Source organism: Physella acuta, unplaced genomic scaffold, assembly GCF_028476545.2.
Source record: "Physella acuta isolate Inbredline_101_S28 unplaced genomic scaffold, ASM2847654v3 ptg000227l, whole genome shotgun sequence".
NCBI lineage: Eukaryota > Metazoa > Mollusca > Gastropoda > Physidae > Physella > Physella acuta.
In genome coordinates this window covers 1-137,500 of record NW_026731746.1, presented here as the reverse complement: position 1 = coordinate 137,500, position 137,500 = coordinate 1, and the positions used below count along the sequence as shown (strand labels likewise).

The 137,500-nt window shown below is 37.3% G+C and overlaps 11 protein-coding genes and 1 long non-coding RNA gene across 12 annotated transcripts; 4 read left to right on the top strand and 8 right to left on the bottom strand.

Moving 5' to 3' along the window:
* Positions 1-9,568: 9,568 nt before the first annotated feature.
* LOC131938000 (solute carrier family 45 member 3) lies at positions 9,569-14,603 on the bottom strand. The gene is made up of 6 exons (XM_059295798.1): positions 13,967-14,603; positions 13,062-13,263; positions 12,778-12,923; positions 11,809-11,967; positions 10,783-10,955; positions 9,569-9,760 (listed from the first exon to the last, which is right to left on the bottom strand). The coding sequence occupies exons 1-6, from the start codon at positions 14,601-14,603 to the stop codon at positions 9,569-9,571; spliced, it is 1,509 nt and encodes a 502-aa protein (XP_059151781.1).
* Positions 14,604-15,625: 1,022 nt separating this feature from the next.
* LOC131938009 (uncharacterized) lies at positions 15,626-18,844 on the bottom strand. Its single transcript, XR_009386269.1, has 4 exons — positions 18,700-18,844; positions 16,593-16,765; positions 16,050-16,179; positions 15,626-15,879 (listed from the first exon to the last, which is right to left on the bottom strand). It is a non-coding gene; the product is annotated as an uncharacterized LOC131938009 (long non-coding RNA).
* Positions 18,845-25,768: 6,924 nt separating this feature from the next.
* Positions 25,769-40,309, top strand: LOC131937999 (2-succinylbenzoate--CoA ligase). Its single transcript, XM_059295797.1, has 12 exons — positions 25,769-25,942; positions 26,574-26,672; positions 27,935-28,074; positions 33,136-33,285; positions 33,843-34,092; positions 34,305-34,373; positions 34,535-34,639; positions 35,120-35,243; positions 35,868-35,967; positions 36,564-36,694; positions 37,250-37,419; positions 40,220-40,309. The coding sequence occupies exons 1-12, from the start codon at positions 25,769-25,771 to the stop codon at positions 40,307-40,309; spliced, it is 1,602 nt and encodes a 533-aa protein (XP_059151780.1).
* Positions 40,310-41,028: 719 nt separating this feature from the next.
* On the top strand, positions 41,029-48,047 carry LOC131937998 (2-succinylbenzoate--CoA ligase-like). The gene is made up of 11 exons (XM_059295796.1): positions 41,029-41,202; positions 41,415-41,513; positions 42,017-42,156; positions 42,662-42,877; positions 43,658-43,907; positions 44,320-44,388; positions 44,483-44,587; positions 46,035-46,162; positions 46,507-46,637; positions 47,122-47,266; positions 47,969-48,047. Exons 1-11 carry the CDS (start codon positions 41,029-41,031, stop codon positions 48,045-48,047), a joined length of 1,536 nt encoding a protein of 511 aa, XP_059151779.1.
* Positions 48,048-49,694: 1,647 nt separating this feature from the next.
* LOC131938007 (membrane-associated transporter protein-like) lies at positions 49,695-63,070 on the bottom strand. The gene is made up of 7 exons (XM_059295805.1): positions 62,882-63,070; positions 60,599-61,225; positions 55,455-55,656; positions 53,433-53,593; positions 52,473-52,631; positions 51,667-51,839; positions 49,695-50,841 (listed from the first exon to the last, which is right to left on the bottom strand). The coding sequence occupies exons 2-7, from the start codon at positions 61,170-61,172 to the stop codon at positions 50,653-50,655; spliced, it is 1,458 nt and encodes a 485-aa protein (XP_059151788.1). The 5' UTR covers positions 61,173-61,225; positions 62,882-63,070; the 3' UTR covers positions 49,695-50,652.
* Positions 63,071-63,369: 299 nt separating this feature from the next.
* On the bottom strand, positions 63,370-66,936 carry LOC131938014 (uncharacterized). Its single transcript, XM_059295813.1, has 2 exons — positions 66,648-66,936; positions 63,370-64,948 (listed from the first exon to the last, which is right to left on the bottom strand). The coding sequence occupies exons 1-2, from the start codon at positions 66,831-66,833 to the stop codon at positions 64,766-64,768; spliced, it is 369 nt and encodes a 122-aa protein (XP_059151796.1). The 5' UTR covers positions 66,834-66,936; the 3' UTR covers positions 63,370-64,765.
* A 3,175-nt stretch (positions 66,937-70,111) lies between these two features.
* On the bottom strand, positions 70,112-74,198 carry LOC131938013 (uncharacterized). Its single transcript, XM_059295812.1, has 3 exons — positions 73,495-74,198; positions 72,380-72,581; positions 70,112-70,431 (listed from the first exon to the last, which is right to left on the bottom strand). Exons 1-3 carry the CDS (start codon positions 74,117-74,119, stop codon positions 70,116-70,118), a joined length of 1,143 nt encoding a protein of 380 aa, XP_059151795.1. The 5' UTR covers positions 74,120-74,198; the 3' UTR covers positions 70,112-70,115.
* Positions 74,199-76,837: 2,639 nt separating this feature from the next.
* Positions 76,838-89,811, bottom strand: LOC131937997 (solute carrier family 45 member 3-like). The gene is made up of 6 exons (XM_059295795.1): positions 89,274-89,811; positions 88,572-88,773; positions 80,298-80,458; positions 79,788-79,946; positions 77,732-77,904; positions 76,838-77,026 (listed from the first exon to the last, which is right to left on the bottom strand). The coding sequence occupies exons 1-6, from the start codon at positions 89,809-89,811 to the stop codon at positions 76,838-76,840; spliced, it is 1,422 nt and encodes a 473-aa protein (XP_059151778.1).
* Positions 89,812-98,592: 8,781 nt separating this feature from the next.
* Positions 98,593-100,887, top strand: LOC131938012 (uncharacterized). Its single transcript, XM_059295811.1, has 2 exons — positions 98,593-98,638; positions 99,468-100,887. Exon 2 carries the CDS (start codon positions 99,533-99,535, stop codon positions 100,640-100,642), a length of 1,110 nt encoding a protein of 369 aa, XP_059151794.1. The 5' UTR covers positions 98,593-98,638; positions 99,468-99,532; the 3' UTR covers positions 100,643-100,887.
* A 1,604-nt stretch (positions 100,888-102,491) lies between these two features.
* LOC131937996 (membrane-associated transporter protein-like) lies at positions 102,492-111,088 on the bottom strand. The gene is made up of 6 exons (XM_059295794.1): positions 110,515-111,088; positions 109,814-110,015; positions 106,346-106,506; positions 104,490-104,648; positions 103,335-103,507; positions 102,492-102,680 (listed from the first exon to the last, which is right to left on the bottom strand). The coding sequence occupies exons 1-6, from the start codon at positions 111,086-111,088 to the stop codon at positions 102,492-102,494; spliced, it is 1,458 nt and encodes a 485-aa protein (XP_059151777.1).
* Positions 111,089-118,823: 7,735 nt separating this feature from the next.
* Positions 118,824-130,045, bottom strand: LOC131938011 (uncharacterized). Its single transcript, XM_059295810.1, has 6 exons — positions 129,946-130,045; positions 129,283-129,458; positions 123,323-123,443; positions 121,114-121,175; positions 120,293-120,401; positions 118,824-118,976 (listed from the first exon to the last, which is right to left on the bottom strand). The coding sequence occupies exons 2-5, from the start codon at positions 129,451-129,453 to the stop codon at positions 120,300-120,302; spliced, it is 456 nt and encodes a 151-aa protein (XP_059151793.1). The 5' UTR covers positions 129,454-129,458; positions 129,946-130,045; the 3' UTR covers positions 118,824-118,976; positions 120,293-120,299.
* Positions 130,046-130,450: 405 nt separating this feature from the next.
* LOC131937995 (hepatitis A virus cellular receptor 1-like) lies at positions 130,451-131,155 on the top strand. Its single transcript, XM_059295793.1, has one exon. It carries the CDS (start codon positions 130,451-130,453, stop codon positions 131,153-131,155), a length of 705 nt encoding a protein of 234 aa, XP_059151776.1.
* Positions 131,156-137,500: the final 6,345 nt, after the last annotated feature.

The window sequence follows — 137,500 nt, the reverse complement described above, 5'->3', positions numbered from 1 at the left end:
CTAGGTCACGCCGTAATTTTTACACCAGGTGGAAGAAATTCCAAATTTATGTATTATTTTATATTCGCAGGTTTCAGTCGAAATTTTGAACGATTTTCAACAAACGGAAATAGTACATTACTCTATTTCGAGAGAAAATAATACATTAAGTATTATTTCAGTAAGGTAAACGAAATTTAATTTAAGTTTAAAATCTAACACTGTAATTCCTTTCATATTTTGAGTGACCTCCGCTATCCTGTAAGAGGAAGTTTTCCGTTTTCTAAAACACAGATAACATAAGTAGCGTTTTAGTTAGGTGAACGAAATTTTATGCATAATATAATATGTACAAGATCTTATTCTTTTGATTTTCTCAATTTTTGAAGGATCTCGAGTGATTGTAAGTAGAAATTTACGATATATTTGATTTCTCAAAAATTATATATGACTTCTACCGGAACAATTTTTTTCAGTAAGGTCGAAACGCGAAAAACACACTTTGACGTTAAACTTTTGTATTAATTTAATGTTTAAATCTAAAAAAAATATCTATCAAAGTTTCCTTAATGAAGAACTAATTTTCCACTCAATTCTGTGTTTATTCTCATTCAATGCGCAGTTCTTTTTTTTTTCAACTCTATTTTATTTTATTGAAACAAAATTAAATATTAACAAATTTAATTTAAAAAAAAAACCAATTGTATAGCCTCATGGCACTGAAAGTACCATAAAACCTTTACGTTTTAATAAAAGTATGCAAGGAAGCTTATGGAAGATAACTGAAGCGTTAATGATATTGGAATCACTCTCCAAGTCTAGTCTCACACTCCAAGGGACGCAAATTTCTATAAGAAATTGCTCAACGAGTCATAAGTTTTTCAAAATATTCGAGTAAATTACATGTAAACTATCAGTATTGCAATTCTTGGATCTTTGTGTTTGAGCGTCGATTTGTTCACTGCGCCTTGCAGACTCCCCAAGTTCTGCTCTATGAACAGTTGCTGTTCTTTGATGACTTCCGGTGAATAATTCGTAGAACATTCCTCAGCAACCGCCCATGTCATATGAACGAAGCAAGGCGATCTTGGGAGTCATTAGTTACATGATCGCAAAGACGCAGTGTGCTGCCCTAGAACGATGTAGTGTTCGGTTTATAACGGCCCGATGATACCCTTTGTATATAGCGCTCTTTAGTGGACTAGTTAGGCTGGAGGACAGGATTGTATGCACAGGTGTCGTTAAGACCGCATCCACGGGCTTAGGTCATATGAGACCTTGAACCAGATTCAGAACACATACACAGCTTTGGATAATGTGAGACCTTGAACCAGATTCAGAACACATACACGGCCACATACCACGTGAGACGTTGAACCCTATTCAAACCACATACACGACCATATGTCACGTGAGACCTTGAAACCGGATTATACCATATACTATTGTGGCGACCTCTAGTAGGGACACTTTAACTTTAATACTCGAAAATCATATTCAAATTTAATTGTTTAATTGTTTAACTTTTACATATTAAAAAGTAAATTGTATGCTAAATTAAAAAAAAAACAAAAACAACAATAGCACGTGTTTTAAAATTCTATTTTTACGAATAGAAAGTTGTTTTCAAGAATTTCGTAAAAAATTTGCAAAGAAAGAAGTGTAATAATAATTCAACCATAAATTCAATTGTTCATTTTACATATTAAAAAAGTAAATTGTATGCTACATTTTAAAAAATGTGGTGTATGTTTTAATATTATATTTTTAAGAAATTAAAGTTGTTTTCATGAATTTCGTATATATTCTTTTAATCAAACACGGGTTTAGTCTGAATATTGTAATTTAATGATAATTTAACCATAAACTGGCACAAAAATACAAGCACTGAAAAGCTAAATATTCTTTGTATGTGTAGGCAGCTTTGTAACAATAAAGGACATCAGCGGAACACGTGTCATGTGATTACGTGAGTCATATCGGTTCTAAAAGTTGACGTTATTCACTGTCGCCAACATGTGTTAACGTTCGCTTATTTCTGTGAGTGTAATTTCATGTTTTCATTAACACAGTGAGATATCTTGATCAATCTCTTTGACTGTAGATAAAGTGCACATACAAATAATAGTTAATAATTCTAAAATGAAGGAAAATTTAATTTAAAAAGCCTACACCAAAAGGAGCCACATACGTCACTATCCCATAACTCCTAAGATTCAAAAGTTTATGTACATGTATTCCTTCTCATACAGAGGAAACAGTCTATGATGGTCCAGGATAATAAATGTAAATAAAATAAATATAAAAAGAGTATAACAATAATGAGCCCCACGCATTTTTTTTTGTCTTTCCGAACATCAGATCAACACAAATTGGATTTAAAATAAACCGGGAGTGATCTCCCCTAAACTTTCTCGAATATTCTTATATAAGTTGGAATATAGACATGAATATTAATTACTTCAACTTTTAAAAATAGAATAGAATCTCATAGAAAAAAGAATTGCGCACCAAGCGAACGCCAAAACAAAATGTGCATAATGGTGCGCAATATTATTAGTACTTTATAAATTTACATGCGTTTTTTGAGTAATCGGAAATAACGTAAATTAGTACTTCCGGTCAACGGAAATTACTAAAAATTCGACAGAAGTTAGAGAATTAGATCTTTTACTTACATGTAAAATTTCATTTATCCATCTGATATAGTACTCAAGTTATAGGCTTTTGAAAAATTCAAAGTAGAAAAAGTACCACTTCCGGTTATCGGAAATCGCTCAAAAGTTGATACGGATCTACGATTTCGATACAATACTTATATATGATATTTCATTAACCTAGCTGTAACGGTACTTAAGTTATCGTGTTTGCACACAGACAGACACACACACACAGACACACAGACATACGGACAAGATTGCAAAATTATGTTTTTCCATATCAGTGAGGTGTAAAACGTCGAGATTTGTAAAAAATCTCGATTTTTTTTTGCACGATAACAAGACTTTCTCTATACTTCTTATATACGAGAAAGTAAAAAAACAACGATGAAAATATTGAAAACTATAAGTTCTTAGACACATATATTTATCTAACGTAATTAATTAAAATTTATAATCTAAAACAATTAAAGATGAGGTCCTAACCAAGAAGGGATTATGTTAATCCTTATCTGCCCCACCTGACCGATCGCTCGGTAGTGTGTTGAAATTTTCGCGAAAGCGGATTAAATTCACCGTGGGGATAGTATAGGGGGTGCCACACCCCACTCCCATGAGAAAAATGGTCTGAAAAAAAAACCACTTGTCGCATTTGTAAATAATACAGACTAAAGCTAGACCCTGCTTATGTTATTTAGACCCGTTACCTACGTTTGGATGCTAAAACTCAATTTTGCAGTGTTTTTTTCAGACTGTTTCCTCCTCAATGGGAGGAGGGGGGGGGGGACTTGAAATTTTCGGGGGGTGGGGGAATGGGGGGACGACGACTAAATTTTCAAGTGGGGCGGACAATGGTAAAAAGTATTTTCTATATACATTTTATTTCTTTCCGAGTAAAGGACTGTAGATGCTCTTCGGTAAGGTGGACCCCCCCCCCCCACCCCCAAATGTAAAGCCTGAAAGTAGCTCTGCATGCAGACGACTTTTAAGAATAGACAAATAAATTTGGCGGTGACGTTAGTTTCTTTATTATCGCGAATCGATTATGTCATGATAATTGTATTTTGTTTTCGGCATCAGATATTAAAGTATAATGAAAGTCTATTTTTTTACTCTAGAATTAATTACTTCATTTTATTGTGTTAACTTTTACGGCTTTAAAACTAAAATGTTTCGTTTCATTTTGATAAATTGTTGTTAGTTTCACGTGACGTCACTGTATCTGCCTGTGAAATTTTTTATTTTTCTTGTGTTTCCTCTAGATAGATGGAAACAGGGCATTACCACCCCCTGTCAATTACCCCCCGGACATCCCTCGAGATTACCCCCACGGAGTAATTACCCCTTGTCAATTACCCCCCCCCCCCCCGTAATACAATAACCCCCCCCCCCCCCCCCCCCCCCTTCGACATAGCTTAAGGTACAGCTAGGCTTAGAGTTATGGTTTGGGTTAATTTTAAGGCTTGATTTAGCGTTATGATTAGGGTTAGTATGGTTGTTAGGATTAGGCTAGAGTAGGTTTTGGTTTTATTTTTAGTTTTAGGCTGAGTTGAATGCTTAGGTTTTTGTCTTTTTCTTAAGGTGAGGGTTAAGATAATATATAGGTGTTGAATGTGAGTAAGAGTTAGGATTTTAACTTGGGGGTGGGGGCTGTTGTAATTCCCGGGTGGGGGAATTGAATGAGAGGTAATTAACAAGGGGTAATTGCTCCGGGGGAGATGGGAAATACGGAGGGGGGGGGGGGGGGGAAGTCCGGGGGGTAATTGACGGAGGGGTAATGTCCTGTAGCCAGATAGATAGACAGACAGAATAGTGAAACTATTATACAGATAGATACACCATAGCAGGCAAGTTTGTAGACACACTAACAGTGAAGGGGTAGTCTGAATGATACTTTCTGCAGTTGTCATCGTATAGCAGCTCTTATCAAGTAATCGATTTATGATTTGCTCATACCATCGATGGATTTTGCTTGTGTCGTCATTTCCATTCCTGGTGGTGTTCATGTTGTATTGATTAATTCGTCTCGTATTGAGACTGAGAGGCTCCCTACACTTAACATAAACATCGTTTTAACATTGTTTTAACATGCACCCAGTGTGTGTCAGACGTCGGTAAGACGTACAGCCTGTCTGGCCTTTTTCTCTGGAAAGTTTTGATCTTGACCGCGATCAATTTAAACAAGTTAATAAAAAGTCTAGTGACAATTTAAGCGAAATTTCCTTAATTAATTTTTTTGTGACCGAACGAAAGGATATTTTTGAAAACGTTCTTCGGCAATATTGTTCTAAATTATGGCAGGAATCGATTGGTAAATTGGTAAATGTTTCAAGTCGCTAAGTGGTCTGGTTGCCGAGATATGGGCCAAAAACTGCATTTTTTCGAGGTTTTTTGGCTTTTCCGGGAAATCCAGGAAGGAAACCCGGGAATTTTTTTGGCCCACACTCATCCTCGGAACTTGCTTAACATATTTGCTTTGGAACTAGTCCTCGATATTGCTTCGTTGAGGAGGAGATAAGACTTAAAGCTGCGGACACACATCGGACACACATCGGACACACATCCATCCAGAACGAGTTAATAATCGCAATTGTCCGCATGGAAATTGCGCTAAAAAGTATGTTAGAAAAATCACTAGAGTAAATAAAAAAAAGTAAAAGTTTCCCTTTCAAACCTGACGGTCTATGGAGCAAGTGAAGTAGAGTTCACTTGTTTCTGTGACCTCGGCATATGAAGAGATAGTGTGGTCTACACTATGCCCAGCCGCCTTTACTTTCCCTAATGTGAGTTAGGTACCCATCAGAGTTGGGTGGACTCAGGAACGGTCTACTGACTTGAACCCGGATTCGAACTCAAGACTTAGCAGTCCAGCTCTCTACCGCTAGACTACTCCGTCCCCTACTTGAGTAAATAAACCTCCTAAATTTTCAAGTAATGGTCTGGGTATTGGTTCTCGTAAGGATTGTCCCTTGAGGGATACAAAACTGGGTGGGACGGCGTGGTTGGATGGTAGTGCATACGTCTGATATCCCGAAAGTCTCAAGTTTGAATCCTGGGTTCACGTTAGAAGAACTTCTGTGAAAACCCCTGCTCTGATGGATACTTGGCTCACGTTAAAGAAAGTCAAGACGACTGGACATAGTGCTGACCACGCTATCCCGTCATATGTCGTGGTAACTGAAAGAGATAAACTCTACTTCACCTACCATACGGACCATCAGGTTCATAAAGGTACTTTACCTTAAGTTATGAGGCCAACAACAGTCGCCACAAATGAGAACTAGGACGCAAGAATAATGGCGTCATCACAGCTTAGAAAATATCACTGATATTTTTCATAGTGGTGTAGACTTCAGTTTAGTTGACATAAAGAAAGATTATTTTTACACTTTTTTTTACACTGTAATAATTTCAACTTTTTAGAACACATAAGCTATTAACAAAAGAGATGCAACAGTATGTTTCATAAAACTTATTTATTCAAAACCTTTTAATATATCCCAGTACACATAGTCAGTGGCGTAGCGAGGTCGGGTGTCACCCGGTGCGGCACTTAATTGTGCCACCCCCTCAGAGGCGTAGCGACCCTCCCCGTCGAACTTTCGATTTGCACCCCCCTTCAAACTTTCGATTTGCACCCCCTCAAATATATATTTTACTATTTTTTGCCTTGGTGTCACCCCCCCCCCCCCTAAATGGTGTCACCCGGTGCGGTCCGCACCCCCCCGCCCCCCCCCCCCCCCCCCTCGCTACGCCTCTGCACATAGTGTTACATTTTTACAGAACATATCTACAATAAGACGTATAAAAATTAGAGTTCCAGCACATTCCTTGACCAGATGTATTCACCTTACTGCCAGACCCACGTCTGTACCATCACTCAACAATAAAATTAACACCCCCCCCCCCTCCCAATCTTCATTAATCAGGCTGGCGTTCCCCACCCCCCTTCACATTATTTATTATAATTAAACAATAATGTATTCTAACACGCCGCGTACAAACGAGGCTTCAAAGAGACATCCCGACATACAAGGGTGCAGCTGGTTTAACGCTTACATAGCTGAAGAGGTTCACATTATCAAGTAGCGAACAGTTGAGAGGTTCACATGATCAAGTAGCGAACAGTTGAGAGGATCACATTATCAAGTAGCGAACAGTTGAAAGGTTCACATTATCAAGTAGCGAACAGTTGAGAGGTTCACATTATCAAGTAGCGAACAGCTGAGAGGTTCACATTATCAAGTAGCGAACAGTTATCACCATTGACAATCAGGCTAGGCTATACGTAATGATGATTGTAATTTTTTAAAAGAAATACATGTGTCATTAATGTGAGATCACTTTTAAAAATGCTGCTAACTTCCTCATTGTATTAGGAGATTTTTTATAATTAGGTAAGTGAGGTAATTTGAATTTAATTATAAATGGTAATAAAAATTATATAAGCTAGGAGACTGTACCTGACTCATAGATGTATAGCGTGGACAGATGTGAATTTGATGACAATTCGTAAGCAAAGAGAATTCAACCAGAAGAGTATCAACTTTAGGGACTAATGGTGTCTAGCCTCGCTTTTGTTTCTTTATCCAAAAATTAATTTAACATGGTGAAGGAATTTAAAGAACGTTTTTACAACATACGTCTTTTTTTAAACATTTTTAAGCTCAACGTGAAGAAGAAACGACTTCATTGAATAAAAGTTGCTTTAAAGTAAAATAAACAATCGGCATTTGGCTGTGGCTGACAAGTTATTCATAATTTAAAAAAAATTTAATAAAGTATTTTGATATATACATTTATTGTATTTTGATTAAATAAAATATTAGAATAAAATATTTTTGGATGTTAGTTACCGCCACACTGTAGAATGAGTAGAATGGCTGGCTGCGATTTGCACCCCCCCCCCCCTCAAACTGTTGATTTACAACCCCCACCCCCTCAAACTTTCAATTTGTTTTTCCAACTCATTTTGGCGCCCCCTAAGGTCGGCGCCCGGGGACATATGCCCCCTCGCCCCTCCCCCCCCTCGCTACGCCTCTGTATGTAGCTTTAATTATTTATTTAAAGTAACTAGATAAAGTTTATAACCAGATGCGTAAAGATTATAGTCACCCAATTACTTAACTAGATGTGTCTCGTTTACCCCCCCCCTCCTACCATCACCTGACTAGATGTGTCCAAGGTTATAGCCCTCTCCCCCCCCAACATCAGGACCAGATGTTTCAAGGTTATAACCCCATCTCCCCCCCTCCCCCTCCCCCCACCATCACCTGAACAGATGTGTCAATGTTATAGCCCCCTCCCCCACCATATTCTGACCAGATGGTGTCAAGTTTATAACCCCTTACCCTTATCACCTGAACAGATGTGTCAAGTTTATATCCCCCCCCCCCCCTCACCATCACCTGACCAGATGTGTCAAGGTTGTAGCCCCCCCCTCCTGCACGATCACCAGACCAGATGTGTCAAGTATAACCCCCCACCTCCCCCCACAATCATCTGCCCAGATGTGTCAAGTTTATAGCCCCCTCCCTCCCCCATCACCTGACCAGATGTGTCAAGGTTACCTCCCCTTTCCTACCTACAATCACCTGACCAGATGTGTCAAGTTTATAACCCCCCCTCCCCCCAATCACCTGACCACCAGATGTAGAAGACCCATCACCTGAGCAAATGTGTCAAGTTTATAACCCCCCCTCCCCTGACCATCACCTGACCAGATGTGTCAAGTTTATCTCCCCTCCCACGACCATCACCTGACCAGATGTGTCAAGTTTATAACCCCCCCTCCCCCCCAATCACCTGACCAACAGATGTAGAAGACCCATCACCTGACCAGATGTGTCAAGTTTATAACCCCCCTCCCACGACCATCACCTGACCAGATGTGTCAAGTTTATAACCCCCCTCCCACGACCATCACCTGACCAGATGTGTCAAGTTTATAACCCCCCCCTCCCCCCAATCACCTGACCACCAGATGTAGAAGACCCCATCACCTGACCAGATGTGTCAAGTTTATAACCCCCCTCCCCTGACCATCACCTGACCAAATGTGTCAAGTTTATAACCCCCCCTCCCACGACCATCACCTGACCATATGTGTCCAAGTTTATAACCCCCTCCCCTGACCATCACCTGACCAGATGTGTCAAGTTTATAACCCCCCTCCCCACGACCATCACCTGACCAGATGTGTCAAGTTTATCTCCCCTCCCCTGACCATCACCTGACCAAATGTGTCAAGTTTATAACCCCCCCTCCCACGACCATCACCTGACCATATGTGTCAAGTTTATAACCCCCTCCCACGACCATCACCTGACCAAATGTGTCAAGTTTATAACCCCCCTCCCACGACCATCACCTGACCAGATGTGTCAAGTTATCTCCCCTCCCCTGACCATCACCTGACCAAATGTGTCAAGTTTATAACCCCCCCTCCCACGACCATCACCTGACCAAATGTGTCAAGTTTATCTCCCCTCCCCTGACCATCACCTGACCAAATGTGTCAAGTTTATAACCCCCCTCCCCCCAATCACCTGACCACCAGATGTAGAAGACCCATCACCTGACCAAATGTGTCAAGTTTATAAACCCCCTCCCCTGACCATCACCTGACCAGATGTGTCAAGTTTATAACCCCCCTCCCCCCAATCACCTGACCACCAGATGTAGAAGACCCATCACCTGACCAAATGTGTCAAGTTTATAAACCCCCTCCCCTGACCATCACCTGACCAGATGTGTCAAGTTTATAACCCCCCTTCCACGACCATCACCTGACCAGATGTGTCAAGTTTATAACCCCCCCCCCCCCTCCCCCCCATCACCTGACCAGATGTAGAAGACTCATCACCTAACCAGATGTGTCAAGGTTATAGTCCCCCCCCCTCCCCATCCCCTCCCCCCCCCCCCCCCCATCATCTGACGAGCTGTAGTAGACCCATCGCCACCAGACCCAGTAGAGACGTGACGATCGTGTAGTAGATTGAAGTGGCCGAGTTTCCCGTGACGTCAATCAGGGGCGCCACAATCCCTAGGCAGATCATGTAGCCAGTGGGCAACATGGAGGCGACCCCTGATATCGCCGCCCCTGTACTCTTGTCTGGGGTCTGTGGTGACACACATAAGAGAACAACGTGTTGAAATAGTCACATTTTGTTTTGTGGCAAAGATATGTACCTACAAGTAAAACTTTTTTCCCCTGATTAATTATATTCTACTTATATTATTTATTATCATCATCATCATCATCATCATCATTATTATGATCATTAATATCATTAATATTATTATTATTATTATTAATGGCACAGTGTATATGAAATATATAAAGATTCGCAATATGTTTGAAATGTGTGTGCGTGAGTGTTTTTATGTGAGTAATTATTACAATGAGGTAAATGCGATTGATTCTAAATTATAAGCAAATCCAACCCTACAGAGTTTCTTCCAGGCATCTCTTCGGGAGTCTCCCACCCGAACGAAATGGAATTTATATAGAAAACGTATACTTTTAACAGTGTCCGCCCCCCCCCCACCCCGGAAAATGTTGTCCCCCCCCCCCCCCCCCAGAAACTATCAAGTGCCCCCCACTCCCCGGGAGAAAAAAGTCTGGAAGAAACACTGCAACCTTAAAACGTTTCTTTCTGTTCAGACTAAAGTATCCAATTGATTCTTTATCTAACGTGCCTGCTTTACTTTAAGGACTAACATACCTGCTCTACTGTAAGGACTAACATATCTGCTCTACTGTAAGGACTAACATATCTGCTATACTGCAAGGACTAACATATCTGCTCTACTGTAAGGACTAACATATCTGCTCTACTGTAAGGACTAACTTATCTGCTCTACTGTAAGGACTAACATATCTGCTATACTGCAAGGACTAACATATCAGCTCTACTGTAAGGACTAACATATCTGCTCTACTGTAAGGACTAACATATCTGCTATACTGCAAGGACTAACATATCTGCTCTACTGTAAGGACTAACATATCTGCTCTTCTGTAAGATCTAACATATCTGCTCTACTGTAAGGACTAACATATCTGCTCTACTGGAAGGATTATCATACTGGCTCTACTGTAAGGATTAACGTACTGGCTCTACTGTAAGGATTAACGTACCTGCTCAACAGCTATCTGACAAGCAAGAATGTAAGGCACGGTATAGACGACAGTTTTGAAGAACCCACTCCACACAGCCATCATGTAAACACACCACACCTCTGCTGTTAAAGCGCACACGATGTTCACGACGATATTCCCCAAAGAAGCTATTAACATTTCCATTTTCCAGCCTGAAATAACATTAAAAAACCCAACTTTGAATAGTTGTAAGAACTCACTGTTTATAGCTAAAACTGTATGCGAACATTTTAAAATATATTCCCAAATAATTATTGTAAACAAAACATTTAACATACTTAATTCACTCAATCGATGCTTAAAGTAATACATTTAAAAAGTATACTTTAACTAGCGTGCCCATCCCCGCGCGTTGCCGCGGGGATAGAAGAAAGTCTGACGAAATATATTAGAAGGGTTTCATCGATGCGTTACCAATCCTATACTCTTAGACGTGTGGGCTCTTTTTTTCTAAAACTTAGTTATTTAAATGTAAAAAATGCCCGTGCTTGGATCATATTTGTCGGGGAACGGGTTTACCTACCGCTTGAAAGCCTTGATTGTACGTTAATCACTCACCGTTATAGTGAGGTAGAACACAATTAGGTGACCGTCCAGGTTTCACGGACGTATAAGGGCGCTCTCGAGAGCCCCCGGTTACATTACCGCAGGGGCGCCGCGTACGGAACCTTAAAAGCAGTCGTGAAAGCAGCCGCCCGTGTCGACAGTTGAAAAAAAACAACAAAGCAGAACTTTTTACTTCCCCTTAGTTTCAAATCGTTTTACAGCTAAATGGTCTGCCCTTAATATCCGTTACTAATTCGAACCGGCTCTACGATTGTAAGACTGGTGGGGTGGGGTGGTAGCGAAATGGTCAGTTGCGCATGTCTGGAGAGGGAGGGAGTGGGCGGGAGAAGGGTTAGATAGTCGGCTTGCGTCGTCTTGTCCATTAAGAGGATTATATATATATAGATACACATTTAACAAGACTTAGTTTCAATAACCTAGATAAGAACACACATTTACCAATTTTACGGAGCAAAAATTCCTGTAAAACATTACAGATAGTGTAAGAGATGTAATAAATCAAAGTCCCACTGGATCCTAGCTCAATCCCCCTCACATAGTTTTTGTACTGCAGGCTACTTGTGTCAGCTTGGGGGTCGCCTCCAAGTATACCTTCACCTGCATTCGTCCAATATAAGATGGCATTAAGGTGATGATTGAGGTATGAGATTGATAAGAACTACAAACAAAATATTGGATAATATTTAAACTAAATTTAATACGTAATATATGTGCATGATAAATGCTACAAATAAGGTAGAATTATTGGTTCAATTTTTTAAAATACATTTCTTACATTATATGCGCATGATGCATGCTACTACTAACATAGCATTTTTGGATTATTTTATAAAACAGGTTTAATACATGATATATGTGCTTGATAAATGTTGCTACTAACATAACATTATTGTATTGTTAAAAAACATTTTGATACAGAACAACCTCTCACTAAAGCTCTTGTAAGTCTTTCATTTGGCATCTATCCTTGTAGCAAGAAATATTCATTGTGCGCATAATGTGTATAAAGTTTCCTTTTCAAACCTGACGGTCTATGGGGCAGATGAAGCAGAGTTTACTTGTTTCTGAGACCTCGGCATATGAAGAGATAGTGTGGTCAGCACTATGCCCAGCCGCCTTTACTTTCCCTAACTTGAGTTAGGTACCCATCAGAGCTAGGTGGACTCAGGGACGGTCTACCGACTTGAACCCGCATTCGAACTCGAGACTTACGGGTTAGTAGTCCAGCTCTCTACTGCTAGACCACTCCGTCCCATAAGGTGTATAAAGATTCCAAATAGTGTGACGTGTGTGGTGTGTGTGTGTGTGAAGAAATGTGGATGTTCGTTCGTCATTCTTCTGTTTAAAAACTGTGTTGAGTTTGTAAACATATATTACACTAACTCTGCCTGTAAATAAACCTCTAACCAATAAAGTTGCTGAAGTAGATCTCATACGAAGTGAGGGAACTGATCAGCAAGCAACTGGACAAGCAGACGACCATCTGTTTTCTCTGACGGTGTAGGTGTCCGCAGACGCCAGACCGTGCCTTGTCCCCAGGACAAACAGTCACACTAAAAAAATAAATCTTTTTGATAACACGAATCTTTATCACAATAGTATCTTCCCTTTACAAATGTATTAAAATAGCGTCGGATTTCTTATTTTTAATTATAGAAATACAATAATTGTTAATATTGGTTGAGACATACCTAATAATTTCTTTATACGACATTCTCCTAGAGGGCTTGCAACAAAATCCAGTGGTCAGCGTAGTGGTCAGTCCTAGAGCCACCAACACCACACACAAACCTGAGAGAATAGCAGTCTGGGCAGCACTAACGTCCATAGAAGTTCCAGCGGTCAGTATGGTTCCTACCCCAACAGACCCTAATACAGCAACTAAACATCCACCTGTATTCCATAATATTTAATTTGTTTTAGTAAATGTTCTTAAAGTCATGACTATGAATGTAAAAGTAAAAGTGATGAATCTATAAATGATGTATATTTTTACAAGCTTTTATTTAGCTTGCTTCCTCTGTCTGTCGTCATAGTTCAAAACTGCCGAGCAAAATTTCTAGCACTTCTAATGACTGATTCGTTTCGAACTTGGCACTTGGATCAAGACCCGATTGAAATTTAATCTGGTATCAAATTGATTTAATTGGATGCCTGGTGCTCTACTAATTACCTCACTATCATGTTCATTTGGTGCGCAGTAAGTTTTAGTCAAGCAACTCTATTGTATTCAAATTTTCAAAGTTTAGAAAAAAAATGCATAAAACGTTTTAATACCAAGCATTTATGTATTATGCACAAAAAGGAGAAAATAAATGATTTCCTTTAAATGTAAAATAATACACTACTATTTAAATAACTATAAAGAAAAGCGTTGGTCACAATATTATCTAGTAAATACATTTACTACAAAATAAGAAGCGACCATGGCTTTTCTTTAGTTATTTAAATAGTAGTGTATTATTATATATTTAAAGAAAGTCATGTAAGTTCTTTTTTATTGCATTATTATATAAAATCTTGTTATAAAATGTTTTTAATGCATTTTTTGTTTAGAATAAATATATCTTATACAGAATAAAATCATTCTACATACCAAGAGATGACAAAAAAATTGCTTTCACTAAAACGCTTTCATGTTCTTCAATAGGCGTGGAAGCAAGGGCAAAAGTCCTTAAGAAACAATTGCTTGGTGCGTACCCACAGTCATTAAGGCTGTACCCAATCATAGCAAGTATCGCATAAAAATGTATCTCTTCATTATCAGGCTCATATCTAGAGGCATATCCAAAACCCTCCCGTTCTGTTAAATTTGATGAATATGTTGATTGATTTATATATGACAATGAATTCAGCTCAGGATAATGCGTTGTCTTTGTGATGAACGCATTTCTTTGTGATACTTCTTTGTTGTCATCAGCGTATACAAACAGCTTGAGACAGTTCGCTGTAAGGACTACTAGCGTGCCAGTCAGCTGTAAACACACGGAGCCGATCAGAAGTTTCGCCTTGAACAGTATCGATACTGCGAGTTTGTCTATGAAATATCCAACCGTGGGAATAAACAGCAGACTGCACACAGCACCAACGATTCCAGAAAGAGAGGAATAACGGACGGGAACGCCCAAAGTCTGGACGTTAGCTATCATGACGATCATCTCCATGGTGATACAGGACTCAATGCCAAGCATGGCCGCTACAAGAAACGTCTGGAACACACCACGGGACTTCATCGTTGCAGAATAAAATATCCTGTTATACTTTATCCGTTTTCTTTTTTTTTTCACATCACTTTGTAAATTTAAACACAAGTTCTAAAAACATGGAAACTGATACAACGCTTATTTTATTAGGATGCATTAGGCAGTATGAAAGGCATGAACAACACTCGTTATGAAACATAGTCAATAATTTATTCAAGTAGGTCGTTGAGGCAATACACGTAACTTCAAAGGCAGCTGTTCAACGGTTCAGCGCAAACATGAAGTATCGTGACATCGCTCCGGGGTGGGGAGGGGGGGGGGGGGGGGTTTGAAAATTTTAATTTTCACAAGAAAATTTTAAAAATTATTAGTTCTAGACTTTTCTGTGATAAACAATTAAACGTCAATTGCAGTTGAATGATGTGGATTGAGGGGGGGGGGGGGGGTGCAAATGGAAATCTCGAGGGGGGGGGGGTGCCAATGGAAATCTCGAGGGGGTGCAAATCGAAAAGTTTGTCCCCGGGCGCTGGGAAGGGTCGCTCTGGTATATGGTGTCACCAGGTGCGGACAGCAACTCCCCCCCCCCCCCCCCCCCCCGCTTTGTGAACACGCATCTCTCTACCAAAGTACTTATTGTTAAAAAAAAAAAAGAACTGAAGCACATTTTATTTTATTCAAATTTTTTGGGGCCCATTATACAATCAACAAATGATCAACTCAAAGTTCTTTAACACTACGAGGGGTGTCGACCTCCAGTGTACAGATGTTGCCTCTTGATGTTAACACGTAGTCTACTCTAATATCTATCGACGGTTGCAAGCATCGAGGTTTACTTGATCCATTGTTATTCATTTTTTTTTCATTTCATAGAATATTTTAATCACAACTAGTATATATACATTGTATATATATATATATATATATATATATATATATATATATATATATATATATATATATATATATATATATATATATATTCATATATCTCAATAAGTTTCAAATATATATTTGTATGTCAGGACTGTAAACATTACCTGAGTGAACATTCAAACTGTTTTAAATGAATCAACAGAAGACTGATGTTTATGGTTTAATCCACGATGTCATTTAAGCATCAGATTTAATTAAAGCGGAGGATTACCGCCAACCCCAGCAAACACGTGACAGCCGTGTAGTAGACGGGGGTGGCCGGGCTGCCTGTGACGTCAATCAGGGGTCCCATGACGGCGGTGGTGACGATGAAGGCCGCGGGTAACATGGAGGCGACGGCTGACATGACGCGCCCTGTGTTCCGGTCACCTGACTGGAGGATTAAGACAACACACTTACATACATAATGGCTTGCTGTATGTTGGTAGACTTTCTTCGGGGGGGGGGGGGGGGGGGAGGGGGGAGGACACTGTTAAAAGTATATATTTTCTATATAAATTATATAAATTTCATTTCGGAGGGGGGGGGGGGGGCTTGGCCTACCCCGAAGAGATGCCTGGAAGAAACTCTGGTTGGGCGGTAGAGCGTTCGGCTGCTAACTCAAAAGTCTTAATTTCGAATGCCGGGCTCGAGTTTGTCTGACGTCACTGAGTCCAGCAGCTGTTATGCAAACCTGAGGCCTCATGGAAAGTAAAGGCGGATGGGTATAGGGCTGGTAAGTAGGTCACCAACCAGCTCTACGGCCCATTAAAACCTGCATGAGCCATATAACTGGTTGATGACCTACTTACCAGCCCTATAGTGCTGACTGCACTATCCCTTCATATTTCATTACAGATAAACCCTACTTCATCTTCAATTTTGACTGTCAGGTCCGATTGTGTAACTACTTAGGAATTAAAATACAGAAACTGTAGAACACACGTTATAAATCCGAAGCATCTTTTAAAGTTAACAATTTTTTAAAACACAATTTAAAAAAATAAATTAGTTACAGACTTTTGAGCCAGAAGTCATGGCATACACTTACATCGCAAACACAATTAAAACGAGTGTTGCCTAATATTAATTAAAATGAAATATTACCTGTACCACAGCTGTTTGATTGGCTAGTATAAAAGGCACAGTGAGAACGACTGTTCTAAAAATACCATCACAAACAGCCGTCAGGTAGAAAGTCCAAAGCGATGACGTGAGACCACACAACAGATTGCACACGAAGTATGCAGCACATGTTGCAAACAGCTCCGTTCTCCAGCCTGTAGAGGTATGCAGAAATATATGGGGTAACATAATGCAGAGGCGTCGCGAAGCGGAGGGGAGGGGGGGGGGGGGGTGCGGACCGCACCGTGTGACACCATTTAGGGAGGAGGTGACACCAAGACCAAAAAAAAAGGCAAGATATATAGATTAAATGTTTTTTGCCAGGCTAGTTCAATGAATGGTTAATTAGAGTTAAAAAAATATTTTAAAAGTACATAATGACTATTGCGACACGGGGGTAGGGGGGGGGGGTAGGGGGGGGGACGACACCATGACGTAAACAGGCAAACTACATAGGCCTATAACTTAAATATATACCTTCTACTGGCACATATATGTGTATAAGCTTTAATCACTGCAGACGTAATAGTAACGATGTCTATTTAAAGTCTGTCAATAATACCGTTCAATGTAGCATTGATGTCTCTACAGGTGTTATGATGTCACCCCCCATCCTCTTGTAATAAATGTCGATTCGTACTTAAAAGACTATTTAACTTTAATTAATCATTAATGGATCAGGTAAAAAGGCATTTTTCTTCTGTACATTTTGTAATTTTTTGCCCTGGCGTCACCCCCCCCCCTAAATGATGTTCGCCCCCAGCACCCGCCCTCGCTACGCCCCTGCATCAGATAACTGAAACTACATGAACTTTAATGTTGTCCCCCATCCCGCTACCTGTACCGGAAGATGTCTTTCTGTTTTTTATTATTATAATATACTAGCGTACCCGTCCCCGCGCGTTGCCGCGGGGATAGAAGAAAGTTTGACGAAATATATTAGGATTTCACCAACGCGTTATCAATTATAATTATATGTTCTTAGACGCGTGACCTTCTTTTCTAAAAATGAGTTATTTAAATGTAAACAATGCCTGCGCTTTGATCATAAATATCAGGACATCATCTCCCCAAAGTTTCATGGTACACGGATGAACGGTGTGAAACCGAAATTTTATAAACCGTATATAGAGAAAAATCGCAGCCTCCCGTGGCGCCACCCTTGCGAAATTAAAAAAGGATTTTTTTATAGAACCCTTCCCTATATTGTTCTATTCAACTCCCCCAAAGTCTCATGGCTTTCGAATAACGGTGTCACACCAGAATCGACTTTTATTTTTATATACCGTATATAGAGAAAAATCGCAACCTCCCGTGGCGCCGCCCTTGCGAAATTAAAAATGATTCTTTTACAGAACCCTTCCCTAGAGTTTTATAATGAAATCCCCAAAGTTTTCATGAACGATGCCAAACCAAAATCGACTTTATTTTTATGTACCGTTAATCGAAAAAATAAATCGCGCCCTATCGGGGCGCCACCCCTGCGAATTTGAATTTTTTTTTTCGCAGAAACCTCCCCAGGAATATTCTCAACAACTTCCCAAAGTTTCACGGCGATGTGATTAGAGGTGTAGTAATGCATAAAGGACAAACACACAGACACACAGACACACATACATTGCTTTATATATATATATATATATATATAATTAAAGATTTAACCATTCAGAAAAAGCAAACTTTCTCATTAAATTTTGCTTTAATTTTTAAATTGAGTCACATTGTGCCCCTCTCCGTCTAAGCTAGCTACGCGTTGAGATCAAGAAATTAAATATTTCATATTTCCCACATTTTGCCTTGTGTTGATTTAGACTGACAGTTTAATTCTTTACACTAATTAATTACCAGTTAATTTGTTGAGTGGAGAGCGACGTCATTTAAAAATCTATAGTAACACGTATATTTTAATTCTGTAAATGACGCACAGATGGTGCAGTCTGTTCAAACTATGTAAAGTGTTTACTCTGAATATTGATTATAACTCGATTAAAACATAATTACATTCACAGCTGCAAAGTAATTTAAAAAACTTTTTTTTTCTATTAAAAAAAAGAACAAAATATTGGAACGAAACAAACATGTTTTTTACCGATTCTCGCAAGCATAATTTCCTGGCAACTGTTGAAGAGAGTGAATGAGACGTAATAAATCAAAGTCCCACTGGATCCTATCTCAATCCCCCTCACATAGTTTTTGTACTGCTGGCTGCTTGTGTCAGCTTGGGGGTCGCCTCCAAGTATACCTTCACCTTAAAAAAATAGTTTCGTTTACATTATTTACTAACAAAGGCATTAATTTAAATCAAAGTATGAAAGATTCTTTTCCCCCTCCAACATAATTAAGTAGTACGTGGCAACTTGATACGCGCCATATAGGCCGTTGACTGCGATTTCAGCCTGCTTCTGTTTCTAGAATATCTCCCATAGCCTTTATCCAACCAAGAGAACCGACTACAAGGCAGCAGTTGCTTGATTTTGGAGTTGTCTCTACCTATCAAGCCTCATCTGCCCGGGGGTTCGAAAAGACCTACCATATATCTTTAAATATAAATAAGTTTTGTTATTTATATCAGGAAGCATATAAATTATGCATTCATGTTTTACTTTGATAAGAGATAGTATGGAGTATTGGTCTTGAATATTACCGCCTGAAATGTGAAATAATAGTTGTCGGATACTCTACTAGTATCAAATGTTTGAAAACACCACAACGTATATACATATATATATATATATATATATATATATATATATATATATATATATATATATATATATATATATATATAATATAATATATAAAGCTCAGTTCTGTATGTAAAAATGCATATGTTTGTCGTTGGTCTTGTATGGATTTAAGTGTTAGACAATTATCGTGCGCATTTGTCTAAATTTATGAGTTAAAAAATTACTATTGAAAGTGTTGGGAAATAATTTTCATTTTTCAAATTACAGTAAAAATTGTCGGTATGTTCATTAAACACAAGTTTTAAAAAAAATATCATCTTTTACAAAAATTCTAATTATCTCTTTATTTAGTCCAATAGCACCTACTTCCCTTTGATAAATTAGGAAAACACAATTACTTCCCTTTATAAAACATTGCATTAGTCGAAAATAATTTACTTTTTAATTACTTTGTTTTGGTGTTGGGAAAAAAAAATTACATAATTAGCGGGGATTGATCAAGTGCAAATGTTGTAGGTATTTTACGGATAAGCTTGGAGTATTAAAATTGTTCATTAAATTGAAACAGGCGCGTTCGTTTAAGTGAGTGCAAAAGACTATGAATAAGTTGGGGATAGTCGTTCATTAAGCTAAAACAGGTGATTCCGCACCGGGCGTTTATGTTCGCGTTAGTGTTTTCTTTGTGTTTAGGTGGGTTTGCGTTAATGGTTGCGTTTTGATTTGGTTCGTTTTTGTTCTTTCTTTTTTCGTTTTTGTTTGTGTTTTTTTGTTTGGGTTTGTATTTGTGTTTTTGGTTGGTTTTGAGTTTGGATTTGGTTTGTTTTCGTTTGCTTTTTCGTTGTTTTTTTGTGTGTTGGTATTGGTGTTTGTGGTTGGGTTTGTTGTTAGGTTTTTGTTTTCGTTTGCTTTTTTGTTTTTTTTTCTTTGTGTTTGTATTGGTGTTTGTGGTTGTGGTTGGGTTTGTTGTTAGGTTTTTGTTTTCGTTTGTATTTGTAATTGTGTTAGCGTTATGTTTGCGTTTTGTTGTTTTGGTTGGTTGTGGTTTGGGTGGGCAATGCCGGGTTTATGATGATTACTAAACACACAGGTAATGGTCTTTAACAGAAAGGTTTTTCACAGAAGCCAGAGCTGGGCCTGGCCGGGACGGCTAGTATATATATATTATACACATATACAGTAACTGCTTGTCATTTACTCACCTACAAATTTCGCCATATATGTCTCGAATGAACATACAGACGCCATCAAAAAGAAAGTGGATACATTGATAACAATCTGCTTCCTCTGACCGTATATTTTCATCAACAAACCAGACCTGATTTGAACTTTGTCCGATCCATCTTCTATACACACGCTTTTTCTGTAATCAGTTGAATATCTTTGCGTGGTCTTTTCAGTTAGTTAACAGATGTAGGCATATAATCTTCATAGTTTAAAGAAAATCAGAACAATGAATTTGGTTATACCGTCTAAAGATTTTATCAGTATATCAGTATTAAGTGGCCTAAGCCAGGGGTCGGCAACCTTTTGAAGCGGAAGAGCCAAAAGTTACAATTTTCTAAATTTTCCTGGTTTTAAAGAGCAACTAACATTTTTTTTATTTCAAATATTTTATTTTTTTATTAAGATTATTAGTATTTGTTCAAGGAGCTGGAGAGCCGCATCTTGATATCAAAAGAGCCGCATGCGGCTCGCGAGCCGCAGGTTGCCGACCCCTGGCCTAAGCGGTAGAGTGTTAGGAAGCGAACCGAAAGTCTCGAGTTCGAATCCGGATTAGAGTTAGAACGCCACTGATTCCACCTAGCTGTGATGGGCAACTTATTATTGCTAGGTAAAGTAAAAGTGGCTGCGCAAAATGCTGACCATACCCTCCCTTCATATTCTGAATTCTAGAAACATAGAACTTCACTTCATCTGCCCAAAAAATCGATAGTCTAAAGAGAATTCTTTACTTTTACTTTTCAATCCGGTGTTACAAAAAGTTTGAAACTTACTCAACGAATTCCTCATAAGCAAATCCCTTGTAGGGCGGGCTGGTGAATGAGGTGGTCAGCGAAACAGACAGACTGACAGCTAACAGCAGACAGCAGAAAGCCGAGAGGAAAGCACCATTGGCCGCGATGATGTCATGTGTTGTTCCCGCGGTCAAGGCCGATCCTAGACCAACTGACCCTAACACGGCCACCATACAGCCTCCTGGAACAGAAGTGTGGGGTAGTCTAGAGATGTGTGGGACAGTATAAGATGTGTGGGACAGTCTAGAGATGTGTGGGACAGTCTAAGATGTGTGGGACAGTTTACATAATGTATTGGGCAGTCTACCTATTTGTGGAACCATCTAGAGTAAATACCAATTGATATGATTTTAAAGTAAACCCCGCCGCTTGTCATACATACCTATTACTTTAAGATATGTTAGCCGGCGTGGCATTTCGTAAACAAACAAATTGAACAATTTAAAGTAAATAAAACAGAGTATTTAGCTTGATCAAGTTGTCTCAGTAGTGATAAAACTCTAGTGTTAAACTTACAGACACATTAAACAATATTGTATTAGTGCTCCTGACAGTGGCGTAGCCAGGAATTGGTCATGGGAGGGGTTCAAATATTTTTCCATATGTATAAATTATATATATATATATATATATATATATATATATATATATATATATATATATATATATATATATATATATATATATATATATATATACATATATATATATATATATATATATATATATATATATATATATATATATATATATATATATATATATATATATATATATATATATAGGGATGTAGTCCATTGGAGGGGTTATTATCCCTCCTTACCTACGCCATTGGCTCCTGAATTAAAGTGTGACTCACCCAAAGAAGCAGCGAAGCTTGACTTGACGAGAATGCCTGAGTGCTCCTCCGGACAAACACAAGCCAGACAAAATGTCTTGAAAAAACAAAAACTGATGGAATTTCCGAAATCGATTAAACCAAATCCCACCAACACCAGTAGCGTGTAGGAAACAAATCCTTCTGTTGATGTGTCATAATCCAATCTACCGTAAAAACTTACATTTCTCTGTTGAAAAGGATCGGGTACATCAGAAAATGGTGGTGTATACGATACAGCTAAGGTCCGTTCCCAAACGTGTGAAGTCGTATTTACATGTTGATCTATTGTAGACACGTTTCTCAACGCGCTGACATCGTACACAAAAAGTTTGAGACAATTCGCTATGAGAACTAAAAGCGAACCAGTCATCTGTAGAGAAATGGACACGACCAAAATCTTCGCCTTGGAGAGTTTCGACGTTGCCAGTTTGTCCGTCAGAATTCCTAGGACAGGGGTCAGCACCAAGCCGCATGAAGCTCCAACTGTGGCTGGCAGAGAGGAATAACTGACCGGAACTCCCAAAGTCTGGACATCGGCCATCATGAGGATCATTTCAAATGCCACACATCCTTCGATGCCCGACATGGCAGCCACCAGAAAGAACTCACGAATCATCAGAGGCAGATTCATGTTTAAACGATTCTTGTACAAACCTACTCTTAAAATACGCACCAAGAAGCTTCAGTTGTATAGAATTTTTTTTTAGATGTAGGCCAGAAAAATATTAAAACAAAATAATTTTAATTTGGTGAATGCGATTCGACACTACGGCTAAACCAACAAGTAAGTGCCTACTCAACGCTATAGGCTATAGTTCAGATGTGCCTAAAAATGTTAAATTTTGCCAAATTATTCATACATATGTCACAAAATTATTTCAAAACATGGGCCTTAAGTATTCGTATTGATAGTCAAGCACCCGTGAAGTTCATACAATCATGAATAATGGGTCAATTTGATCCTCTGTGTGCTGATGTTAATTATGTATGTACAGATGAGTCACTGAATTGACAAAATATAAGCCTAGGTATTGTAACATTTACCTCTACTGCTGTTGTATTGTTGTGTGTGTAAGTTTGAGGCCTAAAACAAGGCAGATTGTCCGGTTTTATTTTACATTTTATTTTTACGTGGACAAGTAAGAGCTTCACTATAGCAGTTACTGATGGGAAGGTTGACCATTTGATGCTCCCAAACCAACATCTGTTCACTCAATTACATAGTCCTTTTTTTGATTGTCTCAGACTAAACAAAATACATGCTTTTAAATGTACACACGCATGTTGAACGCCATGCGTTGTTAACCTTTTCATATAACAGATTCAAGAAGAATAAAACAAGCTGAACTTTCACTTGCATGTCGGCTGTAGTGATGAAAATCCAATAAAATATCCTCTAATGGTACAGAGTAAATGCTCTTTCTGTTGAATGTTCAAATTAAACGTTCAATTAAAATATAACAAATGTCTATAAAATATAACAAATGTCTATAAAATATAACACATTTCTATAAAATATAACAAATGTCTATAAAATATAACAAATGTCTATAAAATATAACAAATGTCATTAAATCAGTTTATACTGATCCAAAGCTGCTGCCAATAATCAGTCTCTTTTTCCCCGTGAGTGCTTATAAATATTATGTAGGTCTATGTTCGGAAAGGCATTTAGTTTACGAAATCCTCACCGACAAGGCTAGACTAGATAGAAACCATGTCTTCAGATGGTCATTTAGTTTACGAAATGTTCATCATTGTGGTTATGCTAGATAGAAACCCTGTCTTCAGATGGTCATTTAGTTTACGAAATGTTCATCATTGTGGTTATGCTAGATAGAAACCCTGTATTCAGATGGTCATTTAGTTTACCAAATGTTCACCGACAAGGCTAGACTAGACAGAAACCCTGTCTTCAGACGGCGATAGAAGATATACTAGGCAGTATGATGACCTAGTGATCGAGATATATTGTCTGTGTTTAATGTAATTAGTGTGGTGATATTTCTACAGCTTGCGTGCAGCCAAAAAAAGACTTGAATATTGGCATAATGAATTAGCTTAACGTACTTAAGAATCACAAATTGTCTACATTAAAAATATATTAAAGTAAACGTATAATTGAGCGCCAGTTTTCACGCCGTTCAACACGTTCAAGCCACATAGAGAGTTGAAAATCACAGGTGGATGTATTACATTTCAGGACAACAAATGATCAAATTCGCTGAATTCATAAAGCACCATAATTAAAGTAAATACGTATTTAATTATATCACATAACTGCCAATTCAAACCAAGAATATATATATATATATATATATATATATATATATATATATATATATATATATATATATATATATATATATATATATATATGACCAATAAATCTGCAATCGTTCCACATACACATAAATACACACGCAGACTAACACAACATCAGCACACAGACACACACACACACACATATATATATATATATATATATATATATATATATATATATATATATATATATATATATATATATATAGTTGACATTCTGATTAAAAACAAAAGCATTGTTTACTACGCGTCAAAAGAGAAGATATTTTAATTACAAAAAAAACAGACAAACAGTAGTGTAACTTAATACGCTTGTTTGGTCCGTCAGCTCATTATAAATTCTAGTATCTCCCTGCTAATTCCTTTTATTAATTTAACCCACTATATTTCTAATTAAAATGATTTTTCAGTATTTGTGATTAGTATCTTACCATCAATACCAGTGGTTCTCAACTTGGGGCCTGTATGTTTTATGAACCATGAAACTGTATGATGTCTGTATAGGCACAGATTTATATGAAAAATGGTTGTAAGTTCATCATTCATTAGATTTGAAGTTGGGTAATCTAGTTGGTGTATTATGCTAAAAGTAAGAGTTTCCCAGACATACTACAATGTATAGAACCATGAACCACAACAAAAGTGTATAATTTTAATGAGATTTAGAAGATTAGAAGTGAGATTAAGATATCATATTTAGAATATCCAGGGCCAGCAAATTATAAATAAGCTGTTGTTTACGTTAGTTGACGTATAAGTTGTAGTAGGGGAGATAACTGCAGTTCAAGTGTTGGATCTGATTGCGTGCAGTGAGTTATAGAACTTGATAACATATTTAGACTATATTTGAGTGAGTGAGTGAGTGAGTGAGTTATACAATTCTGCAAAATATTCGTACAAATGCTTTACGCATTATTTGGTTTAAACGTTTAAGTGAAATTCTCTTTGAAAATTCCGGCTCATATTCGGCTTTAAGGTGCATAGTTAAGATTAGAAAAGATTCTGCTTTGAATCCTCGGTTGTCACACAGTAACCAATCTTACTCTTCATTTACCATGCAACAAGATTGAGCTAGTCTTAAAGGAGGATATAAAGACTAAAACTGTATTATATTGACTATACAGATATTATATGTTTTCTAAGAATCATTTTAAACGAGTGTTCTTAAAATGAATAAGCAATTCTTGTTAAACTATACGGTTGACCTACCATTGCACTATTACAGTGTTTTTGCAGATAAAAATAGACACAATGTCAGAAGTCGGCACTGTCAACCAGCGCATCAGAAGTCTGGCAGAAGAAAATCCTCAGCAACAGTGCTACAAATTCATCAGCGTGAAGAACGAGATTCTATCGTTGTCACGGCAACAGTTGTTTGATCTGAGTCGTCGTTTTGCTAGTCGTCTGCAACGACACGATATCAAGGTAATGTTTTCAAATTACTTGTCACTATATTTTACATCGTGTCAAGGTATTGATTTAATATTACTTGAAACGATATTACTTTAACTTGATGTCAAGGTAATGTTGTTTAAATGATTTGAAACAATATTTTGCATCGTGTCAAGGTAACGTTTTCAAATGACTTGACACAGTATTTTACTTGATGTCAAAGTAATTTGTTTAAATTACTTGACAAAAATATTTAACACGATATCATGGTACTGATTTAATATTACTTGAAACGATATTAATTTTACTTGATGCTAAGGTAATGTTGTTTAAATGATTTGAAACAATATTTTGCATCGTGTCAAGGTAACGTTTTCAAATGACTTGACACAGTATTTTACTTGATGTCAAAGTAATTTGTTTAAATTACTTGACAAAAATATTTAACACGATATCATGGTACTGATTTAATATTACTTGAAACGATATTAATTTTACTTGATGCTAAGGTAATGTTTTAAAATTATTTGACATATTTAAAATATATATCTAACGTTACATTTCAATTTTTTGTTTTTAAGCGTATCGCAAAAAAGTGCGTTCTACTTTGTGAATGAATGTGATCGTGCTACAATATAGACCTACTCTCGCATTTATTTAACAGAAAGGAGATGTGATCTGTTCTGTACTCACCAACTCAAGGTCAAGGATAATAATGGACATGGGTATTTTGATGGCGGGCGGCGTCGTCCTAACTGGCCTGGTAAACAAGCAATAAAATCAGCTGTTACGGTATCTGTATAGGCAAACACCGACAATAACAATACAGTCTTAAACCGAAGGGACGGTAAAAAATTATTACTTCGCTAAAAAGAATTAATAAAATAAATCTCTTTGTTTTAAATTAAATAGTGTAAATGTTTAAATTAAACCACGAGTGAGGACGTTTAGAATCTCGTATAACACATGTAAAGGAAACACCAACACAATTCTTTGAGGTTGGGGTGACACAAGTCTCTTCTTGTCCTCCCCACTGTAACCTCCAACTACCATCCACATTCATCGCTACGCACCTTCTGTTTCTACCCACTCACAATACACCCAGTTCAATTGTTACCCTCAATCACTCCGTACACACACACATACACACACACGCACGCACGCACGCACATACACACACACGCACGCACGCACACACGCACGCACACACGCACACACACAACACACGCACACACACACACGCTCGCGCACACACACACCCACGCACGCAGTGTTTTGTTCCACATACACACCTTTCATACAGATCACATCACCACACCTCGTATGATAGAAATTTGACCAAATACCATTACCTCTGAAGCTTTCTCATCGTCGTTTGATTGTCACCAGTCTGTCATGGAGCCACAAAGAGTAACTGGTTTATGCGTTAAACTTTTAAAATATAGTAGCACGAGCCGGCCCGCGGCATAACATACGCCGCTATTTAGTTGTTTCTAATTTTCAATAATTCATAATTTGTGAATTCGACAGTACCAACGCTGACACTGAAAATATTTCTTTAAAACACTATAAGTAGCTCGTTAAGGACCATAACCCCCCCCCCCCTCCCCCCCCCTACGTTTAAAATCGTTGGCTCTGCTTGTAAACATTTAGAGTGAACACAGCTCACTAAAACCATGTAGGGGTGGGGAGGTAGGGAGAGCGTTTGCAGCTTGTTTTCTAACGGCTCGAAGAGGAGAATTATATATATAGATTGTGTCTAGCAAGACCATTAAGCCATGGATATAAGACTTTTAATGCTCTCGAATTTTATAATTATCTCCCATGTTAACGAGTATTAAAAAAAATCGTCTGTCGTTGATAACTCTTGTTGTATTGTGATATACAGGAGCAGTCAAAGCTAACAATACGAAAAAAACTTCGATATTAAAAGTTATAAAAATCAATTACATACACTACAGTAAATTGATATTATGGATTGTTTGAAACCACATTTGTCTTTCACACTATCACTGACCATCTCAGCCAGTTTTGTCTGACGGTCAAGATTTATTTGGAGCCCTGAGACATTCCAACTGTTCCATGGTCATCACGTCCAGCGCGAGCCCAACAGCCAAGATCTTTGAGAGATACGGCCTGTCTAGTAGTGTGGGGGAGAAAGGGAAGTAAGTCTGTAACATATTCTAGTGGATTCAGTAAGCTTATTGATAAAGGGAAGTAATTCTAATAAATTTTTGAAGGGCTTCACTAAAATTATTGATAAAGGGAAGCATGTCTACAGCACATTCTTATGGAGGGTTTAGTAAATTTTATGTGTAAAGGGAAGTATATTTATCATACGGATTAGTAGACTTATTCCATTAACGGTTTAATAGAAGAAAGTATGTCTATAACACATTATAAATTATGGATATTAAACGATCAGTTATATACGATCCATAATTTTAATTATTTATTCTTATTAATTAATAATTCAATCTATTAATTTTATGACTTTTATGAATGCACAAACTAGTTTTTACTTTATACAAAAATTTTGCATGTACATATACACAATAATCACAGTGCAACCTACACCAAAACAGTTATTTTTAGTGCTCTCTCTCTCTCTCTCTCTCTCTCTCTCTATATATATATATATATATATATATATATATATATATATATATATATATATATATATATATATATATACATATATATGTAACGAGACTATTTGCCTGTAGTGCCAAATGTTAACGAGTTCTGCTCGACAACGCCAAATGTTACCGAGTCTAACCACTCATTCTACACAACATCGACCACAGTATAGATACTCGAAGATGCAGGTTCGCTATTGATCCTTTTATTACATGAATCAAAGAAATGCTTCACAATAATATACGGAATCAAAAGGAATGCTTCACAATAATAGTTTGAATCAACTGACTCCCAACAGTCCTCACTAGTCTTCATATAACTGAATACACATGTCTATCGTCCTTCTTAACACAATATAACCAACTTGATACTGCCACACAGACTGACTGATCGAGAGAGCCAGACTGAGGCACTTCCTAAATGTCCATCGCACCATCGTAAAAAAAAATTATTGTTCCATTCACTGTCAATGTCGTCCCATTCGTAAAAGATTGACAGTTATCCCTATTTCACATATCAAATGTGTCTACATCATATTCCTCAGACACAAAACAGTTCTAGAATTCACATCCACCTTTTTTCGTTTGGTGCCTTCACCAGTTCACTTTTATGACTTTTTGAACAGTCTGTTCTCATACCAGCGCGACCATGAAAGAATTGATGGTTGCTGACAAAAAATTTCGTATTCTTTCTGTTTCTCAAACTTCTCCGCGGACCACTTATCTGATGGTCTACTGTCTCTCTGCTTCTGGGAGGAACGGGATCCTCTTCGTTGCCGTTATCCTCCACTTGTGTCTCGCTGTTGTTCTGTTGATGGTGACATGGTTCCGGGATGGGTATGTGAATTTCCGTTATAGTTTCCGGTTCCCTAATTGTCTTGGGTTTCCTTGTGTGTAACTGCTCTTCTTGACTATGACAATATTTCTTTAATTGAGCAATATTCGCCCACCGATCCGGTTTGGCGTGATCGATGGGTCTTATCTTAAAGGGGCCACCTGCTACTTTAGGCATCTCCACGACTTGCCATATCTCCTGTCCCCAGAGATCGTGGATTTTGTTTCTGCCTAACGGGTGGCTACGCAGTAATACCCTGTCGTTCAGTTTGAGTGGCGGGTCCTTTGTCTGTACCGGCGGTTCCCTTCGCCGTGCTTCATGTTCTAGTCTTTCCTGTACTACCCTGTACATTTCTCTAATTCGTCTCATATGTTCATTCACATATTCCAGTGCAGTGTATGAGCCAGTCATACTCTCCTTTTTTCCTAGGAACAAGTCAAGAGGGAGTCGAGCCTCCCGTCCGAACAGCAACATGTGTGGCGAAAAGCCGGTTGTGGCATGGGGGGTGCAGTTGTATAGATATACCAACTCTGGGAGAAAATCAGGCCAACGTTTTTTCTGTTCAGGTTCTAGCGTACACAGCAAATCATGCATGCTGCGGTTGAACCGCTCGCACTGTCCGTTTCCTTTCGGATTAAATGTGGTTGTTCTAGATTTGTTGATCCCGTAGTGGCTGCACAGTTGGTTAATTACTTCTGACTCGAAGGCCCTTCCTTGGTCAGAGTGTAATTGTCTTGGTATGCCATATTTGATGAACCAATGTTCTATTAAGACCTTTGCCACTGTTTTGGCAGTCTGATCTCGTGTGGGCACCGCAACAGTCCATTTGGTGAATACATCAGTCATTACCAACACATGTTCCGTCCCATCCGATGATTGCTCCAACGACGTAAAGTCCATAGCCACAATCTCTAGTGGTTTTGTCGCTAGTAGGTGTCCTGATGGCTGTCTCATTTTGACAACTGGCATTTTCGCATGCTGACACCTAACACAAGCCTCACAATGGCGTTTGACCTCCATCTCCATATTGGGCCAGTAACACCGCCGTCGTAATATTTTGTGCGTCCTGTCCTGACCCTGGTGTCCTGCCCTGTCATGTGCCAACCTTAGCACTTCTTCTCGTAACTGTCCAGGCACCACCACCTGGTGTATTGTCCCATCAATTTGGTCATGAATTCTCCGCATGAGAACACCATCCTTTATACTGAGACGGTCCCACTGACTCAGTATTTTCTTTGTTTCTCGACCAAATTGTTCTCTTTCCCTTCTTCCTGGGAATTTTTGTTCCTGGACGTGTTTCAACAGCGGCTGTAAACCACTATCCGTTCTCTGGGCATCTCTTATCTCTTTGTGATTAAGACAATTAAAATCACTAATGTCCATATGTCCGGGCTCTGTGGAAATGTGCTCCACCCCGGTCTGTCCGTTTTGCATCACTAGCCTTTCTTTGTCTATCATTTCTTCTAGTTTGCCAACACTGTTCTGTTGTCTAATATTTTTATTTACTTCTTCCGATAACAGACACTTTAAAGATGAACATTTCTCCTGTGCTTTTAATTTGCATGAACTTTTCCTATCCAGTTTCCTGGTTAGACTTTGAATTCCTTTATTAAGTCTACCAATTTTCTTCTTATCATCATTTTTCTCTACCAACAAATTGTTCACTTGAAACTTTTCAACATCCAAGTTCATTTCACAGTTCATTTTTTCTATTAGTTGTGTTTTACCTTTCTTTTCCTCCTTACTGTGTTTCTGTGTCATTTTGTTTACTAAGTCATAACCTCGCCACTCTGTAGCCTTGTCTTGCCTTACAGAGGGCGATCGTTTCACCGGACAGTACCGTGCCACATGTCCGGGTTGAGAGCAGGACAGGCCGATTGGTCGACCGTCGGCCGTCCACCGGAGCGATGGACCGGCGGGTCGCGGCCGTCCAACCTGTCTCTGTTTTGGCCCGTTCTTTTCCTGATTCTCAGCTGTTGACCTACTCTCTAACCTCTCCAATCGTTGGTCAACCTTATCCAGGTGAGCCAACAGCTGAGCCATCATGGTTTCCACCGTGCCGGTCCCTGTGGGTGGGGATTGTTTCTGTTCCGGCACAGAGACTTTGTCCACCGAACAGTTCGATTGGTCCTCATCCTCGGACCTGCGGATCGCTGAGTTCCTGACCTGAAGGAAGGTCAACTGCGGGTCTTTGTGGACCTCCTCTTTCAACTCTCTCCTTAAGATCGGGGTTGCTAGCCCCTCGATGAAATGGTCCCTCAGTAGGCGTACATCAATGTCAGGTGTTTTGCCCTTTACCGAATCAAAGGCCCTGTTCATTCGGTGTGAATACTCCATCACACTCTCCGCCATTCTCTGCTTCAAGCCTACTAACACCGCTAGCAGTTGCGATCCCGACCGTCTCTCCCCAAAGGTCTCCATAATTAGATCCAGCACCTTATCTGGATCTGATTGGATGGTTTTATCGTGGCATTTGACCTCTGCCCTAACCGTCTCTCCTATACTGCCCATCAGCAGTCTTAATCTTTCCTCTGGTGACATGTGTCTCGAGGCCCAGGCCGCTTTGACCTCCTCACTGAACCTGTTGGTTAAAGCTGGATCACCGTCCCCGTAAAATTTGTTAATGTGGGACTCTCTGGGCAGGACCACAATATGGGTCTGCTTCTCGTCCAGAGTAGACATTTTATTCCTTGAGTAAAAAAAAAAGAGTTCTTTCTTACCGTGTGTGTATGAAAAATTTTCCTCGTTCCTCAATTTTCACTGTTCCTGAATGTCCGAATTCACACACACACGAAACACAGTTATGAACAAGGTTGACTATGGGTGCCTCAAGCGGCAAGTCTAGCTGGATTCATCCTGTCCGCAGCGCCAAATGTAACGAGACTATTTGCCTGTAGTGCCAAATGTTAACGAGTTCTGCTCGACAACGCCAAATGTTACCGAGTCTAACCACTCATTCTACACAACATCGACCACAGTATAGATACTCGAAGATGCAGGTTCGCTATTGATCCTTTTATTACATGAATCAAAGAAATGCTTCACAATAATATACGGAATCAAAAGGAATGCTTCACAATAATAGTTTGAATCAACTGACTCCCAACAGTCCTCACTAGTCTTCATATAACTGAATACACATGTCTATCGTCCTTCTTAACACAATATAACCAACTTGATACTGCCACACAGACTGACTGATCGAGAGAGCCAGACTGAGGCGTCGCCTTCCTTATATCCCCCTCGTATCCGTAGTCGTATTCGGTTCTATCATAATCGTAATCGTACTCGATTCTAATCGTTGCATCAGAATGTTAATTGCGCCGCTTCTGTCGTACAGTCCGATTTAATATAACATCTGCACTGTTTCGTCAGCCAAGTCGTGTCAAAGTTGACAGCGCTTGTCGTATCCTTCCAAACTACGCCGTGGCTTTATGATCGTTATCAGTTGGCTTATCAGTCCAACACCTGCACTATCGCGTTCTCAACAATAGTGACTAGTAACTAGGCCCACCCTAGTTACATATATATATATATATATATATATATATATATATATATATATATATATATATATATATATATATATATATATACTTATATGTGTATGTATGTATAAAATAGCAACTGCTGCTGTCTATCTGATTCTACTAAATAAATCTAAGAACACACGGCATATGTTACAGTCTAGAGACCATCATCCCAGTACAGTGTGACCAAGCCCCGTGTCTAAAACAACTGATCGTGTACAGGTTAAACAGCCACCAAGACCACACAGCTTTCATCTCTTCTCTCGCTGATGAACACTTCTACGAGGCAGACGTCAATGCTGATGACGAGGCTTACATTTTCATGACTTCCGGCAGCACCGGATTTTCTAAGATGGTTCCCAGAACCCACAGGTGAGAAATTGTATCATTGAGTGACGTTTGGGGGTGCTAAAACTGACAGGTGGGACATTTTGTCCACACTTGTCGTACGATCTACGGCCGAGATCTGAACTCCAGGGTTCGCCAGCACTAGACCACACCGCCTCCTAGGATGTGATACATTTTTATACAACTCAAATATAGAATCAACGAAAGAAATATTGAATCAATAAAAAAAAAACATGTAAAAACATTGTCATGAAAAGCATTTTTATTCAGCATTATTATAAATATAAATAGTCTTGACATTTGCTTGCTTCAAAAACATCCACAACTGATGCAAACCCTCCACTGTCCCCCACCCCTACCCCCAGCTCTAAAGTAGAAACGACAAAATATAATACTGCTTTATATTGGACACAAAATTTAAGTATTAATTAGTAATAGCAGGGAAAAACATTGATGACAGAATTGACATCTATCTCGATTAAACCTCCAAATTGTATCGCTTTAAAAACTCACATACGTTTTTAAAAATAAATATTTTGATAGAGGTAGAAAACAAACTTTAAATGTTTCAACTTCCATAGGGAATGTCTTGATCTGGCTGACAACCACTGCCGTATTTTCACCCAAGATGACGTCTTGTACAGTGATCGCCCCTTTGGTTGGCTGGGTGGGTTCCCCCATTTTTATCTGACCCAAGGGATCCCGACCCTGGTTCAAGAAGTGTTCAATGGGGTCACGGTAAGGGACGTGTCTGATATCTGGGGCATTGTGCTCAACCTGGGAGCGACATTTACATTCATGCCTGTACCTGACGTCATGCTGCTCAGACAGGTAGTGTTGTTAAGTGTCGACACAAGTGCTATAAATAGATAATATGCAGACATTAATTGGTTATTTTAATTACACACCTATTAAACATTGCATATATATGTGTTGTGTAAAAACACATTAAATAAGCATTCAACTTCTAAGTTTTTGTTTTTTCTAATTTTTTGTTTGTTTTTTATATAATAATATATTTTTTATATTTATTGTAAAATTAGCATTATGCAGATCACATTTTTAAGAAGTCAATCAAGGTCATCTTGACTGGAGGTCAGCCAATCAAAAAGGTTTGATACTTTTTAAAATTGTTTTTTCTGTTCTAAGAGCAACCATTCTAACAGCCCATCCTAAAAGTACGTTAAAATTATCTTACTCGGAAATAGTGTAGTAGAACTAGTTTTATCCAAATTACAATGAAATTTTATACAAAGGGGTTTGCCATTCACAGAACGTTGTTGCTGTAGTGGGTCAGGTATGTGATGTGATGATGACTGTCTATGGCTCAACTGATGCAGGCTTGATAACATATGGGCTCATTTCTATACACAACAAGGTATTCTTATCTTTTTAACATACATGTGAATTACTGTACACAACAATGTATTCTTATCATTACACTTAGAGGCTCATTACTGTACTTGTATAACAATCTTTTGATAGCACTAAAATTCTAAAATAAACATTGCATTATAAATTAATCTTTTGTCGTTAAAGTGTAATTATATAATTTCGTAATACAAATAGGGTTAAAAAGATATAGTGCCTACATAGCAATTAAAAACACTCGTTTTGAACTGATAGCTTATAATTAGTACGTATTGTGGCAAATCAATATAGCATTTTCATAATACTCTATTTTATTCGGATTTGACCATGCATACATTTCAAATTGACTTAAAATATGTTTAACTCGAGATAAGCTTTATTGAACTATAAGCAACTTTTTACAAACAAAAATTCCAGCTTTTAGCTAGCAGGGTAAGTCTTCTGATTCTAATACTGACAAAGGTGTTCATAAGTCTTTGCATCACAGGAAAGGTTTAAAGACTGCAGAGCTGGGAACATTCTATGTCCAGGCCTCCAGCTAAGATTAGTGGATGAAAACACCAAACAGGTCTTCACAGAACCGAACCGTGTTGGAATTATACACCTCAAAGGTTTGTAGTTATTCTTCCCTAACACAAAAATATTAACGACTTCGTGAAGAATATGTTCGCTTAAAATGATATTCTTTGTTCGAGGAAATCATCTTCGATCTTACAAATAATCAAGTCGGCGTGGTCGAGTCGGTTAAGCTCATGGATGCCAAACCGATCAATCCCGAGTTCGAACCCCCGGACAGAGGAGTCTCGTCAGCTAGGGACAGCCACTCTTCTAGGAGAGACAACTCCAAAATCAAACAACTGCTACCTTGTAATTTGTTATTGGCCGGACAAAGGCTATGAGAACAAATAAAAAAAGAAAATCAGGCTGAATTAGGAGACAAACACCACACATAACACGTTGACAAATAATACTTAACTGTGTGTCCTCTTCGCTATTACAATGTATTAGAAAGAAGAACTACTAAGTAGGCATTACTTAAATGTTTAACTTTTTACGGTGAAAATGCAGCATTCTTCTCGATCTTATACTAGTAAAAACTTACTCTTAGCTGATCTCTTTCTTAGAAATATAAAATACAATTTTTGCCGTATGAAACAACAATCACAACTTAACATTTCCTCACTTCGATTGTAGTGTATGTAAAATAAATTATGCCACTATTATGTCACCCACAGGTAGGACTGTACTGAGGCGATATCTGAACGTGGAGACTACAACATCTGACATGTTCACCAAAGATGGCTGGCTAGACACTAACGATGCCGGCTACATTGAGTACGTTTATTTTTTTCAGTGGTGGACTGTAGCCTATGAAATAAATAAAAGCTCCTTCGCGTCTTAAATTTTCATAGTGCATTATTGTCATACAAGCATGAAGCCCGACTCCACAAAGTTACGGGTCACTTTAAAATTACAATATACAACGGACTGAAAAAAAGAAACCTTGATAGACCTATAACAGCAGTTATCCCGACGGTCCACCGGGATTTTTTTCCCTTGGGAGTACAACAGGATTTCCCCAGTCCACCTCTTTATTTTTTACAAGGTTTTTTTTGCCTATGCTATCTATATCTATGGTCTGCCCGATTTTATGATCTATTTGTACTTACTTCTAATTGTTAGATTTCTTTACCACTTTGTACTTCGGAGACTATTTACTGCTAATGAATATTTAAAAAAAAATATATGATTTTATTTTCATGAACGTTCGAAAAAATAACTGTATGAATTAAAACGATGAGATAATATATATATATTCCAGTTTCGAAAGATATTTTTATATTTTATTCAAACAACTTTTAATTTGTTTGTTAAACAACAAGCGAGCTATCGCTATTTTTAAAATTTGTTTTTCGTGTGTTGTCATTTAGTGATAAAGGTGGATTGTACGTCATTGGACGTCAATCTGACGTCATTGTGGTAGGTCCTTACAACATGTACCCTCAGTGGATGGAGGAGAGGATTCAGAAATGTCCAGGTGTTCAGTCTGTTATGATCGTAGGTAAGTAGGTCAGTCAGTGATGATCGTAGGTAAGTAGGTCAGTTAGCCATGATCGTAGGTAAGTAGGTCAGTTAGTGATGATCGTAGGTAAGTAGGTCAGTCAGTGATGATCTTAGGTAAGTAGGTCAGTTAGTCATGATCGTATGTAAGTAGGTCAGTCAGAGATGATCGTAGGTAAGTAGGTCAGTTAGTGATGACCGTAGATTGGTAATTCAGGTAGTGATGATCGTAGGTAAGCAGGTCAGGTAGTTGGTATTACTGATCCTATGTAGATATGTTAGATAGTTAATTTGGTAACTGTAGGCAAATACATATTATAACAGCTACAATTATAGACCTTTACAGTACAGACTAAATCCAGAAGTATGTATACAGGTAGATATAAAGTTATATAGCACAACGGTATTAGATAAACACGTTTCCTTCGTTATAGTGATACACATTATATACGAATAGGCCTGTATGTTATACTTATATAAGTTATACTGATACACATTATATACCCATATGCGTTATTCTTACACAAGTTATACTAAAGCAGCGAATCCCTTACAGGACTGCCCCACCCAGTGACCAGCCAGGAGCTGTGTGTTTGTGTCATCAAGGAGAAGGACGCGATCTTGACCCTGGCCGAGCTGGAGACCTTCTGTCGGGGCATGTTCTTGCCGGGGGCCACCAAGTTTGACGGGGTGCCGGAGAAGTTTGTCTTCATGGACAGTTTCCCGGTACTGGCTAGCGGGAAAGTTTCCAGAAATGGCGTCGCGAAAATGGCCGCCCAATATTTTAAAACAAATTCCTATTTAGACGTTAATGATATGTAAAGTTTATGTTGAATTAGCTGTTTCATTGTAAGACCGAACCAAAAAGAATCTTTACCAAACTTGCTGTTTCATCATTTATACACGAACCTCTTTATGTTATTAAATGTTATCTATACAGAAAAAATAATTACTTAGGATAATCCTCATCCCAAGAAATAATATACATTGGTTTAAATTATACTACTGTAATTAACCTTACTGTGGGGTATTTGATAATCTTTTGCAAAAAACTGTAGTGGTAGGTCACTTTTTATATAGGTATCATCAGATGGTTCTACTACTTCTTCGTTATTAATTGTAATGTTAGACATGAGATAGTCCAACAAAAGCATTACGCGTCAACTTGTTATGCGCCATATAGGCCGATGCTTATATGTTTATGATGTGTTTATAGCATGATTTATTGGCATTAGTATAATTATTGAACTAAACATCTTTTCAAAAATAAATTATTGTGGTTTCTCTTTGGTTTACTTATAGCCAATAAATATTTTAAAGAAAGTATTCTCTTTATTCACTATTGCTCTACTTGTGAACCTATAATTTAGGATATATGGTCGAGAATGTCATAGATCAATTTCCGTGTAAATAAGTTTCAATTTGTTTGCAAATTTACTGCGGTTCAAATTTTTTTGTAAGTGTTCTACACATTGTCAGCCTAGCTGATGCCGAGCTGGTTGTATAAAATTTTCAAGCTTGCTGTCAATTTTCTCGGTGCTCATTTCGGAGTAGGATAATTAAGTTTGGCGCAATCCTTTTGAAAAATATGTTACGTATGTCTTGTAGATTGTACACTAAAATACTAAATATATAATTGACAAAAAGTTATACAATTCAAAAATATTTTGATTAAGAAATTAAAATTAATTATTTTAAAACTTACTAGTTTTCGCTTTTCCTAATTTTTTTAAAGGAAGGTAACTGAACAATAACGGTACACTACTTAAATCTTACTTACTATGTCCCTTAAACAAAGGGTAATAATCACATTCAATGTATTCAAGAAGTTTCTAAACATTTTAGTATAATCCTTATTCGTTTTAATTGACACTATTAATCAGCAGAATTCGAAAATTAAATAATCTGCAATAAGTACTGTCGCATTTAAAAAATAAACAATAAATGCGATTGGTTGGCAGCAGTGTAGTAGACAGGGGTCGCAGGGTTCCCTGTGACGTCAATCAGGGGTCCCATCAGCGCCGAGCAGAGGATGAACCCACAGGGTAACATGGAGGCGACGACGGCAATCACAACACCAGAGTTCTTGTCGCCGTTCTGGAGCATTCGATAGAACAAAAGCAGGTCAATAAGATACATTTTACAGGGTAACATGGAGGTGAATTGCTATCACAGCACCAGAGTTCTTGTCGTCGTAGCTGATCGAATCAACTAGATCAAGCAGGAACTTTTATGCCCTGCCATTTAATTTAGCATTGCGGATGGAATCAAAAGTTTCTTTACGATGCCTTAATGTTACAAACAGATCTCAATAAACTGTATGAAAATGTAGTTGAAAAATATTGAGATACTATTAAAAATATAACATTTGTAGACACTGATCATTATAAAACTTACATTGCATACTATTGTAGAATTTTGTTTTTTTAATGATTTGTTAAAAACCCTTGAATATGTCACACCTTGATCTCACTGTTATTGGCCTACCAGCGTATTGATTAGCTAAGATATAAGGCACAGTCAACGAAATGGCATTGAAAAAACCAGTCCACACAGTTGTAATATAGAAGGCCCATAACTCTGCCCTTACCGCGCACACTAGGTTTACTGCGACATACAGATGATGATCATATCACTTCTGTATCCCTAGAGCAGTTTAGACAGTCAATGAATTTTTGTTCATGAATCTCAGGATATAATTAATAAAAAGAATACATTTAATAAACATTTATAAATACAAATATATGTCTCAATTATTCCAACACGTGTTTTCATACAAATGCTTAATGATACTCAAGTACTCACAAATACCTTTTATAATCATGCATAAAAGGTAATTTCCATCCTGTCTGTGTTTAGGTAACTTAGGTCTACATAGATGAGCCCCTTTATCTTTTTACTGACATCTCCGGCTCAGGAGGTGTCTCCCATTATCCAGGCATGCTCAACACGGCTAACTACGACTAACTGTTGAGTCACTAAGTTGACAAAATTTATTTGTACTGTTTTTGTTAGTGTGGTGTAAAACAACGCTGTTTGCCAGATTTTTAAAACATTTTTCTTACCTGGCCAAGCTACAGTCCCGCCACAACAATAACAGGCTGAAGGTCCCCAAACCAAAATGCTGTCTATTAAAATTAAATTAGTGAGTCCGCTTGCGATACGGCTTCTTAGTCTCAGTCTCTCTCGACGGTTACGATGTAGAAATAAAAAGTTCTACCCTACATGACCTTGAACTAGAAGAAATGCTGAATCAGGTTAATTAGATAAAACAATAAACCTGTGTAACTTAATATGCTTGTTCGGTCGGTCAACGCAACAATATGCAATTCTCTACTATTACTTGTATAATTAAACAATTTTCTAATACAAAGTTAAATATGCTAGTATCTCCCTACTACTTACTCGTTTTAAATAAACCATTTTCTAATACGAATTATAATAATGCAAGTATGTCCCTACTAATTCCTCCTGTTAATTAATCCTACTACATTTCTAATAGTTTTTAGAAGCTCCCCATCATTAGCATATTCTGCGCATTGATATCAGTGGTTCTCAACTTGGGGCAAGTAGCTGCTGTGATCCACGTTACAGTGAGATCTCTGGGGCACTTTGAGATGGGATTGGTTATAAGTTTATAGATCATCAGTTCCACAGTCGAACATAGTAAATGTTGTATTCAGCTGTTTTTAAGAAGTGGCTCGAAAGCCAACAATATATAAAACTTTACACCATGACTAAAGTGCATAATTATAAGGAGATATTGAAGATTAGAAGCGAGATTAACAAATATTATTTCATATTCCCATGACAGATAATTATTTAAAAAAAAATGTTGTGTAATGTTACCTTTCGTACCAGTTGCTGCAAGGAGATAAGTCATTACATCAGACAACCGTTGATTATTATCTTTTCACTTCACAAAATTGTGTGCGGTAAGTGTATGTGATATAATAGAAATAGCCGACTATAACATAGTGATGCTTAACATTTAAAAAAATAATATTTTATATTTTTAGTGACATTTTTAAAAAAGAAATCCAGCTTATATTCCTCAATAAATTTTATGGTTGAAACTAGGAAAGACGAAGCTTTCAACTCTATTCTGAAATTCAGAAGTTATGGTTTATTAAACTAATGTATCAAAATGAAACTAATCTTATTGCATAATACAAGTTACATTACCCACTATCTATGATTACTGTATAGACTTCTGCAGGTTTTACTTCTTCGTGGAGTGTAATATTGATGAAATATCAATTATTTTTTTTATTCTACGAATGGCCTAAAATTGATTACTTAATTAAAGTGTTCTTGCAGATATAAAAAGACACAATGTCAGAAGTCGGAACTGTCAACCAGCGCATCAGAAGTCTGGCAGAAGAAAATCCTCAGCAACAGTGCTACAAATTCATCAGCGTGAAGAACGAGATTCTACCGTTGTCACGGCAACAGCTGTTTGATCTGAGTCGTCGTTTTGCTAGTCGTCTTAAACGACTTGGTGTCAAGGTAATGTGTAAAAAGCAGCTTCACCGATCATATATATATATATATATATATATATATATATATATATATATATATATATATATATATATATATATATATATATAATATATACCTAAATTTCAGCTCGAATGTAAAACACTGTTTATATATGTGGATATGTATGATACTGTGAGAAAAATAGACCAATGTATGTTCATGTGTTTATTGAACAGAAAGGAGATGTGATCTGTTCCGTCCTCATCAACTCAAGGTCAAGGATACTAACTGACATGGGCATTTTGATGGCTGGCGGTGTTGTTCAAACTGGATTGGTAAACTAGCATTAAAAAGTTGAAATTGTTTGTCTATAATAAGAGAACTGACCCCTCCGTTTAGAAAAAAAAGTAATTTAAATTAAAAAAAAAAACAATAGAAAGGTGACAAATAGTTTAAAATACATCTAAGCTTCACCAACTTCTTCTCTTTGCACTAGTCTTTAATAAAGTAAGTTCTTGATTTTGCGTAATGTTATTTTTATTTTACATTAAATAAATTGCTTTATGTCTGATAAGATTGTTTAGGTATGGTTCAGCCAGGCAGATATTTAATGTACTCCTTTATTCATATCTCACTTGTTTACAACTATTAAAAAATTAAATGACCTTTGACTGTTGTTAGAAATAATTGTATTATGAGTTTTATAAGAGCCTGAGCGAGCAATAAGAAAACACATTTTCATCATTGAATATTGTGTAATATATACCACACACTAAATTGATATATCACTATCGTTAAAATATGTATTTGTCTATCACACAATCACTGACCATCTCAGCCAGTTTTGTCTGACGGTCAAGATTTATTTGGAGCCCTGAGACATTCCAACTGTTCCATGGTCATCACGTCCAGCGCGAGCCCAACAGCCAATATCTTTGAGAGATACGGTCTGTCTAGTAGTGTGGGGGAGAAAGGGAAGTAAGTCTTTTACATATTTGTGGAGGGCTTATGTAAGCTTAACGATAAGGGGAAGTAAGTCTAACACTTATTGTATCTTCAAGTATTTGGATTTTTAAGTAATATTTACTTTCGATCTGATATTCTCCCTACCTATCAAACTACCTACTTGCCTTCCTGCCTTCCTTCCTGCTTGCCCTCTCACCTACCTACCGATCTATTTACTTGCCTACCTAACTATCTACCTACCTCCTGTCTGCCAGCCTCAATGTCTGCCCACCTGCCTACTTACTTTCTCTCTCTCTCTCTCTCTCTCTTTCTCTCTTTCTCTCTTTATATGTTTATATATATATATATATATATATATATATATATATATATATATATATATATATACATACATGATGTGCTTGTGTGTGTATATATAAACAATTACAACAGTATGCAACAAGAATCAAAGTCTTTCACCCTATAAAACAACAGCTGTATAAAGTTAAAAAAAATTCTGTATGTCTGTATGTTACAGTGTAGAGACCATCATCCCAGTACAGTGTGACCAAGCCCCGTGTCTGAAACAGCTGATCGTGTACACGTTAAACAGCCACGAAGACCACACAGCTTTCATCTCTTCTCTCGCTGATGAAGACTTTTACGAGGCAGACGTCAATGCTGATGACGAGGCTTACATTTTCATGACTTCCGGCAGCACCGGATTTTCTAAGATGATACCAAGAACTCACAGGTAAGACATTTCTATCATTGAGCGATGGATGGGGTGTTGCATTTTGTCCTTGATAAAAGGCTGGGGGTGACTAAAACCCACGAGGAAGGAGTGTTTATAAGTTTCAAGGGTAAAAACGTAATAGGAAATACCAAAAACTTACAGATTGGAAATTTTATCTCTGAGCAGAGAGGGGGTGCTAAGAACTCACAGGCATGGTTTCTTTAAGACATTTTTCTCCGTGCATACGGGGACCTCAAATTCCTGGTGAGGGGGGGGGGGCGCATTTAAAATTTCCGGTTTGGGGCAGAATATGGTTTCATTATTTATTTCCTCTATTTCATCTGGAGGTAGAATTTCAGTAGTCTTGCTCGAGTGAGGGATGGGGGGCAGAGGCGTAGCGACTCTTCCCGGCCCCCCAACGACGCGCTTTTAATTTGCCCCCCCCCCGCACAAACTTTCAATTTGACGCCCCCCCCCCCGGACAGTATTCAATTAGACGCCCTATTCAAATATTTTTATATAATGCAAAACTGCAGCTAAAGCGAGCTATTTTTTCCAACCGATTTAGGCGCCCCCTAGGGTCGGCGCCAGGGGAAATATGTGCCCCCCGCTTCCCCCCTCGCTACTCCTCTGGGGGTGAAAGAGGGTGGTTAATGCCCCGGAGTAGCTTACATGTGTGGCATTTAGCATTCAAAGGTGGGGTATTGAGCACTTACACGGCGGCTAATTTGTCGTAGACAGAAGAATGGCATTCAAAAGGCCGAAAAGACAAAAGGCCGACGTTTACTACTTCCACAGAGAATGTCTTGATCTGGCTGACAACCACTGCCGTATCTTCACCAAAGATGACGTCTTGTACAGTGATCGCCGTTTCGGCTGGCTTGTTGGGTTCCCCCATTTTTACCTGACCCACGGGATCCCGACCCTACTCCAGGAAGTGTTTGATGGGGTCACCATGAGGACGGTGGCTGAGATCTGGGGCATTGTGCTCAACCTGGGAGCTACATTTTCATTCTTGCCAGTACCTGACGTCTTAATGCTGAAACAGGTAGTGTTCTTTTAATTATATAAATAATTAGTTAATTACAGTGTAATTGCAGTGTAAAGATAACATGTAGGCAGGTATTTTGTTATCTTGTTACATAAACATGTACACAATACACACACACACACGCACACACACCCACCCACCCACTCCCACACCCACCCACCCACCCACCCACCAACCCCCCCACCCCCCCACCCACCTCTCCCCCCACACCCACACCCACACACACATATATATATATATATATATATATATATATATATATATATATATATATATATATATATATATATATATATATATATATATATATATATACATATATATATATATATATATATATATATATATATATATATATATATATATATAGTTTTAACAATCGTTTCTTATTTAACAATTTTATTTTTAGCATTACGGCGATAACGTTTTACAGAAGTCAATCAAGGTCATCATGACTGCGGGTCAACCAATCAAAAAGGTCTGATGGTACTAAGTTACTCCCAGCTGTAGAACATACTGTTACAGTACACATTGAACTATCCATTCTCATACGCGCTGTTTACCTATCACAGAATGTTGTTGCTGTAGTGGGTCAGGTATGTGATGTGATGATGACTGCCTATGGCTCGACTGATACAGGAGTAGTAACATATGGGCTCATTACTGTACACAACAAGGTATTCTTGTCATTAAACTTATGGACTTTTTACTCTAAGCTATACGTTATTCTTTGTTATTAAACATGCGGGCTTATTTATTACCTCACACAAGTTATACAAACTAATTGCCTGCATATTTAGTTATAAAATAAAAAGCACTAGTCTTTAAAATATTATAGGCTACTTGGTATACAAAGCTGTTGTAAACTCTGGTTTTGTATGGATTTCTAAAAATTCGCACTTATTGTGGCAAAACTTATTAAACTTGTTCATACTTCTAAAACTGCTCGGCTTTGACCATCATTACGGTTTTAAGTTAAAGTTTTATTATGGTACTCGAGATAAAGTCAATCACAATATGAGCCTTGTTTTACTAATACATATCACATAATTTAACTATCGGGATTAATCATTTGGACCTTACACCAACTCGTGTAGCTCAAGGTATCCAGTTCGGATCTCATTTCGAACTTATGATTGTGGAACGTCCTTGAGTCCCCCCCCCCCCCCCAGCTCTGATGGGTACCTGATTTTTTTTAGGGAAAAGCAAAGTCGGCCTGGCATCGTGCTTACCACACCATTCCTTCAAATGTCGAGGTAAAAAAACATATGAACTCGATTTCATCTGCCCAATTAATCGCTAGGTCTAAATAAGAATGTTAATTTATTTTGCACGTGTATTAATAAAAGTCTTTGCAACACAGGAGACGTTTAAAGACTGCAGAGCTGGAAACATTCTATGTCCGGGCCTCCAGCTAAGATTAGTGGATGAAAACACAAAACAGATCTTCACTGAACCGAATCGTGTAGGAATTATACAAGTTAAAGGTTTGGAGTCAAATCTTTAATTCGGATCATTCATTATCTTTGTCGGAAAAAATGTTCTTTGAAAAAAGTTTTTTTTTTTAAAGTCACAAGACGGCGAAGGAGGGCGGGAGAGCATGTGGTCAGCAACTTCTTAAGTTCTGAGTTCGGATTGAGGGGCAAATGAGGCTCGTTAGCTTGGGACAACAATTCCCCTCGGAGAGAAAACCACAAACTAAACAATTGCTGCCTTGCCTATTATTATTGGGTTGACCAAGGTTTTGGAAGCAATTTCACAAAGAAATAAAAACACTTTGACGTTGCAGTTGACGTGTCGTAATGGTGCATAACATATTGATACGAAATACCAAAATGTGTTGAATGAAATCACCTTTAATTTTTAAATAAAGAGCGAAGAATCAGTTCCAAATAATATATTAAATAAAAACTGTCAATTCCATACAAACCAACATGCTTGTTACTTTTAGACAATATCCGTCTCGTGTGTATAGCTGACTAGTCAGGAAACTTTTACAACAAAGAAGCGCTTCAGCTTGGCATATTTCTGTATATAACAACGTCCTTTTAGCCGCATTAAAATCACAAACATCTTGGCTTAAACTTAACTCAATTGTCGTTATAACAACAAAACCGTATCCAGCAAAATGTCCTGTTTATGTCCCCCACAGGTAGGACTGTACTGCGGCGATATCTGAACGTGGAGACTACAACATCTGACATGTTCACCAAAGATGGCTGGCTAGACACTAACGATGCTGGCTATATGGAGTATGTTTTTTTTTAGGTTTTCTTTTAGAAAATTCCTCTGTTATCAATACTTGCAATTTGTCAGATCTTAAAAAACACTATGTTTACCTTTTCCAATAGTTAGATTTTTTTGACACTTTTAATGTGTGTTTTTAATGACAATGCACTTTTTAAAATTTGAGTTTATTATAAAGGTGGGGAAATATAATTACATGCACACCTAGATGTAAATACATACACATTAGTTAACATTAATTAACACAATTTTTATTGTATTTCTTACAAGCAAAATTTTACTCCAAATACTAAACTGCAAGCTAGTTTGCTCTAACTTAGAACTGTGTTTTATTTTGTTTGTTCTTAAGTGATAAAGGTGGATTGTACGTCATTGGACGTCAATCTGACGTCATTACCGTCGGCCCATATAACATGTACCCGCAGTGGATGGAGGAGAGGATTCAGAAGTGTCCAGGTGTGCAGTCAGTTGTGATTGTAGGTAAGTAGGTCAGTGCTCATCGTAAGGAAGTAGGTCATTGGTCAAATAGGTCAGTTATTGGTGATCATAGGTAAGTAGGTAAGTCAGTGGTAATCGTAGGTAAAATGGGTCAGTCAGTGGTGATCATAGGTAAGTAAGTCAGTCAGTGGTAATCGTAGGTAAAATGGGTCAGGTAGCTGTTACTGTCGATCATTTGTAAATAGTATTTTCAGTGCAGATAACATATATAAATATATAATTTTCTTTTAATTTGGTAAATACGTACGGTCTACTGATATACAGTTATACGATAGAATAGTATTCGTCACACACACACACACACATACACACACACACACACACACACACACATATATATATATATATATATATATATATATATATATATATATATATATATATATATATATATATATATATATATATATATACCCATATGCGTTTTAATGATACAAGTTATATTAAAGCAGCGAATCCCTTACAGGACTGCCCCACCCAGTGACCAGCCAGGAGCTGTGTGTTTGTGTCATCAAGGAGAAGGACGCGACCTTGACCCTGGCCGAGCTGGAGACCTTCTGTCGGGGCATGTTCTTGCCGGGGGCCACCAAGTTTGACGGGGTGCCGGAGAGGTTTGTCTTCATGGACAGTTTCCCGGTACTCGCTAGCGGGAAAGTTTCCAGAAATGGCGTCGCGAAAATGGCCGCCGAATATTTTAAAACAAATTCCTATTGAGACATTCCCACTAATTTATGCTAATTTATACGTCAGCTGTTCCATTTAATCTAGTTGAATCAAGAAGCTTCCTTAGCGCTCTGTCTGGCGGATTAATTATTATTAATTATGTAACTTTTTGAAATTGAGTAATGTATCATTTTATGTTACTTATCTATAAAGTAAATGCGTATTAATTTACTAAATAAAGTTAATTCCCTAAAATAATATTCAGGTGTGTAAATAATACGAATGTCATTCCACTTACGGTGGGGTATTTAATAATCTTTTACATATAAGTGTAACTGTAGACTTATATAATATTGCTGTTACCAGATGGTAAAACCCATGATTAACGTAACTTTATGTATCTAGTTCAGACTTGTCACATGGTACAGACCCATCCCCCCACCCTCACCCAGACAGAGCACAGCCTGGGCTTAGTTTTTACTTTTCTTTCTTCATAGCTGGTTACCTTTTTATTTCCTCAGTGGTATTCTGAAATCTTCAGGTAATCCACGAAATTCTTAAATCTGGTAATCCACGAAATTCTTAAATCTTCAGGTAATCCCCCAATTTCTGAAATCTTCAGGTTAGCCATGATATTCTGAAATTTTCAGGTTAGCCAACATTATCCTGTTTGGTTACCCTAAGCTTTGTGGGCATTTAATCAAAAGGCCAAAAGTTAAAACTTTATAAAATGAGATAGATTTAAAAAAAAGACCTTTATTCTAAAACAAGAAGATTGCAATAACATTTTTATATGTATGCATCTTTAAAAAAATTACATAATATTAAGGAAAACAAAAAAGCACCTTCATAAAAATTTAAAAAAAAAATGAAGTAGACAATAACTTCAGGTCTTAATAAATTAATGCCTAAAGATAAAAGAAAAAATAAATAAATGGCAATTTTGATATCTGTTTGTCTTTTTAACGCTTCTTTCATTCAAACCATTTTTTAAAAAAAATTTACTTTATATTTTTTCTCGAAATAATAAAACTTTTTATAATATAAAGTTTACATTTTTCACGTGCAAGATAACATAATTATCAAATACATCAGAAAATTAATTTGCTTATCATGCCTCGTCTTCTAACTCATGTGCTTTTTTTTTAATTTCCCAAGCATAAAATTTTTCTTGATTTTTGCTTGCTTTATAATTGCAGTTTCACTGAAAAGCTTCACCAGTATTCTTTAAGTTTTAGACCTTTTTGAAATGAAACTGTTCTTTATAGTTATTTGTGAGCTATGTTTCCATTTGTTATTGGTATATAGTTAATGTATTTTATTTACTGAGCAATTCAACCGGAATGTTATGTTTATTTGTTTAACATTAAAATTTTGTTTTGCTATATTGTTACTAGTCTGATTATTTAACTAAACACCTGTTATACTTAATTTAATGAAAAATAAATGTGCATGCTCGTTTATTCCACAAATAACTTTTTAAATATTTAAAAGTTGATTCTATGATTTTAATTAATTGTCAATACACATTTCTAAATTATTCTTTACCCATCGAAGTATGTTGCACTACGAGTAATCCTATAATTTTAGTTGTATGTTAAATAATGTAATATATGATAGTTGTTGCAGTAATACGGTCAATGCTGAAGCTATATGAGCATTGTTTAAATTGTATGTTCAATCTTGAAAAATACGTTTTCAATTTTCATTTTCCATCGCTACAAACATTCTGAAGTCATGTATGCGGAACGCCTTCGTTACTCGAGGAACTTCGAGGCAGTGGCGTAGCGAGGGGGGGGGGGGTTGCGGACCGCACTGGGTTACACCATTTAGGGGGGTGACACCAAGGCAAAAAATAGAAAAATATATAGAGAAAAATGATAATTCCACTTAATTAAGTGATTAATTCGAGTGTTAAATAGTCTTTTAAGAGGTGCAAATCGAAATTTCGAGGGAGGGGGGGGGGTGCAAATCGAAAATTGAAAGTGCCGCACCGGGTGACACCCGGCCTCGCTACTGCTTCGATTACAAGGTTTTGTTTGAAGCCTTATTATTATTAACTTTAGTACCTATTGATTTTCTTTTGGGATTACACAATACTGTATTTGTTGATAAGCTACACAACTATTTTCTTGTAAAAAGGTTTTATATTAATTTTATGGTGAATATGTTGCAAATCTATTGTCTTGTAAATTTTCTTGTAAATGTGTTTACCAGTTTAAAAATGAATGTTGTGTTAATTTTCACCAAGTAACATGTTCAATTTTGCAGCCAATACGGTGCTAATTTCTAAATGGATTTCTGCTATTTATGATGATAAATTGTCTGACACAATTGGATGATAACAAAATTTAAACACGAAAAAACGATTTAAAATTGTTTTTAATGAACTTGTAATAAAAGATTTTCTGTTCAATGACTTGATTCATATATTTAATTTAACATTTAAACATCTTTGAATTATAACATTGTGTAGTGGTTCATTGTGGGGTGAGGGTTGGGGTGGGGGTAGCACCAGAAAATGTATTTTAAGGGTGGTGACATTTAGCAGCATTGGACGGCGTGGTCGAATAATAGCGTGTTCGGCTACTAGCCCAGAGGTGTCGAGTTCGAATCTCGGTTCGGATTCGGGACTGTAGGACGTCCATGAATATACACAGCTCTTCGGGTACCGGACTCACGTTATGGAAAGTAAAGGCGACTGATCACATCATCATTTAATATGCCGAGGTAAGAAACATATGAACTCTACCACATCTGCCATATGGATCTTTATGTCTGAAGGGGAGCTTTACTTACTTTTTTACTTACAGCAGTAAGACGGATATATATATATATATATATATATATATATATATATATATATATATATATATATATATATATATATATATATATATCGTTAAATCATGCGTGCGGGATATTTTTAAAAAGTAATATCTTTAAACTCGGACGGGACATGAAAACTGCCTTTTCTAAAAGTGATAAAAAGCAATTCTTATAACAAATATTTATCACTCAATAAAATGAATTTGCTATCTTCAAAATTGAATACTTTGAATTAAAATGATGAAAGTTAGGTAACTAAATGATAACGACAAGCTGCTTCAATAAAGGTTATGTCCCTTATAAATCGGACTCTCTGAATCTCAATACGTTTCTAAACATTTAAGTACAATCATTATTTATGTTAACTGGCACTAACGAATATTAAGATCAGCAGTATTCGAAAATTATATAATCATCAACAAGTACAATCACATTGATCTTTAAAAGTAAACAACTAATGCGTGATGTTGTAGATCACAGTTATCGCCCCCCCCCCCCCCCCGGGTCACTCAGACTTTAAGCAGACTATCACCAGCAGCCCCAGTAGAGAAGTGGCAGCAGTGTAGTAGACAGGGGTCGCAGGGTTCCCTGTGACGTCAATCAGGGGTCCCATCAGGGCCGAGCAGAGGATGAACCCACAGGGTAACATGGAGGCGACGACGGCAATCACAACACCCGAGTTCTTGTCTCCGTTCTGGAACATTCGGTAGGAAAAGAATGGTCAGTAAGGTACACTTTACTTCCACTAGATGTAATCAAATAAATATTTTATACGGTGTTATTTAATCTTGCAATTACTGCATTATGGTATCAAATATACACTTTTTATACCGTGCTATTTAATCTTCAATTACTGCAGATAGAATAAAAAATACTCTTTTTATACCGTGCTATTAAATCTTGCAAAGTGCTATTTAATCTTGCAATTACTACAGATAGAGTCAATTAAAAAAGTTTAAACTTACAAAAACAGCTAATTTACTCAAACAAACAAAAGTTTTGTATGGATGCCATTTATCATTTACTTTTTCAAGTAACAAAAATGTGATCAATGACCGACAAATCATAAATACTTTTAGTTATAATGGGGGATTCATGAAAAAAAAAATCCTTTAAAAACACTGAATTTATTTATTGACTCGTACATCTAAGCTCAATTTTCTAGATTCACAAATCTTAACACATCTGAATTCACGAATCGATTATTAAAAACTTTGACTATATGCTCCTCAATACATTCATATATTGAAACATATTCACAGAGCTAGTAGCGGCATATATTTAGTGGAATGTTTTTTTCGTCTAGCATCAGTTATTTTTCTTATTAAGACACATTTTTTTTCTTATGAGTTTTGTTTTTTAAGCTACTTCAAATTTAAAATTCTAGAACACGGATGACTGTAATATGTGAATTTTATATTAGTGTTGCTGATATTTATTTGTTATCATATTATCATGACGTGTTACCCATGTACATGATAACAACTGCAATACCTTGACCTTTCAGTTCACGACCTACCAGTTTGAAAGCGAATTGATTGGCTAAGATATAAGGCACAGTCATCGCAGTTGCCCTGAAAAAGCCAGTCCACACAGTTGTTATATAGAAGGCCCATAACTCTGCCGTCAGCGCGCACACCAGGTTTACCGCGACATGGCCGATGCAGATGATGATCATCTCAATTTTCCATCCTGAGGATATATGGGGTTTATATATATATATATATATATATATATATATATATATATATATATATATATATATATATCAATTGTATATATATATATATATATATATATATATATATATATATATATATACATATATATATATATATATATATATATATATATATACATATATATATATATACATATATATATATATATACATATATATACATATATATATATATATATATATATATATATATATATACATATATATATATATATATATATATATATATATATATATATATATATATATATATGCGTATGTGTATGTGGTTGTGACACAAATTCCTGTTTAATGCATTGTTGAAAAAAAAGTGATAAAAACCACTGCCTAAGTAAACCAAAATATAGAATTATAAATAAAATAAAATATTCAAACACATGCGTTAATTTTATTTTTGTGTTTTTGATGAGGAATTTAATCCATTTAGGTGTCAGGGAGAGAGAGAAAGCTCCTGTTTTAAAGTGTCTTTAGTTCAACCCCTAACCCACCTCCCTACGTTCAGACATTTTGTCCAAGAGTTGGAGATTTCGGCCCAAGCTCGCGATGATCCCCAAGAGATCACTAAAACAAACACTGCATCTTACCAATTTTACGTAGCAAGAACTCTTGGAAAACATTGAAGACAATGAAAGAGATGTAGTAAATCAAAGTCCCACTGGATCCTATCTCAATCCCTCTCACATAGTTTTTGTACTGCTGGCTGTTGGTGTCAGCTTGGGGGTCACCGTCCAGTATGCCTTCACCTAAATTATGGAAAAAATTAATTCTAAACATTTGGTATATATGTCAACTAAACATACTTTACTTAACTGTGGTCAGTTGTTCGGGGAGCTTTAAATGTCTGGCTAGTAAGTTTCATAGACAGAAAAATTATAGGCTATGTCACAATATTGTTAACAAATTCAAGATTTGTATATGCATGTTCTGTAAATCACCAATAACAAACAACAATGATATAAAGGATGTATGTCTGCATGTTTAAGTAGAGTTATCTTTGGTTCATCGAATCTCATCTACAACGGTGTACGTAGCATCTCAGAACTACAACATTGACATTACCTTTAAAAGTTAACCACACCGCACCCACAAAATTGAATTTATACCATCTGCAAAGTTGACCGACATTCATTACAGATGTCACCACATCAACCTACCGAATTGACAACATCTCACCTACAAAGCTGACCACACCTCACTTTGATAAGTTGACATCACCTCCCACCTACAAAGTTGACCAAAACTCACCCACAAAGTTGACCACATCTCACCTACAAAGTTGACCAAAACTCACCTACAAAGTTGACCACATGTCACCTACAAAGTTGACCACACCTCACCTACAAAGCTGACCACATCTCAACTACAAAGTTGACCACATCTCACTTACAAAGTTGACCACATCTCACCTACAAAGCTGACCATATCTCACCTACAAAGTTGACCACATCTCACCTACAAAGCTGACCACATCTCACCTACAAAGTTAACCACACCTCACCTACAACGTTGACCACACCTCACCTACAAAGCTGACCACACCTCACCTACAAAGTTGACCACATAGACCTCATACGAGTACAGCGACCCCATCAGAAAGAAGGCCGATATGTTGATGATGATCTGATCTTTCTGTCGCCGCACAAACCCCAACACACCAGACTTTGTTGGCGGCTCTTCTTTATGCACAAACTTAGTTTGGTCTTCACTGAAACAAATGTAATATCTTTGATAGAATGTTTTATCTATTTTTTTTTCCGACAATGTTGTAAAATACTTATAGCGTAGATAATAGAAGTCGTGAGCTATCTGGAAATCACAGGAAATATTATGTATCCAGTTTGATATAATCTAAACTAACATCACCGCATAACAAAAAGACACCATCACCACTCAACAGAAACCCAATATAACAAACTAGCTAAAACACAAAATCAGAACATAACAGAAATACAACATCACCAACTAACAGAATTACAACATCACCAACTAACATAGACACACCATCCCCACCTAACAGAGATACAACATCACACCATAACTGTCACACATAACTTAACCAATTAAAAGAAACACACATTATCATTAAATAACTGAAGCAACAGCATTTTATTATACAAGAGCTACAACATGCATATATTTTTTCTGTGTACTTCATTTGAAAATATGTCAAAAAAAAATACAGCCAGCTCCCCACCCCTCCATGAAAATTGCTTATGGCACTAGGCGTATAGGGAGCTTTTTAAAGCGACTATTTGACCCCCGTTAGTTCAAAAACTAAGAGAACTGACACGCTAAAAATAGCTCATTTGCAATGTCTTGATTTACCAGACACATTAATGCACCGACCTACAAACATAATTTTGAAAATAGAAAACATAATATTTATCAATGCTTGACTTATTTTCTAAAGGTTCACCGACTTTATCACCTCGCTTTTATTTGTCTAGCGGCCTGGTACAACTAAACTCAGAAACGTAATAAATGGCATTTCCTTAAATGTAAAGTCAGCATAAAACAAATCATATTTAGAAAGAGTGGCGCAAGCAGGATGGTGATTCCAAATGATATATATATATATATATATATATATATATATATATATATATATATATATATATATATATATATATATATATGTGTGTGTGTGTGTGTCTACGTGTAATTGTGTCTTTAAACATTTTTGTATGTATATATATATATATATATATATATATATATATATATATATATATATATATATATATATATTAATACATATATATTTGAGTAGGTTTTGAAAACCTCCCACCTATCCAAGACCCAAATCCTGCCTACGCCTCAGGAGAAACCTACACTTATCAAGGTATGTTTGTCTGATCTTTGTAAGTGGGTCACTGTGACAAGACACATGCGCTATATCAGTGAAAATGAAACTGCGCCCCAAATTTAGCAGTGATGCGGTGTCAATACACGAACTCTAGACCTACTTACAGAGATGGGACGTAGTATGTAAACATGTGACATGCATGTAGAAGATGATAAACACTGGCATGCTGTTACACAGAGAAAATGTTAGACACAGGCAGGGGGTAACACGGAGCAGGTAACACAATAATACTGCTATCTGGAGGAGGTAACAAATTGTGCTATGTGGTCAAGGTAACGTCATAAACCGCTGCATGGTGGGTGCTATGTGGTAATGATACAACAATGAACCACAGCATGATGCTATGTGAAGGAAATAACACATAGTGCTATGTGGTAAAAAAATACATAATAGAACCACAGTGTTGTGTTTGTGGAGGAAAAAAACATCATAGGACATCATAGAACTACATCATGGTGCGATGTGGAGGTGATAAAACATAGTGCTATGTGGTAAAGATACATCATGGGACATTATACAACCACATCATGGTGCTATGTGGAGGTGATAACACATAGAGGAAACAAGAACACAGATGTACATTAGAAAGAATATACCTTATCGTATAAAACTTTCATCAAAAGTATTACTTTAAAAAAAATACTCATTCGTTATTAAATGCTGTTCTTAAAAAAAACAAGATTGAAAGCTTAAAACATACTTAACTATTTCTTCATAGGGCGAACTACTAGACGGCGAGCAGCAAAATCCAGTGGTCAGCGTGATGGTCAGTCCTGATGCCACCAGCACAAAACACAAGGCTGAGAGGAAGGCACTCTGGGCGGCGTTGATGTCATGTGACGTTCCAGCGGTCAGTCTGGTGCCAAGACCAATAGACCCTAGTATTGCAATGAGACATCCGCCTGGTCGAAATAAAATACTTTGAGTCAAGATGAGGAAATGGTTGTTAAGATTACAATAGGTAGGAAAAGTGGTTCCAAAAGTGGTTCCACTTTGTGTTGCCAGAAAGCATATTTTTGAACCAAAATTGAATATTTTATAACATTTGTGAAATAAGTACAAAGTCACTTCCGGTTTTACTAAGGCTAGACATATTTAAACACAAAATTACTAATAATATAATAGTAATTTACCAAACATTTTTATTTTTATTTGGATTAGTATAGTCAGGGTGTTGTGGTACAAGGGGATGTTATATTATTTAATATAAATAAACTACTAGGCTATATTCCATTGTAATAATAAGTAAAGCGTAATTAATATCAACATTTAATATAGGCCTAATCAATCTAGATCGACCTCTGACTATGGGGTCATCTATTAACGATGTCACAACGATGCAAGACCTCCCCCTTCCCCAAAAAAGTAAACCTAAGCCAACCCCCCCCCCCCCCCCCGCTATTTTGTTTTTAAAGCAGTGATTTTCATAAAATATTTAGACCTATGGGCTTTTCCAACATTCAATGTAGGCCTATTGATGAATTATTTTATAACAATTTATAAAACAACTTTTAATAATGCAAATAAGGGCTTAAATTCAGTTTCTTAACATGAGTGTTTGTTGAACATGGAAAAGTGTCATCTTACTTTCTGAACCCCCTCCCGCTTGACCAGAGGCGTAGCGACCCTTGCCGGCGCCAAACCTTTAGATTTGCACCCCCCTCAAGATTTCGATTTGCACCCCTCTCAACCTTTTCAATTTATTTTTCCAACCCATTTTGGCGCCCCCTAAGGTCGGCGCCCGGGGTCATATGTCGTCGTCCCCCCCCCCCGTCCCCCCCCCGCTATGCTACTGCCCTTGACTCAAAGGTCCAAATCTCCCCCACCACCTCAAAGTCCGAGACCACTACAACATTTTGCTATAATTTATAGGATATTCATTAATTAGTCATACAAACCTAATTACATTTGTTGTTTTGATGGTATCTCTGCCATTACAATTATTAAATAGTTTATCTTTACTGAACATTTCCCCTAACCTCATTTGCTACAGCTGCCTATCCTTATAGAAAACATATTTTCCTCAAATATCTGGAATGCATCTGATCAGCAAGTCTTTTTCTTTTGTAATATATAAACTAATACATGTTCATAAACTTGCACAGCCAATAACAACACATTACCAGGAAACAGGCAGTGATTATAGTTTGTTGTATTTGTGGTTGATGGTTAGTTATCAGCCATATTTCTCTAAGCTTGGTCTACATTTATATGCTGGTATTTGTGGTATGGCTAGAATTGAGAAAAACCTATATTCTTGATACTTCCCTTATCATTATGTTTTACAGCTATGATAGATATATGCAAATGTAAGACTTATAGTGGGACTACATATATTGTGAACACCTTTGCTAAAGCAAAAGTTCTTGAGTTGAAATTTTAATCCTTTAGGTTGTCTCTGATTCAAATTCAAAGCAGCTTTAACTGGTACCTGACTGGTTATGGACAGTAAAACTTAGTAAAAGCTGTTTGACATTTTGCTGACCGTACAATTTATTAATATGGAAGGGCAACAAAACTAGGTGAAATCTACTTCAGCACCATATTCTTAAAAACTATTTATAGTTCGCCAGTTTAAGTTAATTATTGAATAAAGGTAGCAATAATTAGTTTCCGCATACACCAGCACACACAACCAGTGCTGAAAAAAAAACATAACAAAGTTTATATTTTCTTTTTTTAATTACCATATTCATTCAGAATATTAAAAAAATAATTGTTCAATATGAACAAGTTTTCTTGGGTCCAACATCTATCCTTGGATCAGTTTTTCAATTGAGCTTCATCTTGACTTTTGTCTTCTCTGTATGCAGTTGTATAATCCACAGTATCTAAAAAAAAAACAAATGAATTTCATAAACTGTTATATTAAACTCATTATGTTTACATACTTTCAACTCTTAATGTTATAAATAAAAATATGTGTCTGTCTTATAAAGATCATAAAGCAATGATGTGTATTTATGTATTGGATTGTATGGGCTATCTAACCATTACCATTCATTAAAAATATAGGTCTAATAGTTTACTTTTAATATTTTAATGTAAGGAGTTTGTCATAAAATACAATAGGCCTTCAAAAGAGTCCAAAAGTCATGTATATATCATTAAAAAAAAGAAAAAGGTATCAATAAAGATCTACTACTTATGTTTAGCCACCTCAGGAATTAGTTGAAAATTGATATTCAAACTAGGCTACTATAACTATCATTAATTCATACACATACTAGGATAAATATTAGGATCATTATATTAATTTGATTAGTAAGTTAATCCATCTATGACAATTGACACCTTTTGGCTTTATCAACTATTCTGCATTTTAAATTCTAAAGATCACTATATAATACTAAGAGTAGATTAAGTCATATATTAAGTTAATTAAGTAGAACTGAAATAAGACAGCTCTTTACTAATAAGCCTACTCTTCTATTCAGTAATTTTTACTATTATTATTAGAGGCCTAAAATTACTGTTAGACTACTAATCTAGATTAAACTTAAATTTTGGATATTATTTAATGTACTAGTCTGTAACCTTTTATTTAGGCTACATGTAATTTTTACAAGTTTAAAATTGTAGCCTTATTAAGCCTAGTTAACTTTGCTTAACTTACATACAAATACTAAATACCTACCCAATCACAGGCCTACTAGACTACTACTAAGCTACTACATCTAAATCTACAGTCTAGATAGGCCTACTGAACTATAAGTAATATGACAACTGTAAAAATTAAGCATACTTTATTTTTTTTACAATACTATTTTAAGCCTATAGACCTACTGCTATTAAATATGAATCTATTAGTTATTAGACTAACATAAGTCATCATAAGTCTAATTAGTAATTACCTCTAACTAGGCCCTAATCATATTAACAAAGAAAGTATTAGTATTAGGACTGTCATCTGTACCATAGAATACTACTACTATAGTAAATATATTTTAACAAGTAGGCTCTAACAAATTAGACTAATCATTTATTAGACTAGGCGTATGTAGTGCCCTACTAACTAATTACTAAGGACTAAGATTAACTATTTACTATATGACTAGTCTATAAAACTAGTTTATACCAGCTACACATTTATAATATAAACTATGGGCCTAATTTATTTAACTTATCTATTATTACTATTAACTTAAAATACTTCAATATACTTATTGAATTATTTAATATAGATTTTTATAAATATATTACTTCTAGATCTAGACTAGAGTAGATCTCTTATTCTCTACTACTTGACTTATACTCAGGGGCGTAGCGAGGGGGGGGCGGGGGGTGCGGACCGCACCGGGTGACACCATTTAGGGGGGTGACACCAAGGCAAAAAATAGCAAAATATAGAGAGAAAAACTCGAGGGGGGGTGCAAATCGAAAGTTTGAGGGGGGGGGGGGTGCAAATCGAAAACTCGAGGGGGGGGTGCAAATCGAAAATTTGAAAGTTTGTCCCTGGGAAGGGTCTCTATGCCTCTGGGGGGGGGGGGGTGACACCATTAAGTGCCGCACCGGGTGACACCCGACCTCGCTACGCCACTGCTTATACTTAATAGATCTACTGTCGTACAATATAAAGTTACTTAACTATAAGATCTATAGATCTAGTTAGTATTAGTTATTAGTATTATATATAAAGTATTATTGAGTATTAAGTTTATAAATTAGAATAGATCTAGATCTAGATCTAGTGTTTTTATATTTAATAAATAATTAAACATATTAAAAAGCCGTAACATACTAGTAGATCTAGAACTAGATCTACTACTAGATTCTAGACTAGATCTAGATTCTAGATCTAGAAATCTAGATCTAGAATCTAGATTCAAGACTAGATCTAGATCTAGATAATAATTAAATTAAATAGATACTTGATTCTAGATATAGATCTAGATCTAGATCTAGAATAGATCTCTAGACTCTAGAGTACTCCTCCTAGAATCTAGTACTAGATTCTCGATATAAATCTATTTTAGTCTAGATAATCTAGATCTAGATTAGATCTCTAGGTCTAGATCTAGAATCTAGAAACGTATGGCTTGATTCTAGATCTCTAGCTTTTCGAGCACTCACAGAACTTACAGACTTACACTAGTGAGTAGTCACAGGCCTAACAAAAATAATGAAACATGCGTTAAAAACATTCTACAAAAACATTGGTAACAATTAATAAGAATAATGTTAGATATTAGTAATCTGAGCATAACAGTCATAAAAAAATAAGCCAACTATAATGAAAAGGGATACAAACGAATTTTAAAAGCCTGAATCGAACTGAAAATATTCCCTTGTTCGCCATTTTGTTTTCTTGAATCACCTTGTTCGTATTTATCATGGACAATAAATGTTATGACTTTAATCTTTTTACTCTCCCTGGCCACTTCAGTTCAGTTCAAGGTGGGGTTGAGGGCGGTTTTATTAAATATTTAAATTTATACAAAAATTCAAAATCATTTTCAACGGCTTATGTTCAATACAAAAATCTGAAAAGGAGTGTAATCGATGGTTCCTAATCGACTTTAATTTTTAAAATTGTAGCTATAATTTTATCGCTTGCCATATTTAAAATTTTTTTTTTTTAAAAGTTTAGTATGATTACATAGACTTTTCCTACCTATACCACTTGAAACTATTATATTTAGATCAGTACAACTTTTCTTCTTAAACACGTGAGAAAAAAAAACCGTAAACAAGAGTTAAAATATCTCAAAAAAGTTATTTAGATCAGAAATTACGACTGAGAAATAAGGACCTAAATAATATATTGGTGGAGAGGAAAAGCTTAGGATCGTATGAGAAACTTTGAAAATACCATAAACAAACAAGTAAAATCTTTCAACCTACCTAAAGACGAAACGAAACTAGACTGCACGATAATGCTAGATTGTTCCTCTTTTGGCGTCGACGCCAAGGAAAAAGTCTTCAAAAAACAGCAGCTGGAATCATACCCGCAGTCGTTGAGGCTGTAGCCCACCATGGCGATGATGGCGTAGAAATAAATATGTTCACTGCCCGGGGACTTGCTAGAAGATTCTACTGGAAAACCCTGTGTCGTTGTACTAGCGTTCGTCACGTTAGCTGTCGTGGCATTGTGACCATCGTCGTACAAAAGTAGCTTGACGGTGTTGGCTGTGAATATCAGCGAGGTGCCGATCATCTGTATAGACGTGGTGAAGACCAGAATTTTGGCTTTGGAGATTTTGGATTTGGCCCACCTGTCCATGACGTAGCCCAGGGTGGGGATAAACAGCAGGCTACAGGAGGCGCCGACGGTGCCTGGGATGGACGCATACCGGACCGGAACTCCCAGAGTCTGAACATTGGCTATCATTAGGATTACTTCTAGGGTGATGCAAGCCTCGATGCCAATCATGGCCGCCACGAGTAACCACTTCCGGAGCATTGAATACACACTCATGGTGAATGTAAGGATTGTAAACTACCCGTGTTTTATAAACAGAACAATATTTTCTACAGATAAAAAATCACAAATATAATAAACACTAATCTATAACAAATCTTCCATCAGTACGAAATTTCATTCATTGTTCACCAAAATTGTAAAATAGCTAATATAAAAACACCATTGAAATATAAATCCCAATGCTAGTCCAAACCAAGTTAAGCAGGAGCTGATCGCTACCACTCACTGAATCCCCAAGTCAGTCCACCTAACACCTGACAAACACAGACAGGTACACTTGTATTAATTATATCCAGGCCGGGGTTAATTGGATGATGTATTCCCTATCACAATGACACGAGCTCAGCATTTCTCTATCATAAGCTACACAAATAGACGGGCTATTTAAATGTTGACGCAGGATGCGGGACCATCGGTGAAACTAGAATTTTAATTTTTCCTCTCTTTTAATAACCCTCTCTCGAAGTTGTTAAGCTAGTCTCAATGTATGTACATAAAACAATATGGTGTGTAAAAAGTACTACTGTGATCAAAGAGCAATGGTATTAACTCAAATATCTCGTAGATTATTTTAGTCACAAACAAATGTGAATTTCGCATTTAGTGCATTACATAAGGTGTGTCATTTTATTCTGACGAACAATGTTTAAACCTGGCATATAAAAATCTTGTTTGCTTTATGTTTTACCTCAAAAACTAGGACTCACTTGAAGAAATCGAAGATTTCGTGGGAATCAGGAAATTGTTAGCGTGTGTGTGTGTGTGTGTGTGTGTGCTTGTGTGTGTATGTGTGTTTAAATTACTCATGGTGGCAGAAGAGTGTTGTCGTGTATGGGTGTATACATGTTAATGTCTTAAGGAGTCAGAAAATTGTCAGCGTGTTTAGGTGTGTGTTTGTGTGAAAGTCTAGAGGTGTCAGAAAATTAATGTCGTGTGTGTGAGAGAAAATTGGTTACATGTGGTGTGTAATTGCCTCGAGGGTGTCAGCATTTTTTTATGTGTGTGTGTGTGTAGTTACCGTGATGGTGTCAGAAAATTAATTAGTAACGTGTGTGTGTATTTTATGCCAAGGTGTTGTAAATAAATGTATGCGGGTGCGTATATGCCTTGAGGGCGTCAGAATTAAAAGATTCGTTAAATTTATGAGCGTGTAATGTCTAGAGGGTCTCAGAAAATTGGTTACAGGTGTGTATGTGTATACAAAATCCCTTTATGTTGTAGGAAACAATATGTTGTATATGATAAAATCATTGAAAGTCTGGGGAAATGCATGACATACGTGTGTAATAAAAGACTTGATGGTGTGGGGAAATCAGAGGCCTAGCTAGAGGTGGGTGGGTGCGGCGGCCGCCCCGAGAGCCGACACTTAGGATACGCGAAAAGTGGTAGTAACAAAATTTAAAAGCTCATTTTAAGCATAAGTTAATAAAATAAACGACCACAGGACTTTACACACTGATATTTACCAGTCGAGTCCCAAAACAAAAACTGTTTTGGGACTTGGCTGTGAAAATCGTAACCAACATATGAACCTGGAAGAGTGGCACTTTTTCACCAACATGAATAACTATAAATGGGATGGGGGGGGGGGGGGGAAGGGGTAGCATGGTGCAGGAATGGATCGCTACGCCGCTGGGGGGGGGGGATTCATTACTTATATGTGTAATAAAAGCCTTGAAGGTGTGGGGAATTTCATTACATACGTGTGTAATAGAAACATTGAGCTTCTCCAAACATTGTTTACATCCTGGGCCTAGAGCTCGTGAAATTTTCCACGCTGCCAGCCCCTTCTCGTCCTACTTCTCAAACGTACATACTTAAAAAATTCCGTGGATTTTTAAATGCTGACATCAACTGTTGTATAAATCCTAATTTGTTTTACCTACCAATAGTTTATCAGACATACTTTGTCTGTATTTAAACACGCTGTGAGTAAATAAAACAAACTAACTTCAACATACACGACTAGTTCTAAATCCAAATGGTTTAACCAGAAAGCTTTGTCTGTATTTAAAAGACGCTACCAGAAGCTTTAACTAAACCCTAATATAAACATAACGTTTTATAACATACACGACTAGATCTATATCCGAATGGTTTAACTAAACACGCTTTGTCTGTATTTAAAATACGATATGAGAAATTTAACTAAACCCTAACATAAACCAAACTATTTTTTAACATACACGACTAGTTTTATATCCGAATGTGTTGTTACAATCAGCCGAAAACACCCATGTAAAAATGTATTCTGTCACATACTATCGGGAAACCGCTGTGGTATGTAGCAGGTTATGTACTTTTTTTTATCCAACACATTAACTTAATCAATAACAGGAATTAATATCATGAAAGTAAAAACAGGCGAGGTTAATTAGCAATTTAATTTTATTTAACATAGTGAATCGAATACACGCAAAAGAATAAGCGCATTAATTAAGATAAATTATAACCAAGGACACTCAAGTAAATAATACAGAATTTTTTAACATCAACATAACACTAACACACTGCACATTAGAGTAGATATCAACACGTTCGTGACTGAATTAACACACTGTGTAGCTGCCTCAGAATAGGCCTACCAGAATATTGCATTTTAAATGGAAGTGTAACAATAATTATCCACGCTAACTTGAATGTGTCAGGGATATTTTGTCTTGTAGTTGCTTGTAGACTGACCAAGCTGGTGCCTGCTGATGTTTTGTGTTTAACAGGCCTACCGTGACTATCTATGCACATTATTTTCTATTTGAGTATACTCTAGCAAATGTTTATGCAATTTAATGAATAGCTGTATGGCTAACTGGGACGAATTCGGTTAAACTAGACTAACTTTCTCATTCAGCCAATTCTACAATTCCAATTATTGATTGTTTATTATTAACAATTTAGACAATAAAAATGATTCAAATCTACTTTTATAAAAGAATAGTGTGACTCTTCCAAACCTATTTTTAGACAGAAGATAGAGTCAGTCGCCTCCGTCTCTGCTTTAGAAATAAAATGGTGAATGGTCCAAATGTAACTTAGAAAGTGACTCCTCCAACCTTACTTTAAAAAGAAGATGGTGACTCCTCTGTTCAACTTCAGAGAGTAAATTGTGACTCCTCCAACCTTAGTTTAAAAAGAAGATGGTGACTCCTCTGTTCTACCTCAGAGAGTAGATTATGACTGCTCTAACCTTACTTTAAAAAGAAGTTGGTGACTCCTCTGCTCTACCCCAGAGAGTAAATTGTGACTCCTCCACCCTTACTTTAGAAAGAAGATGGTGACTCCTCTGCTCTACCTCAGAGAGTAGATTGTGACTCCTCCACCCTTACTTTAGAAAGAAGATGGTGACTCCTCTGCTCTACCCCAGAGAGTAAATTGTGACTCCTCCACCCTTACTTTAGAAAGAAGATGGTGACTCCTCTTCTCTACCCCAGAGAGTAAATTGTGACTCCTCCACCCTTACTTTAGAAAGAAGATGGTGACTCCTCTGCTCTACCTCAGAGAGTAGATTGTGACTCCTCCACCCTTACTTTAGAAAGAAGATGGTGACTCCTCTGCTCTATCTCAGAGAGTAGATTGTGACTCCTCCAACCTTACTTTAGAAAGAAGATGGTGACTCCTCCAAGGAGGGCGGTGGCCGCCGTGTAATAGATGGGCGTGGCCGGATTTCCTGTGACGTCAATGAGCGGCCCTAGCAACGCCGAGCAGACGAGAAAACCACCTGGCAACATGGACGCCACACAAGCCAGAGCCACCCCTGTGTTCTTCTCTCCACCCTAGAACACAATCAGACATCGGTGAACATCACACTATCAGAACATTAGAGAACATAGCACAATCAGAACATCTGTGAACATCACATAATCAGAACATCGGTGAACATCACACAATCAGAACATTAGAGAACATAGCACAATCAGAACATCGGTGAACATCACACAATCAGAACGTGAGTGAACATAACACAATCAGAACATCACACAATCAGAACATCAGTCGACCTAACACAGTCACAAAGTCATCAACAGGTACATAATAAAAAAATCATCAGGTACAGTATCTTTAGTGTACATAACACACCCAAAACGTGCTCAATAGGTGCAAAAACTATAGTCTACTTGATACAGAAATCAATATGTAAAAGAACTGTAGCTTAGTGCGCTTAGATCAATAACATTTTCAATGAATTCAAAGCTTAAAAAGTAAAGAACATTTAACGAAGTATAGAATCTGAAACAAAGTTGATTGAAAATATATGAAAATAACAATACAATTTCTTCAGTAAAGTAAGGAAACAAAGCTCATTTTACATACGACACTTTTAAACCAATAATTTTTATGGGCAATAAGTGAAAAAATTAATATAATCAATTAACAGAAATAAATTTGTACTGTATTTTTTGCAACTCTTTTATGTAACTGTATTTCTAACAGTGTTGATAGGCCAGTAGTATAAAAAAAATCGCCAACGGCCCAATGGCTAATGAGTCTAAAAACATTATTTCACATTTTTTAAGGTTCAAATAACACACGCGACACGCATGCCTGAACAACAGTAGGAGGAACAGGTGTGAGATGTCAAGGTCATGTAGGGCTCACCACCGTCCCTACCTCAAGGTCACGTGGGTATGTGGTAAGGGAGTTTAGTTCGAGTGGGGCAGGGGTGTTTTTTTTTTGCGTGTTCGATGGGAGCCAGGTGGCCATAGGTGAAAATTAATATACTAAGGTAAATGTGAATCGATCCAAATGGTTTAGTTGATGTGTCATAGAGTTATAGATGCACAGTCATGCTGGGGGGGGGGGGTATAATGTTATAATAACCAGTTTTAAAAACAAAAAGGTGAAGGTTTGCAATTGTAGGACTCCTATTATGTTTCCCAACTTAACGTGTGTCCAAGTTGTCCATAAAGAACCGTGGTCTCGAAAAGTCTTGAGTTCGAACCCTCGGGGAAATGAGGCTCGTTAGCTGTAGACGGCCACTCTTCTAGGAGAGACAACTCCAAAATCAAACATCTGCTGCCTTGTAGTTTGTTCTTGGTTGGACAAAGGCCATGGAAGCCAATAAAAAAAAGCTGGCTGAAATCGGAGTCAACGGCCTAAATGAGAAACTTAAGAATGCGCAATGATTTTGACTAAAATAATGATTATGAGGTTGTAATTTTCCTGATCAATTCGAGTTTTCAAAACTTGAACGTTACCTTGCTGTTACGAGTTTATGCTAATTAATATCAGAGGGAATGACAGACATGCTAATTAGATAACTGTAATCCATATAACAATCGTTATCAGTCTGTGTAATCACTGAAGTCGATATCGCTTTTGTTTGTCAATTGTATCTACAACAACATGTTCGGCGCATGCGCGACTGCATGGGGTGCCACATGTCCTGTGACATCAGGGCTATAAACAAAAATCTCCCACTGACATAATGAACAACTATGTAAAGTAATGGGCTGATTGTCAGCCTCAACCTACCTGATCCAGGGCGAATTGATTAGCCAACACAAAGGGCAAGGTCACGACCGCCATTCTGAAGAAGCCGGTCCAGATAGCGGTCAGATAGAAGGCCCAGAGCTGGGCGGTCATCGCACACAGGAGGTTGATTGTCACGTGACCAGCACATGCAACCATCATCTCAACCCGCCAGCCTGGTGGATACATGGACAGATGGTTAGAGGATATGAAACTGGTAACATTACACACAGGTAGACCACTGGTTAGAGGATATAAAATTATGGTAATACAGAGATAGACCAATGGTTAGAGGATATGCAACTGGTAACATAACACAGAGGTAGATCAATGGTTAGAGGATATGAAACTGGTAACACAACACAGAGGTAGACCATTGGTTAGAGGATATGAAACTGAGGTAACGTAACACACAGGTAACCAATGGTTAGCGGATATAAAACTATGGTAACATAACACAGGTAGACCAATGGTTAGAGGATACGAATATGAAACTGTGGTAACATAATACGGATATACACAATAAAAGAATATACATGCTCATAATTATAGCTATAATGTGTAGATATATGTATGTTAAATTAAATAAACGTATAGTAACAACTTGTGGCTAGACAAATTGTCCAAACATACAATGCACAATTAATGATATTGTTGCTAGACGATTATGTTATACACACTAACAATAACATAATGTAGTTAGAAATAAAGTGTAAAAATGAATTCAAATTGTCGAAGAATTAACACAACATATGTTGTCGTGAATGTTATGTGGCTGTCTGTTGGAGATAATAAATGTCTATTCAAAGATGTAGGTCATTTTTCCACCGCTATCTACAATAAACGTATGAATATCTCGTCACTTAACATACTCACCAACGTTTTATTTCTATAGTAGTTTTCATTAATTAGTACATTCATCAGTTTAATGTGTTGGGTGAGTACAATTAAAATGACGTTCATGACCTATCAAGCTTAAAATATACGGTTTTCAAATGTTTTTGACGCAATTTTTAAACCCACTTGAAATGTCGATGTAAGTTGGAATATTTGGTTTGTAAAGGGTGAACTAAATAAAGTACACTTATAAATAGCATAGATCGCAGTTTACCGACAGCGAGTTTTTACATTAGTAAACCCAAAACTAGTGAGTGTTTCAGAGCAAGTGATGTGTATTTATTGTGTTGGAAAAATTGATGTGCTAATAAACAAAAACAAAGGACTGACTTACAGTTAAATGCACTATTGTTTAAATCAAGTACGGGCAGTTAAACATTAGTATAAGTATGAGTTATTTCAAGGTCTGGTTTGATGCTTTGCTCAGTAAATAATTTATGTGTTAATGTATTTTACGTGAGCGGATTAAAAAGTTGGAACATATTTCGAGATTTAATAAACTTAGAAATACAAAATTGGTATATCCATTGGATATGCTGTACGTAGGGGTCGTCGTGGTCGAGTCGGTAAAGCTCATGGTTGCTAAACCGAAAAGTCTTGAGTTTCGAACCCTCGGGCAGATGAGGCTCGTTAGCTGGGGACAGCCACTCTTCTAGGAGAGACAACTCCAAAATTAAACAACTGCTGCCTTGTAGTTTGTTCTTGGTTGGACAAAGGCTATGGAAGCAAATCCAAAAAGAAAAGCAGGCGGAAATCGGAGTCAATGGCCTCAAAGGCGCATGACCAGTTGACACGTAACGCTTAATTGTGTTGGAGGCGTGGTCGAGTCGGCAAAAAGCCCATGGTTGATAAATTCGAACAAAGTCTCGAGTTCAAAACCCACTGGCAGATAAATCTCGATCACCCTTCAACACTAATAATTAAGAACGAAGAAGAAGAAGAAGATGCTGTACTTGCTCAATACTTAAATAAATAACTACGGTGTTTTAACTCAATATAAGATTGTTAGTAATAAGTCTCGGAACCAAAAACTTGCTTGTATAATTAACTGTAAATTATTATTTCATCGAACAAACACAACTTTACCTCAAATGATGATTATGAATCAGTCATCAGATAAAAAAAAATTGCATAAGTTATTATTCATTAAGGAAACAGCAAATTTCATATGTTACCTTATAAAAGAGTAAGACTTAGTTATCAGTCATTGAACAAAGAAAGCAAACAGAAAAGATAAACCAACCCACGGACCTAGCTTCCGCAGCAAGATCTCCTGGCAGCTGTTAAAGATTGTAAAAGTAACGAAAAATACAAGAGTCCCACTCGATCCTATCTCGATGCCGTCAACGTAGTTTTTATATGCCTGGCTATTTGTGTCGGCCTGTGGGTCTCCTTTTAGGATACCTTCACCTGTATGGACACGTACATATGTTAATGTACATATACAAACGTTATAGAACATATAGGCCTACATATGTCACGGAACACATACATACGTAATAGAACAGATTTCTACGTAATAGAACAGATTTCTATGTTATAGAACAAATATATACGTTATATAACACATAGGCCCACATACGTTACAGAACATATACATACGTTATAAAAAATTGTCTACATTATAGAACATTTACATGTTATAGACAAATACATAGTTTATAGAATATATATATATATATATATATATATATATATATATATATATATATATGCTATTATAACAAATACATACCTTACATAACATATACATAAGGTATAGAAGAAATACATACGTTTCATAAAAAAGCATACTTTATAAAACACATAATTAAGTTATTTAATACATATATACTTTAACAAACATATCCATACATAATAGAACAAATTCCTACGTTATTGAATAAATACATATGTTACAGATAAATACATACGTTCGTTCCAATCCAACACAACCATTAGTCTCGCAACATTGGCTCTTGTAAAAAACCGGCTGCGTATCAGTGTCATGATTAGTACACTGACTATCGTTACAGACCAAAATCTAACAAGAGCCCTTAAGTTTTTTTTTTTAAACTCTACCCCCAACTCAGGTTATAACCTAAATCCCCATGTTATCTTCTGACTGACCTTTACACATAGACATCAAACTATATAAAAAAAATCTCTCTAAACTAACATTGTATTTTCTGAAAGCTATAGTTTTCATTGCAATCGTGGCCACTATACTATTACACTACCAGAGGCGTAGCGATGGGGGGCAGGGGGGGACGTATGTCCCCGGGTGCCGACCTTAGGGGGCGCCAAAATGGGTTATAAAATCAAATTAAAATGTAAATTCAGCTGCATAATTGCAGTTTGAGGGGGAGGGGTGCAAATCGTAAAGTTGAGAGGGGGGTGCAAATCGAAAAGTTGAAGGGGGGAGGGTGCAAAATTGAAAATTTGCTCCCGAGGGGGACGCCAAATTGAAAGTTTGTCCCCGGGCGCCGGGAAGGGTCGCTACGCCTCTGTACACTACGGGTTCATGAAAATATTATAGTAAAAAACACCATATTTGACCCCCACCCAAAACAAAAAAAAAATCTGCTATATTTGTCATAGCAACTCACCAACAAAGTTGACCGAGTATACCTCATAGGAATACAGAGACCCGAACAGGAAAAACGCGGCAATGTTCAGTACAATCTGCTTCTTCTGTCGATGGAGGAATTGTTGGAACCTGACCCACGGGGAGTAGTCGGAGGGGCAGAAGGTTTTGTGGGGCGCGCACTGGTAGCCGTCTGCTTTAGAGAACTTTCGTCCGCTGGTGATGTGTACCACGTGACTGTTCTGTGTGTACCTGCAGCTGCTGGAGAACTTCCGGTGGTCAGGTGAGACCACGATTCTAGAGGTCTCGGTCTCACTGCTGGGACTGTGAGGATTATGTTTTAGATTATTCATTAGGGTCTTAATTTTATATAATTACGTTTCATACAATTAATTAGGTGTTTAAATAGTTCTATAATTATGTTTCAGATGATTCATTAGGCGTCTTAATTGTTCTATAATGAAGTTTCAATTAATTAATAAGGGATATAAATTGTTCTGTAATTATGTTTCAGATACCTCGTTAGCCATACCAGTAGTTAAAATACATAACTAAAGATGTCAATTGGGTAATTTTTTTGAAATATTAAGGCTCTGAAATCGGTCATTTACTGTTAGAGCAATCACAATTTTCTCGTATGGTTGATTAACTACACAAGTTTTTCTAAGTCAACAACGTTTCTAAAATTAATTTATATTTTGTAGTTTTAGTTATTCATAGTTTACTTCATGGTATTGTTGGCATTGTTTTTCAAAAACTCGAATCTCAATTAGTAGGTTTTGGTATAACGAAACGACTGCCATATAACTAAAGTTAATTAACATTAATAAGTTTAAATATAATCAAAGGACCACGGCATATCTAAACCCAATTAAATACATAAAAAACACAGATAACAATTATTTCATCGATTTCCCTACAATACTTCGCACTGTTTCGTTCAAACTTGGGCTATTTGCGTTCTTCAGCCTAATTAATTATGCATTATTAAGAATTAACACATGCTAATTAACATGGGATAAACAATTAACTATCAGCTGCCACCTATCATGTTGAGCTATTTGTGACGACTTTACAGAAAATATTGCCTGCCCATTGTGGGTAAATAAAAAAAATGAAACAACATCTTGATAAAAGGCGCAGCTGATACTAATTTTTATTTCACACAAATAAGATAAGAGAAACTCATTTTTTGTTGTTGTAAAAATACTTTCTTTTAGGTTGACTAACGAGAAAAACTATATATAAATGACGTCACATTCGTCGGGGGGGGGGGGGGGGCGGGGGAAGAGGGGGATCTGTAATTTTGTGACGCTGTTTGATGAGAGGAGGGGTTCAGCTGGTGGGATGCCAGAGGCGTAGTGACCCTTCCCGACGCCCGGGGACAAACTTTCGATTAGCACCCCCCTCGAACTTTTCATTTGCACCCCCTCCTCAAACTTTCAATTTGGCGCCCCGCCTAAGGTCGGCGCCCGGGGACATATGTCCCCCCCGTCCCCCCCCCCCCTCTCGCTACGCCTCTGTGGGATGTCACACGTTTGCAGTATAAAAAAACAACAACAGTGCTTTATAAAAAAAAAACAATGTTAGAAAACGAATGTAAGCCGTTAATTCGCGTTTTAGAAAACTGTTTTAATAAATTGTTAAAGAAATTGATTAAACTACTCTATGTTGACAGAGCTTAGACAAGATTTGGGAAAAAATATCGATGTTTTAAGAAAAAATGCAACTGCAATTTTGAGGAGCGTGTGTGTGTGTGAGGGGGAGGGGTGGGGGGGGGTTGTAGGCTGAGGTATGACGTCATTTTATGGAGGTCTGGCTTTTTGTGACATTGAGTGACGGAGCAAGGGAGGGGGGAATCATTAAAAAAGCGTGACGTCATTTATGAATGACCTTGTATGTCTAAAGCTCAACGTTGCCGTTCATATAATTACAAGGGATATAGCCCATATGAACAGTTACCAGTGTTTCTTTCAGCCATGTCTCGGAGGGGGTTGGGGTGGAAGGGGGGTACCATGTCCCCCTCCTTGCACGAAATAGAAGATATTACATTTTAATAGAGCATATATATTTTAACCATTGTCCGCCCCCCCCCCCCCCCGCTGCAGTGGAAAGTTCACCCCTCCCCAGAACGTTTTTTTTTAAAATCCTGCTTATCTAGTCTTCTGTATACTGATGAAACATTTCATACCAGATCTGTAAGCCAATGCTACAGTATCGTAGTTTGTCTTACAGTAAACTACTGGTGTAGGAATAATTTCAAACTACTCACTCAGCAGTGTCGCAGTCAGCCAAGGCTCTTGTGGGCGGACAGCACAGGCCAGTGGTCAGTGTGGTGGTCAGTCCAGCAGACAGCAGCAAAAAGCACAGAGCTGCCAGCAGAGCGCTTTGGGCGGCGTTCACGTCATGTGACGTACCAGCGGTCAGCATCTCTCCAAGACCAACTGACCCCAGGACGGCAATAACACACCCGCCTGAAATAAACGGACACCTCGGCTGTTTCATTTTTATCTTCACTCACACGAGCTAATTAAGATACTTTAATTACATCTATTTATTAATATCTACTTATTTACATAATATAAATGGATCTCTGTAAATGAGAAAAGCAACGATTGTTAAACACTTGCTTCTTATCATATGTTCTTGTGGGGTTGACCAACACGACGCAGTCAGAACGGATTTGTTAGGCCACAGGCACCGTGAAAAGCCGTCCAGAAACGGTAAAAGCCGTCCAGAGCTCCAGCCTCAAAAACTCTTCTCTCTGGGGCTCGCGGAGTCTGAAATATCTCCGCCAGATTCGACTCGAGAGACACGCGGTCTGTTCATATCCCATCCTATTTGCCTATCCTAAAGAAGACTTGCCATATCAGTATGACTTTGAATAAGTCAAATTGAATCACCCAGATTTGACCATAAGTAAAGAAACACTCTGTACAAATAGGCCTGATAAACTTGACAGTAGCTCAGGGGAACAAGATTCTAATGTTCACTATACATCCTCTGTTTGCCAAGTATATAATACAAGTGTTATATATCAATTTGACGAATACACAAATACACATTATACATCCACAATAAATGTTGTGTTAATAAAAACAACAACAAAAGTATGAAAAATGAAAAATTAGAAAATATGACAAATACACAAACACACATAATATATTCAAAATAAATGTTATGTTAATAGAGAACAATATCATACGAATATGACTATGATAAATTACAAAATGTGTATTTAAGATTGTTCTAAGCATGGATAAAGTTTACAACAACTTCATTTAAATCAAAGTTTAAACATTATTTACTTAAACACTAAAATGAGCAGACCTACAGATAAGATAGATTAAAACGCATCTAATCTAGATGGAAAAACAAAATGCTCACCTATTGAGGAGATAAAGATAGACCTTACGATAATGCTGGAATGTTCTTCTGGTGGAGCCGAGGACAGGGAGAAAGTTTTCAAGAAACAAATGCTGGCATCGTACCCGCAATCCGTCAGACTATACCCCAACATGGCCAAGACGGCGTAGAAAAAAATACCGTCGTCTTCTACAGGCGCAGGGGTCGATGTAATAGTCGTCAGAGACTGGTGTTCGACATGCGTGCCGTTTGCTGTGGTGTACAAGGAATCTTGTCTGAATACACCATTGATTGTACTGATGTTCGTCGAGTTTAGATGCCCGCCTCGGTCGTAGAATAAAAGCTTGATCGAGTTCGCTGTGAATACCAGAACAGTTCCGATAATCTGAAGAGAAACCGTGCTGATTAATATTTTGGCTTTAGCCAGTCTGGTACCCGCCCATTTGTCCGACACGTATCCTAGAACTGGAATCAGCATCAGGCTGCAACAGGCGCCGACGATGCCGGGGATAGAAGAATACTTGACCGCAACTCCAAGTGTCTGGACATTGGCTATCATGAAAATCACTTCCAGAGTTTCACAAGCTTCAATCCCGATCATCGCTGCCACGAGAAGGAATTTCCGGAACCGAAACCCTCCAAACATGATGATTATAATAGTTGCTTCCCCTGATTACAACAGTTACGCCCCTTAACAAGCGAACCCCAAGTTTTGCTACCTGCATGTAGCCTTGTCGAGACGTTCTGAACGCTACAGCGATAACTCGCAATTAAATCGACATGTTTACTGCGTCGGGATCTCGGTGGAAAAAAACAAGTGGTTAAAAAAAAGTTGAGTCTAATGACTTATCCACGATCGGTAACTTCAAAACAAGTCCCATGACAACATCCACATAAATATTGTAGGCAACCTATTTTTTTTTTAATAGGCGGGAAAAAATAGGTTGGTTGGGTTAGAAAAACAATATGAAAGTAGTAGGAGCAATATGGTTGTTTGTTATATAAACGCTGCATGTCGCGTGTTTTGTTTGTTCCAAACGGCAAACAGTTTAAGGGAGATAATCTATAGTAAAGTTAGTATTAGTGAGTTACGTCCCTTTATTTTAAGTGAATTACAGCTCGATCGTTATTAAAGGGGATTAATTAATAAAGGATTGTGTGAGTATCAAATAGGATAGATTGATATAGAGGATTGTGTGGGCATCAGTGTTGTCAAGTCGTACAGCGATTGTGTGGGCATCAGTGTTGTCAAGTCGTACAGCGATTGTGTGGGCATCAGTGTTGTCAAGTCGTACAGCGATTGTGTGGGCATCAGTGTTGTGAAGTCGTACAGCGATTGTGTGGGCATCAGTGTTGTCAAGTCGTACAGCGATTGTGTGGGCAGCAATGTGGTCAAGTCGTATAGCGATTGTGTGGGCAGCAATGTGGTCCAGCGATTGTGTGGGTAGCAATGTGGTCACTTCGTACAGCGATTGTGTGGGCAGCAATGTGGTCAAGTTGTACAGCGATTGTGTGTGCAGCAATGTGGTCAAGTCGTACAGCGATTAAGTGGGTAGTATTGTGGTCAAGTTATGGTAGTGGAATGTGTGGGCAGCAATTTGGTCAATTCGTACAGTGATTGTGTTTCTACAAGTTCTGGCAGGAACAATACTTTAGTCACGTAAGAAACGTGATCTTTGACAAGAAATTTTTGAATTCGTTAACCTTTAATATTTAGATTAGATTTTACTTTCTCGTATAAGTAGTATAGATTAAGTATTATAATATTGCGCACAATAGAAATTGAGCTTTTGGACAAATCTCGACAGTTTTAGTGATTTCCTGTAACGGAAGTGGTATTTTATTCCACTTACTTGTGGACAATAGAGCTTGAGCAACGCTTCAGTTATTTTCCTGTACAATAATTCGCTCCTTTTAGTGGATTCCTATTAACATTTGAGCGATCTCCGGTGATTGGAAACGTTACTTTTCTATATTTTTAATTTTTTGTTACTAGCAGTCATAATTGGATAATTTTATGTCATATTCTAAGAATTTTTCGCATTTATGTGTTTTTGCCAAAAACAATGTTTTAATCACACATTTAATGATTTGTATAGCCCTATTGCACTGCAAGTGTCATTCCAACCCTGTTATACATATTAAGTATACACTTTGTGTAATTTTGGCGGCTGCATTTTTTCTTCACTTTCCACGGGTACCCGTTTTTACGTGAATTAGAGGCCTATTTATTTTTAATCTTACACTTGTTTGGAAAAAATTAATTATTAAACAGTTATTAATCAAAACGCTATGTGCTTTTGATGTTATATGTGTCTTAATTGTTTTATTTTTGCTTTTTGTAAACACTTTTCAAGTACCCTAATTGGAAATGTGTTACTATATTCGAATGTGCTTTTTGTTTACTTTTTTAACCAAAAATTAGTTTAAACATTTACTTCAAACAATATATTATTTTCAACAACAGTCCGTATCTTTAATTCTCCATATATTGCTGAAGATACTAACTTTATAGCCTAGGGAACTGCGCACATGTTGTTTTTTTTTTGTTAAAATACATTAGTACACATTGACATGTTGTTTAATGAAGGGACGCAACTTCAGCATAATAAATTAACCACTAAGTGAATTGGTTGTTTCCCTTTTTTTAGTAATAAAAAAGATAATGATAACGTTGAATTTACTTCTTTATTTAAGTAAATAGGAAGTATTGAATTCATGCAAAAAATTGAAATTTAGATTTTCACAAATCTCGGTGTATTACACCTCCCTGAGTCTGAAAACATAGTTTTGCAATTTTGACCGGAAGTCTGTGTGTGTGTGTGTGTAGTGTGTGTATGTCGTGTGTGTGTGTGTGTGTGTGTGTCTGTAAGAACAATAACCTGAATACCTTTACAGCTAGGGTAATAAAATTTCATATATAAGTATTATATCAACTGTGTAGTTCTATAGCAACATTTTAGCGATTTCCGTAAACCGGAAGTGGAATGAATATTATGTAGTCGATGCTAATCTTAAAACATGTCTATCTTTAAATTAATCTTTTTCATAGTCGCTATTTGTCTCTGTCATTTAACTAAAACTGAAGGCAAAGTAGAGATTGCTTACATCACAACAATAATTGTTTAACTACTAGAACAAGGCGTTGATTGTAGAAAAGATTTTTTCCTTTTATTACGGCAGTGCTTATCGCTTTTGTTGTAAATTAGTTACACATTCACTGTTACACATCAAATGTTCTTACAGATGTGCCATACATCGTTTTTATTGAATATCTGCTATACATTCGTTTTCTTGTAAATTTGGTAAATTAAATTTAAAATGGTTAATGCAATATGTTGGTAGACCACGCCCATCTCCTCCATCATTCAGACTTTAAGCAGACGATCACAAGCAGCCCCAGTAGAGAAGTGGCAGCAGTGTAGTAGACAGGGGTCGCAGGGTTCCCGGTGACGTCAATCAGGGGTCCCATCAGCGCCGAGCAGAGGATGAACCCACAGGGTGACATGGAGGCGACGACGGCAATCACAACACCAGAGTTCTTGTCTCCGTTCTGGAACATTCGATAGGGAAAAAGCAGGTCAATAAGGTACATTTTACAGGGTAACATAGAGACGTAATAGTATCACAACACCCGAGTTCTTGTCTCCGTTCTGGAACATTCGATAGAAAAAAAGCAGGTCCATAAGATACATTGTAATTATCTATAGGGTAACATAGGGACGTATTGCTATCACAGCACCAGAGTTCTTGTCTCCGTGCTGAGACTTCAGAGAGAATAAAATTAAATTTATATGGTGCGTTTTCTTGCCCAAAATGGAATTAAATAAGCAAAAATGTATATGGTGTAATTTTATCTTACAAACACAACAGAAGTAATAAAAAACAGGGTGTCTTTTATGGTGTTATTTAATCTTACAAAAGCATCTTATTAATCTTTCTTCATTAAAAATACAACTAATATGTAGATACTATTTTAAAAAATACAATATTCTAGGCATTGAGGATTTTAAAAAAAAACATTGTTTATAATCGTTGCTGTTATATATATTTTAAATTTTCGTCCACTCCGATTTTTTAATTGCAATATTGCAAGTGATTTCCTCCAACACAATTAAGTATTTCGTGTCAACATATATGCCGTCGACTCGGATTTCTGTTTTCTTTTATGTTTGGATAATGTTAAGTGATAGTTTCATGCTTTGTGAATTACATTTTATTACAATTTTCCTAATAGAAATCACTGCTATCGACCTACCAGTTTGACAGCGAATTGATTAGCTAAGATATAAGGTACAGTCATCACAGTTGCCCTGAAAAAACCAGTCCATACTGCTGTTATATAGAAGGCCCATAACTCTGCCGTTAGCGCGCACACCAAATTGAGGGAGGCATTACCGATACAAATGATCATCATCTCAATTCTCCATCCTGAGGAAAAAATAATATGGTGGTTATATATGCGACACAACAACGAGTTTTTACATACACTAGAGAGGACATATATGACTGTATTACACAATACTTGAATTTATAAGAGTGGTAGCAAAACGTGTTAAATATATGGGCCAAATAAAGCAAGCATAAATACTATTAATATACAAATATATGGGCCAAATAAAGCAAGCATAAACAATATTAATATAAAAATATATAGGCCAAATAAAGCAATCATAAACAATTTTAATATAAAAATATATGGGCCAAATAAAGCAAGCATAAATACTATTAATATAAAAATATATGGGCCAAATAAAGCAAGCATAAATACTATTAATATAAAAATATATGGGCCAAATAAAGCAAGCATAAACAATATTAATATAAAAATATATGGGCCAAATAAAGCAATCATAAACAATATTAATATAAAAATATATGGGCCAAATAAAGCAAGCATAAATACTATTAATATAAAAATATATGGGCCAAATAAAGCAAGCATAAATACTATTAATATAAAAATATATGGGCCAAACAAAGCAAGCATAAACAATATTAATATAAAAATATATGGGCCAAATAAAGCAATAATAAACAATATTAATATAAAAATGTATGGGCCAAATAAAGCAAGCATAAATACTATTAATATAAAAATATATGGGCCAAATAAAGCAAGCATAAATACTATTAATATAAAAATATATGGGCCAAATAAAGCAAGCATAAATACTATTAATATAAAAATATATGTGCCAAATAAAGCAAGCATAAACAATATTAATATAAAAATATATGGGCCAAATAAAGCAAGCATAAACACTATTAATATTAAAATATATGGGCCAAATAAAGCAAGCATAAACACTATTAATATAAAAATATATGGGCCAAATAAAGCAAGCATAAACATTATTAATATAAAAATATATGGGCCAAATAAAGCAAGCATAAACACTATTAATATAAAAATATATGGGCCAAATAAAGCAAGCATAAACATTATTAATATAAAAATATATGGGCCAAATAAAGCAAGCATAAACACTATTAATATTAAAATATATGGGCCAAATAAAGCAAGCATAAACACTATTAATTTAAAAATATATGGGACAGCGTGGTTGGGGGATTGAAAGGTCAACTGCTAGGCGAATACCTCGTGTTCTATCTAACTCATGTTCATGGAAGTGAAGGCGGCTGAGCATCGCATAGTGATGACCACACTATCCCTTCCAATGCCCATGTCACTAAACATTTCAACACTACGTCAGCTGCTATATGGAACATTAGGTCTAAATGGGAACATTACTTTACAAAATAGACATACAAATCCAATGCTGTGGATCAGTGGCTTAACAAGATAGGGTGTCACCCGGTGCAGCACTAAATGGTGTCACCCCCCAGAGGCGTAGCGACCCTTCCCGGGGACAAACTTTAAAATTTTCGATTTGCACCTCCCCCCTCAAGTTTTCGATTTGCACCCCCCCCCCCCCCTCTCAAACTTTCGATTTGCATCCCCCCCTCAAGTTTTTCTCTATTTATTTTGCTATTTTTTGCCTTGGTGTCACCCCCCTAAATGGTGTCACCCGGTGCGGTCCGCATCCCCCTCCCCCCCCTCGCTACGCCCCTGCTGTGGAGAGTACAATGTTAAATTGTTCTGGAAAACAAAATCTACATTTCTTTTATAACGCGTGCCACAAATAAAAACTATTTAATATATTTTTTTAATTTCTTTTTCCAGAACAATTTTACATAGTACTCCCCAAGTGGACATGTATTAAAACATCTGATCACGTTTAATCGTTTTAGCTGTCAGATTGACAAACCTCATGCTAGCTTTCTTTAATTTAAATCATAAACTATCTCACCAATTTTACGCAGCAGAAACTCTTGGAAAACGTTGAAGACGCTGAAAGAGACGTAATAAATCAAAGTCCCACTGGATCCTATCTCAACCCCCCTCACATAGTTTTTGTACTGCTGGCTGCTTGTGTCAGCCCGGGGGTCGCCTCCAAGTATACCTTCACCTAAAGTAGTCACAAGCATGTTGAATGGTATGTAGACATGCATAAACTCACCTACAAAGTTGACCAAAACTTACCCACAAAGTTGACCACACCTCACCCACAAAGTTGACCAAAAGTCACCCATAAAGTTGACCAAAAACTCACCTACAAAGTTGACCACACCTCACCCACAAAGTTGACCAAAACTCACCTAAAAAGTAGACCACACCTGACCTACAAACTTGACCATATCTAACCTACAACGTTGACCACACCTCACCTACAAAGTTGACCCCACCTCACCCACAAAGTTGACCAAAACTCACCTACAAAGTTGACCACACCTCACTCACACAGTTGACCAAAACTCACCTACAAAGTTGACCACATAGACCGAATTAGAGTACAGCGACCCCCCCAGAAAGAGCATCGATATGTTGATGATGATCTGATGTTTCTGACGCCTGACGAACCCCAACACACCAGACTTAGTAGCCTGCTCTTCTTTATGCACAACTTCAGTTTTTTCTTTACTGAACAAGAGTAAAACCTTTCATAAAATGTTTTGTTTAATTTTTTCCGTGTAATCTGATTAAAACATTATACATAACAGAAAAACAAATAAGAACAAGTAACTAAAGTAAAACACCATTGTTCAGAAACACACCATACATAAAAACGCAAAAATCAATTCTTCTTTTGAATCTTGTATAATAGTTTCACTGATCTGTTACTCTATCTATATATATGTCAATATATTTATCTGTCCGACAAGAATGCCCTAGTGAAAACATAAGGAAAATAAAAATATCACAGGTACAGATAATGGCATCAAATAAAGTGAACAAATATTATTTAATCAATTCAAACGAAACAAGCAGTCACTAAACTCGGCTCTACGATTGTAAACATTTAGCGTGAACCACAGCTCACCAGACTTCCTAGAGAAGAAGATAGGGGACTGCAAGGCGCGCTTACAGCTTGTTTTCTAACGTCTCCAAGAAGAGAATTATATATATAGATAATAATGTATGTAATCATTTTAGTAGGTTTAGATACATTTATTTTTTATTCTTTCCCATTTTGACAAAATGATTATATGAAGCAAGGGGCAAAACCCTCAATTTTATTACCAGAGTCTGTAAAGTTACAATAAAATTGGATAAGAAAGAAATTGAAATTTTTATTTTATAAACAATAATTGTAGAGTTGATTAGAATTGTTACCTGTCATCCGCCCTTCTTAAAAATTGTATTTATGTTTGTACTCTACTTTTACCAAAGAAGCTTTAGCGATATTTAAACTAGAATTTTGAGACGTTTGACTCTTCGCTGTAATTAAACTGCTACGGTACGTGCTGAATGTAAATTAATTACTCTATACTTTATCAAAATAGCAAGGCAAATAATCATAGATAGGAAAATTATGGAAGAACTACTAGACAGACAACTAGATACGTTAATCAGTCATAATGCATCGCAGGACAAAATTGAAAAAGTAGAATCAGAATTAAACAAAATACAAACACATAGACACAAGGGAGCGCTAATAAGTAGTAGAATAGACATGATAGACAACGAAGATCCCTCCCATTACAACACAATTTGGGAAAAAATACACTGCAACAGTAAACAGATATGTAGCATAACAGATGACGACGGGACTATAACAAATGACCTGGAAAGTATAAAACGTCAGTTTACTTTATACTATCAAAACCTCTTCAATAAGGAAGATACAGACTATGAAATACAAGAACATTATCGTAAGTACACAACAAGGCTAGACAACAATGACTGTACCAAAATCAACGCGGCAATTACTAAAGAGGAAATATCCAAGACTATAGACGGACTAAAACTAAATAAAGCTCCAGGACCAGACGGACTAACCAATGATTTTTATAAAACCTTCAAAAATGACTTAATACTCCTTTTACACGCTACATTTCAAGACATACATGAAAGAGAGAATTGTGCTACAAATTCTAACAGGGCATATATAACACTCATTCCCAAAAATGATACGGACAGAACAAAAATTAAAAATTACAGACCTATATCTTTACTTAACAGTGATTGTAAAATATTGGCAAAAACTTTAGTTAAGAAACTCGAACCTTTCATATCTAAATTAATACACCCCGATCAGCAGTATAGCATACCAGGTAGAAACATACACAACCACACGCACTTAATCTGAGACATCATACATTATAGCACGCAGAAAGACACACAACTAGCGATTCTTAGCATCGACCAACAGAAAGCTTTCGACATAGTAGATCATACATGGTTAATGAAAACAATAGATGCTTACAACCTATTTTAAAACATGGATAAAAATAATATATAACAATGCACATAGTCATTTATTAATAAACAACAGTGTTACAAGCGCTTTTCACATACAGAAATCAGTTAGACAAGGTTGTCCTTTATCTCCCCTACTATACATCCTTAGCTTAGAACCCCTACTAGAAAACATTAGACAGGACAACTCGATTAAAGGACTGTACATTCCAAACACGGTAGGCAAGAAAATACTTGCATACGCAGACGACACTACTTTCTTAGTACAAACAGAAAAAGCAATACAGACTGTGATAGAAAAATTCAACAACTTTGGGAAAGGAAGCGGGGGGGGGGGGGAATAAACTCAGAAAAATCATTAGTAATGGGTATAGGTAAATGGAAAGGTAAAGATAACTATTACATAGACATAACAATAACTGACAAACTCAGAATTTATGGAATAACCTATACCAGCGATCCCACAATAAACGACCAAGAAACTTGGACCACACTGAAAAATAAAATAAATAACAATCTGGAAAAATACAAATACTGCAATACAACCATTTTTGCCAGAGCTGCATTAGTAAACAGATATATCATTCCAAAAATAATTTTCGTAGCGACAAACTCTAAAATACCCAACTCATTTATTAAAAAAAAAACAAGCACATTAAAGAGTTCATTTTCAAAAACACGATTAGAAACATTAGCCACAAAACCTTAATACAAAATAAATTAAATGGAGGTATAGGGCTACACGACATTCAAACTAAAATAAACACCTTCCTATTAAAACACCTGGATAGAATAAGGATAGAACCACATTATCATCCATTAGCACAATACTACATTGGGTTGAACATAAAGAGTATTTTAAAATTAAACATCATAACACCACACTATGGGGGAAATGACATAGGCAGCTTTTATAAAGAAACGCTAGCAACATTCCAAGGAAACAAAAGCATTATTGGGGAAGACACACAAAAAATATACGACATCCTAATCAAACAACAAGCGACACCCTTATACACGAGAATTAGTTGGGCCAGGGAACACAATATAATAGACATTAAAGATATATTTAGAAACCTACATAATAAACGCATTACACCAAAAGAAAGGGAAGAAGCATACAGACTGATTTTTAATACAACTCCAGTTTCACGAAATACAAAGTCAAATCAAAATGTTAAAATAACATGTCAAACGTGTAAATAAAATATACAAGAAACTGAGAAACACATTTATTTAGATTGTATATTAGTACAGAAAGCAAAGCAACCACTTGCGAAAATATTAAACACCACCAATCAAACAGCCACAACAAATAAAGCAATCACACTTAATTTAATTAACATGACTAGAAAAGACGAAAACAGACTAGTAGCAACGGCTATTTATAGATCGACTATATGGCAAATTAGGAATAAAGTCAGATATTTTTCCACAAAATACATAGACATCGAGTTAAAAGAAATATTTCAAGCAAAACTAAGACACAGAAACGTATCCAGGTTTTCGTTGTAGGTGGAGCGAAAAGAGCAAAAAAAGGCGCCGAATTTTTAACACGTTCTATATACATGTATTATATATATATATATATATATATATATATATATATATATATATATATATATATATTTAATTACTAGCTGTATGTCATTACTTCGCTATGATATAAAATAAATTGAAAGTAGCACTCTGATCTAATCAAAACAAAATATACACACACTACAACAAAAACAATGAACGTAACATAATCTGTTTTGTAATTCTTGTAAAAATAATTTCTTATATAATAATTCCTGGGAAATAAACCAAGACAAGTGAAATAGGGGAAATAATCACTCTCTTAATATAAATATGTATATATCTATACATTTAATTATAAATGTCAAAACAAATAAATAATTACTTTAGAATATAATGAAATTGTTTAACACTATTCGTTTTTACAAAATGTTTTTGTCTATAATCAGAATTTAATATATCGTTATCATAAATGCTAAAGTATTACAGCATAATGAAAGTTTAAAAAATCAGAGTTGGTATATAACCAAGCTTTTCGATATAATAGAAAAACGTTCGGAATAACAGCCTACATTTAACTAATCATTTGGGCTTTTAGTTTAGATTATATTTTTTTAATTAACTACTGCTTCTTTCTGTTCTTTAAAGATCATTTTTAATATAGTGATAGGTATGGGTTAGATCACTGTATTGATCACACACCTTTTTACTGGTAATTGCAAAAACAATATTCACAGAGTTTTACGTTTAAAAAGCTAATTATCTAGCGGCATGGTACTTTGGTACATCATTACGCGTTTTTCTACATGTACTTAACAGATCAGTTCGGGGTGGGTTGGGGGGGGGGAGGTGGGTTCAATTATCCAACCCAGTGTATACCTAGGTGTGACATTAATGTCGCTCTACACAATTGTGGTGGTGAGGTGTGTGGGAGTGGGGGGAGATAACCAACTCATAGTGAATATAGCGTCAGTTTTTAGATGACTGTTCTAAACATACATAAATATTACACAAACATATATTACACAAATATATATTACAGAAATAGACTTAAATAAGTAGCAGTGGTATTATGACAATATTTATTTTTACAGAGGGGTCCATGGGGGAGTGGGGTTGTAACTGTTTCATATAATTTGTAATCTTAATCACTATCGCCCAAACTGTAAGAATTCTACTACTTCATCGTGATGACGTTGTTGACCTTGTCAAAATTCCCCCACCACTATGCAGTATGCTCATAAGTAAATTTAAATAGAGGTGCCACATCAGTTGTGTTTATTTCTGTATTGTAATTTTTAAAAATTAATCACACGATTCAAACTGTGTATATAAAGTAATTGTGTGTGAAGTTTTATGTATAACATTTTCTAATTCAATTATTCGTAAGCTAATACATTATACAGTTGCCTTAAACTTAACACCCCTCTTGCCAAGTGGTACTACCCGTATAGGTTTTTTAAACATTGCAATGCATCGTAATGGTTATTTTTAGAATGGCAAACTGATGCAGCTGTTAATACGCGTTGAAACGTAGACACTACTAGACTAGTACAATAATGCTTAATTGCTGCATGAAAAGAAATCTTGTGATTTACATAGATGTACCGACCAAAAATATATTTTTTAACAAATATCATTGTTTAAAACTTTGAGTTTAAAAAGTTTTCAAAAAGGCGCCACTTTGCTGAAAATGGCCAGAGGGGGAGCGTACGCTACTGCTAAGACATACACTGGGAACTCTCACTTAACTGAGAAAAAAGAAATATACAGGAAAGAAATAAATAAAGTATTAATTTTATTTTAGACAGTCTCAAGCCAAACATCACTCGATCAGCCCCCAAGTAAATTAACATTAGAACAGTCTTCTGTTTCCCGGGTTTTAAAATGCACAAACTGAATGGTAGAAAGAGATACACACCTCACCCCCCCCCCCCCCACACACACACACACTTCCCCCCCCCACTCAACCGGACTGGCGGATATTTCAAGGAAGCGTGCCCTCATTGCTAAGGGTCAATTTTATGTCATGGAATGTTTTGGAATGATAGATCAGTATGTGTATTACAGAGACACTTCTCCCACGGTCGTTTCTATTTCTGTCCATGGGTGGCTACAATGTGAACTTTTGACTCCGCAGCACACTAAACTAAGCAGTCAAGAGAAACCTAGTCTGCACACCATATTTTAATCTAGTCCTTATGCCATTTTATTTTCTCCCTTTGATTATTATATATGCAATTGATGTTCATTGTTCATGTGTTTGATGCTGTGTAAAATCTATCACATATATTATTACTAGGCATGCTGCCCAGCTTCGCTTAGGCTTTCGAAAACATTGAGAATTTGAATGCTTAATTAATTCGCCCATATAAGGCGCCGGTCAGTCGAGGTCAGTTTTGACCCCCTCATCGTAGACTTTTCGGCCAACCGGCCCCCGTGTTCTGTCGCCCCAAGGCAAGATCCTGCCAAATTTGAAGCGCCTGCGGCGCCGGGAAGTGCCCTATCGGGCACCCGACAACTTAGCTTTATATATTACTAGCCGTCCCGGCCAGGCCCTGCTCTGGCTTCTGTGAAAAACCTTTCTGTTAAAGACCATTACCTGTGTGTTTAGTAATCATCATAAACCCGGCATTGCCCACCCAAACCACAACCAACCAAAACCAAAACAACAAAACGCAAACATAACGCTAACACAATTACAAATACAAACGAAAACAAAAACCTAACAACAAACCCAACCACAACCACAAACACCAATACAAACACAAACACAAAGAAAAAAAAAGCAAACGAAAACAAAAACCTAACAACAAACCCAACCACAACCACAAACACCAATACCAACACAAAAAAAACAACGAAAAAGCAAACGAAAACAAACCAAATCCAAACGCAAAACCAATCAAAAACACAAATACAAACCCAAAGAAAAAAACACAAACAAAAACGAAAAAAGAAAGAAAAAAACCGAACCAAATCAAAACGCAACCACTAACGCAAACCAACCTAAACACAAAGAAAACACTAACGCGAACATAAACGCCTGCGGCGGAATCACCTGTTTTAGCTGAATGAACGACTATAGTACCCCAACTTATTCATAGTCTTTTGCACTCACTTAAACGAACGCGCCTGTTTCAATTTAATGAACAATTATAATACTCCAAGCTTATCCGTAAAATACCTACAACATTTGCACTTGATCAATCCCGGTAATTATGTAATTATTTTTTTTACAAAACACAAAAACAAAGTAATAAAAAGTAAATTATTTTCCACTAATGCAATTGTTTTATAAAGGGAAGTAATTGTGTTTTCCTAATTTATCAAAGGGAAGTAAGTGCTATAGGACTGAATAAAGACATAATTAGAATTTTTGTAAAAGATGATATTTTTTTTAAAACTTGTGTTTAATGAACATGCCGACAATTATTACTATCAGTTTGAAAAATGAAAATTATTTCCCAACACTTTCAATAGTAATTTTTTAACTCATAAATTTAGACAAATGCGCACGGTAATAGTGTTAAACAATTTCATTATATTCTAAAGTAATTATTTATTTGTTTTGACATTTATAATTAAATGTATAGATATATACATATTTATATTAAGAGAGTGATTATTTCCCCTATTTCACTTGTCTTGGTTTATTTCCCAGGAATTATTATATAAGAAATTATTTTTACAAGAATTACAAAACAGATTATGTTACGTTCATTGTTTTTGTTGTAGTGTGTGTATATTTTGTTTTGATTAGATCAGAGTGCTACTTTCAATTTATTTTATATCATAGCGAAGTAATGACATACAGCTAGTAATTATATATATATATATATATATATATATATAGAACGTGTTAAAAATTCGGCGCCCTTTTTTGCTCATCTCGCTCCCCCTACAACGAAAACCTGGATACGTTTCTGTGTCTTAGCAAGGGGGGTCGTTGGAGGAAATTTATTTTCGTAATAGAGCTCATATGAAGAGAATTTCACTCGCGGTCACTTTTTAGCCCTCGTCGAGGGCTTGAGTGAAACCGACAGGTTTGCCCTACGGCAAAGCCATTTACCTATAAGCATGCCAACAATTAGCCAGATGTAAAGAGGGTAAGTGCCCTAAAATCCGTTTTGAAATTACCCTCTGTTTTTCCCATAAAATACAAAGATTATAAAGGGAAATACGACTGGTCAGTTTTGACCCATTTCCCGATCTTTCCCGGACATGGCGAGTTTTTTATGACACCCAAAGGCGTTTTCCTACCACCTCACAAAATTTCAAGAGGGGTCGTCTGAGGAAATTTTTTTTGTAATATAGCCCATACAAGGTGCCGGTCAGTCGAGGTCAGTTTTGACCCCCTCTCCGAAGACTTTTCGACGAACCGTCACCGGCCCTCGTGTTCTATCGCCTCAAGGCACCATCGTGCCAAATTTGACGCGCCTGCGGCACCGGGAAGTGCCCTATAGGGCACTTGACCTTTTTCTTTATATATATATATATATATATATATACGTATATATATATATATATATACGTATATATATATATATATATATATATATATATATATATATATATATATATATATATATATATATATATATATATATATATATATATATATACATATTGGTAGGCTCCAGAAGCATTCTAATTCCATTACTGTTTTAAGCAAACAATGCAATGTGGCTACATGTAGAAGATCCCATTATACTGTCTGAAGCATTGAGTACGAATTTTATTATTCATTTTAATTTAAAAAAATACATTTCACAAAATGCAATCCTTCACCCATAACTGAATGTTGAAAACATACCTCACTATTTCCTCGTAAGGCGAACACCTAGAAGATGAGCAGCAAAATCCAGTGGTCAGCGTGATGGTCAGTCCTGATGCCACTAAAAAAAAACACAAGGTTGAAAGGAAGGCACTCTGGGCGGCGTTGATGTCATGTGACGTTCCAGCGGTCAGTCTTGTGCCAAGACCTATGGACCCCAGTATTGCGATTAGACCTCCACCTGGGAGATATAGAAAACACTTTGGGTAAAACTGTGTTTAGAAACGAGTGGGCGTGTGAAACTAAGGTTTACAGTGGGCGAGTTTTTGTATACTGTACATAGCAGACTAGTAGTTTTTTAATGGGCGTAGGTCTTGTAAACATCAACACTTAAAACCGTGATAGTTCATTGCCGCTAAACACTTTTGAGACGGAGACGGTTTAAGGTCTGGATCTAAACTATCTAAACTCTTAATCCTTTTCATTTTGTAAATGTTGGGTGTATTATGTAATAAAAACGCATGAACCAAAATCGATTTAGATGGTTGTATCTTTTATAAATTAGTAGCCATCACAATCCACCCGGTTGTATTTAGAGCATTCATATATTTTCTCCATACACATGAACAAAACAATTAATCTGGTGTAAACATATCGCAATAGGAATGATCTAGATGTGAGGACGGATATGGTTTGTTGAGGAATAAACGCCGGATATTTAGTAAAATTCGTAATTCTTACCTAATGAAGATACAAAACTGGACTGCACAATAATGCTAGACTGTTCCTCTTTTGGCGTCGATGCCAAGAAAAAAGTCTTCGAAAAACAGCAGCTGGAATCGTACCCGCAGTCTACGAGGCTGTAGCCCACCATGGCGATGATGGCGTAGAAATTAATGTTTTCAATGTCTGGAGATGTGATAGACGGTTCTACTGGAAATCCCTGTGTCGTTGTACTAGGGTTAGTCTCGTTAGCTATTGTGGCATTGTGACCGTCGTCGTACAAAAGTAGCTTGACGGTGTTGGCTGTGAATATTAGCGAGGTGCCGATCATCTGTATAGACGTGGTGAACACCAGAATTTTGGCTTTGGAGGTTTTGGATTTGGCCCACCTGTCCATGACGTAGCCCAGGGTGGGGATAAACAGCAGGCTACAGGAAGCGCCGACGGTGCATGGGATGGACGCATACCGGACCGGAACTCCCAGAGTCTGGACATTGGCTATTACGAGGATGACTTCCAGGGTCACGCAGGCCTCGATGCCAATCATGGCCGCCATGAGTAACCACTTCCGGAGCATTAAACACGCACTCATGGTGAATAACAGGGTAATATAACCCGAGGTATATTTTTTCCTCCTGCTGCAAGTTAAAACTATGATAAAAACTAAACTAATACTCGTTTTCATTTAGCACTAAATTGGTTCATTGTTCGACGAATGAAAACTAGTTAACGAGAAAAAGCAATATAAAATATATGACTTATAAATCCACTTATAGCTCAGCAAGACCTTATATCACTCATGATTCCATTAGTCAGTTTAATTAGACTTTCTCTATACCTCTCAAAGTATTACAATATTACAATGACACGAGCTACGCATTGCCCCATACAAAAAATGATGTTAATTTAGCAATTACTTATCTTTTTGCACACAACGCGTGGGCTATCATTATAATAGTTTCACTATTATGTCACTCTGTAACAATGCTCTAGAGAATACACAAGCAAAATAAAAACTTTCACAGTCAAACGAAAAACGAAACTTTCCACAACCGTGGCGTCACATGGAACCTGAAGGAGTATTCTAAAGCCGGAAAAGTACACACAATAAAAGTAAATTGTATCTAAATTTAAAAAAAAAGCCAATTCTGAACGAAATACCTAATAGAAATGACGTCATCGATACCTGATAATACACTAACATTACCGCCTAATTTGTTTTTTATTTTTCTAAGGTTAAAAATGGTCTGCATGTAGAGTTTCTTTCAGGAATTTTTTTTACCAAAGTCAACCCCATCCAACAAATTTCAACCCGCCCCCCCCCCCCCCCCAAAAAATGTATTGCAACTTGAAATTTTCATGTGGGACGGATTAATATTTCCGGGAGACGGATGCGGACACTTGTAAATATATATTTTCTATATGAATTGTATTTCGTTCGTGGGGACAGCTTACGTTCATATGGTGGGCACACCCCCCCCCCTCCCGAACCTAGCGAAGCCTATGTGTAAGTAACATATGATGTCGTCAGCTTGTTGAAAAAACGTTTACATTCTGCCTAGTGGTCGTGGACTTTTTCACACTACGTGCTCGCTATTTAAATACGTTTAGGTCATCACTTAGGTGCAGGCAAAAAATATGAAGCTGACGTTGATGTTAATAGTATAAAACTTACCTGTTTCAATCGATTTTCTTTTACAGTGAGAGCAACCACACAGATAATCGAACGCGCTAATCGATCTATCAACCCACACCACTAACTAATATAGGCTAAGTTGGTACTAAGACTCCCCCTAGAATAAACCCAAACTAGTTTTAATGTCACCTACTATTTCAATAACCGCATGTGTTATAAAATCAAACGAAAACCACGTAAAATGTAATCATTCTATTTCCTCGGGTATACATTTCGGAATGCCGAATTATAAGAGGTTATTAATCCACCACATAAGCCTAATGAATAACCAGGTAAAAATAAACAAGACGAAAACTGGCGACCTTAACCGGAACATTTACTCCATTAATTCTAGATATATACTACAAGTACACATATTGACGCAGTAGCTTGTTAGAATATAATCATGTTCTCACTTAACAAATTAAGATTATTTTCTAACTTTCTAAAACTGACACTCCAAACCAATGTGTTGCCACACATTCATGTCGTAATGAACCCAATGAGTACCAGCTTGGAACGTGTAATTTATAAGGAAGTGTAGCAAATTTATTCAATTTCGCTTTGTTGTGCAAACGACTATTTGCCTTGAAGACTGATCATGATGGTGTGTGCTGGTCTTTTGTGTAGCCGTGGCTATATGTGCTAATGCATTTAACTGAGCATTTTTGTGAATTTCATTGTATAAGGTTGTAATAGTGTAAAATAAAAATGTATTTTAATATCCAAAACTAAAATGAACTTTGAGCAAATTCTAAACTTCGAACAGACTTTTTTGTGTGTGTTCGATTGTTAAACACTGAAGTTGCAAAAAACGACTTTAGAAAGTAGATGATGATTTCCTCTATCTCTACTCTAGAACGTAGATGCTAATTGCCCCTAACTCTACTTAAGAAAATAGAAGGTGATTTCCGTTAACTCTACTTTAGAAAGTAGATAATGGTTTTCTGTAGCTTTGCTTTATACAGTAGATGGTCATTTATTCTCTCTAGTCTAGAATGTCGATTTCCTCCAACTCAACTTTAAAAAGTAGAAAATAATTTCTTTCAACTCTACTTTAGAAAGTAGATAGGGACTTCTATTAACTCTACTTTAGAAAATAGAATAATAATATTCTCCAGCTCTTCTTTAGAAAGAAGATGGTGACTCCTTTCAAATAGGGCGTTGGCAACTTTGTAATAAATGAAGATTAATGAGTTGCCCAAGCAACGCCCATCAGACGAAAAAACCGTCTGGCACTCCTGTATTTTTCTCTCCACCTGAAATACAATCAGAACATCACACAATCAGAACACCAAACATCATAGCACAATCAGATCATCAGATAACATAGCACAATCAGAACATCAGAGAACATCACACAATCAGAACGTCGTCAATAGTAGCAGGAACTTAAGTGGAGATTACACACTCAGATCATCATCAATAGGTACAAGACCTTTAGTGTACGTTACACAATCAGATCATCATCACTAGGTACAAGACCATTAGTGTACATTACACAATCAGATCATCATCACTAGGTACAAGACCTTTAGTGTACATTACACAATCAGATCATCATCAATTGTAGTAGCTGGAACGTTAATGTACATAATAGAGTCAAAAAATCAATCATCAATAGGTACCAAAACTTTACAGTATTTAACACAATAATCAAAATGTAATCAATTGTATTTAAGACTCTAATGTAGATAACACAATTAATCACCCTACAATAGGTTCAGAAGCCAAAGTCTACTTAATACAGCCATACCGCAATTAATAGGTAAATAAAACTATCTTAAATACTACATACAGATCAATAGCTTTTGGTTATTTTAGTTTGATGCCTGTAGTTTGCTCTAGAATGTCTTTTTAGCATGTAAAAGTAGAACCAACTCGTCCACAAAGTCCCAGTCTCCTATGTGGCTAGTTAGTTCTTATAAAGTTTCCCATGTTCAGTCATAGGTGGCTGTTCTCATGACCCAATCAATCTATTTCCACCAAGAACCGCAAAGAAAGCAGGTGGCAGGACACAGCCTTGCCTGATTCCAGCTCTGACTTGAAAAGCCAAATTCATGGTGCAAACAACATTGGTTATCTGCATACATGATATGCAATACGTTGAGTACCTTCCTTGGAGAGCTGTATATACTAACAACTTCCAAAGTTAGTGATGGTGGAGGCTTTTTTAAAAATCGATATAATTAATAAACAGACAGGAGCTCTATTGTGAATCGTGACACTATCGTTTGCAAAGCAAATGTTTGGTTGTGGTACCATGTATTGGGCTTGAAGCGATATTGTTCTTCACGAGAACATTCCATTTATTCCTTTAAACATCCACTTCAGCAAGACTCAAATGCAACTTTTTCCGGGCATCGGAAGAAGGTTAATTCCTCTTAAGTTTTTACATCCAGTCTGGTTGCCTATCTCTGGTATTTCCTTCTAACACAAAGAAGTTTTTGCGAATGTTAAGATACATTTATTTCCTATGACAGCGTTAGAATATTTATGTTTTAATCAGGTCATATCTTAATTTAATGTTTTTATTAAAAGTTAATTAACTAATTTACTATATCCCCAATCACAAAATTCAGATAACGAGACAACGTAATAGAAATTGCTCGATCAGTCAGTTGACTAAGGTAAGATGTGTTTATCAGACAGGTGACTAAGATGTGTTCATCAGACAGGTGACTAAGGCAAGATGTGTTCATCAGACAGGTGACTAAGATGTGTTCATCAGACAGGTGACTAAGGCAAGATGTGTTCATCAGACAGGTGACTAAGATGTGTTTATAAGACAGGTGACTAAGGCATGATGTGTTCATCAGACAGGTGACTAAGATGTGTTCATCAGACAGGTGACTAAGGCAAGATGTGTTCATCAGACAGGTGACTAAGGCAAGATGTGTTCATCAGACAGGTGACTAAGGCAAGATGTGTTCATCAGACAGGTGACTAAGATGTGTTCATCAGACAGGTGACTAAGATGTGTTCATTAGAGAGGTGACTAAGGCAAGATGTGTTCATCAGACAGGTGACTAAGATGTGTTCATCAGACAGGTGACTAAGGCAAGATGTGTTCATCAGACAGGTGACTAAGATGTGTTCATCAGACAGGTGACTAAGGCAAGATGTGTTCATCAGACAGGTGACTAAGATGTGTTCATCAGACAGGTGACTAAGGCAAGATGTGTTCATCAGACAGGTGACTAAGATGTGTTCATCAGACAGGTGACTAAGATGTGTTCATCAGACAGGTGACTAAGATGTGTTCATTAGACAGGTGACTAAGGCAAGATGTGTTCATCAGACAGGTGACTAAGATGTGTTCATCAGACAGGTGACTAAGGCAAGATGTGTTCATCAGACAGGTGACTAAGATGTGTTCATCAGACAGGTGACTAAGGCAAGATGTGTTCATCAGACCGGTGACTAAGGCAAGATGTGTTCATCAGACAGGTAGCGTCAGGTAGATAAGAAGAGATGTGTTCCGAGTTGCTGTGACACATGAGAGATGACTAAGCTCTATAATAAATGCGTGGCTAATCGATTTTAAAACAAGTATATTTATTCGCGTGCGGTTTAGGTTTCATTTTTTTAAACTTAAATATTGATATTTAAAAAAAAAAAATATATAAAGATAATAAAAGAAATAAAAAAAACTTTTATGTAAACAAATATTATAATGAACAAAAAATAAGAAAATTAAATTTATCGGAATGGTAAATGCGAGTGTCGCTCATAAAAACCCGTACACATTAGTAAATAACTTCACTGTTACCAAACAACGCTTTTGTTGTTGTCTTATATCTAGCTAATTGTTTGTCCCTATAAAGGTGTTAATATCTGGTTGTTTTTTTTCTATAATATTCTGCCAACTTGTTAACAGTTTGAAGCACCGGGGATCGCCAAGATAACGCCCGGAAAAGTACTGCCTTATACGCAAAATGACAGATCAATGTCAACAAAACTCTAACGTACATTGGTGCATACAACTGTAATGTGTCCCGTGTGACAAAGTTTAAATTATGGAATGTGTTCCAAACACCCAGCGGCTATAACCAGCTATGTTCGCCATGACATTAATTGATGATCAGCGTCATCTTGAGGTTAAATTATGCAGTCGTCTGTGGTGTTTTACATTATTTATTCACAGCTGGTCTTTTATTTCACCCTTTCTTACCTGTTGGATGCATGCCATAAATCTTCAGTGTCATAACTTGTTATAACTCTTGCTTCTCAAAACTGTTATCCTCTTCGCTATAAACAATGTAAATTTTAATCATGCGTGAAATTACTTTTTTTTCAAGAAAGTTTCTATCTACCTAAACTAAAACCTCAATAGAATAAACTGAGAGTTATTTCCCCTAAACTTTCTCGAATATTCTTATATAACACCACGGGAGAGGGCTACTCGGTATATAGACATGATTTTAATTCATTTTTAATTACTTAAACTTTTATAAAAATACAATATTATCTCGTAGAAAAAATAATTGCGCAGATTATTATTAGTACTTTATAAAATTGATATGCGTTTTTTTTTGAGAAATCAGAAATAGCGTAAATTACTACTTAATTACTTAAAATTTGACAGAAGTCGGAGAATTAGATCTTTTACCTACATGTAAAATTTCATTTATCTAACAGAAACAGTGCTCAAGTTATAGCCTTTTGAAAATCTAAAAGTAGAAGTACCACTTCCAGTTATCTGAAATCGCTAAAAAGTTGATACAGAACTACAAATTTGATATAATACTAATATATGAAATTGCATCATTCTAGCTGTAACGGTACTCAAGTTATCGTGTTCAGAGACACACATACACACATATACACACATATACACAGTCTTACGGACAAAATTTCAAAACTATGCTTTTCCCGCTCGGGGAGGTGTAAAACGTCAAGATTTATGAAAATCTGGATTTTTTATTTTTTGCACAATTACCATACTTCCTCTATACTTCGTATACGAGAAAATAAAAAGGGGGAAAGAATTTCCAATTTGCAATTGTTTTATGAGTTTTGTTATAATCAACTTCTTTTACTTTTCTTACGAAACGTAAAGAATATTTAACAGAAAGAAATTTTAATTTAGGTTTGGAATCTGCCATTTCATTGACACGACTAAAATAACCTCCAAAAGTTTTCAAAGCTAAGGATAGCTTAGAAACCTACAGTACACAAATATAAACGAGGTAAAGTAGAGTTGGGGAACTGTAGTATGTAATTATATATAAAAGTCTGAAAACGTTTTATACAAATGAGTTTAAGAGGCTGATTGTGGATGTATACACCAGAATAACAACGTAGTTCTGGTATTCTGCAAAGCTAGATACCCATATGCATTCAAATAAAAATGACAGACTAAATCCAGTACACATTCTTGATGGCCAATGGTATCAACTAATCACTTGTTTTATCAAAAGAAAATGTAGCCAAAATGTCAAAAACAAACATCAAATCACTGCTATGTCTAATGTATTGACTCTCATCTTAACAGTTCAACACATTTGCACTATGGTATATATCGCTATGATATGTATTGTATAATTTTACTAATATTTAGGAAGCGACCAACGCTTTTCTTATTTATTTATATTTATTTACACAGTAGAGTATTATAATATATTTTTAAAAATCCCTTATTTTCTCCTTTTTAGTGCATTATTACATAAAAGCTTTTAATTAAAACGTTTTTTTTAAAAAACGTTTGTTTACAGATAATTGCTCAAAATTAGAACAAATAAAGAGAATACGATCTTATACTTGTAAACATGAAACAGTACTCAAGTTATTAATTATAGGCTTTAGATACAAATTTAAAGTACTAGGACTACTTCTGGTTATTAGAGGTCACTAAAAAATAGAAAGTAATCTAAGTATAAAATATTGTACTTATGTACCTGGAACAGTGCTCTTGTGATAGGCTTTACACGGAAATAGAATAAAGTAACACTTCCGGTAACCGGAAATTGTTTAAAATTTGAAAGAAGCATGTGCATACAATGTATTGTATTGTACATTTGAAATTTCGTCTACTTAACGTAAACCAAAATAACGGCTAATTTCGTTCAAATGACAAACACACACAGATATCTAGGCACAATTGCAAAACTAAGTTTTTTTTAAAACGTCAAGATTTCTGAAAATATCGATTTTGATTTTTTTGCACGATTTCGATATTTCCTCATACTTTGCGTAGGAGAAAGTGAAAACACAAAAATGTTTCCCCATTTGAACCATTTTCATGTTTTTGTTTTTCAGTAATGTAATTCAAAAGTACATAATTTATATATATATATTTAAAGAGTCTAGCGATTTGTTGCAGGCCTATAGTAAACGTGTAGAGGGGACGGAAGCAGGCGTTGTTATTGAAATCTGCCATTTCATCGACACGAATAAAATAACCTCCAAAAGTTAACAGAAAGTGATATTTCAACGCCAAGGGAGACAAAGATACAGAAAATAGTCCAAGTAGAGATAGAGCAGTCAAACACAAAGGGATCCGAAGAAGCCTATTCACGCGGCATCAAATTGCCTCATTGCAATTTCAGTAACAACGCCGTCCCTTCTACACGTTTACATAACCCATTATAGGAAGTTACTATTTGTCTGTACTATCTTCCCTGTACTTGTGTGTCGCCTGTTTGGTCGAATACTAGTCCTTGTTATGTTTATGAGTCTAGCGGTCGAAACCTTCGGGGTCAAGGGTCAACGCCACCGCGCGTTTTCCCTGTGATAGTGGTCTGCCATGAAAGCTCTATTTTTGTAGGGCTGATTGGCAGAAGTGGTTACACGTCTGACTTGATGCATGGACGGCGAGGCGATTTTGGTGCCTTTGGGTTTGACTGCTCTGTCTCATTTGGACTATATTCTATACCTTTGTCTACCCTTGACGTTGAAATATCACTTTCTGTTAATATCGGCCTATAGTAAGAAATTTCAATGGTTTTTGATTCGAGTAGACAATTTTTGCCCTCGGTCTACCAACTAAAGTTTACAGAAAGAAACGTAACTAAAAATAATGTTCTTTGTTGTAAATTTGTTTCTCTTTGCGTAATTACCTGTGTTCAGAAATTTTTCTCTTCTCGCATTCTTCTGGTTGAGCATTTTCTATTGCGCATTTTTTGTTAGCAATATTCGTTTGCGCATTTTTCCGTTGCGAACTTTTTCGTTGCGCATTTTTCCGTTGCACATTATTCGGTTGCGCAAAAATGTGTACCCTAAAGCCCTAGCCAACCTTGTACCACAAACCTCTAGCGTAAAATGTTCAACTAAACGTTAGCTTATCTTGTCCAATAAACCAAACATAATTTTTTCCATAACGTGTCGCTAGTTTAACATGTGGCCTACCATAAACCTTGACCTATATTTAATGTTAGAGCAAACACATTGCAAGAGTTGTGGTAACTTTACCTGTACGACACGTATTTTATGCAACTATTTAAAAAAAAAAACATTTCGTCCGTTGTACAATCGTTTGTCATATTTGGCTGTGCTAGCCAGTGTGATTTGAAATGACATTTTCAATGCACTAAAATTCACTAAATGGAACGTGTGCAACAACCATACATTATTTGTGTCATAATTTATGAACGACGCGCATCCTTTAAAAATAGCATACATTGAAAAATTTTGATCTGGCAACTCGGCTATAAATATGTATACATACACGCCCATCTTCATGAATTGAAACAACCTCAAGCAAAAGGTAAGCAAAACTTTTAGTTACTTATGTCCCTACAAAGTAAAAAGTTTATTAGCTTGACACTTATTCTAAACTAGAATCTAATGTACCTTCAGTAAACTACAAAGGCATGTTGCAAGTTTTTTTCTTGAATTATTTGTGAAAACAACATCGCAAAATATGTCACTACCCATAAAAATATTACAAGGACATTTAGTTTTATAAAGCATTTTGTCATTAGGTCAAATCTACACATTGTAAGCCTCAGTATAAAATGAAGTTGCAAAATATTTTATAATTGAAACAAATATCATGATCCCTTGATTTTTACATTGACTAAAGTATCTAATATATTGTATGACTTGTTAAATTATATTTGTTTCCCTTAAATAAAAAAACAGAAACGTTTTTTTATAAAGAGCCGGGCCTTAACAACGGAACAGTAGGCCGAGAAATATAACAAAATTATATTTAAAGGCGCTACTACAATTTGTTCTCGAAATTCTTCACCCCCTCCCATCCTTTCTCTTTCACGCCCCCCTCCCCCCGCCCACCACCTTCACTTAAAGAATGTCGTCAGATCATGAGATGTAATTCCGTACCTTTTAAACTACGACAATGCCTATTGACAAAACATCGAACTCTATACAACACAACTGTTTTTACAACAATTAGCGGATACATTTTTGTGAACAAATTATAATATGTTTCCTTGAAATATTAAAACATAAATGTTTTTATAAAGAGTTGAGACATAGCACCGGGATATAATTAAAATATATGTCACATATTTCACATTTTTAATTATGTCACCTTGAACTTTTCCTAGGCCTTATGTTTTTCTGTTCAACAGGTAATGAAACAATCAAGAACGTCTAGCTCAGATTTAATTTCTATTTAAAAAAAAAACAACGAACCATGTCCGGCTATTCAGAAACCATTGATATGGACGCACTGCAAAATGCAGCAAAAGCACTTCTAATCATCTTCATTATTTTAATAACAATTTCAAACGGTGCTCTTGTTATCAAAATCATGAGACAAAAACAATTTTTTTATAGCCCCAAATATCTTGTTCTGATATCTCTGGCTGTTGGGGACATTTTTCTGGCGCTGTTCGCCTTGGTTATACAGGCCATGATGTTCTTTCAGTTACACGAGGATGGATTTGATGGATGTCGGCTAGGTTTTTACTCTAACGTATACGAAAATTATATTTTAAATTTTGTGTACGGAACTGGTCTCATTGTGCTTTCAGCTGAATTTGTTTACCGTCGAAGGTCAAACAGACCAAGAACAACAACTCATTTCGATTTGATTCGCAGTTTCCTGATCAGTAGCTTCCCTTGGTTACTGAGCTTGTTGATTATCCTACCCTTGTCAATGTCTGGCGTAGATCTGGAGTCGTGTAGACTAAACTTCACACTCGACAGAAAAAATGCACAGATTGTTGTCTCAACGGTACTCCCTGCTTGTCTGGCGGTGATCGCAGCTGTTGTTATCGCCTGCTTCAAGATGGATCGTGGTTACGTCCAGCACTTAGAGATGACGCCAGGTGACCAAACATTAGCCAGTGGTCAATGTGTTGATAACTTTGGTGCCCAACATAGAGAACCCGATGCAAACGCACCAGCAAATAATGCTAATCCAGCTTATCATCCATCTTATTTACCACCATATTCTCCAGGACAAAATCAACCTCAAGCCCCGCCAATGGGCCACTTCGCTCAACAAATTTACATCAACAATAGTTCGAACACGGCAGTTGTGGTAAACGACAACATCCCAACGATGCCATCGGCCAACGCCATCTACCCAGAACAAAACAAGATTCTCTTTCTGGCACTCATCTTCTGGTTCCTAGTAACGCCGTTGGCCTTTTATTACCTGGTGGTAATAAATGCCGAGATTAGGTCATCAGCGGTGATGAGTATAGCGTTTAACCAGGGCTTGATGTGGCTCATGCTTCTGAGGCCTGTCGTCACTGCGATAGTCACCTCACAAACAGATTATATAACACAGCTTTAATTGACCTTGACAAACAGCTTACACAGCTCAATTTTAACTGTCTTTTAGAAGAATAGTACAGAATAACGGCTATATTAATCCTTCACAAACAGTGTACATAATACATCTTTAACTGTCCTACAAACACAACTATAGCCTACCTAACAGTGTTTTAGCATGGTTTATCTTTAGTTGTAGAAATTTAATGCTTGAAAACTAATATGACACAAACTTGTTGTCTACATATACATGCATACATACGTACATACATATATATATATATATATATTAATATATATATATATATATATATATATATATATATATATATATATATATATATATATATATATATATATATATATATATATATATATATATATATATATATATATATGCGTCGTAATTGATATAATGTACATATCAAATAGACGCTGTTTATCTATGGAATGGTGGCGGAATTCGTGAAAGACTTGAATATTGTTAAAATCTCCACTTATTGACCATTGTGCTAATAAATTTAAGATTTTATTGTTTTAAATTTAAATTGATGTCTAGAAAACTCAAGGTTAATTATTTCTACATTAATTGTTAATTTTTCAACTCTACGTTTTATTAAACTAAGAAGAAAATCAAACTAAATTTATTATCCATCTCTAAAATTATAATTTTATCTGAAAAATTATACACATTACATTCTTTTAGATAAATTACTTCCCTTGATAAATATGTAAGACTAATTACATTATACTCTTATATATAGAGCAGTTTCCTTACAGTACCAAATCAGACAAACAAACAAATATTCAAACATGTAAACAAACTTGAGTTTTAGTAGTATATAGATAGATAGATTGCACAGGAAGTGTCATTCCAACCCTGTTGTACATATTAAGTATACACTTTGTGTAATTTTGGCGGCTGCATTTTTTCTTCACTTTCCACTGGTATTCGTTGTTACATGAATTACAGGCCTATTTATTTTTAATCTTATACTTGCTTCGGAAAAAAATATATTATAAAAAAGCTATTAATCAAAACGCTCCCTGCTTTACATGTGGCTTAATTGTTTTGTTTTTTGCTTTTTGTAAACACTTTTCAGGTTGCATAATTAAAAATGTGTTACTATATTCGAATATGCTTTTTTTTTAGTTTATACATTTACTACATCCATTGTATTATTTTCAAAAAGAGTCCTTATTTTTAAGTTCTCCATATATTGTCGAAAATACTAACCTCATAGCCTAGGGCAGGGGTCTCCAAACTACGGCCCGCGGGCCGTATGCGACCCGCAAGGTCCTCTCATCCGGCCCGCGGAGATCTTTTTTTCCACGGATGGCTGAGGAGCTTTCCCCAGAAAAAAAAAGACATGCATGTAAAAAACTGGCCCCCGAACTGAAATTTGTTAGTTAATGAGGCCCTCGGACGGAAAAGTTTGGAGATCCCTGGCCTAGGGAAATGCGCACATGTTTTTTTTTAAAAAAAAGATATTAGTACACATGCCGTTAAATGAAGGGACGCAACTTCAGCAAATTAAATTAACAACTAAGTAAATTGGTTGTTTCCCTTTTTAGTAATGAAAAAGATTATCTTCTTTCTTCTTCTTCTTCGTTCTTAATTATTAGTGTTGAAGGGGATCGAGAACAAGGCTTTAGTTGTAGAAAAGACTTTTTTTCTTTTATTATGGCAGTGCTTATCGCTTTTGTTGTAAATAAGTTACACATTCACTGTTACACATCCAATATTCTTACAGATGTGCCATGCATCGTTTTTATTGTATATCTGCTATTTATCACCCATCCATTGTTTTGGTAAATAAAATTTAAAATGGTTAATGCAATATGTTGGTAGACCACGCCCATCTCCTCCATCATTCAGACTTTAAGCAGACGATCACAAGCAGCCCCAGTAGAGAAGTGGCAGCAGTGTAGTAGACAGGGGTCGCAGGGTTCCCTGTGACGTCAATCAGGGGTCCCATCAGCGCCGAGCAGAGGATGAACCCACAGGGTAACATAGAGGCGACGACGGCAATCACAACACCAGAGTTCTTGTCGCCGTTCTGGAACATTCGATAGGAAAAAAGCAGGTCAATAAGATACATTTTACAGGGTAACATGGAGACTTAATGCTATCACAGCACCAGAGTTCTTGTCGTCGTTCTGGAACATTCGATAGGAAAAAAAAGCAGGTCAATAAGATACATTTTACAGGGTAACATAGAGACGTATTGCTATCACAGCACCAGAGTTCTTGTCGCCGTGCTTAGACATCAGAGAGAAACACAAATTTATATGGTGCGTTTTCTTGAAGTCTATTTTTTCTTACAAGCATAACGGAAACAATAAATAATCATGCTGTTTTTTACGGTGTTATTTAATGTGGCAACAATTTTTTATTAATCTTTCTTCATTGAAAATTCAACTAGAAACTATTAAAGAAAATAAAACATTCCAGGCGTAGAGGATTTTAAAATAAATTGCTTATAAGCGTTGCTGTTGAATATATTTTAAGTTTTCATTTTCTTCGTTTTTTAATTGCAATGTCGCAAGTGATTTCCTCCAATACAATTAAGTATTTCGTATAAAACTAGTTCTGTGACATATATGCTGTCGACTCGGATTTCAGTTTTATTTTATTTTTGGATAATTTTGAGTGATAGTTTCATCACATTTTATTACAATTTTCCTAATAGAAATCACTTCTATTGACCTACCAGCTTGACAGCGAATTGATTAGCTAAGATATAAGGTACAGTTATCGCCGTTGCCCTGAAAAAGCCAGCCCACACAGCTGTTATGTAGAAGGCCCATAGCTCTGCTGTTAGCGCGCACACCAAATTGAGGGAGGCATTACCGATACAAATGATCATCATCTCAATTCTCCATCCTGAGGAAACCAGAATATGGTGGTTATATATGCGACACAACAACTCGTTTTTACATACACTGTAGAGAGGAAATATATGACTTTACTGCACAATACTTGATTTTATAATAGTGGTAGCGAAACGTGTTGAATATATGGGCCAAATAAAGCAAGCATAAACACTATTAATATAAAAATATATGGGCCAAATAAAGCAAGCATAAATACTATTAATATAAAAATATATGGGCCAAATAAAGCAAGCATAAACACTATTAATATAAACGTATATGGGACAGCGTGGTTGGGGGATTGAAAGGTCAACTGCTAGCCGAACACCTCGAGTTCTATCTAACTTATGTTCAGGGAAGTGAAGGCGGCTGGGCATAGTGCTGACCTCGCTATCCCTTCCATATGCCGATGTCACTAAACATTTGAACTCTACGACAGCTGCTATATGGAACGTTAGGTCTAAATGGGAACATTACTTTACAAAATAGACATACAAATCCAATGCTGTGGATCAGTGGCGTAGCGAGGTAGGGTGTCACCCGGTGCAGCACTAAATGGTGTCACCCCCCAGAGGCGTAGCGACCCTTCCCGGGGACAAACTTTCAAATTTTCGATTTGCATCCCCCCCATCAAACTTTCGATTTCAAGTTTTTCTCTATATATTTTGCTATTTTTTGACTTGGTGTCACCCCCTAAATGGTGTCACCCGGTGCGGTCCACATCCCCCGCCCCCCCCCCCCCTCGCTACGCCCCTGCTGTGGAGAGTACAATGTTAAATTGTTCTGGAAAAAAATCTACATTTCTTTTATAACGCGTGCCACAAATAAAAACTATTTAATATATTTTTTAATTTTTTTTTTCCAGAACAATTTTACTTAGTACTCCCCAAGTGGACATGTATTAAAACATCTGACCACTTTTAATCTTTTTAGCTGTCAGATTGACAAATCTCATGCTAGCTTTCTTTAATTTAAACCACACACTATCTCACCAATTTTACGCAGCAGAAACTCTTGGAAAACGTTGAAGACGCTGAAAGAGACGTAATAAATCAAAGTCCCACTGGATCCTATCTCAACCCCCCTCACATAGTTTTTGTACTGCTGGCTGCTTGTGTCACCATGGGGGTCGCCTCCAAGTATGCCTTCACCTAAAGTAGTCACAATAATGTTGAATAATTGTATGTAGACATGCATAAACTTCCAATTAGAAGTTATTGCTTCTTAATGTGAGCGAGTGAATGGATGATTTATTTTGTATTATATTTTTGTTGTGTGTGTTTGATGCGGATATTAGATGGCGTTTCGGTTGTCGTAGGGGATAGGAAGGTTGTCTGTGTGTTCAGAGCCTAGACTATTCGAGGTATCGAAGGTACATAATATTCCACCGAACGTTGTGTTTTGTATGTAGTGTTTCGTATATAATGTTTGATGCGGATATTAGATGGCGTTTCGGTGGCCTTAGGGTATAGAAAGGTTGTCTGTGTGGTCAAAAGCCTAGACTATCCGAGGTATCGAGGGTTCAAAATATTCCATCGTAAGTTGTGTTTTGTTTGTTTAGTGTTTGTTTAGTGTTGGATTAGGATGGTTTGAATTTGACTTAGTGTTTACGTTTTTTTTTATTCCGTTTTATTTCATGTAATAAATTTCATTAAATTGTTAAACATTTTTCTTTTATTTTTAACATAAGACTAATGTTAAGAATAAGATTTAACTACCGTGGGTTTTACCACGGTTGCAAAGACCGGACAGATTAGTTAGATAAACCTATGTGGGTAGATAGTGTAGTTATCCCGCCCTAGCAGGGCTTACATTAACAGAAGGTGTTAAATTGTTTTTAAAAAACTAGAAATCTAAATCAACCTAATATTGTCAAATGTCTTTTAATGTAAACATTTGGCGTATTCTTATTTTTATCTACGCTTCTTTAATAATTATATGTTGTTATCATTTTGTATGAATTTAAGTTGTAATAAATGATTATCTCTTATAAGTATATACCAACCCATTGTTCAATCATATACCATATCGCAAGTTATGTTGTTTATGTCAGCAATATTTAGTCCGCGATGTCTTCTGTGTACAGCGTCCTACGTTAGGGACTAATCAACCCTGCTGTACCGCGGACAAGGCGTGCGCAGAGCATGCTCACTAGAGCCCTAATCTGTTACCAAGTTACATACATACTAGAGACTAAATTCTGTAACTATGGCATCACTGACTACTTACTAGCAACACATTGTATAAATAGTATGTTAATCGTACTGAATAAATATACCCGTTATACCGTTATGTGTTTTAGTGGACCACCTCTCAACTAAAAAGTTGACTACATCAGATGTACAAAGTTGACCACATCTCACGTACTGAGTTGACCGTTTCTCACTGACAAGGTTGACCACATATCACATAGAAAGTTGACTACATCTCATTAACAAAGTTAACATCGCCTCTCACCTACAAAATTGACCACATCCCACCTACAAAGTTGACCCCAGCTCACCTACAAAGTTGACCCCACCTCACCTACAAAATTGACCACATCCCACCTACAAAGTTGACCCCACCTCACCTACAAAATTGACCCCACCTCACCTACAAAGTTGACCCCAGCTCACCTACAAAGTTGACCCCACCTCACCTACAAAATTGACCACATCCCACCTACAAAGTTGACCCCACCTCACCTACAAAATTGACCACATCCCACCTACAAAGTTGACCCCACCTCACCTACAAAGTTGACCACACCTAAACTACAAAGTTGACCCCACCTCACCTACAAAGTTGGCCAAAACTCACCTACAAAGTTGACCCCAAATCACCTACAAAGTTGACCAAAACTCACCGACAAAGTTTACCATATAGACCGAATTAGAGTACAGCGACCCCATCAGAAAGAACGTCGATATGTTGATGATGATCTGATGTTTCTGACGCCTGACAAACCCCAACACACCAGACTTAGTTGCCTGCTCTTCTCTATGCACAACTTCAGTTTTTTCTTTACTGAACAAGAGTAAAACCTTTCATAGAATGTTTTGTTTCATTTTTTCTATCAATGTTTTATTTTTACTAATTGAATTTGTAATAAAAGTCAGAAGTCATATAAATATCACATTGAAAAATCGTATTTTCCGTGTAGTCTAATTAAAACATTATACATTACAGAAAAACAAAAAAAAGTAAAAGTAACTAAGCAAAAAAAAAAAAAACAAAAAAAAAAAAACCACCATACATAAAAACGCAAAAAAAAAAAAAAAATCAATTCAACTTTTGAATTTTGTATCCTAGTTTCACTGATCTGTCACTCTATCTATTTATATGTCAATATATTTCTCTGTCTGACAAGAATGCCCTAGTCCACCCAACTCTGATGGGTACCTAACACACGTTAGGGAAAGTAAAAGCGGCTGAACATAGTGCTGACCACACTATCTCTTCATATGCCCCATAGACCGTCAGGTTTGAAAGGGAAACTTTACTTTACTTTACTTTTACAGATAATGGCATCAAATAAAGTAAACAAATATTATTTAATAAAGTCAAACGAAACAAAACTTGTGAAGTTAAAAGTTTCAAAAGTTCACAAAAAGATTGAAATATGTAAAGTTGAAATAGACTTTTTAAAAAATATATATTATAATAATGTATGTAATCATTTTTAGTAGGTTTAGATACATTTATTTTTAATTATTTCCCATTTTGACAAAATGATTACAAGAAGCAAGGGGCAAAACCCTCAATTTTATTACCAGAATCTGTAAAGTTACAATAAAATTTGATAAGTAAGAAATTGAAAAAGTATTGTAATTTTATATTAAATTTTATAAACAACTATAGTAAAGTTGATTAGAATTGTTACCTGTTATCCGCCGTTCTTAAAAATTGTATTTACCTTTGTAGTCTACTTTTACCAGATAGGCTTTAGCAGTATTTAAACTTGAATTTTGAGACATTTGACTCTTCACTTAAATTAATGTTCATAATCAACCCAGCAGTAGATTCATTATTTTTTATTACTACTTGTACAAAGCTATATACTGGACCAATCGTATGTCTTCAGTTCGAATACGGATTGAAGTCAGTAGACCGTCCCTGAATCCACCCAACTCTCATTGGTACCCAACTCACGTTAGGGAAAACATATTACTGTATATTTTGCAGTAACAAAAATTTGCCTACGATTGTTAGATTAATAATGGTGTATATATTGGTCACTATGTGGTACAGTTAAGTTTGATATGCACACAAAAAAATTACTATTTAATTAAAGAAAAAAAAAGTACAAAGCTATAACTTCTTTTTTTTAAATCAATTTTAACTCTTTAATTTCAATACAAAAACTACAACAACATGTTTGTGAATGTCTTAGTCTGTAGAAGGTAAAAATTATTTACATAACGGCAAACACGTGATGGAGCTAAGATTGATATGTACAAAAATAAAAGTTGGAACAATTATTAAGGTTAAATTAAAATAAGTGAAGGGTAGTGAAGGCCCGTGTATCCGATCAAAGGAAGTTGTTATGGGGACCAATCAATGGGCTGCAATGTATGAGATATATAAAAAGGCAAACATATACTAGTTAGTCATAAATAAATTTAAATTAGACTCTAGGAGAGGTCTGTGGTATTTTAAAAAATCAGCGCTAATTTTAAATATAAGTCCTTAAAAAAGGGGATGTTAATAAATTGAAGAGCCTATTGCTAAAAGTACTCAAGTCACATTTGTGTGAAAATCAAACCAAGCATTGATCTTTATTCCTCTAGTTTAACTTTATCTTATAAACAAATATTCATACTGAAGAATTTATTTAAGTTGCTCCTCCAAACAAACAAATAAAATAAAAACGTAATGTTTTATAGTAAATTTTAACCTTTGAATTAATTTATATCAAAATGTTGATTTTGTGACTTAAGTACTTTTAGCACTAAGCGGGAGGGGGGTGGGGATGTTTTGATACGTTAGCAGCTTCAGCTCACTGTGTCGGTTCTATTGTGTTGATGTGTTTGTTGGGCGCTAAATGTTTTGATACTTTAGCAGCCTCAGCTCACTGTGTTGGTTCTATTGTGTTGATGTGTTTGTTGGGCGCTAAATGTTTTGATACGTTAGCAGACCCAGTTCACTGTGTTGGTTCTATTGTGTTGAAGTGTTTGTTGGGCGCTAGCTAGTGCTTACTTTGAGGAAAATTGTTTAATACTTCGAAGAGTGGTACAAAGCTGAATAAATTTGTAATAGGACAAGAAAGTTGAAATAGACTGTGTGCCTCTTGTTGTATGTAGCGAACCATTGGTAGACAAGAATTTTTTTTTTAAAATTGAGTTGATCGCCATAGAGTAATATTCTTAAAGTGTTTATTATCTCAGTTAATAATTAAAGAAAATAATAATGATGTTTTTGTAAAACAAGTTTCATTTTCCAAATTTATCATTTTAATTAATGGCATGTGGAATGAACAATGATTGTGTCTGAATTACTTCCCTTTGTTCCTTTAGTACCAATTAATTTCCTTGATACATCACAAAAAAACAACATTGCATCGGGAAAAAAAATATTTTTTATTAGTTTATTTTGATGTTGGAAAAAAAAAATATATATATATATATAATTAGCATTGATTGTTAAAGTGCAATGTGGTAGGTAAAACACGGATATTATAAATACTGCTCTACTCTGAACATTTTATTTACTAATTATTATTTTTATATATATTCTGCTTAATAAACACACAAGTCATATTCCTTTACAGGGGTTTTTCACAGAGCAAGTGCAGGGTCTGGCCGGGACGGCTAGTATATATAAATTATATATATATATATATATATATATATATATATATATATATATATATATATATATATATATATATATATATATATATAAATATATATATATATATATAATTGCCAGAGGCGTAGCGACCCTTCCCGGCACCCGGGGATAAACTTTTCGATTTGCACCCCCCCCCCCTCAAGATTTCGATTTGCACACCCCCTCAAGATTTCGATTTGCACCCCCTTCCACCTTTCAATTTATTTTTCCAACCCATTTTGGCGCCCCCTAAGGTCGGCGCCCGGGGACATATGTCCCCGCCCCCCCTCGCTACGCTACTGATAATTGCAGAGCTAGGTTGGGAGCATTTGCATCTAATTCCATTACTGTTTTAAGCAAACAATGCTATCAAGGCTACGTGGAGAAGATCCCATGATACTGTCTGAAGCATTGAGTAAGAATGTTATTATTCATTTTAATTTTTAAAAATACATTTCACAAAATGCAACCCTTCACTCATAACTGAATGCTGAAAACATACCTCACTATTTCCTCATAAGGCGAACTCCTAGACGGCTGGCAGCAAAATCCAGTGGTCAGCGTGATGGTCAGTCCTGATGCCACTAACAAAAAACACAAGGCTGAAAGGAAGGCACTCTGGGCGGCGTTGATGTCATGTGACGTTCCAGCGGTCAGTCTTGTGCCAAGACCAATTGACCCCAGTATTGCGATTAGACCTCCGCCTGGGAGAAATAGAAAACACTTTGGGTAAATCTGTGTTTAGAACAGAGTGAGCGTGTAAAACTAAGGTTTACGGTGGGCGAGTTTTTGTTTTACACAACAGACTAGTAGTTTTTTAATGGGCGTAGGTCTTGTATACATCAACACATAAAACCGTGATAGTTCATTGCAACTAAGCACTTTTGATACGGAGACGATTTAAGGTCTGGATCTAAACTATCTGTACTCCTAATCCTTTTCATTTTGTAAATGTTGGGTGTATTATGTAATAAAAACGTATGAACCAACATTGATTTAAATGGTTGTATCTTTTATGAATTAAAGTTACCATCACAATTCACCCGGCTGTATTTAGAGCATTCATATATTTTTTTCCATACACATGAACAAAACAATTAATCTGGTGTAAACATATCTCAATAGGAATGATCTAGATGTGAGGACCGATATGGTTGTTTGAGGAAAGAACGCCGGATATTTAGTAAAATTTGTAATTCTTACCTAATGAAGATACAAAACTGGACTGCACGATAATGCTAGACTGTTCCTCTTTTGGCGTCGACGCCAAGAAAAAAGTCTTCGAAAAACAGCAGCTGGAATCGTACCCGCAGTCTACGAGGCTGTAGCCAACCATGGCGATGATGGCGTAGAAATTAATTTGTTCAATGTCTGGAGATGTGATAGACTGTTCTACTGAAAATCCCCGTGTCGTTGTACTGGCGTTCGTCACGTTAGCTGACGTGGCATTGTGACCATCGTCGTACAAAAGTAGCTTGACGGTGTTGGCTGTGAATATTAGCGAGGTGCCGATCATCTGTATAGACGTGGTGAAGACCAGAATTTTGGCTTTGGAGATTTTGGATTTGGCCCATCTGTCCATGACGTAGCCCAGGGTGGGGATAAACAGCAGGCTACAGGAAGCGCCGACGGTGCCTGGGATGGACGCATACCGGACCGGAACACCCAGAGTCTGGACGTTGGCTATCACAAGGATGACTTCCAGGGTCACGCAAGCCTCGATGCCAACCATGGCAGCCACAAGTAACCACTTCCGGAGCATCAAACACGCATTCATGGAGAAAATCAGGGTAATTGACTACCCGAGGTATATTTTTCCTCCTGTTGCAAGTTAGATAAAAACTAAACTAATACACGTTTTTACTTAGCACTAAATTGGCTCATTGTTCAACGACGGAAAACTAATTAACGAGAGAAAGTAATAGAAGATATATGACTTATAAATCTACATATATTTCAGCAAGACCATATATCACTCATTGATTAGACTTTCTCTATACCTCTCAATGTATTACAATATTACAATAACACGAGCTAGCAACGTCCCATAAAAAATAATGTTAATTTCGCAATTACTAATCTTTTTGCACACAGTCTTTTTTTTCACAGTCAAACGGAAAATGAAACTTCCCAACCGCGAAGTCACATGGACCATAAAGGAATATTCTAAAACCGGAAAAGTACACACAATAAAATGAAATAGTTTCTTGATTAAAAAATAAAATAAAAAGCCAATGCTGAAGAAAATGACCAATAGAAATGACGTCATCGATAACACTACCGACTAATTGTTGTTTTCTTAAGTTAAAAGTGGTCTGCATGTAGAGTTTCATTTAGGCATCTCTTTTAACAGTGTCAGCCCTCCCCCCCCCAACCAAAAAATTCAATCCGCCTCCCCCCCCCAAAAAAAAATGTATTGTCCCCCCCCCCCCTTGCACGGAGAAAAAAGTCTGAAAGAAACACCATCTGCATGATTTAGGTTTAGCGACTAATAGTAGGAAACGAGTCTAGATTATAGAACTAGGTTCTACCTTTAGTCTGTATGGTCTACAAATGCGACCAGTGTTTCTTTATGACTTTTTTTCCTAGGAGGGGGAAATTTGAAATTTTCAGAGGGGGGGGGGTCGGACTAAATTTTCCGGGAGAGGGATGCGGACACGTGTAAATATATATTTTCTATATAAATTGTATTTCGTTCGTGGCGACAGTTAACGGCCCCTCACTCTCGCGACGCCTTATGTCTATAACTTGTTGAAACAATGTTTACATCCTGCCTAGTGGGCGTGGACTTTTTCACACTACCTGCTCGCTATTTAAGTACGTTTAGGTCAACACTTACGTGCAGGCAAATTATTGGAAAATGACGTTAATGTTATCGGTATAGACTTACGTGTTTCAATCGATTTTATTTTGCAACGAGAGCGATCACACAGAGAATCAAACACATAAACAACTAATATAGGCTAAGTAGGTACGAAGACGTCACCCTAGAATAAACCCAAATTTGGTTTAATATCACATACTATTTCATTAACCGTATATATTATACAATAAAACGAAAACAACCACGGAAAAATGTAGTCACTTTATCTCCTCGAGTACACGTTTTGGTATGCCGAATTGTAAGAGGTTTATAATACACGACATAGTCCTAATCAAAACCAGGGTTATATCAACAAGGCGAAAACCAGCGGAATTAGACGGAAATTTTACTCCATTTAGCACCTTTATAACACAAGATCAAGAAACCACACTCCAGCTAGGTAAAATTTAACTATGTTCTCACTCAACAATAATAATAAGATAGTTTTAACTTTCTAAAACTGACACTTTAAACCAACGTGTTGCACGCACATTCATTTCGATATTAACCAAATGAGAAACAGCTGGGGGCATGTAATTGAAATGGAAGTGTCGCAACAATTATCCATTGTCGTTTTAATGTACACATGACAATTTGCCTTGAAGACTGATCATGCTGGTACGAGCTGGTGTTTCGTTTAATTAACGCGTACCGTCACTTGGTGAATTTCGGTGTATAAAATTAGGCTAGTGTATGTCAAGGCCAACATGGATCTAGAGATAATTCTAACCTTCGAATTGACTATTGTTTGGTGTTTACGTGTTAAACACTAAAGTTAAACACAAAAATCTAGAGATAATTCTAACCTTCGAATTGACTATTGTTTGGTGTTTAAGTGTTAAACACTAAAGTTAAACACAAAAATCTAGAGATAATTCTAACCTTCGAATTAACTATTGTTTGGTGTTCACGAGTTAAACACTAAAGTTAAACACAAAAATCTAGAGATAATTCTAACCTTCGAATTAACTATTGTTTGTTGTTTACGTGTTAAACACCAAAGTTAAACACAATAATCTACTAACACAAACTCTACTTAAGAACGAAGGTGCGGTGGGCTCTCTTCAAAGAGGGCATTGACACACTGGTAGTAGACAACAGTCAGCGACCCTAGCAACGCCGAACAGACGAGGAAACATCCGAGAAAAAGAGCGACAGCTATATTTTTTTTCGCCACCCTGAAATAAAACAAGAATATTGTCAATGGGTGCAAGAACTTAAATGAATATAATACAATCAGAAAATCGTCGATGGGTATAGGAACTTACGTGTACACATAACAAAATCAGAACAATCAGAATATCGTCTATTAGCTACAGGAACGTTTGTGTTCGTAACAAAATCAAAATATCATAGAGGTGCAGTGTATGTAACAAAATCAGAATATCATAAAGGAGCAGTTTACTTAACAAAATTAAATCAACAGCTCTGTGTTTAGGAATGTATTTGTACATAATGCAATCAAAACATCATTAATAGGTCCAGAACTTTAGTGGTCATTATATAACCACAACGACATCGATATGTACTTGACGTCTGGTGCACATAATAAAGTTACTACATCATCAAAGGTGCAGGAACTTTGTTGTACCTACATGCTGCAGTCGCAACATCATGAAAATGTGAAAAAAAAACTTTGAGTATTGTTATAGTAACAGACAGAAAGATAGTCAGAGTGACATACGAAATAGTGTAACTATTATTACATATTATTTTTTTCCAAACAAGTATAACATTAAAAATATATAGGCCTTTTTTCCCATGGTTATTTTCACAAGCAAAATAAAAACGTTCACATGTTATGTCGTTGTAGGGGGCGATAGACTTTCTTCTCTGCCTGAAAGAAACTCTAAATGCGACTTTTTGTCCAAAGACAACATTAACATAAATATTGTAACCGGCAACCACTTTTTAGCGCAATTTCAATTCTGGAGAATTTTGATTATTAACTCGTCATTTCTGGGAATGGATGGATGGATGGATGGATGGATGGATGGATTGATGGATGGATGGATGGATGGATGGATGGATGGATGGATGGATGGATGGATGGATGGATGGATGGATGGATGGATGGATGGATGGATGGATGGATGGATGGATGGATGGATGGATGGATGGATGGATGGATGGATGGATGGATGGATGGATGGATGGATGGATGGATGGATGGATGGATGGATGGATGGATGGATGGATGGATGGATGGATGGATGGATGGATGGATGGATGGATGGATGGATGGATGGATGGATGGATGGATGGATGGATGGATGGATGGATGGATGGATGGATGGATGGATGGATGGATGGATGGATGGATGGATGGATGGATGGATGGATGGATGGATGGATGGATGGATGGATGGATGGATGGATGGATGGATGGATGGATGGATGGATGGATGGATGGATGGATGGATGGATGGATGGATGGATGGATGGATGGATGGATGGATGGATGGATGGATGGATGGATGGATGGATGGATGGATGGATGGATGGATGGATGGATGGATGGATGGATGGATGGATGGATGGATGGATGGATGGATGGATGGATGGATGGATGTCTGCAGCTTTAAGTCGTATCTCCTCCTCAACGAAGCAATATCGAGGACTAGTTCCAAAAGCAAATATGTTAAGCAAGTTCCGAGGATGATTGTGGGCTAAAAATATTCCCGGAATTCCTTCCTGGATTTCCCGGAAAAGCCAAAAAAAACCTCGAAATAATGCAGTTTTTGCTCCATATCTCGGCAACCAGACCACTTAGCGACTTAAAACATTTACCAATCAATTCCTGTCATAATTTAGAACAATATTGCCGAAGAAAGTTTTCAAAAATATCCTTTCGTTCGGTCACAAAAAATTAATTAAGGAAATTGCGCTTAAATTGTCACTAGACTTTTTATTAACTTGTTTTAATAGGCGGGAAAAAAATTGGTTGGTTGGGTTAGAAAAACAATATGAAAGTTGTAGGTGCAGTATGGTTGTGTGTTATATAATTGCTGCATTTCGCGTTGTTTGTCGCAAGCTTTGTTAAGGTTAAGGGAGATAATCTAAGTAAAGTTAGTATAAGTGAGATACATCTCCCTATTTCATTTGAAATTCAATACGAAAATTAAAGGGAATTAATAATTAATTTAATTTTAGGATTTTGTGGGCAGCAATTGTTCTAGTCATACAGGTGGATTGTGGATATTTCTTTGATATTGAGATTCTATTTTATTTTCCCGTATACAGAGTTTAGATCAATTATTTTAATCGTGTATAAAATCGCAATCGAGTTTTTGACAAATTATGACTTTTACACATTTTTCTTTGAGTTTATTGTACTGCATGTCACGTTCCCCCCATACCCTTCGTCTGCAAATGACATGGACACCGTTAGTTCAGGTGCAACAAGAATGGAATGCACGACATTCTTTTTTTCACAGTAAACAGACTCTGCTGGCATTGCTATTTTCATTCTGATGGTTTTTGCTTTCCGCCATGCAGCTGTTTTATTTATAAAAAAAAAGTTAAGTTCTCTTTCACATCTTACGGTCTACGGGGCAAGTGAAGTAGAATTCACTTGTTTCTGTGACCTTCGCATATGAAGTGATAGTATGGTCAGTACTATGCCCAGCCGCCTTTACTTACTCTAATGTGAGTTAGGTACCCATCAGATTTGGCTGGACTCTGGGACGGTCTACTGACTTGAACCCGGATTCAAACTCGAGGCGGTTTAGCAGTCCATCTCTCTACCGCTTGGCCAGTCAGTCCCATCGTTTCATTTATATTTCTTGCTTTTAATGTTCTCAAGATCTTCCTTAGTTACTAAATTATCGAGAGCCTCTCTTGGCAAGTTAAGTGGCCTCTCTTGAAAAGTTAAGTGCCACTTTTGCTTTCATTCAAACAAAACTTCGTGTGACGACTATTGAATTCCTTGATGAAAATAACATTTTTTTTTTCATCAATTGAATGAATTTGAGACTCTCAGCAATTGTACTCATTCTTTTGTCTGGATCCCTGTCATCATTGGCTTTGGCTATGCCTTGGTTAACGTTCAGGCCACAAGCTCTTTAGTTCAGTAATAACTTGGTTCACACATTCTCTTTCATCATCTGATTAAAACTCACTTGGTCGTGAAAGCATCCAGCAGCTGGTAGGCAACTTCTGCTGCTTTTTTTTTTGTTAACATAGCTCGCAATTATGTGAACTTGGTTAAATGATTCAGGTAATTAAGTATAAATTTATAGTATAAACTAAGCAGCAAAGGTTTGGAAACCAGACTTTTCTTTGGATTATACTTACAGTAGTAGCCCATATTGTGAAACTAACAAGTATGTGGGTGTTGTTGTTTTTTGACAGCCTTCTTGTGTTATATGTCCTTGGTCTGACGACCCTTTTGGTCCATGTCGTATTGAATATAGAATGCTACACAAACACGAGCCTAGGACTACGTTACTCTGAATAAAACAACAGCCAGAATAATTAAACGCTATCACACCGTAGCCTGGATAAACATCCCGGCCAGTGCGAGTAATGGCCGGCCAATTTTTGAAATACACTGTTAGTTTTAAGCTCTTCGGACTTTGGCCAGGAGAGCCGGTCAATACTCCCTTAAGCAGGCCAATGCGAGCATTGACTACACTCCGGGCTTTGACCGCAACAAACATACCAACAATCCAGCTTTATCTTAGCAGCTTTATAATTTCCGCATTCAAGTCTTTTAATAAAGGGACGCAACTGATAGCAAATTAAATTTACTATTGAGGGAATTGATTGCTTCCCTTTCATTGATTAAAAAATAGCTTCTACTGACGTTTACTTCTTTCACGTCCGTGCATTCTCAAACACCTACATGTCGTTGGGGTGCCATCTCTACACACCACTAATGCAAGACTCCAGTATAGATACCAGCATTGTTTTTTATTAAAAAAACACTTTAGGTCATCTTATTAAAATCCCATTACTTGTCTTTAACGTACACTCACCGGTTGAAATTAGATTATTGATTTGCTAACATTAATTTGACAAATCTAATTAGCACATTATTTCAATTACGATTGTGCTAATGTCTGCAATTGTTTTACTAATCGAATTAAGCAAATAAAAAAGAAAAATTATGTTTATAGTTAATGTGATCCTTGACGGTTTAATTTGTTAACTGCACATGTCAATAGTTTTATGTTATCTTAAATGATGGGTTGGAGTAAATATAATATTTAGATGTAGTATAAAGTTGTGTTTAATTGGTATAAGTGACTTATGGTGCTAGAGTGATATAAGTGAAAAGTGGTGCTAGAATGGTATAAGTGACATGTGGTGCTAAAGTGGTATAAGTGACATGTGGTGCTAGAATGGTATAAGTGACATGTGGTGCTAGAATGGTATAAGTGACATGTGGTGCTAGAATGGTATAAGTGACATGTGGTGCTAGAATGGTATAAGTGACATGTGGTGCTAGAATGGTATAAGTGACATGTGGTGCTAGAATGGTATAAGTGACATGTGGTGCTAGAGTGGTATAAGAGACATGTGGTGTGGTGCTAGAATGTTATATGCGCCATGTGGTGCTAAAGTGGTATAAGTGACATGTGGTGCTAAAGTGGTATAAGTGACATGTGGTGCTAAAGTGGTATAAGTGACATGTGGTGCTAAAGTGGTATAAGTGACATGTGGTGCTAGAATGGTATAAGTGACATGTGGTGCTAGAGTGGTATAAGTGACATGTGGTGCTAGAATGGTATAAGTGACATGTGGTGCTAGAGTGGTATAAGAGACATGTGTTGTGGTGCTAGAATGTTATAAGCGCCATGTGGTGCTAAAGTGGTATAAGTGACATGTGGTGCTAAAGTGGTATAAGTGACATGTGGTGCTAGAATGGTATAAGTGACATGTGGTGCTAGAATGGTATAAGTGACATGTGGTGCTAGAGTGGTATAAGAGACATGTGGTGTGGTGCTAGAATGTTATAAGCGTCATGTGGTGCTAAAGTGGTATAAGTGACATGTTGTGCTAAAGTGGTATAAGTGACATGTGGTGCTAAAGTGGTATAAGTGACATGTGGTGCTAAAGTGGTATAAGTGACATGTGGTGCTAAAGTGGTATAAGTGACATGTGGTGCTAGAATGGTATAAGTGACATGTGGTGCTAGAATGGTATAAGTGACATGTGGTGCTAGAGTGGTATAAGTGACATGTGGTGCTAGAGTGGTATAAGTGACATGTGGTGCTAAAGTGGTATAAGTGACATGTGGTGCTAAAGTGGTATAAGTGACATGTGGTGCTAAAGTTGTATAAGTGACATGTGGTGCTAAAGTTGTATAAGTGACATGTGGTGCTAAAGTGATTTAAGTGACTTTTGGTGCTAAAGTGGTATAAGTGACATGTGGTGCTAAAGTGATTTAAGTGACATGTGGTGCTAAAGTGATATAAGTGACATGTGGTGCTAAAGTGATATAAGTGACATGTGGTACTAAAGTGCTACAAATGATATGATGAGGTAAAGAATCAATTATGACTGTGATGACAACCTAGTTATACAAAAACTGCGTCAAACAATAGTTAGTATATTTTGTCTATTCAATAACCATATCAATACAGAACAGTAAGCGAATGAACATATGGTAATCATTTGTTTAAAAAAAAAAACAAGACATTTAGCTAGTTATATGTTTTTAATAGGTTGTAAACCTCATTCAAACATGGAAAGAGGAAGAGGTTTTGTATTTCAATGAATAAATTTTAATGCCACCAGATTTCATGCATGTTGATGCAACTCCTAAATCCGTATAGCTGAGTGTGATTGTTCAAATCTGAAAATATAAACAATTAATTAATATATCAATATTAGCAACTACAAATTAGTACCTATCAAAGGTATTGTATTTGAGGATCTAAGGGGTGCAGTATTGGAGAGAGTATGACGACGCTTCTGGTTTAGAGAGGACGCGATTGCTAACCCCAAAGTTTTCTAAAGGCCCTTTATCTGAGGAAAGTATTACGTTTACCAGAGAAATCTCTGAAATAAAATAAAAAGTGCCCTGGCAACCGAGTATCATACGTAATGCTGAGCGTTAGATTAGCACTATAGACCTACCGCTGAAGGCCAAGAGAGCAATCATGATGCATGGGCAATCAATGATCTTTGGGCCAAATATTTTAAAAAAAAGAAAATTAGGACGCAGGGAAAACGGTTGAATGTAATTAAATGAAACGCATTTAACTGCTACCAGTATAATCGGGAAATACGCACACAAACACACACATACACACACAGGTGACGATCCAGGTTCAATTTTGGCATCATGTTTTACAGCCCGCCATATTTCTAGTGAAGGGCGATCTTTAAAACAAATGTAGACATCATAGTACTCACGAGGGGGCCTTGGACACACCGGGTTACACGACCGCAGGGAAAACATTGGGCGCATCTGGTTCAATTTTTGACAACAATTATAGTAGCCCACCGTAACCATGCCGTGTGGGATTTTTTAAAACGAATTTTATGCTCCAAGAAAGTTCCCAGTGACTACATAAAGATATTGTGTCTCTTTGTTGGGTGCCACGCACAAGATGTCGCGGGTTTCAACTTAATTCAGCTGTCAAACTATGACCCGAAGTAACACCAGCTCGAGTGAAGCGCCTATTTTCGCTTCAAAGAGCACACTACACTAGGGATACGGCGGGCTAAAATATTTGATGACTGAGCCGAACAAGGGCTCGCAACTTGCACCCCTGCGGTGATGAAATGGGACGCCCCTAACACGTGTTGTGTTGCCTAAGGTGTGTTCTATCTTACATTTACGGAGAGGGATTAACTTACACAGCACGCCCAATGGCGTCAACTACTAAGCTTCACCACTCAACGCAAAAATATTGTAATGTTTAGGCCTATATATCTAATCAAACCATTTTTAGAAACAAAATCTACGTCGGTAAGACGTTGGTGAATTCATTAAAATGTTTCAACAATAACCAGCAACGCTTGACAGGTACGCTAGCATATATATATATATATATATATATATATATATATATATATATATATATATATATATATATATATATATATATATATATTAAAATAAATTTATACAAAAGTATATTTATTAAAAAAAAACTTGCATACCCCACTATCAGTATTGCTGATACATGCACACAGCAAAGTCGTGGTGATCGATTCCTGGACAAAACACTATAGTGCAAGCGAATCCTCTGAATTCTTTTATCTTATTCAGCTGACCAAGAAGAAACTGCTGTTAGCTTTATATTTGATGTGACCTGTGTGGTCACTCGTGGCAATATTGTACACAATCTATTGAAACGTGGTGTGCTTTTTGTAAATGTGTAACAATGGCTACAGGACATTACCACACCCCCCGGTCTATTACCCCCAGGACCTTCCCCCCCCCCTGTATTTACCACCTGGAGCATTTACCTCAGCCTGAAACTTAACCCAAAACCAAATCATTGGTTTAAGCCTAACCTTGACCATAACCCTAACCCTAACCCTAGCCCTAGTCCTAGTCCTAGTCCTAGTCCTAGTCCTAGCCCTAACCCTAACCGTAACCCTAACCCTAACCCTAACCCTAACTCTAACCCTAACCCTAACCCTAACCCTAACCCTAACTCTAACTCTAACCCTAACCCTAACCCTAACCCTAACCCTAACCCTAACCCTAACCCTAACCCTAACCCTAACCCTAACCCTAACATGTATGATTGTTTTCAAATATTGTTCACATGGTGAACCTTTTTCAAGCACCGAACGCCAACAGCTTCAAATGCGCATTCACTGAATTCTTTTTATAGATAAAGTAAAATATGATTTTTTTAGTGGTGTGTGGTTTTGGCCGCTGTCGTACCCCTGAGTCTGACTGAGTAAACTCTTGGGGTTCGATCTAACCCAGGTTAAGAGCCACTGGTCTAAATGATTAAAACCAACATTACCCATTCAGTGGACATCATCTCAATGCTACAGGACTCAGCCACCTCCTCGGCCGAGTAGCCAGCTGTAGGGAAAACATTAGAACATGTTTTGTATCACGAATTGCTAGTCACATTAAAGCTACTCTCGTGTATGCAAAGGGATGGTCTGGTCGATTGGCAGAGTTTCTTCCAGGCATTCTACCGCCCCCCCCCCCCCCCCCGAACGAAATGAAATGTATATAATTTATATAAAATTTTATAATTTTTATATAATTTATATAATTTTAACAGTGTCCGCCCCCCCCCCCCCGAAGAAAGTCTACCCCCCCCCCCCCCCGAAAATTTCAAGTGCCCCCCCCCCCCCCCCGGAGAAAAAAGTCTGGAAGAAACACTGGTCGATAGGTAACCCTAAAGTCTCGAGTTCGGATCCCGGATTGTAGTCCACCCAGCTCTGAAGTGTAGCGAGGGCGGGGCGGGTGGTGCGGTTCGCACCGGGTGACACCATTCAGGGGGGGGGGGGGTGACAAAAATTGTAAAATATACAGAAAAAAAATGCTTTTTGCCGTTTCCATTGATGATAAACTAAAGTTAAATAGTTTTTAAGTACAAACAGACAATTATTACAAGAGGGTGGGGGTGACATTCATGACGTTAACGAGCTTAATGTAGAGAAGGCAATGCTAAATCCAACTGTATAATTAACAGACTAAAGATAAACAACGTTACTATTAAGTCTGCAGTGATTAAAGCTTATACTCAAACGTATACGCGTATGCGGCAAATATTTTAATTATAGACATATGTAGGTTGACATACACACACAGAGTGCCGCACTGGGTGACACCCGACCTAGACGCCACTGTAGCTGACTCACCTAAGGGAATATAAAAGTGGTCACTGAGAGAGGTCACTGGAATAGGTGAACTCTCCTTTACCTGCCCTTGTTGCTTAAGTGTTTGTCCATTAAATATCGCTAGCATTCTCATAAGTGATGATCACACTGGATTGACTTTGCTCAGTTAGGATTACAAGTTTTTGTTTTCCCATAGGGGGTCGGCGTGGTCGAGTCGGTAAAGCTCATGGTTGCTAAACCGATAAGTCTCGAGTTCGAACCCTCGGGCAGATGAGGCTCGTTAGCTGGGGACAGCCACTCTACTAGGAGAGACAACTCCAAAATTAAACAACTGCTGCCTTGTAGTTTGTTCTTGGTTGGACAAAGGCTATGGAAGCAACTCCAAAAAGAAAAGCAGGCTGAAATCGGAGTCAATGGCCTCAATGGCGCATAAACAGTTGACACGTAACGCTTAATTGTGTTGGAGGCGCGTTCGAGTCGGCAAAAAGCTCATGGTTGATAAATTCGAAATAAGTCTCGAGTTCAAACCCACTGGCAGATAAATCTCGATCCCCTTCCACACTAATAATTAAGAACGAAGAAGAAGAAGACATACTGAACTCCGCACTGGTTACTATATTGCATCGATGTCCATTGATCAAATATTGTATCATAATCTCATCATTAACTTTCCCCTCTCTCGCCCGCAACACACGAGGCCCATGAAATTGAGTTCGTCTGTTTCAATGACTCGCAGTGGCGTAGCTAGGATTTTCGGGCCCCTACGCAAAAATTATCAGTGGGCCCCTTTATCACCCGTTAGGACCCATTTTGGCGCTACAAATCTTATTAAGTTTTTAGTTTTCATCCAATCGCTAAGAACAGTTTTGGGATTTCCTTCAGAATACTCCAGGCAATTTTTTTCCAGACATTTTTCTGAAAACGTGCATGAAAGAAACTCTTGCACTTGGGAAAGTTTCTAGCATTAATTTTTTTTAGTTGATTTCTTCGTTTCACTCCGTTGTAGCCTAACGGATGAAAAAGGGGCCCACTGAGTTAAAAAGAAACAGGAAATCCAGTTTTTTTTTCTATTTCTACTGTAGAAATAATTAAAAGTTTCTAAAAGGAACCCAGTCCCCTCTTTACTGTACATGCATTGGCATTCAGTGGGAGCTTTAGTTTCTCTAACGTGAGTAAGGTAAGCATCAGAGCTGGGTGGACTCAGAGACGTCTTTCATGCTCGAGTCCGTAATCCGAACCAGCGACTTTTGGGTTAGCGGTCGTGAGCGTTACCATCCGTAAGCGTTACCATCCGTAAGTGTTACCATCCGTAAGCGTTACCATCCAACTACGCGGTCAAAATCTAATGTACATTATTGTTAACTAGGTTTGACTCACTTCTGTGTTTGCATACTTTGTAAGATAATGAATACATTGCAGCATTTCTTTCTGCATGCTCACAGTCTTTGGCTTCTTGAACCACATACTTCGTCCATAAATTTAAGCCTGATTCCCAAACCTGCAAGGTTATCACATTCGATTAGTTGTATTTATATAGGGTAGCTTGCTTTTCAAATCGGATTGACCGTATATGTTGTACATGTTGTCCATATGTATATGGAGGTATATGCTTTAGATTGGGTAGAGGAATATATATCCAGGATATTGGGGATGGATAGAGAGGCGTCTACGACAAAATAATCGAAGGACACTTGTCCGAATGCCGTTTGCTCGACCGACGTTTTCCCGAATCACCGAATGCCTCAAAGTCCCGAAACCGCTGATAAGATTTATATTGACATGTACACATTTTAAATAAAATGTTAATTTGATATTTTGATAATAATGCTTGTAAGTAGGTCACGACTTCTCGTTCTTGTACTAGGCAGCTAGTAGATTTCGAGGCCGTAGACTTTAAAGCCCTATTAACACAATTCTAAGCGTAACACATAGAAATGTGTTTATATTTATTTAAAAAAAATCAAGCTATAAATTTTTATTAAAAATTAGTAATTTCTGTAAAAATATTTTTTTTCCCTTTAAAACTTGGTAAGGGTAGTGTTTGCAGTGGTGATCATTTCACACAAAAAAAATGATGTGTTGTCGATAATGTGGGCAGTTGTTAGGGTGAGGGTGAGCTGCTGTCGCTTATGTTTGATCTCCATTCAACGCAACTTCTTTAGGCAATTATTTTAAGCAATTACGTAATAAAGAAATGAGTTTCAGTTATTTAAAACCTTAGATAATTGGTATTTTTTTCTTTAATAGATAGATTTTTTTTACTCTTTTTAAAATATATTTGTTTATCCTTTTATCATTTTTACGCTTAGAATTGTGTTAATTATCAAAATAAAAAAAATCAGATTTTATTAACATTGTCTACTTGGCAATATATAATATTAACAATTCTTTCGCTGAAAAGGCTGTCGGGTTAGTGGCTTTAGGGCATTTGTCCAATTCGGGCAAGTGTCCATTCGGGTGTTTGTCGCATTCGGGCAAGTGTCCATTCGGGCATTTGTCACATTCAGGCAAGTGTCCATTCGGGCATTTGTCGCATTCAGGCAATTGTCCATTCGGGCATTTGTCACATTCAGGCAAGTGTCCAATTCGGGCAAGTGTCCATTCGGGCATTTGTCGCATTCAGGCAAGTGTCCATTCGGGCATTTGTCACATTCAGACAAGTGTCCATTCGGGCAGTAGTCACATTCAGGCAAGTGTCCATTCGGGCAGTAGTCACATTCAGGCAAGTGTCCATTCGGGCATTTGTCACATTCAGGCAAGTGTCCATTCGGGCATTTGTCACATTCAGACAAGTGTCCATTCGGGCATTTGTCACATTCAGACAAGGGTCCATTCGGGCAGTAGTCACATTCAGGCAAGTGTCCATTCAGGCATTTGTCACATTCAGGCAAGTGTCCATTCGGGCATTTGTCACATTCAGGCAAGTGTCCATTCGGGCATTTGTCGCATTCAGGCAATTGTCCATTCGGGCATTTGTCACATTCAGGCAAGTGTCCATTCGGGCATTTGTCACATTCAGGCAAGTGTCCATTCGGGCATTTGTCACATTCAGGCAAGTGTCCATTCGGGCATTTGTCACATTCAGGCAAGTGTCCATTCGGGCATTTGTCACATTCAGGCAAGTGTCCATTCGGGCATTTGTCACATTCAGGCAAGTGTCCATTCGGGCATTTGTCACATTCAGGCAAGTGTCCATTCGGGCATTTGTCACATTCAGGCAAGTGTCCATTCGGGCATTTGTCACATTCAGGCAAGTGTCCATTCGGGCATTTGTCACATTCAGACAAGTGTCCATTCGGGCATTTGTCACATTCAGGCAAGTGTCCATTCGGGCATTTGTCACATTCAGGCAAGTGTCCATTCGGGCATTTGTCACATTCAGACAAGTGTCCATTCGGGAATTTTTTACATTCAGACAAGTGTCCATTCGGGCAGTAGTCACATTCAGGCAAGTGTCCATTCGGGCATTTGTCACATTCAGGCAAGTGTCCATTCGGGCATTTGTCACATTCAGGCAAGTGTCCATTCGGGCATTTGTCACATTCAGACAAGTGTCCATTCGGGCATTTGTCACATTCAGGCAAGTGTCCATTCGGGCATTTGTCACATTCAGGCAAGTGTCCATTCGGGCATTTGTCACATTCAGGCAAGTGTCCATTCGGGCATTTGTCACATTCAGGCAAGTGTCCATTCGGGCATTTGTCACATTCAGGCAAGTGTCCATTCGGGCATTTGTCACATTCAGGCAAGTGTCCATTCGGGCATTTGTCACATTCAGGCAAGTGTCCATTCGGGCATTTGTCACATTCAGGCAAGTGTCCATTCGGGCATTTGTCACATTCAGGCAAGTATCCATTCGGGCATTTGTCACATTCAGGCAAGTGTCCATTCGGGCATTTGTCACATTCAGGCAAGTGTCTATTCGGGCATTTGTCACATTCAGGCAAGTGTCCATTCGGGCATTTGTCACATTCAGACAAGTGTCCATTCGGGCAGTAGTCACATTCAGGCAAGTGTCCATTCGGGCATTTGTCACATTCAGGCAAGTGTCCATTCGGGCATTTGTCACATTCAGGCAAGTGTCCATTCGGGCATTTGTCACATTCAGGCAAGTGTACATTCGGGCATTTGTCACATTCAGGCAAGTGTCCATTCGGGCATTTGTCACATTCAGGCAAGTGTCCATTCGGGCATTTGTCACATTCAGGCAAGTGTCCATTCGGGCATTTGTCACATTCAGACAAGTGTCCATTCGGGCATTTGTCACATTCAGGCAAGTGTCCATTCGGGCATTTGTCACATTCAGGCAAGTGTCCATTCGGGCATTTGTCACATTCAGGCAAGTGTCCATTCGGGCATTTGTCACATTCAGGCAAGTATCCATTCGGGCATTTGTCACATTCAGGCAAGTGTCCATTCGGGCATTTGTCACATTCAGGCAAGTGTCTATTCGGGCATTTGTCACATTCAGGCAAGTGTCCATTCGGGCATTTGTCACATTCAGACAAGTGTCCATTCGGGCAGTAGTCACATTCAGGCAAGTGTCCATTCGGGCATTTGTCACATTCAGGCAAGTGTCCATTCGGGCATTTGTCACATTCAGGCAAGTGTCCATTCGGGCATTTGTCACATTTAGGCAAGTGTCCATTCGGGCATTTGTCACATTCAGACAAGTGTCCATTCGGGCATTTGTCACATTCAGACAAGTGTCCATTCGGGCATTTGTCACATTCAGGCAAGTGTCCATTCGGGCATTTGTCACATTTAGGCAAGTGTCCATTCGGGCATTTGTCACATTCAGGCAAGTGTCCATTCGGGCATTTGTCACATTCAGGCAAGTGTCCATTCGGGCATTTGTCACATTCAGGCAAGTGTCCATTCGGGCATTTGTCACATTCAGACAAGTGTCCATTCGGGCATTTGTCACATTCAGACAAGTGTCCATTCGGGCATTTGTCACATTCAGACAAGTGTCCATTCGGGCATTTGTCACATTCAGGCAAGTGTCCATTCGGGCATTTGTTACATTCAGACAAGTGTCCATTCGGGCAGTAGTCACATTCAGGCAAGTGTCCATTCGGGCATTTGTCACATTCAGGCAAGTGTCCATTCGGGCATTTGTCACATTCAGGCAAGTGTCCATTCGGGCATTTGTCACATTCAGGCAAGTGTCCATTCGGGCATTTGTCACATTCAGGCAAGTGTCCATTCGGGCATTTGTCACATTCAGGCAAGTGTCCATTCGGGCATTTGTCACATTCAGGCAAGTGTCCATTCGGGCATTTGTCACATTCAGGCAAGTGTCCATTCGGGCATTTGTCACATTCAGGCAAGTGTCCATTCGGGCATTTGTCACATTCAGGCAAGTGTCCATTCGGGCATTTGTCACATTCAGGCAAGTGTCCATTCGGGCATTTGTCACATTCAGGCAAGTGTCCATTCGGGCATTTGTCACATTCAGGCAAGTGTCCATTCGGGCATTTGTCACATTCAGGCAAGTGTCCATTCGGGCATTTGTCACATTCAGGCAAGTGTCCATTCGGGCATTTGTCACATTCAGGCAAGTGTCCATTCGGGCATTTGTCGCATTCAGACAAGTGTCCATTCGGGCAGTAGTCACATTCAGGCAAGTGTCCATTCGGGCATTTGTCACATTCAGGCAAGTGTCCATTCGGGCATTTGTCACATTCAGGCAAGTGTCCATTCGGGCATTTGTCACATTCAGGCAAGTGTCCATTCGGGCATTTGTCACATTCAGACAAGTGTCCATTCGGGCATTTGTCACATTCAGACAAGTGTCCATTCGGGCATTTGTCACATTCAGGCAAGTGTCCATTCGGGCATTTGTCACATTCAGGCAAGTGTCCATTCGGGCATTTGTCACATTCAGGCAAGTGTCCATTCGGGCATTTGTCACATTCAGGCAAGTGTCCATTCGGGCATTTGTCACATTCAGATAAGTGTCCATTCGGGCATTTGTCACATTCAGACAAGTGTCCATTCGGGCATTTGTCACATTCAGACAAGTGTCCATTCGGGCATTTGTCACATTCAGGCAAGTGTCCATTCGGGCATTTGTCACATTCAGGCAAGTGTCCATTCGGGCATTTGTCACATTCAGGCAAGTGTCCGTTCGGGCATTTGTCACATTCAGACAAGTGTCCATTCGGGCATTTGTCACATTCAGACAAGTGTCCATTCGGGCATTTGTCACATTCAGACAAGTGTCCATTCGGGTAATCGTCCTGCACCCGGACAGAGAGGGCAAATAGACAGGAAATGGGGTAGGGAGATGTATATCGGTGAGATGGTGTAGGGAGATGTATGTTGATGATGTGGGGTAGAGAGATGTATATCGATGACATGGGGTAGGGAGATGTATATCGATGAGGAAGAGGGACGTATAGACAGGAGATGGGGTAGAGGGGCCTATATCCACAAGACCGCTAGAAGGGCGTATTATAAAAGGGTGGAGGTGTATTGGGCGTGTTTCCATTTGAAGGGAGTTGCGAGTGGGGGCTCACATCCAAAAGGTGAGGAGAGAGGCATACATTCATGTGGTGGGGGCTGGGAAAAACAGCTTGAATAAAAATTTTCATACACAAAAATCTACAACCATTTTAACTGAGTGGATTTTTTCGTCAATGTTTAATCAATGTAAAGTTTACATTGAGCCACATGTTGGTGATCCAAAACTATCTTGCCTATTTTAAGATTTATGGTTACTACCGACCAAAAACAAACTACAATAAAAAGCTTATCAGTAGAAAGGAATATATTGGCTGTATGGTAGCTATTTAATAAACAAACACCTTTAATAGGCATGCTCTAGGCTACCGATTTAAAAAGATAAATGAGGTTGTAACAGCTTAATGACAACCATATTAAGTTCAGTATCTTTGTAGTCAATTTTTTAAAAACATGTTTAAATGCAATGCCCTTAATTAATATAATTTAATAAGTTCAGAATCGTTGAAATAATTTTTAAAATATTAAAAATAATGTCAATGAAATGCCTTAAAGTAGAATAATGTTCGAAGTTCAATATTCTTGTAATCATTTAGATAATAAAAATTTCCTTGTACGAAATGCCCACAATTAATGTTAGCTCTTAAACTACTGTGCCCACAATTAATGTTAGCTCTTAAACTACTGTGCCGGGGTTATAAATGTAGCCATTGAATTAATAAAGGCATTTTCGACTGAAAATTTGCGAAACGATATATTTAAACTGATGATTGTAGTTTTTAAAAAAATGATCTAACTGTTAAAAGAAACGATTAAAATTGCACACCCCACCCCAAGCCAACTAGTGAATCAATGTAGCGGCAACTCACTAATTCTTTGTGTTTATATCTCCTGCGTCTTCTGTTGTGGTACTTGACAAAAGCATTTTCAATCGATTCGGTATGAGCCTTGAGTCTTGGTTTCCATAAATTGCATGTTTGACAGTACGGCATTTCATTTAGTACCATCAACAACAACAGCCATAAGTACATCTTCCTCATACTTGCTAAAAAAAAGTACAATTTGTACAATTGGAAAAATAATCGAAAAGGCACATTTTAAGCTCTCGTTTAAAAAAAAGTTTTACATTTAATTCATAAGACATACTTCAGTTTGTAAATTACTAATTGCTTATACAAAAAAAATGTAAAGCTAATATTTAGACCGAGCTATCCATTGGGCAGAAGAAGTTCATATGTTTCTTTACCTCCGCATTTGAAGAGATAGTGTGGTCAGACTATGCCTGCTGCCTCTACGTTCCCGAACTTAAGTCAGGTACCCATCATAGCTGAGTGGACTCAGGGACATCGTTCAGTCAAAAGTCCGTACCCATCATAGTTCAGTGGACTCAGGGACATCGTACAGTCCATACCGAGCACCGAGCCCGATACCTTCAGACTGGCAGCAAAATGCACTACCATTCGACCACGCCATTACGTTTACTGTAAACTCCTTCAAAAAAAATATAGCTTAGATACCATAAGGTTACTCACGAAAATTCTTTTCAAGTCTCACAATGTTCTCTTGATTCCGTATTTAGTTTAAGTCACCCTGAATGTACTCGCACGGTAATGACAGGTAGCTTATAAATATTGTAATGGCCATAATGATGAGCTGTTATTAAAGATAGTAATTTAATTAGCTTTATCTAACGTAGTAAAACTAGGACTGGACAATCAGTTTAAAACATAAATGAACAATAAAAAATTGATTAAACGTAATTTCTTTTTGACAGTATTGGTTGATAATAAATTTAACATCTTATTATAAGCAACAACAAACACACAATTAACCTACTGACATTAAACTCACACAGTCTTCATTTACACCAATCCCTACTCACAGTCCCATACTCACACACAAGCCCACAGTCACCCACAAGCCCCTATTGACTCACAGGCCCCCATAGACCCACAAGACCCCAACTGATCCAAAAAGACCAACTGACCCACAAGCCCAACCATACCCACAATACCCAACGTACCCACAATTCCCAACATGCCCACAAGCCCCAACATACCAACAAGCCCAACCTTACCCACAAGCCCCAACTTACCCACAATCCTCAACTTACCCACAAGCCCCAAAATACCAACAAGCCCAACCTTACCCACAAGCCCCAACTTACCCACAATCCCCAACTTACCCACAAGCCCCAACATACCAACAAGCCCAACCTTACCCACAATCCTCAACATATCCACAAGCCCCAAAATACCAACAAGCCCAACCTTACCCACAAGCCCTAACTTACCCACAATCCTCAACTTACCCACAAACACCAACATACCAACAAGCCCAACCTTACCCACAATCCCCAACATATCCACAAGCCCCAAAATACCAACAAGCCCAACCTTACCAACAATCCCCAACTTACCCACAAGCCCCAACATACCAACAAGCCCAACCTTACCCACAATCCCCAACCTTACCCACAAGCCCCAACCTTATCCACAAACCCCAACATACCAAACATACCCACAAGCCCAACCTTACCCACAAGCCCCAACTTACCCACAAGCAACAACATGCCCACAAGCCCCAACCTTATCCACAAGCCCCAACCTTATCCACAAACCCCAACATACCCACAAGCCCCAACTTATCCACAAGCCCCAACCTACCCACAAGCCCCAACCTTACCCACAAGCCCCAACATACCAAACATACCCACAAGCCCTAACATACCAACAAGCCTAACCTTACCCACAAGCCCCTACATATTCACAAGCCCCAACTTACCCACATGCCCAACATACCCACAAGCCACAACATACCCACAAGCCCAACTGACCCAAAAGCCCCCACTCAACCTCAAGACCCCACTATCACCAACCAGCACGATCCTCACAAGTCTTCACACAACTCATCAACCTTTCACCATGTCTAACCAGCCAACGTACTCACTAGCAGCCACCTTACCAACATGCACTTACCCATCACCTAAAACTAAACTCACCAAACACCACCCACCACACTTGTTGGAACCGAGCTGACTCGCCTGCTTGCACCCAACCCCCTATCACTCCCATTTCTTTCTAGCACCCATCACCCTATCACTCCCCATTCCTTCCAGCACCCAACCCCTTATCACTCCCCTTTCTTTCTAGCACCCAACCCCCTATCACTCAAATTTCGTTCTAGCACCCAACCCCCTATCATTCACCTTTCCTTCAAGCACCCAACCCCCTATCACTCAAATTTCGTTCTAGCACCCAACCCCCTATCATTCACCTTTCCTTCTAGCACCCAACCCCCTATCACTCACCTTTATTGTTCTTTTTTCTCTAGACAATCATTTGTTTTACCCCCCCCCCCCTGCTAACTCATGCTTGTTGGCAGATTTACGATGACATTTATTACCTGCACAGGTGTGAGAAATTAGCAGTTACTGCATTTTCAACTTAATTATTCTTTTAATGACTTTCTTGACTAGACTTCATCCTCTTTACTTCTTGTAGATCATAGGGCCTCAAAAATAACCTTCCATTTTGTCCGGTCCCCGGCTATTAATTTTACAAACACCCAAAACATGCCTGCTGTCTTCAGATCTTCAAGATGACTCCGCCTCCAGGTCTGTCTTTGGCGCCCTCTATTCCGTTTTCCCTGGGCGTTTCACTCCAGCGCCTGTATATTACACTAGTCACTAAATACTAGGCATGCTAATTGAGATAGACAACAATTCAGAGGCGTAGCGACCCTTCCCGGCGCTCGGGGACAAACTTTCGATTTGCACCCCCCCCCCCCCCACCCAAACTTTCGATTTGCACCCCCCCCCCTTCTCAACATTTCAATGTATTTTTCCAACACATTTTGGCGCCCTCTAAGGTCGGCGCCCGGGGACATATGTCCCCCCCCCCCGCCCCTCCTCGCTACGCTACTGCATCAATTAGTTTTAATAAGATGAACGCCTAACTGGATGGAAGGTTTAATAATGTAAAGTAATGTAAACTCCTGATCTGGGTACTTTCCAGTCCTCTCATATTTTGTAAAAATATATTTTGGTTTACTTTCGGTTGGATCAATTTTGCAGTGATAATAAACTGTCCTAGTTCACCCTGATTCAAAACAGTAGAACATCTTTGATTCCACTCAACTCTATCGTAACTAACTCAATAAAACTACATTTCCTTGTATAATAAAAGCTAGTGTCGCCAAAATAAACTCTAACATATTTTAACTAACAACACTACAATTAAATAAAACAAGTTAATAAAAAGTCTAGTGACAATTTAAGCGCAATTTCCTTATGTTATCCATAACAATTTTTAATTTTTAATTTTTTGTAAATATCATCCTATAAATATAAACTCCTACACGATGCTCAGTTTAAATCATCATAGGCCTACAAGATGCTCAGTTTAAATGTTCTTAATTAATTTTTTGTGACCGAACGAAAGGATATTTTTGAAAACTTTCTTCGGCAATATTGGTCTAAATTATGGCAGGAATCGATTGGTAAATGTTTCAAGTCGCTAAGTGGTCTGGTTGCCGAGATATGGAGCAAAAACTGCATTTTTTCGAGGTTTTTTGGCTTTTTCGGGAAGTCCAGGAAGGAATTCCGGAATTTGTTTTTGCCCCCAATCATCCTTGGAACTTGCTTAACATATTTGCTTTGTAACTAGTCCTCGATATTGCTTCGTTGAGGAGGAGATACGACTTAAAGGCTGCGGACACACATCCATACATCCAGAAATGACGAGTTATTAAACGCCATTTTTGCCAGTATGGAAATTGCGCTAAAAAAAGTTTATATTTAGTACATTTAAAAGCTGTTTGTTATCAAGTTGTTTATGTCAGTTTTATGCAGTGATTTTCTGCCAGAAACTAACAGCCGTAGGTAACTAGCAATAAGCACAGAGGAGATACAGGAGAATTTTCCTTTTAAGGTCTAAGTGCAGATGAAAGTGAACTCAACTGAAGGCACATTGGTACGTAACGCAAACGTACGTGTGTCAACTGGTTAAGTTAGATGATGCATAAAAAAACATCCTGCGGCTATAACCGGCTATGTTGGCTGTTAGTTGAGTGGGGGATCAGCCACACCTTGTATGTGCATCATTTAGTCGCCAGAGGGGAGATTGTTACCATTCATTCACGGCTGTTCTTTTATTTAACCCTTTCTTATCTGCTTGTAGCATGCATCTGTTCAATGTTATCATTTGAATCAAACGTCTTACTTTTCCTAACAAGCTAGTTGTAAATGAAACAAGTATTTAAAAGTGTCGCTGAATACACTGATTACATTTTCATTAGAAATTTTACATGAAAATTATTGCTTGTTACGTTACGTTTTGTTTTGTTAATTCTAACGTTCTTTGTATTTAAAAAATGGTAACGTTCACTCCGTGTGTTCTGTCTGTATGCATCCTGTTAATGCTGTGCTAGTCAGTTCTGACATGTTTTCATACAAAACACCTTGAGCTTTTGCAGTGATAAACCCCAACAACGAAAATCCAAGAAATGTAACGACGACACTGTTTACATTTAAGTAACTCGGGTGCCAATCAAACTCAGAATATAATGGATTTGGTTTCTAGGAATAACTGACATGCAATCTTAAGCTCAGCGATGATATATTAACGGTAATTTATACGAATTAAGGTTTTAAAACCGGTCGTAGAAAAATTACTAAATATCGTTGGACACGCATATTAAATTAAAACCACACTGTGAAACGTTTTGTTTTCTATTATAAAATGAATATTACGCAACTTTTTAACATCGATCACATCAACACACAAATTGTAACCGAGTCTACTTAGAATGTGCTCGCTGACAGATCATGAGATGGCTGTGATCATTAAATATAATCACATCTTTGTTGTCTAATTTGTACATAATAAAGCCATAGATTCAGCAATTGTCACATATGGCCAAAAATTAGGTTTGTGTAGATGTATGATACACATGTATGCATGGATTCAATGTATATTTCTACTTGAGACTGCATCAACGTAGTGATTAAGGCCCTTTGCTCCACAAAGAGTTAATACGTCGAGGGATTTCAAACACAAAGAGAACTTCTGAATTGTTTAATTCTAGAGACCTTTGTAACATTTATTTTATCAACTCGAATAGATAAAATTTTAATATTTCTCAGCACAAACAAAAATTAACATTAAAAAATCATCATTAAAAACAACACAATTAAACCAATTAAAACATGAGATTTATTTTTAAATGAGCCGTGAGATTTGGAAACGTATACCAATATACAAGGAGGGCAGGGGCTTTGCGAGGCGGGGGCGGTGGGTGCGGATCGCACCGTGTGACATCATTGGGGGGGGGGGGAGGGGGGGGACGACATCCAAGTAAAAAATTGTAACATAAAAAGAATAAATATGTTTTTTTTGCCAGTTCAATGAATAGTTAATTAGAGCTAAAAAGTATTTTAAGTACATAATGACGATTACGAGAAGGAAGGTGGGAGGGGGGGGGGGTTGACACCAAGACGTAAACATGAAAACTATAGAGGAAACAATGTTACACCCAGCTGTATTTAGCAACCACTTATAGATAAACATCATGAGTATTAAATGTGAACACTTTAAATTATTTTTACCGCAAAAAAAGGGGGTGACACCATGAGGTGCCGCACCGGGTGACACCCGACATAGCGACGACACTGAAGGTGGGTAGCTGTCAGTCGGGCAATCTAAATCTGATTTAGATTATTGGACTGTGACGCACCTTACGCCTGTGTCAGGTAACCTGACTGTGACGCACTCTACGCCTGTGTCAGGTAACCCAACTGTGACGCACTCTACGCCTGTGTCAGGTAACCCGACTGTGACGCACTCTACGCCTGTGTCAGGTAACCCAACTGTGACGCACTCTACGCCTGTGTCAGGTAACCCGACTGTGACGCACTCTACGCCTGTGTCAGGTAATCCGACTGTGACGCACTCTACGCCTGTGTCAGGTAACCCGACTGTGCAGAAACCAATGCGGTGACGACGGGTCTAAACAACGTCAACCAATTAAGGCCGAGCGTAAATAGCAGGCCAACCATAGTTAAACTCTCTGGGATATTGCTTATAAGGATCAACACACAAATCATCTGAGGCGTGACGAGGAAAAAGTAGACTAATGACAGAGATAAAATTTTCTTTTGTTCAGGGTAGATGGCGTTGATGGGAGGGATAATGGGGTAACTGTCATTTGTCACAATGATGACATTGTTGATACTGGAACCTGTGTTGACGTTCCCTGGATTAGGGTAGTAACCCATTGGTGGATTCTGTGGTGGATTCTGTGGTGGATAATATGATGGATTATATGGTGGATTCAGATTATATGCAGGCACGTTTATTGCATCTGGTTGTCTATGTTGCGCTGCAATATCATCAGTACCTTGACCACTGGCTAAAGTTTGGTCACCTGACGTCATCTCTAAGTGCTGGACATAACCACGGTCCATCTTGAAGCAGACGACAACAACAGCTGTGACCAGTGCCAGACAAGCCGGAAGTATGGTAGACACAACAATTTGTGCTCGTGTTATCTCAAGTCCGGCGTACACGTTACACGTTTCCAGATCTACGCCCGTCCAGTCCCAGGGGTAGCATAGCGATCAAACCTAGTAACCAAGGCACGATACAAATTACAAAACTGCGAACCAAATCAAAATGAGTTGTTGTTCTTGGCCTGTTACACCTTCGTCGGTAAACAAAATTCAGCTGCTAGTACAATTAGACCAACTCCGTAGACAAAATTTATGAAGTGATTTGAGTACATATTAGAGTAAAAATTTAAACGGCAATTCTCCAGACCTGACTCAGTTTTTCTAAACAAGGACTGGACCCGTACGACCAGGGCGAACAGCGCCAGGACAATGTCCCCAACAGCCAGGGATACCAACAGCAGGTATTTCGGGCTGTACTGATACTGTTTTTGTCGCATGATTTTGATGATCAGATAAACGCTCGAGGCGGTAATTGATATAATCAAAATAATCAAAATTGCTTTTCGAGCATCTTGGAAAATACCTGACCAACCAAATGATGTGGAAAACATTGTTCAGGTGAAGCGCCGTTATTTTAAAGATGTATATACCAGATTTATTTCTGCCTGTATAAAGACCTACAGAATAAAAAAAATTATATCAATAATTTGATGTAATTCTAGTCCCGTGTTGACAAATGTATTTCACACACGTCATACATATGAACATTCGCTGAAAGGAGTTGTGTGGGGAAAGAAACACAGTGTGTTGCCGATGTAGAACAAAAAAAAAACAACAAAAATATTTTGTATTGAGTGAAACAGCAGGGCACGTTATTGACGAAAGAAAACATCAATATTATCTAGGACAAATACTATGTATACACATGTATTAGACAATATTGTCACAATATCAACATTTTATCATTTACCAATGGGGGTTGTTACGAAGAGTTGAATCTAAAAGCGCAAAAATAAAATGGTAATGTTTCATCTTAAACGATAAACATGTATTCGTGTTTGTACCGGTAGTTAATCAACAACTAAGGTAAACTTGATCATACATCGAAATATGTTCATGTTTAGCTATAATGGGATCCAGCAAATGGAAGAATCTTGATCATAAACCCAACTTTGTTCACGTTTAGTTATAATAGACTCCAAGAATTGAAAGAATCTTGATCGTGAACACCGCTATGTTCTTGTTTAAGTATACATTGGTAAGGTTGTAGGTATTTTATTAGTTTGTAATAATGCTAAAGATAAATCTAGGACCTCAACAAAAAATCAATGAGAGATGCCACTTTTTGTAAGTAATCTTCACATTTGTGAATAACACACACACACACACAATAATTAACCTCCACTTTTTAACCCTAGGCTACACACATCGTTTTGTATTTTAGTTTTTGAAACATCAACTTAAAATCAAAACAAGTAAAAAAAAAAATAGACAACATTAACTTGTCAGGCCTAGCACACAAGCATGTCAGTTTTTACCTGTGCAGTGAAGTCCCCACCAAATAGCTTCTAAGTTCATGTTTGTGCAGTTTTATAGTCATTGTCCCAGTTTTCAGCGGCGGCGCCGGTAGGGATACT

Coding starts and splice junctions, on each gene's coding strand:
- LOC131938000 (XM_059295798.1), bottom strand. CDS start 14,603: ATGAAGTCCCGTGGTGTGTTCCAGACGTTTCTTGTAGCGGCCATGCTT. Junction 12,924..13,061: donor TCGTATAAAGAAATTATTAG/GTATGTCTCAAC, acceptor TTATTTTTTTAG/TGTGACTGTTTGTCCTGGGG. Junction 10,956..11,808: donor ATTTTTGCTCCGTAAAATTG/GTAAATGTGTGT, acceptor ATGTTATTTCAG/GCTGGAAAATGGAAATGTTA.
- LOC131937999 (XM_059295797.1), top strand. CDS start 25,769: ATGTCAGAAGTCGGCACTGTCAACCAGCGCATCAGAAGTCTGGCAGAA. Junction 25,943..26,573: donor TGCAACGACACGATATCAAG/GTAATGTTTTCA, acceptor TTTATTTAACAG/AAAGGAGATGTGATCTGTTC. Junction 34,640..35,119: donor TCATTTCTATACACAACAAG/GTATTCTTATCT, acceptor TTTGCATCACAG/GAAAGGTTTAAAGACTGCAG.
- LOC131937998 (XM_059295796.1), top strand. CDS start 41,029: ATGTCAGAAGTCGGAACTGTCAACCAGCGCATCAGAAGTCTGGCAGAA. Junction 42,157..42,661: donor AGTGTGGGGGAGAAAGGGAA/GTAAGTCTTTTA, acceptor TGTATGTTACAG/TGTAGAGACCATCATCCCAG. Junction 42,878..43,657: donor ATGATACCAAGAACTCACAG/GTAAGACATTTC, acceptor CTACTTCCACAG/AGAATGTCTTGATCTGGCTG.
- LOC131938007 (XM_059295805.1), bottom strand. CDS start 61,172: ATGAGTGTGTATTCAATGCTCCGGAAGTGGTTACTCGTGGCGGCCATG. Junction 53,594..55,454: donor CCCTATGAAGAAATAGTTAA/GTATGTTTTAAG, acceptor CATTTGTTTCAG/TGAAGACCAAACTAAGTTTG. Junction 50,842..51,666: donor ATCAATTCGCTTTCAAACTG/GTAGGTCGTGAA, acceptor CGAATGTTCCAG/AACGGAGACAAGAACTCGGG.
- LOC131938014 (XM_059295813.1), bottom strand. CDS start 66,833: ATGTATCCACCAGGCTGGCGGGTTGAGATGATGGTTGCATGTGCTGGT. Junction 64,949..66,647: donor ATCAATTCGCCCTGGATCAG/GTAGGTTGAGGC, acceptor ATTGTGTTCTAG/GGTGGAGAGAAGAACACAGG.
- LOC131938013 (XM_059295812.1), bottom strand. CDS start 74,119: ATGTTTGGAGGGTTTCGGTTCCGGAAATTCCTTCTCGTGGCAGCGATG. Junction 72,582..73,494: donor TATCTTTATCTCCTCAATAG/GTGAGCATTTTG, acceptor CGTTTATTTCAG/GCGGGTGTGTTATTGCCGTC. Junction 70,432..72,379: donor GCTGACTGCGACACTGCTGA/GTGAGTAGTTTG, acceptor TAATCCTCACAG/TCCCAGCAGTGAGACCGAGA.
- LOC131937997 (XM_059295795.1), bottom strand. CDS start 89,811: ATGGCGGCCATGATTGGCATCGAGGCCTGCGTGACCCTGGAAGTCATC. Junction 79,947..80,297: donor CTATGTGGTCAACTTTGTAG/GTGAGTTTTGGT, acceptor TGACTACTTTAG/GTGAAGGTATACTTGGAGGC. Junction 77,905..79,787: donor GTTTCTGCTGCGTAAAATTG/GTGAGATAGTTT, acceptor TTTTTTCCTCAG/GATGGAGAATTGAGATGATG.
- LOC131938012 (XM_059295811.1), top strand. CDS start 99,533: ATGTCCGGCTATTCAGAAACCATTGATATGGACGCACTGCAAAATGCA.
- LOC131937996 (XM_059295794.1), bottom strand. CDS start 111,088: ATGAATGCGTGTTTGATGCTCCGGAAGTGGTTACTTGTGGCTGCCATG. Junction 106,507..109,813: donor CCTTATGAGGAAATAGTGAG/GTATGTTTTCAG, acceptor ACTCTTGTTCAG/TAAAGAAAAAACTGAAGTTG. Junction 104,649..106,345: donor CTATATGGTAAACTTTGTCG/GTGAGTTTTGGT, acceptor TGACTACTTTAG/GTGAAGGCATACTTGGAGGC.
- LOC131938011 (XM_059295810.1), bottom strand. CDS start 129,453: ATGAGGAAGATGTACTTATGGCTGTTGTTGTTGATGGTACTAAATGAA. Junction 123,444..129,282: donor GATATAAACACAAAGAATTA/GTGAGTTGCCGC, acceptor ATAACCTTGCAG/GTTTGGGAATCAGGCTTAAA. Junction 120,402..121,113: donor AGATGATGTCCACTGAATGG/GTAATGTTGGTT, acceptor CTTCTTGGTCAG/CTGAATAAGATAAAAGAATT.
- LOC131937995 (XM_059295793.1), top strand. CDS start 130,451: ATGCCCACAAGCCCCAACATACCAACAAGCCCAACCTTACCCACAAGC.